The sequence below is a fragment of the Carassius carassius genome, chromosome 28, assembly GCF_963082965.1.
Source record: "Carassius carassius chromosome 28, fCarCar2.1, whole genome shotgun sequence".
NCBI classification, from domain to species: domain Eukaryota; kingdom Metazoa; phylum Chordata; class Actinopteri; order Cypriniformes; family Cyprinidae; genus Carassius; species Carassius carassius.
The window spans coordinates 29,611,625-29,717,510 of NC_081782.1; the positions used below are offsets into that span (position 1 = coordinate 29,611,625).

Here is a 105,886-nt window from a genome sequence, read left to right on the forward strand (position 1 = left end):
CTGTTATAATACTGTAATGTATTTCTGTGATGCTCCGCTGTATTTTCAGCATCATTCCTCCAGTCTTCAGTGTCACATGATCTTCAGAAATCAGAATAATATGATAAGTGCTCAAGAAACATTTCTGATTATTATCAATGTTGAAAACAGTCGTGCTGCTCAATATTTTTGTGGAAACTGATACATTTTATTTTTCAGGATTCACAGATGAATAGAAAGTTCAAAAACAGCATTTATTTGAAATGGAAATCTTCTCTAACATTATAAATGTCTTTACTGGCACTTTTAATGCACCCTTAATTAATATAAGTTTAAATTGATTTTCTTTGTTGTTTTTTTAAGCTTTCCCCAATCTTTTGAATGTAGTTCATCACAATTGTATATTAAGCTGCAAAAAGCACTGATAATAAATCATCATATTATTCTGTTTTCTGAAGATCATGTGACACTGAAGACTGGAGGAATGATGCTGAAAATACAGCGGAGCATCACAGAAATACATTACACTTTAACAGAGACTGTTTTTACAGTGTTTTTAGATCAAAAGATTCTTTCAGAAAACATTATTGTTCAAAAGTTCGGAATGATTCTTATTTGTAGTGTATATTTGATCTTTCTTTATATACCAATTATTCCATTCAGTTTCCACCATCTTCATCAGGATTCATGGCTCTGTGCAGTGTAAGAGACAGCATCTTCTCCTGTAGATGTGGCAGTGTTTGTCTCTCTGTTTCTATTGTGTTCACCTGTTCAGCCACGCATTATTCTAATACAAGTCATTTAGGACATTGATAGATTTTGAGATGTATTTTTTTCCCCTGTTGATTTGTACAATAGAGTGTAAAATGTCAAATCATCACTCATCTATTGCCATTTTTCCATAATGGCCAGATGAGACATTTTTGTGATGTTTTCCAGCAGAGTGTCTTATTTAAAGGGACAGTTCACCTTAAAGGGAGAAATCATTTATTCTAATTAACATTGCAGACCTGTAAGGGTTTCTGCCTTCTGTTGAACACAAAATAATAAAATATACAAACAGTTGCTGGCAGCCAGTGAACTTGATTACATTTTACCCTAAAACGGTGTTTGCTCAATACGCCTGTTCTTTGACTGCTGTTACGAGTGACAAAACCAAAACAGCATCTTCTTTACCTGGAACTGGATCATTTGAGGTTAATGTGAACTAGTTGTGTCCCAACGGTTCAGTGTCACCCAAACCTCCAGCGATACGAGTCAAAACAACGTATGAAGACACTAAACCTGTTCAGTGCAGCTGTAGACGTCGACTGATGCTGTGGGATAATAAACAGGCCAGCATTGAATTAACTGGCTTTTAAAATCAACACTGAATTCAAGCCTTGCACTGTTTATTACTGATAATTACACAGGTCACATATTTGAGGAGAAAGTATACTGTGCTTGACGTCTCATCGTCATCATCATCATCGTTTAATAACTGAAAATGACAGATGTGTAGATCCATGCATCTCTCCCGTGGTGTTTTATTGAACACACTAGTTGTTTGTACATGAATCCTTGACACTAACAGAGAGGAAAGAGTTTGGATCATTCTGGGATTTTGTATCAACCTTCACATTCAACTTTATATTTCTGTGAATAAAGGAAATGAAGAAGCACAAAGAAATCTTTTTATTATAAATGCAGTGAAAGCAGACATTAGTCTGTCTGGTGCGTGTGTGAAGAAAGGTTTGTTTTCAGAAATCATTTTATACTAACACAAGGCATCCTGCACAAACCAGAAACCCGTGATATAGTATATTATATATAAATATAACATTCATTTATATAGAGCTCTTTTGTTCTAATTATTGGCATTGTAAATGAACATCAACAAATATGCTGAATAAATATCTTTTATTTACACGACCAGTCATGTTTTTGAACCGTAAGATTTTTAAAGAAGTCTCTTCTGCTCACCAAGCCTGCATTTATTTGATTCAAAGTACAGCAAAAGCAGTAATATTGTGAAATATTATTACTATTTAAAACTGCTGTTTTCTGTGTTAAAGTGTAATGTATTTCTGTGATGCTCCGCTGTATTTTCAGCATCATTCCTCCAGTCTTCAGTGTCACATGATCTTCAGAAATCAGAATAATATGATGATTTACTGCCACAGAATAAAAAAAAAATATCTAATTGTTCAAAAACTTTTTGTCTGGTAGTGTATATTATAAATTAATCTCATAGTAGGTCATATTTGATAGCTATGGTCATTAATCAGCTACAGGTTTTGACACAGGATCAGATAAATTTTCTAGGATTCACAAAAGTGTCTCAGTGGGCAAATTGGTACAGTACTACAAACTTGTATTAGTCTTTAATCATAATAATCAATCAGTTTGCTGCACTTCTCCTTCTTCTTGTCTACACATTGACAGGAAATGTGAATAATAATGTAAATACAACACTCGACTGCTATTCAAGAAGCATCGTTGTTTAGTATTTATTCCTCAAAAACACCACGGAGCGGAGTTCGAGTGTGTTCAGTGTCTGAGGCTGAGCAGCAGGCCTCCTCCGAGCAGCAGCAGGAAGCCCACGGTCAGCTCGTTCATCTTCATCCGGGTCCAGGCTCGGAGTGCGTGCTGCTGCTGCTGACGCGTCTGCTCCCGCGCGCGTCTCATGCGCTGCTCTCGCTGCAGCTGCTCGCCGTAGTGCGCCTGATAGAACGCGTCGAAGTCGAAGCGCGCGCTCGCGTCAGGGGCGCGTGAAGGTGACGGTCTCCCGGCGCGCTGCACGTCGGTCCTGTGGAGGATCCCACGGTCGTACTTCCTCCGGAGGCCGCTGTCCCCGAGCACGCTGTAGGCCTCGGCGACGAGCGCGAAGAGCCGCGCCGCGTCCTCGCTGCAGTTCCGGTTCCGGTCCGGGTGGTGGATGAAGGACTGTCTGTAATACGCGCTCTTGATCTGCTGCGGAGTGGCGCTCGGTGACACCCGGAGGATGTCGTAGTAGGCGGTGGGGCTCCGGTGCTCGCGCGGCGCGCTGCTGTAGCCCCGGGTCCCGACAGAAGCGGCAGCGATCGTGAACTCGTCCGCCGCTGACAGATGATGATAAGATCTCCGCAGTGTGATAACGACAGAGAGTTTGTGAGCTCCGCTCCTCAAGCGGCCGCTGACCTCCGCCATGACCTCCGCGGAACCGGAGACACCACTTCCGGCAAAACAGAGATCTGAACCAATCAGAGACGGGGCTCACAGAAACGGCATACCATTGGCCAGCAGTGTTGGGCTAGTTCCGCCATTTTTGATGATTAAGCCACTTGTAATATTATTTATTTTTCTGTATTAATTTATTCTTGCTTGCTTTTCCTGTTGTGTTTAATTTGTTTAGGTTTCTTTTTGTTGGTGTTATGCTGCTATTTGGACTTCTCTGAATAAAGAATTGTTTCTTCTGTTGATTATTTGGTGTTTTCTATGTTTTTAAAGCAATAAAAAAAAGTAATTTATCACTCATTACTAGCTAACTCCTTTCAAAATAATATACTACGTTATTATATATATATATATATATATATATATATATATATATATATATATATATTTCTGGCAACAGCAATGAGTTACACATTACTTTTCTTTCATGCCCAACAGAAATTGTAATTGTGTATCTTACCCACAAAATTCAGTTACACTTTATTTTAAGGTGTCTTTGTTACAGTGTTATTATACATTAAAATACTGAGTGATATTAATTAACTACATGTGCTTACTACATGGGTTACTTACATGTGATATGCATATTGTTATTATAATAGTAAGTGCATGTAATGTGTTACAAGGTTCCCTAAAAATAAAGTGTTACCCAAAATTTTTACTTAAATGTATTATTAAATTGTATCGAGGACAAAATAAATAATGATAATGATTTATTACTATAACTTTCAAAAGTAATATTATGACGTTACTTATAACTTTCTGGCAACAGTAATTAGTTACACTACTAGTTACATTACTTTTCTTTCGCATCCCACAGAAACTCTACACAAAATGTGGTAAACTTTATTTTACAGCGTCTGTTACTCGTTACATATACGTAAAATTGTAAAAACTATATATTATGTATAATTACATGCAACTAACCCCAAACCAACCCCTCATCCTAACCATCCTTACCATACAGTAAGTGAATGTAGTTAATTACTATTACTCAGTACTTTAATGAAAGTGAAACAAAAAGTGATGTGACATACAGCCAAGTATGGTGACCCATGTGCTCTGCATTTAACCCATCCAAAGTGTGTAAACACACACACACACACACACACACACAGTCAAATGTTATGCCTGGGGAGCAGTTGGAGGTTCAGTTCCTTGTTCATGGGCTCTTCAGTCGTGGTATTGCCAGCCCAAGACTCTCACAACCCTAGGATTAAGAGTCAAACTCTTTAACCACTAGGCCACAACTTCCCCAAAGTGAATACGTACACTGTAACAAGGACACCTTAACCTAAAGTGTTACCAAAATTCTTCTGAAATGTTGCCACCAATATATTTCTGCCTCATCATCATTTCACCAGAAGCCACACTGGATCGCAGTCAGAAGTTATCACCAGAGTTGGTCATCTTACTTTAAAAAAGTAATTAGTTACGTTACAAATTACTTCTCCCAAAATGTAATTGAGTTAGTAACTCAGTTACCACATTGTAAACGTAATTAGTTACTCAGCAAAGTAACTGTGACGTTATTTTTTATGTTCTATAATGCTATTACGTCCTATAACATCTTTAATATATAAGATGTTTATATTAATTGATTGAAGAATAAAAACACTAAGTATTTTAGAAAATGTTGTATTTATTTGAACTCAATAGATTGCTGCCATATGATATGCATAGAAATAAAAGCATATAAACAATAAATATTGAGAATAAAATTCAAGTACAAAATTAAGACGAACAAATTTAAATTTGGGTAAAAAGAAACAAAGGGAAACCTGGCCATTAGTGGAAATCTCTGTAACTGTATATTATGCCTAAAGTTACTGCACAATAAACAGAACACTATCCAACTCTTAAGGTGGGTTCACACCAGACGCAAATAGAGCATCTGGCGTGAGTGATTTCCATGTTAAGTCAATGCAAAGACGACAACCTCAAAAAATCTGATATTTGAGTTTAAAACAACTACATTCTCGCATGAAGTACTTTTACAACTACATTTTTATGACACGATAACAGTAATATTTAGAATATTATCTGAATAAAAATGGTGGTTGAAAATGCTGCGTGAACTCAACTGGCAGAAGCCCCCCATGACGCGAATTCGCATCTGTTGTGAAGTTCCCCGGGCGCCGCAGCATAAATGGCTGCCCACTGCTCCTGGTGTGTGTTCACAGTGTGTGTGTGTTCACTGCTCTGTGTGTGTGCATTTCGGATGGGTTAAATGCAGAGCACGAATTCTGAGTATGGGTCACCATACTTGGCTGAATGTCACGTCACTTTCACTTTCACTTTAATTTCACGTGCGAATGAAGCATATGTACGGTGCCCATAAGGTGACTTGTTCGTTTTACTTAGTTTTGTCGTGGCCACAAAATAATAACTCGTGGGAACATGATAATATGTCGAGGTCACGAGATATTAACTCGTGGAACCGTCATATTAACTCATGGCCACCAGATCATTTTGTCGAGGGAACAACATCCATTTCTCGTGGCCACGACTTCTTATGTTGAGGGAACGACATGTTTTTCTTGTGGTCACGAGTTTAATGCATAAACAAACCTGCGTGACCATAGCAACTCGGGATTATCAGAGATGGATTCATTAATATTTAATTTTGAATTACGAAATTATTATATATATATATACATATAAAATGTATACATTTACATTATGACAATTTATGTTAATGTCGAGGATTTACAGTACACTTTTATTTACAAAAATGTAGCAGATCTGACCCGAATCAGACATAGTCATGAGAGTACTACACAAGATCCTTTGACTTCCCCCACCCAGCAGAACCAGACTGAAATTCCTAAGGGGCAAGGGGCTTTTAACCTCTGGTCTCCACAGAAATCTTTGTCAAGAGAATGGCAAAGAAACTGTCTTTTCTACATATAAATGGACCAAGATGACTTCTAAATGAATATCAGTCCATCGCTTAACTCCATATTCATTTCAAAATTAGACCCCGCAAGAGCAAGAAAATTCAGACCACGTGCTTGATAAGATAACATATGATTTATGATACCCCCGAGCCAAGACAATATCTGATTGGTCAAGACAACATTTGAGGTGTGGCCAACAGGCCAGTTTAAATACTCAGGACACCATAAAAATCACGCTTTTAGCTTCAAGCTTTGCTTCTGCTATTAGTCATGTATGCTTTTAGTTTGTAGCTTTGCTTCCTAGCTTTTAGCTTGCGTTTAGCTTTTGCTATCAGTCATGTCTGCTTTTAGCTTCTAGCTTTGCTTCTGCTATTAGTCATGTATGCTTTTAGTTTGCTTTTAGCTTTTAGCTTGTAGCTTTGCTTCTTAGCTTTTGCAACTAGCCATGCTTTTAGTCATCACTTTAAGCGTACTTTGAGCGCGGTTCCAGTGTGCTTTGGCCTGCACGCCTGCTGCTACTTAGCCACGATGTTAGTTTGATAGTTTCGTGTTCTGAGTTAAGTTTTGTAACGCCGTGTCTGACCTCGAGTGCAAGTTCAACTTCAGCCAGCCACACAACTCTGCGTCTTCAGCCAACGCCCAACTACGGGCTTCCCAAGACATCACTTCAGCAACTACTGAACTTCCAGTCAATCAGCGACATCGGGAAACCCCATTTCAACGACATCAAAGGGAACACAGGCAATGTACCTCCTCCATTACTCTCCAACATCCAGTACATCACTCACTACAGCAACCCCAGCCGCCTCATGAGCGGAGAGGACGGCTATTACTTCACACACCTGGTAAAGGATTCACTGTCACCTCGTTCTCATGGTGTAATATTAATTACAGGAGCCTGGGTTAAATCCACAGCACTCCGTGTCAGTCACCTTAGTCTTACCTCTGTCAGTCATTACTACAAGGCTCCAAATTGTGACCATTTTGGTCGCATATGCTCCCGAAATTTAATCAGTGTGACCTCAAAATATTTTTTTGATGTTATAGTCAATATCACAAAAATAGTGCTTTTTTTTTTCCTCAAAAAATTAGCATGATTAGAAATGTGATATTGATTTTATACAAAGTTAACAGATAAACAAGAAGTTAATATTAAGAGACTTACATTTAAGACACTATATTGTCTGTTTTTGCTCTATTTTGCCAACAAAATAGTTCCTGAATGATTCATTCATTAAATGATTCGGTTCAATCAAAATGACTCGCTTATTAACAGTGACTTGCTGCCACCTGCTGGCAGTTTTAATTTCACATTTAAAGTTTCAAATATTTCAAATATCAGTATTCATCATTTTATGTTGACAATATTAAAATATTAAATGCATGTGTAACTGCAGGTTTAATGCCGTGCATTAATCAGTGTGTAAATGCCATTTTAGATGCAGCTTCTGTGTTTCCTCTGCATTGTAAAGATGAATTTTGTTGATATTTTTAATTTGCTTGATAACAGCCCAATGTCTTATTATAATTGACTGATAAAATATAAGAATTTGACTCGAATGATAATGCACACTTTTAGAAAAAAAGGCTTTAAGGTAAAATTTACCATAAAAGGTAAAAATCAATGTAAATTAATTGGAAAAGATACATTTTTGCTAAATAAGCTAAATAATGTTATTTCAAACACAAAACAAGATTATTTTGCTTACCCCATTGGCAGATTATTGTGCTTGTTTCAAGCAAAAACTCGATTAAGTTTGACTTGTTTTTTCTGAAAACGAGATGATAATTTTCACTCGTCTAGAAAATCCTCCTTTTTTTTATTAAAGTATTTTTAGATATTTTGGCTGGAAACAAGCATTTTTTGCAGTGTTCACGCTGTAGAAATGCAGTCCAGAAGACAGAAGACTGAACGCAGGGCTACATAAAATTTACAGGATTTAGCTTCCTTTCTCATGTTTACTTATGTCTAAGAATTGATTTATGTTTAATGAAAGTAAAAAAATGGAAAATTATTAACTTTCCATAGAAACATTGGCGTTCTTTATTTTAAAAGTAATCTCTATGGTGTTGGGCATGACCTTCTTTCTTTTTTTGTTCTTGGATGATCACACACCTGAGGCACCTCGAAGTCTCATGAGTATGAATGGTTGAAGAGCAATGAGAAGTCCTCTTAGAGGTGTCTGGCGGTCGCTTTGGAAGAAAGTGCCTGCTAACTGAATAAATGTGAAGTAGCTTCTTGACTGGCTCCTGAATCAAGAGGCTCACCTCTGAACTCGTTCCTGTTGCAGTGCTGCGGCGTGGTGTTCATCGAGAAGCTCGATGCGCAGTCACTGAACCTGAGTCATGAAGACTTTGAGCTCTACATGTCCGGTGCATCGTCTCCGCTGGGTCCCAAGGCCACTTCATCTGGCCACAGCTCACAGAACGGCTTTAGAGAGCCGAGGAGAGCGGAGGAAACAGACCTGAACGAGTGGAGCGACGGTCAGGAGCTCTCAGTGCTGGGCTTGTTGGAAGAGCCTCCTGTTCAGACTCACACCTCCAACACATTCACTATTGACTCAGGCAATGTGGACGGGGACAGCCTGCCTCCTCCATTACCGCCTCAGAAGTTCCCATCTTTACTGGGCACGGACTGACAGCAAGCTGTGATCGCTCTTCTGTCTGCAGGTCAGTGATGGGCTCTGTTCCTGTAATGGCACTGAATGCATTCACACTTCGGTTCTCTATGGGGTGATGAGCGGTCATAGGTTTATATTTTACTCCAAAATGGAAGCAAATAATATGAAAATAATTTGAATTCTAGTTTTAGGACCATCAAGATTTTTCGTGGTAGTGTGAAAAAAAAAAAAAAAAACATTAATTGATATTATAATGTATTTATATGTCATCATGATGGTATTAACTGCACTGCAATTAATTTGTGTAAATATAAATGTAAAAAAAGTGTATTGCATTACTGAGAATCACTACTGAGAATGAGAACTACAAAGAAAAAGTTTTATGCCGTTTTGAAAATAACGTTACAATGCCATCATTAGTTTAAAAAAATAAGCATAATATATATTGGTTTTGGGGTGAAATATGGCCTGGGAATGTTTTCATTAAAGATATAATGATATAGATTCTCTTCTTGACCTCCTTTCAAAATGTTCCTGGTATTTTTAATTGGAGTGTGAATTTAGACAGATGGTGGGGATTAATTCTAAATAGTTTCAACTTATTGTTTCTTGCACTGACTTCATTGCTTTATGCAACTCACTGAAATATGTGAATACATAATTTATTAGTACACATAATTTATTTCAGATTTGCCTCAACTTAAGAGTTTCAACTCAACTTCCTTAAGTTTTCTGGCCATTATTATTGGCATTAGTGGTCTTTTGTATTGAGAATTAAAAATAAGGACAGAACCGGTGTTGATAAAGCTGAAAAATAAGATTGATAAAGCTGCCCTGTTAATAGTATAGTTGAGCCACTCCGAATCAGGTGTGATCTTTAGTCATCTTTACTGGGATCATTGTTTTGCTAGGATTTGAACAGTAGTTATGCTACAGATGAGCTTGTGGTTTAATGGACACCAGCACATTAGTAAACAAGATTTAACTTAGTATAACAAATTAATCTTTAACATGGTACTAAAAATTATTTATTTTTATCATATTTAACTTTGAAGAACTGCTGTTACAGTATGAAAGACAAACTGATTTTGTGATTTAGTGAGTTAATTATTTTAACACTTTTTGACCTTTTGTACTATGTAAATACTTATGCATGCAAGGCTACAGTTTTGTTGTGGTATGTGGTATCCCATTATGAACAGTTTGTAACCTCATTTAGTTATCTAAAAGATCTGGGTATGAAGCCAGAAATATGCTACTTAAACAGTGATAAATAAAATGATCTACTGAAATCACTGGTGTTTAATTTGTTTCCACAAAATATTAAAATGAGTTTTGGTAAAATAAATTAATAAAAGGCTTGGTAAGCAGTGGCTTTTCAATCCTTCTGTCAAACTATTAAGATACTATTAATACATTCAGCACCAAAATACCAAAAATATATTAAAAATATCAAGTAAATTTTCTGTACTTATTTAAAGAGGCTTAAATGTAAACAGCCACTGCTATGATTGGGTAACATTTTTGCATATGGAATCAATGTTGCAAGTTTTTTACTACTGTTTTTACTACTACTACTGCCAAGATAAACTATCCATGACAATATGCATATTAAGATCTACTCCTATTATGTAAAACTTCGCAGCTCTGGGCATTGTAGCCGATCACAAACATCTTTTTTAGAAAATTAGGAATTTGTCCCACAGCCTAGCATTGCCATATAGTAAGCGTTGGAGAATAGGTTTATTGCTCCAAATCGTGATTTGTAGTTTCTATTATAGCACATTGATTATATTAGATTAGGACTGAAACGATTAGTCGACATTATCGACAAATATTTTTGTTGTCGATTAGTCGTTTGATTTAATTTTACCTAATTTAGAGCCTGCAATAATGTGGTTTGACCAGTGTGGCGCTGTTGCGCAAGACTGTAATTCAGCCCTCCTCGATGCAATTCAAGAGAAGAAGAGAAACAGCACTCAGCGCTGCTTCAGAGAAATGCACCTGAGCCGAACCAAATGCCATGGTCATATGAAAGTATATGACGCTCGCTTTCCTCTCAATAACGAAATAAAAAACAACAATAACAAAAAACGAAGCATTCACGTCACATCAATAGTATTTTATGCAATACCTTAAATCAAGCAGCTTTACATATTAAACATTATTATTATTATTATTATTAAATATTTGATTAAAGTGATAGTTTGGTTTGCAGAGATCAAAGCCTAATCTAGCTCAGGACTGTTTTGATTATCGTAACCCAGTTAGGTATTTTAAGAGAGATTACCAGTCAAAAGCCTTTGAATGGTAACGTTAATTGTTTTTAAATGTTTTTTTTTTTTTTAAAGAAGACTCTTCTGCTTATCAAGCCTGCATTTATTTGATCCAAAATACATCAAAAGCAGTCATATTTTGCTATATTTTTTACGATTTAAAATAACTGCTTTCTATTTTAATTTATTTTAAAATGTAATTTATTCCTGTGATAAAACCTGAATTTTCTCCAGTCTTCAGTGTCACATAATGCTTCAGAAATCATTCTAATAAGCTGATTTGCTGCTCAAGAAACATTTATTATTATTATTATTCAATTCAATTCAATTCAAGTTTATTTGTATAGCGCTTTTTGCAATACAAATCGTTACAAAGCAACTTTACAGAAAATTATGTTTCTACAATTTAGATTTAGATCTAGATTTAAACAGAGAGAGTGTGTCTGAACCCCGAACATTATCAGGAAGGCTATTCCAGAGTTTGGGAGCCAAATGTGAAAAAGCTCTACCTCCTTTAGTGGACTTTGCTATCCTAGGAACTACCAAAAGTCCAGCGTTTTGTGACCTTAGGGTGCGTGATGGGTTGTAGCGTGGTAGAAGGCTAGTTAGGTACGCAGGAGCTAAACCATTTAGGGCCTTATAGGTAAGTAATGATAATTTGTAACTGATACGGAACTTAACAGGTAGCCAGTGCAGAGACTGTAAAATTGGGGTAATATGATCATATTTTCTTGACCTGGTAAGGACTCTAGCTGCTGCATTTTGGACTACCTGTAGCTTGTTTATTGACGAAGCAGGACAACCACCTAGAAGTCCATTACAATAGTCCAGTCTAGAGGTCATGAAAGCATGAACTAGCTTTTCTGCATCAGAAACAGATAACATGTTTCGTAGCTTGGCAATGTTTCTAAGATGGAAGAATGCAGTTTTTGTAACATTGGAAATATGATTTTCAAAAGACAAATTGCTGTCCAATATAGCACCCAGATTTCTGACTGTAGAGGAAGTAACAGTACATCCGTCTAGTTGCAGATTGTAATCTACAAGATTCTGTGTGGTGTTTTTTGGTCCAATAATTAATATCTCTGTCTTATCCGAATTTAATTGGAGAAAATTATTTGTCATCCAATCTTTTACATTTTTAACACACTCTGTTAGCTTAGATAATTGGGAAGTTTCATCTGGTCTCGTTGAGATATATAGCTGAGTATCATCAGCATAACAGTGGAAGCTAATTCCGTATTTTCTAATAATATTACCAAGGGGCAACATGTATATTGAAAATAGAAGGGGACCTAGGACGGATCCTTGTGGCACTCCATATTTTACTGATGATAAATGAGATGACACCCCATTTAAGTAAACAAAATGGTAGCGATCGGACAGGTAGGATCTAAACCATCTTAGAGCCTGCCCTTGAATACCTGTATAGTTTTGTAATCGATCTATGAGTATGTCATGATCTATGGTGTCGAACGCGGCACTAAGATCAAGTAAGACTAGAAATGAGATGCAGCCTTGATCTGACGCAAGAAGCAGGTCATTTGTAATTTTAACAAGTGCAGTTTCTGTGCTATGGTGGGGCCTAAAACCTGACTGAAATTCTTCATACAGATCATTTTTATGCAGGAAGGTGCTCAATTGAACTGACATAACTTTTTCTAAAATTTTAGACATAAATGGAAGATTTGAAATAGGCCTATAATTTGCCAGTACACTAGGATCTAGTTTTGGTTTCTTAATAAGAGGCTTGATAACCGCCAGCTTGAATGGTTTTGGGACGTGACCTAAAGATAACGACGAGTTAATGATATTGAGAAGCGGTTCTTCGGCTACAGGTAACAGCTCTTTTAGTAATTTAGTGGGTACAGGATCTAATAAACATGTTGTTGGTTTAGATACAGTGATAAGTTTATTTAGCTCTTCCTGTCCTATATTTGTAAAGCACTGCAGTTTATCTTTGGGTGCGATGGATGAAACTGAAGGGTTAGACGCTGTAGAATCTACATTCGCTATTGTATTTCTAATGTTATCTATTTTATCAGTGAAGAAATTCATAAAGTCATTACTATTTAACGTTGGTGGAATATTTGAATCAGGTGGCGTCTGGTAATTTGTTAATTTAGCCACTGTGCTAAATAAAAACCTTGGATTGTTTTGGTTATTTTCAATGAGTTTGTGGATATGCTCTGCCCTAGCAGTTTTTAGAGCCTGTCTATACCTGGACATACTGTTTTTCCATGCAATTCTAAAAACTTCCAAGTTAGTTTTTCTCCATTTGCGTTCAAGACTACGAGTTACTTTCTTGAGAGAGTGAGTATTACTGTTATACCATGGCACAGTACGTTTTTCTCTATCAATATTTAAAACAGTTTAGTACATTTTTTTCAGGATTCTTTGAATATAAAGATCCAGAGATCAGAATTTATCTGAAATAAAAAGCTTTTGTAACATTATACGCAATATAATTTTTTATTTTTATTTTTTTATTGGGGTAGTGGGGATTATTGTAGAAATTAATACTTATATTTAGCAAGGATGCTTTAAATTGACAAAGACATTTATAATGTTACACAAGATTTCTATTTCAGATAAATGCTGATCTTCTGAACTTTCTATTCATCAAAGAAACCTGAACAAATTACATTCAGCTGTTTTCAACATGAAAATAATAATAATAATAATAATAATAATAATAAATGTTTTTTGGAGCAGCAAATCAGTATATTAGAATGATTTCTGAAGGATTATGTGACTGGAGTAATGATGCTAATAATTCAGCCTTAAAATCACAGGAATAAATTACATTTTAAAGTATAATTAAATAAAAAACAGTTATTTTAAATAGTAATGTTTTTTTACTGTTTTTGCTGTACTTTGGATCACATACATGCAGGCTTGATGAGCAGAAGATACTTCTTTAAAAACAATGTTACTGTTCAAAAATGTTTGACTGGTAGTGTATATTATGAATAAAATTGTTTATACAAAAATATAACAGTATTTTAACTAATTGCAAGAGTTGAATAATCAAATTCTATTGATTAATCAGTGAAATAATCGACGATTAGTCGATTAATCATTCTAATAATCATTAGAATAATCGATTATCAAAATAATCGTTTGTTGCAGCCCTATATTAGATGTTTGGTTTGTTAGGAGGACAATATTTGTTCAAGATAAAACTATTTGAAAATCTGGAATCTGAGGGTGCAAAAAAAAAATTTAATCTAAATATTGAGAAAATCATCTTTAAAGTTGTCCAAATAAAGTTCTTAGCAATGCATATTACTAATCTAAAATTAAGTTTTGATATATATATATATATGTTAGGAAATGTATAAAATATCTTCATTGAACATGAACATGTTGACATAATGAAATAGTGTGAGGAGATTAACCATGTTTACCTTTGGATAAATATCCCAGCATTCATGAGGGCAAGTCATTCTTACTTTTATTGAATATATGCATTAAAGCTGAATTTCTTTGTTGTACTGGTTTTTCTCCCTGGAGGATGGGTGCTCTTGTAGACACCTGCTACACCTTCAGTTACAGAACATACAAACATAATGACCTGTAACTTTCAAAACAGTTCTGGAGCAATAGAGGTTCGCATTCAGTTTTGTAGTAGTAAACAGCAGGTTTTAATTATTTTGACTCTTGATATGACGGCGTTTACCTCAGGGATGCAAGGTCATGAATTGTACTCTGCCCAGTCTATTCCAACTCATGTGACTGTTTCTGAGGCAAGACCTCAAGTGTGGGTAAAATGAAAATATTTCTTATTTCTGCTTTTACATAATTGGTAACACAAACAATCTCGATTTACACTGAGTGCAACAATTAAAGGGATAGTTCACCCAATAATCAAAATTATGTCATTAATAACTCACCCTCATGTCGTTCCAACGTTTGAGACCTCCGTTTATCTTCTGAACACAGTTTAAGATATTTTAGATTTAGTCCGAGAGCTCTCAGTTCCTCCATTGAAGCTGTGTGTACGGTCTACTGTCCATGTCCAGAAAGGTAAGAAAAACATCATCAAAGTAGTCCATGTGACATCAGAGGGTCAGTTAGAATATTTTGAAGCATCGAAAATACATTTTGGTCCAAAAATAACAAAAACTACAACTTTATTCAGTATTGTCTTCTCTTCCGTATCTGTTGTGAGTGCGTTCACTGCAGTGTAGTGATATTCGGTTCGCGAATTAATCATTAGATTTAACCGGTTCTTCTTGAACCAGTTCACCGATTCGAACTGAATCGTTTGAAATGGTTTGTGTCTCCAATAACCATTAATTCGCAAATTACTTAAACTGTGAACTTTTTTAATGTGGCTGACACTCCCTCTGAGTTAAAACAAACCAATATCTCGGAGTAATTCATTTACTCAAACAGTACACTGACTGAACTGCTGTGAAGAGAGACCTGAAGATGAACACCGAGCGAGACAGATAATGAACGAAACATTGACTCGTTCACGAGTCAAGAACCGTTTCTGTCAGACGCGTCCGATTCGAGAACCGAGGAGCTGATGATACTGCGCATGTGTGATTCAGCGTGAAGCAGACCGACACACAGAGCATCTGAACCAAACTGATTCTTTTGGTGATTGATTCTGAACTGATTCTGTGCAAATGTTATGAGCGCGGGTAAACCGAAGGCTTGAATGAAGGGCAATCATCGCCAATGACGTCGAGCGCAAAAGACCCGGTGAACCGTTTTCTTCAACCTGTTTATTGACTCGAACTGTCCGAAAGAACTACTGGTGATCCGAAAACCGATGCAACCGGTTCTTGACTCGAGAACGAGTCAATCGTTCATTCGTTATCTGTCTCGGCTCGGTGTTCATCTTCAGTTCTCTCTTCACAGCAGTTCAGTCAGTGTACTGTTTGAGTAAATGAATTACTCCGGGATATTGTTTTTTTGAACTCAGAGGGAGTGTCAGCCACATTAAAAAAGTTCAAAGCTTAAGTTGTTTGTGGCTTAATGCTTATTGGAGACGCGAAATGTTTCAAATGATTCAGTTCGGATCGGTGAACTGGTTCAAAAAGAACCGGTTAAATCGAATGATTCGTTCGTGAACCAGACCTCACTACACTTGAACGCGCTCACAACAGACCCAGAAGAGAAGACAATGCTGAATAAAGTCGTAGTTTTTGTTATTTTTGGACCAAAATGTATTTTCGATGCTTCAAAATATTCTAACTGACCCTCTGATGTCACATGGACTACTTTGATGATGTTTTTCTTACCTTTCTGGACATGGACAGTAGACCGTACACACAGCTTCAATGGAGGGACTGAGAGCTCTCGGACTAAATCTAAAATATCTTTAACTGTGTTCCGAAGATAAACGGAGGTCTCACGGGTTTGGAACGACATGAGGGTGCTATTAATTATATAATTTTCATTTTTGGGTGAGCTATCCCTTTAAATGTTTAATATCTGATGAACTGAACACTTGGTGAACACTCCCCAGTTGGTGACTGTGCCTGGGCAGGTCATTGTTTTGTTAGGTGTAACACCCAGCTGCATGTAAATGGGAAAGGCCTTATCATAGGATACTACATCATAAAAACAACACTTGGCAGGCTCCTGCCTCATCCCCCAACACACAAATAACATCAGGTTGGAAAACAAGATGCTGGGACATATACTAAACTGTACCTGCAAAGGCAAAGTGAGAATTATGGATCTGGACCTGTTATGTTGTATGTTGACCTCATAATGTAAGTAGCTACAATATAAAATTTTTATCTCTCTGTTTCAAAAATCAAATGAGATTCCTCATTTTGCCTTAAATGGCTCATTAGCCTTTGGAAAATGACTTTAAATTGGGACAAATCACATTTCATTTCTGTCTTTGTGTTCCAAAATGCTTCATTTTTAGGTCATTTTTGAGTATAATAAATCCATAAGCCAGGTTCCTAATGATGATGCATTAGAGCAAGATTCAGATTAAAAATTTTGGTTTTGGTCACACTTTATTTAACTAATAGTTTTTAAGCCCCCAATAAGAACAGCAAGCAAGCCAAAATCGTTTACCATTAACCACTAGGACTGGATGGGCAGATGAACTTGTGAAAGGTATGAATAAACAGGCAAAATGCTATTCTTGTTAAAAGTGAGAATTGGTCCTTAAAGTGCTACCATAATTTTGTTTGCCGACATTGTACATTTTCACTTTGTTGTGAGGAAAGTGGAGCATTAATCAAAGTGACATTTTCTGCTTGATTTTATTACTTTAGTGCTCAGAAACCCATCATCCCAAAGCCTACATTGTGATTTGTATTTCATACAATATATAACTTATGATCTGATGATTTATGTTTATTTTGTTTACCTTATAATTAATGTACTGTTTATGGAATGATGCCTGTTTGAAAAATAATGTGTTGAGTGGAAAATTCAATATACCTGTCTAAATGTCGTAGACATTGTAACAAATCAACAAGAAGCTTAAATAGCACATGACGAAAACTGTCAGAATGATTCAAATCACACTTTTTTTTGTCAAACCGTTTGATATCTGGGTGGTAAATAAAGATGGTTATAAACAAAAGCTAAATAATAAAAAAAACAATATTTGTCCTCTAATTAAAACAACTATATCCTCATTAGAAAGTTTTAACACGTACTGAATGTTCAAAACAGTCGATAAAAAGAGATGCACAGTGCTCTCACGACACATACCATACACTGTATGACAACTTTATGAATATTTAGTTTCGATGTTTTTTTTCTTTTTTTGTCCAAATTTAAATTTGAAATCAAATTAGCCTATCTGATGTGGTTAACAGAATGGGATACTCGTTTTAATACTTGTTTAAACAGTAGACCTCTATCTCTCTATGATAAAAACACTACATCTACTGTAATTGGTCATACATTTATCTCATGTCCATATCATGTAAAGTTCAGTTCAAGATCTAGCCACGAAGAAGGTGTTAGTCAGGATAGAGCAAGAACCCAGAGAAGGTGCTGTCATCCTCGCTGCTGGAGTAGACACCGTTCCAGTCTCTCAGCGTCTCTACCCACACCTGGTCTCCTACATCCAGCTTCAGGATCACTAGATTGGATGCCTGGTCAATGTCTTGACCCTGTAGGGTGTCTCTTGAGCGTACCTTACGCACTCCATTCACCACCAGAGAAGCACGCAGGGGCTTGTTTCTTACCGTGATCTGGTAGGAGAACACATAAACTCCTGAGTAGGTGCAGTTGAACTTGCTTGTGACTATGTCGTAATGGTTTTCTTCATTGTAGAAGACCTTGTCAAAGTGAACCGGAAATCCCGACTGGGGAAAAGACTTGCTTGGATATAAGCCGACGCTGAAAGCAGACCGTACTCTCGATCCACTTTGACCCATTGAGCCCTTCATTCCCTGTAGGCCTCGGTCTCCATGTTTCCCTTGGGGGCCGCGGTCACCCTTCATTCCTCTCAGACCTCGCATACCTTTGACTCCTGCTGGTCCCCGTGCTCCTGGATCACCCTTTGCTCCGGGAACTCCTGGTTCCCCGCGTTCTCCGGCGATTCCTGGAGTCCCGTGCATGCCGTGTTGCCCAGATGGACCAGGGTCTCCACGCACACCTGGAGGTCCAGGATCACCTGGCTCACCTTTCTGGCCCCCCTCTCCAAGTAAACCACACTCTCCTCTATCACCCTTTTCACCCTTATCACCAGTCATGCCTTGGGTTCCCGGTGGTCCATCTTTGCCTGGCTCTCCCTGGTCACCCTTTGACACATTCAAATTTGGATCTCCTTTTTCTCCTTTCGAACCTTTGAATCCTTGCAGTCCAGTTGCACCCTTCTCACCTTTAATACCCATCTCACCTGTTTAGTACAAATATACTGCATTTATTCATCTTTGTTGGGTATAAAATTGGCAGGGACCTAATGGTTAACTGTGTTCACCTTTCATTCCAGCCTTTCCCTGGATGCCTGGAGATCCAGTCAGTCCTATGTTTCCTTGATCACCTTTCTCTCCTGTTGAAAACAATAGGAAATCTCAAACATGCATGTTAACAAAAAGGTTACATTTAAAAATAACCAGGATAATGTCCATATATAATCTCCTGCTCAAGTATGTACCTTTATCCCCTTTGGATCCTGAAAAGCCCTTTGACCCTATTGGGCCAGGTATACCTTTGGGTCCAGGTGCTCCTTTTTCTCCAGGTGGGCCTACAATATGGCATTAAACAACATGACAGAAAACAGGTTTTCCCCAACATACCTACAGTAAATGACACTCTAAGGGCCAGATTTATCAACAATCTGTACCAAAGCAAACCCTGTTTTATAATTAAAAGTTTACTGTCTGGATTTACTAAAGACATGGAGTGAAACATTAGCGATGGAAAGGCATGAGCACAGTTACTTTTGTGGCTGACCTTATAGAATACCCAGATAACAACATAATTGATAAACGAACCATCAATAACAACCAGCAAAGCCCAATAAATGGAAACACTAATAACCATGACGGTGACTTCAAATGAAACAAACATTGGATTTAAACTCCTGTTATTTCTTAATAAAAAACTTGTTTAAATTTCTTACAGAAAGTCATCTGGTTAGTAATAAGTGAATATGGTAATTCTGTTTGTGTAGTTGTTTAATCCTCCTCTGCTGAGATCTTTTAATGTCTTTTATCTTGATTACAAGCATCCGATTATCATCATCTCTGCTTGTTTTGCGACCCCACACTAATTTGCAATGTTCTTTGTAGTTTGCTTTGGTCAATATGGATATGAGCTCACTGAAACATCACTGATTCAATGATGAGCAGACATTAACTGACTTAAACTAGTGTTTACTGTTGTCCTTTCAAATTATTACACACAATTTTCCTGTTCAATACTGTAAATTTGCTTTGACACAATCTGTATTGTTAAAAGCACTATATAAATAAAGGTGACTTGACAAGAGCTGGTGGCATGTATCAGTAGATCACCCACAGAAACTTCAACTCCAATCAGTCTCACACTAATTTAGTAATTCCCCGTTTAGTAAATCTGGCCCTGATTTATTATAATAACATACAGAACGTATTACTTCACTCGGCTGACCTTGCAGTCCTATATCTCCTTTGAAGCCTTGTGGGCCTTTCTCTGGAGGGCAGCACTCACAGACGTTGAAGTAGCATTCATTGTAGTCTAGTGTGTAATTGTCTTTGGCCGTGGTGGGAGATGCGGTGGTGTCTGTAGGGTAGTCTATATAGCTGTCAGCAGGAACTGTAGTGCTCTCTGTGACATGTGCAGGGAAGCGATCTCTTGTTCTGGTGAAGTCAACAATCCGTGCGGTGACCGTAGGCTTGCCTACATAAACAGTGGTTTGGAACAGCTCTCGAGGGGGTTTCTTGGTGTACTGGTACTTTGGCCTCTGAGTGGGCTTGAAGGTGTCACACAGGGTTATAAAGGTCAGTCCTATCACAGTTATGAAGAGAGCGTGTTCAAAGATCATCCCCATTTTCTGTCTGTAGGGAAAGAGTGAATAAGATTTTAGAGGCTTGGCTGGACCAAACATCACCTTGTAATTTGTTCAACCTTAATGTATAAGAGGTGGTGAAAGAAGGATTGTTGTTTAACTGCAATTAATCAATGTCAGTCACATTTAATTTTTTCCCCGCCAAACATGGAATTTTATATTCTCAGTTATACACTCTGGGATGCTATTATGCATCCATTATATCTCCTGAATGAGTCTAGAATGTTCCGAGGAAGAAACAGAAATGAGTGATCATGAAAAATAATGGGATCATCAACACTAACCCCATAAAAATGAGAACTGCCTGATTCTACTGAGTCAAATGTGGATCCAGGAAGAGGTAAAGGACTCTGCAAGCCATCTACTGCATCTTTGCTTTGATCATTGTACTGAATATGAACTAGGGATGGGTATCGTTAAGGTTTTAACGGTATTACTACTCTTACCGATACCGATATTAACGGTATTCTTATCGGTACTTTGTGTTGTGTTAGGCAGTCGAAAACTTTGCATTTCTCTGTCTGCACATAATGCACTTTTGAAAGATGCTTTGACAGATTGCTTGTGTTTCCGCCCTTACATGCAAAAAATTTGTTGCACTGATGACAACCAGCGTTGTCTGCATCAACTCTAGTGAAGTATAAACACACTTTGGAACGTTTTGCTGTCTCCGCCATCGTCACTCTTTGTATTAAGCAGGAGTTTTCATACTGTAAGGGGCCGTACATATCGCATCTTAAAACGCGTGGAAAACGCTTTCTGATATTTTTCCCCCAAAGCCTTCGGGCACTTGCTAAGCAACCATGACCTGCTCTCTCCATGAAGACGCGGAAATTTCAGCAATGGATAAATGGATTTGCAGCACTAAAAACTGCTTGCAGTAGCACTGCTACTAAATTAATTTAAAAATCCACATACAGCTGTTCCTTCATCTTGGCTGAGCTTTCAACATTGTTACGGAAAAGGTGAGGAAGCTACATGACCTGCGGTGCGCTTGCGGCATTCTGAAAAGTTGAGATGTTTTTAACTCGATGCGGTATGGACGCGCCTGGAAAAAACGAGCTCGTCGCACCGTGTGCGTGTTGCGACCACGTCGCTTCCATTATGAGCCTGCATACCGCGCATCTACATTTGAAATAACGAACTTGAGCGCGCAAAAGACGCGATATGTGAACGACCCCTTAAGCATGTGTGTGCGCTGCGCTCGTTCTTGTTGTGTGTTTGTGTGACTGTCAGACAGCCTCCGCGGTCCACATGAGAGATCTCGCAGATTTCACAGACAAACGTCTTAATAATATCGCAAATTAGAAATGTTTGGTAAGATAAAATGTGCATGATAACATTATTAAGCAAATCTCTTCGCCATTGTCACTCTTTATTATTAAGCGGGAGTTTTCATACTGTTATGTCTGTGCGTGCGCCGCGCTCGTTGTGGTGTGTGTGTGTGACTGACAGACAGCCTCTGCGGTGCGCATGAGAGATCTCGCAGATCTCACAGACAAACGTCTTAATATGATCGCACATTAGAAATGTTTGGTGAGATAAAATGTGCACGATAACATTATTAAGCAAAAATACATAGTACATTAATTTTTTCCCCTCCAGTACCGAAAGCAGAACTGATACCGTCAGATCTTACTGATACTACGGTCTTTCATAATTTAGCCCCGGGGGCCATTTTAATACCGGGTTTCGGTACCCATCCCTAATATGATCCAGATGTAGTATTTGATAAAAAGTGATTTTCTCAGCTTAAAATGTAGTATTTTTTATGAAACCCACCTAAGTGTTGATTAAAAAAGAATGATTGAAGCTAGAATAAAATGTCTAAGGTTACGTACGTAGCCCTGGTTCCTCGAAGGAATGAGACGCTGCGTCGAGAATGAATGGGGAACGCGTCCGGCGTGACGTCTCTGAATAATGTGTATAATCAGTCCAATGGAAGGGCGAGACATCATAGGCGGGTGACGTCAGAGACCAGGAAGCATAAAAGCATGAGTGGCGAAGCTGGTAATCAGCCTCATAGGATGAAGCAAGCGCCGGCCAGAGATGCCGGAAGTGTGGCACCGCGACGCAGCGTCTTGTTCCTTCGAGGAACCAGGTTTACATACGTAACCTTAGACGTTCCTCTTCAGGAACTCGAGCTGCGTCGAACGTCGTAACGAATGGGGAACGAGAATGCCCACGTCACCAGACTTTCAAATCTCTGCCTAGTGTGGAAGAGCACAGCTAAAGCAAGAGAAGGAGAAGGAGCCGGACAGAAATCGGGGACAACCCGTCCAATGGCCAAACTTCAGAAGGAGTGAGTCTTGACCCCCAGGAAAGGGGAGATTAGAGGACTCGAGGCTTAGGATAGCATCCTGATCACCGCTTAGCATAAGCTTCTTCTGGCCGGAGGCCTCAGCCTCAGCGCACCATGGAGGAAACATGTAACCAGAGGGTTTCTGCCCACTGACTGACCACCGAGAGGGGTGCGGTAGGCCACATTGGCTGCCACGTAGACCTTCAGGGTGGAGTGGGTCAACCCTGCGGAGAGCCTGCAGGAACTCCAGCACTCTACCATCCGGGCAGTTAACTGGGTCGAGCTGGCGGTCTCCGCACCAAGAAGTGAAAAGCTTCCACTTCAAGGCACACAGTTTCCTCATTGAGGGAGCTCTGGATTGGAGAACGGTCTTACAACCTCGGTTGAGAGACCAGAAGCTAAGAGTTGTGCCTCCTCAGAGGACCACTGCCCAGGATGGCTACCAGCCAAGCGCCACAACCCAAGATGGCCGTCAGTCCAGCACCACTGCCCAGGATGGCTACCAGCCAAGCGCCACAGCACAAGATGGCCGCTAACCCAGCGTCAATGCCCAAATTGGCCACCGTTCCAGCGCCACAGCCCAAGATGGCCGTCAGTCCAGCGCCACAGCACAAGATGGCCGTCAGTCCAGCGCCACAGCACAAGATGGCCGCTAACCCAGCGCCAATGCCCAAATTGGCCACCGGTCCAGCGCCACAGTACAAGATGGCCGCCAGCCCAGCGCCAATGCCCACATTGGCCACCGGTTCAGCGCCACAACCCCAGATGGCCGCCAGCCCAGCACCACAGTACAAGATGGCCGCCTGTCCAGAGTCATGGCCCAAGATGGCTGCTTGCCCAGCGCCGCTGCACAGGATGAGAGTCTCAGCTGACCCTCCGGAGGCGAGTCAGGTTCCAGTTGACCCTCCAGAGTCGAGTCAGGTTCCAGTTGACCCTCCAGAGTCGAGTCAGGTGCCAGTTGACCCTCCAGAGTCGAGTCAGGTGCCAGTTGACCCTCCAGAGTCGAGTCAGGTGCCAGTGAACCCTCCAGAGTCGAGTCAGGTGCCAGTTGACCCTCCAGAGTCGAGTCAGGTGCCAGTTGACCCTCCAGAGTCGATTCAGGTGCCAGTGAACCCTCCAGAGTCGAGTCAGGTGCCAGTGAACCCTCCAGAGTCGAGTCAGGTGCCAGTGAACTCTCCAGAGTCGAGTCAGGTGCCAGTGTACTCTCCAGAGTCGAGTCAGGTGCCAGTGTACTCTCCAGAGTCGAGTCAGGTGCCAGTGAACTCTCCAGAGTCGAGTCAGGTGCCAGTGAACTCTCCAGAGTCGAGTCAGGTGCCAGTGAACTCTCCAGAGTCATGGCTAGTCACTGCTGATCCTCCTGAGTCAGGGCTAATCACTGCTGATCCTCCAGAGTCAGGGCTAGTCACCGCTGATCCTCCAGAGTCAGGGCTAGTCACCGCTGATCCTCCAGAGTCAGGGCTAGTCACCGATGATCCTCCAGAGTCAAGTCAAGTTACCGGTGATCTTCAAGGACTGAGTCAAGTCACCGGGGACCTTCATGAACAGATGCAAGTCACCAATAATCTTCATGAGCAGAGCCAGGTCAGCACAGATCTTCTGGAGTCCAGTAGAGACACCATGGAATTACCAGAGTCTCGTCCTCCCGTTGATCCGGCCGCACGGAAGTGGTGGGCTTCTGCTCCGCCCTGGGGAACTCTGGCCTCGACCACAAGGTTGTGGTGGTCTTCTGCTCCGCCCTGGGGGGCTTCCGCCTTGACCACAGGGGTGTGGTGGTCTTCTGCTCCGCCCTGGGGGGCTTCCGCCTTGACCACAGGGTTGTGGTGGTCGTCTGCCCCGCCCTGGAGGCCTTCCGCCTTGACCACAGGGGTGTGGTGGTCTTCTGCTCCGCCCTGGGGGGCTTCCGCCCTGACCACACGGTTGTGGTGGTCTTCTGTTCCGCCCTGGTGGGCGCCACGTGAAGTCCTTCATGGACTTAGGTTTTTCATTTTCTGTTGTGTTTTCTGTCGGTTCCCCTCTGTTAGCCTGGCCCTCTGTCCCTCCCCCTGGACCTCCTCCGGTCCTCCTCCCTCCTGGTCTCCCTGTTTTGTGTTTACACTTCTGGTGTCTGTTTCCTATGTTTCCTGTCTGGCCCTCCGTCCCTCCCCCTGAGCCTCCACCTGTCCGCCTCCCTCCTTGTCTCTGTGTTGTGTCTTGTCGTGGAGCGTCTGGGAGCCGCTCCGTAGAGGGGGGGGGGGGGGGGTACTGTCACAGCGTCTGGGTTGTGTTCCCTGGGTGTCCACTAGATGTCCTCTTTTCCCACGGTGTATTTCACTTCATTAATCACATTCCTCACGTCCCTGCTTAATTATTGCACCCAGCTGTCACTAATTACCTATCATCACACCCTGTCAGTTTCCCATTAGCATTTGTCTCTCCTTGTGTATATAACCCGTCTTAGTATGTGTCACGGAGTCGTTGTGAATTCATGTCCGTCAATCTGTCTTGCCCGTGCCTTGTCTTCTTGTTCTTGTTTTTGTTCTTGTTCTTGTTCTTGTTCTGTTTATGTTTGGATGGATGTTTTGGTTTCGACCCCTGCCTGGACTGTTTACCCCTTTTGGATTATCCCTAAATAAACACCTTACCTGCAATTGGTTCCCTCTCCTGTGTGTTCTGTAGCACCGATCGTGACACAAGGCTGATTACCGGCTTCGCCACTCATGCTTTTATGCTTCCTGGTCTCTGACGTCAACTGCCTATGACGTCTAGCCCTTCCATTGGACTGATTATACACATTATTCAGAGACGTCACGCTGGACGCGTTCCCCATTCGTTCTCGACGCAGCTCGAGTTCCTGAAGAAGAACTGATTTTTGTTGTTGTTTAAAATTAGAGGATTTACTCTTTATTTTGGTGTATTGCATGTTCAGATATTCATACAACAAAATATTCCGGGGGCCATGAAATTTTAGTGAAAATCAACAAAAATGCTGGTGTTGGCTGGCAACTTTTTTCCAAAATGGGGGAGAGCATTAAATTGCATTCTAAATAAACATTCAAGATAAAGATATGGCGATATGTTAACTAACATTAAATGCCATTGGTGCTTGTGTCATGATGTGAACTCAGGTGACGTGCAAGAACCAATGAAGTTTGATGTTACTGGTTTGTCACCATATTTGATTTTGTCTCTGATAAATCAACACATTAAAAATGTATCAATTTATGTATACAGTCTATGCATCACATAAAGTGATTGTATCACTTCAGAAAACATTTATTACACCGCTACAGCCCTGTGGGCACCTTGAAATCAATTTGATGTCAAATATTAGTCAAGACTTGATCAAGATGCTGTAACATCATTTTAAATTCAGTTTGGACAGTAATTTCTTTCAGTGGTAATTGGGTAAAAAAGGGGAAGTTAATCTGACTCTGAAATTGGTTTAATGTATGTGTAGGCCATGTTTGACTTTTAGTTTACATCAAATTAATGTCATAAGTTTTTGATGTCAGGTTTATTTGCATATTTGACCTGTTTTTAAGGTCAATTTTGATATCAGTTTAATGTCTTTTCAATATCAAAGTTGTTTGGATCCCTTTTGTTTTACCTTTTAAAATGACTTGAACACAAATTACACAAAAACTAACCTTGGAAATGAAAATAAAACAATTAATTTATCAACTCTCATAAATGTGCAATAAACAACATTCAAGTTTGTTTTCACCATCATATATGCCTTCAGGTCACTTATACAGTATGAGTTTCATGGGATAATTTAATGGTACATTTGTAGTACATGATTCATAGTACAGTACGGCTTTTTAGATGTCTGTTAAAGAGCACGTTATCATTTAATTATCAGTTGTGTACAACCATAGTGCGGGTAGGTAATTTTCCTCTCTGAATCTGACATAGTGATGCTGGATTCTAGAGCATTCACTGAAACCAGTTGACTGTAACAGCCTCAGTCAGGAAATCAGAGTCTCAATCCAATCTGTTTGGTGTCACTCCAAAAAAGCTTTTGTCCAAAAGAGCAGCGATAATCTCAGGAGCTCACTTCAGCCTTAACTGTTTTCTGGAGGGAAATGGTTTATCTAATGAAGCTGCTTTTGAGGTAAAATGAAGGCTACTGGCAGCCAGCGACTGGCTTAGTTCTGTGTGAGTGTGTGTTAGGGGTCGTTCACAGAGACGGCTTCTTAAAACTTAGTGTCTTAAAGAGTACAGATGTCAGTATAGTGCATGTTGTGTACTCTGGAAAAAGTGTTAGAAAGCAGCATAGTGGAACACAAAAATGCATTCTGTGTGAACTGACACTAACCTTAAATACAATGGCCCCAAATAAAGTAAACTTCCAGCCAAAAGATTTTAACAGCAAGATTTGTAATGTTCTTTTAAGAAGTCTCTTCTGCTCACCAAGCGTGCATTTATTTGATTCAAAATACAGGAAAAATTTTGAAATATTATTTAAAATATATTTACATATTTATTTACTGTTTTCTATTTGAATATATATTAAAATGTAATGTATTTCTGTGATCAAAGCTGTATTTTCAGCATCATCACTCCAGTCTTCAGTGTCACATGATCTTCAGAAATCAGAATAATATCCTGATTTCCTGCTCAAAAAACCTTTATTATTATTATGATAATGTTGGAAACAGCTGAGTAGAATTTTTTCAGGTTTCTTTGATGAATAGAAAGTTCAGAAAAACAGCATTTATCTGAGATAGAAGTCTTTAGTAACATTATAAATGACTTATCATCACTTTTAAACAATTTGTGTCAATGCTAGTGTCATTTATTGTAAAGAAAGAGAGCAAAAGCTGCTGTACACCTCTCTCTCTCATCCCACCCAAGAACCTCTGGAATCAATGAAGCTGGAAAAAGCATAAAGAAAATTCAGTCTGTCTAATGTTTCAGACTGGAGCATAGGCTATAGACTGAGGTTTGCGGAGCACAGCAAGGCCGTCTGAAACATGAGAGGAAGGGCTGCTTTAGGAGGGTCATACTCCACCTTGACCTGCTGGTGTCACTCCACTATTCAAGACAAACCCAGCTATAGTGCTCACTTTACTCCTGCCCCGTTCCCGAAGAGCCTTGTGGGAGCGAGACAGGGTAAACCATAGGACACGGAGCCGGTATCACAATACAGCCCCAGGGCCCCTGGTGCACTACTCCACACTCAGGAGCAACAGAGCGAGCAGAAATAGATGCTCTTGAGTTATAATGGTCCTCAGATCGAGAGGTTTAAAATTGCAAATGAAGAGACGAGCATTCATTTTATCAATGCATCATGTCATGAATGCATCGCATCTAAGCATGTTTGCTCCTGTTTGAGGGGATTTGAGGAGCATGGGGCTGGAGTGTCACCTGAGCTGGAGGAGTCTCTGGTAACGGCTGAGGCTGTGCTCTGCTGGTAAGCCTTTAATGGAGAGCACTGTGACCTTGTCAGGAATAGAGAGGCTTTTGGACTATTCACCTTTTGCTTTTTTTCCCCTTCAAATTCCCAAGATAGACTTGAAGGCTTTTTGATTCACAGGGTTATAGAAAATGATGGTTGTGTAAAAAGCAAGGGAAAATAGAAAAAACATTTGTGCTATAACTGCTCACCGTTTTTCCTTTAAAAAAAATATTGCATGTACTGTTTCACTGAATATAAAGTCATTAAATCATGTATAAATGAACAATTATAAAAGCATGTTTACAAATGTTTAATAACTTTAATGGAAAAGTACTTTATCGATCAAAATATATAAAAAAAGATTTTAGAATGATTTGGTTAAAATACATGATGAAATGTGTGTACATAAAACACCCCAAACCATGCAAATTACGTTTTGGCAAAAGCTCTTGGAAAATGGTATTTGCAATCTCCTTAATTCAGAAAACATTTACATTTTTGAAATTTTGCAAAAGGTTATTAAAATAATTTAGAAATGAACCTAGATTTACTAAAGCAGATGTAAACTGCATGTATTCCTGGAGTAAAACACTAATCATCAGGGTTATTTTATAAAAATTTAGATAATAAATGACTGAATAAATCATCTCTCCATTGATGTATAAGAGGACAATATTTGTCTGAGATATAACTATTTGAAAATCTGGAATCTGAGCAAAAAAATCTAAATATTGAGAAAATCACCTTTACAGTTGTTCAAATGAAGTCCTTAGCAATGCATATTACTGATCAAAAATTAAGTTATGATATATTTACGGTAGGAGATTTACTAAATATCTTCATGAACATCATCTTTACTTAATATCCTAATGATTTTTGTCATAAAAGAGAAATGTATAATTTTGACTCATACAACGTTTTGTTGTCTACTGCTACAAATACACCCCAGAGACTTAAGACTGCTTTTGTGCTGCAGGGACACAAATATTATGCATACAGATGAACTGCCAGTACATCCAGGAAAGATTACCTTATTTAGTTTTAGTCCAGTGCAGCTGAGAGATCAAGTCAATGAAAAGCATCAGTAAGTGTGTTTACCAGACAGCAGGCTCGTCTCGTGTCCGTGTCTTCAGCCGTGTCCCTCAGATCGAGCTCAAACACAGCAGATATGTGTCTGGATGTCTTCCGCTCGTGGAGTTTAGAGTAGAGCAGGGGGGTGTACTACGGTTCTGGCCCAGTGCTTCACAGTTACAGTCACCCAGACTGAACCATTACCAGAACTGACCCAGAAACCTGACCCAAGCCCGCAAAACACTGTGCACTCTATTCACCTGCTCGTGCTTCTCTTTCCCTCTTTCTCACTTTCCCCAGACTCTCTGCCATTTCTACTAGCACTGTGGGGAACAGGTGAACGGTTGCCAGTTCCACTTAGAATCATTTATAAGATACTCATACTTGTTTTAAAGACCTTCCACAATCTACCTCCTGTGTATTTGACTAAATTCACTGTTTCTGTTAATAGTCACAAGGACACACAACACTTCCAAACCTCCTAAGAAAGACGTTTTGGCCTCATGAAAATCATGAAAACCTACTATAAATATTAAAATCACACTTAAGCAAGTGTAGCAACGCTATTCAGAGTTTCTGTGCAATGCTTCATATTTCTCCACTAGATGGAAGTGTGTGTTCACTCCATGAATCCTTGTGAGGATGAGTAGACACTGAAGTGACCCCAACTAAACAAGCCAGAGGCGACAGCGGCAAGGAACCAAAACTCCATCTGGATACGTACTGGATCCGGGTGACTGCAGTGACCCTCTGATCTGGATACAGACTGGATCTGGTGGCCGCGTTGACCTCGGAATAAGAGAGAAACAGACAAATATTAGCATAGATGCCATTCTTCTAATGATGTAGCAAGAACATCGGGTGTTATGGGAAGTGTTTCCGGTTCCGGTTTACCTAATTAATGCAGCCTAAAAAAAGGATTTGGATATTAAAAGCATATTAGTATGTTATGTGTAAGCCAGGTTAAAGATGGGTCTTTAATCTAGATTTAAACTGCAAGAGTGTGTCTGCCTCCCGAACAATGTTAGGTAGGTTATTCCAGAGTTTAGGCGCCAAATAGGAAAAGGATCTGCCGCCTGCAGTTGATTTTGATATTCTAGGTATTATCAAATTGCCTGAGTTTTGAGAACGTAGCGGACGTAGAGGATTATAATGTAAAAGGAGCTCACTCAAATACTGAGGTGCTAAACCATTCAGGGCTTTATAAGTAATAAGCAATATTTTAAAATCTATACAATGTTTGATAGGGAGCCAGTGCAGTGTTGACAGGACCGGGCTAATATGGTCATACTTCCTGGTTCTAGTAAGAACTCTTGCTGCTGCATTTTGGACTAGCTGTAGTTTGTTTACTAAGCGTGCAGAACAACCACCCAATAAAGCATTACAATAATCTAACCTTGAGGTCATAAATGCATGGATTAACATTTCTGCATTTGACATTGAGAGCATAGGCCGTAATTTAGATATATTTTTGAGATGTAAAAATGCAGTTTTACAAATGCTAGAAACGTGGCTTTCTAAGGAAAGATTGCGATCAAATAGCACACCTAGGTTCCTAACTGATGATGAAGAATTGACAGAGCAACCATCAAGTCTTAGACAGTGTTCTAGGTTATTACAAGCAGAGTTTTTAGGTCCTATAATTAACACCTCTGTTTTTTCAGAATTTAGCAGTAAGAAATTACTCGTCATCCAGTTTTTTATATCGACTATGCAATCCATTAGTTTTTCAAATTGGTGTGTTTCACCGGGCTGCGAAGAAATATAGAGCTGAGTATCATCAGCATAACAGTGAAAGCTAACACCATGTTTCCTGATGATATCATCAAGGGTAACATGCAAAGCGTGAAAAGTAGCGGCCCTAGTACTGAGCCTTGAGGTACTCCATACTGCACTTGTGATCGATATGATACATCTTCATTCACTGCTACGAATTGATGGCGGTCATATAAGTATGATTTAAACCATGCTAATGCACTTCCACTGATGCCAACAAAGTGTTCAAGTCCATGCAAAAGAATGTTGTGGTCAATTGTGTCAAACGCAGCACTAAGATCCAATAAAACTAATAGAGAGATACACCCACGATCAGATGATAAGAGCAGATCATTTGTAACTCTAAGGAGAGCAGTCTCAGTACTATGATACGGTCTAAATCCTGACTGGAAATCCTCACATATACCAATTTTCTCTAAGAAGGAATATAATTGTGAGGATACCACCTGTTCTAGTATCTTGGACAGAAAAGGGAGATTCGAGATTGGTCTATAATTAACTAGTTCTTTGGGGTCAAGCTGTGTTTTTTTAATGAGAGGCTTAATAACAGCCAGTTTGAAGGTTTTTGGGACATATCTTAATGACAATGAGGAATTAATAATAGTCGGAAGAGGATCTATGACTTCTGGAAGCACCTCTTTTAAGAGCTTAGATGGTATAGGGTCTAACATACATGTTGTTGGTTTAGATGATTTAACAAGTTTATACAATTCTTCCTCTCCTATAGAGAGGAGAGATATTCTTTATCAAAGTTAAGACTTTGCCACAACTCCCTAAAACACCTTGTTTAAACACGACCCCACATGTCTATTTCACTATGTTGAAATATTTGCATAATGCCACCCAAATGTTCGCGTAAAGAAAGAAAGTGTGGTTTCAGTAACACAGTGTTGAAGCAGTCGTGTCAGAGTGATGCTGTGTGTATCTAGGAGAAGCAAAAGCACTTTATTTGGTCTTCCGAAGGTAGATGCATTTAAGGAATCTTTAAGATTATTTACAACAGAACATAAAGACATTTTATGGATGACTGTTTCGTGAACCTAGAAGAGGAGGTCAGTTCTGACTTAACTACGACAATCTGGCGCTTCTGAATCAGCTAATGTAAGTATGTTTTGTTATTAGTTTAAGTATTTGCCATTGACTGTTCAAATGGAGAGTTTTGCACGTCGTGTGTGTGTGTGTGTGTGTAAGAGAGAGAGAGAGTGAGAGAGAGAGAGAGAGAGTCACACAGTCTTAACTGAGAGTCAGCTGTCTTAACCGTCTGTGGCTTGTGTACTACAAACACATACGAGCTTCATCACTGTGTCTGTCACGACTCTGTTCCTCTTTCAGACTTGAACTGATGGTAAAACTAAGGACATTTATTTTGAAAGATGAAGCTCACGATTATGGAAAGGGACGTTACATTTCCGAAGAGTGCTTGCAGTGTTCAGCCAATCACAATGCACTGGGTCGGTTGACCAATCAGAGCAGATTACTCTTGTCTGAAGGAGGGACTTTGTAGAAAACTATGTGTTTGAGAGAGACGGGGCAGAGAGGATCTACAATAATGTACAGTGTTTGAAAAATAATGTGTTTTGAACATTAAAACATGTCAACAAATTCTGTTACACCAAATAGACAGTATAAAGATCTTTAAAAAAGACCCCTTTAAATGTGTTTTAAAACCAGACAAAACAAATATTGAATTAAGATAAAACAACTGAAAAAAATGTCACATAAATCAATAAGATTGTAAAACATGGGATTTGGATATATAGTCTAGAATATAGCATTTTCTAGGAATGCTTCACTGTAAATCTCATTTTAATGAATTACTCCACAAAATGTTTTTGTGTGTGTGTGTGTGTGTGTGTGCTCTTGTTTTTGTGTCATATCAGGACACAACTCTGTATAATGACATGGGTATGACACAGGTATTACAAGGAGAGGGTGACTTATGAGGACATAACCCATGTCCTCATTTTTCAAAACGCTTATAAATCATAGAGAATGAGGTTTTTTGATAAAGTAAAAATGCACAAAGTTTCCTGTGAGGGTTAGGGTTAGGTGTAGGGTTGGTGTAGGGCCAGAGAATATACAGTTTGTACAGTATAAAAACCATTACACCTATGGGATGAACACGTGTGTGTGTGTGTGTGTGTGTGTGTGTGTGTGTGTGTGCATGGTTCAGAAACTTTACATATTAGTATGCAGTTTGTTTGTGAATTTAGTAAAATGTTGGAATGAGCTGACTGCTGTAAAACATCCATGCGGCAGGGTGACATCACGGAGTACTGTACTGCGGCTACAGCATCATCTCCGCGGAGAGAGAGAGAGAGAGATGCGTACATGTAGAGAGAGAAAAAAACAGGAGCTTTAAAATATGTTTGATCTTTTGCCATTCTAGTCCTTTATACGCATGCACGCACACACATAAACACACACACACAGGTGAGAGTGCATCGGAGAAGTGGGAGTGGTGCGTGTATTTAACTGGCAGAGCAGCTTCTGCAGCGATCCACGTCCACCACACACACATACACACACACACACACACACACACACACTCACATCACATCCACTCTTCACTGCAGCGTGACCCGCAGAGGTGAGTGACTTTACATTACTCTCATCACATTACAGCATGGTTTCTCTGATACATGCTCCTTTTGATGAAGAATAACAACAATAACTGGAATGGCCATAACATTATGAATACTTCTTTCTCATGCACGGTTGAATTGTTATCATGCATGTGCACATTCACATCGGTATCCTCTACTTGAGGATGTTTTATTTAGACTGTCCTGTTAACAACCAGTGCAACAAAAGGATCCAGGTGAAATATGATTAATGTCTCTACTGTTGCCTGGATATGGAATTATGACTTGACAGTTGACATTGCTGCCTGATGTCCGTTGTTATGTATAATCAGTTTTGTTTATGCTTTCTTTGAGTCATCTTGACTTCATGCCGCACAAACTTATCACATCTATAGCTGCAGGGATACTGAATCCAGCCCTGTACAATGATGTACTGGACAACCTAATATCTCAGTTAATCAGTTTCATTTAAATCAGGAATAGGGTTGTTTAAAAAGAGTTTAAAAATAAATAAAATTATTATTTGTGAACTACCTATTTTCCACTTTATGCAGTGAGGCAGTATAGTATAGATATACTATATTGTTATGTGATTAATAATTTACCATAAGAATGCAATTTTATGTCCAAATATGCAACCCAGTTGTATTAGTCAGAATTTTCTGAGCAGGAGTGTAAATGTTTTCCTTGTTGACATGAGCTCTCAGAGAGCGAGCAGATGTGTTCCTGTAGGGCTTTATACATTGCCCTTGAGCTTCACATCAACGATTATCACATTTAAACATAGCTCGTTTCATCCCAGCACTCTCTTCATGCACACTTTGCCTTACAAAGGTCAGATGGTCCCTGATGTGCTTACCGCTGGGGAAAAATAAACCACCAGTAATGTAATATTACCACAGCGCTCTCTAAAAGACTTAGATTTTGTTCTCACTAGTTGGGTTTCCATCCAAAGTTGCGTATTTAACTTATGCACAAAATTGGAATATCGCATAAAACATTTGCAAATATGCACCGTTTCCATCCAACGAGTCAAAGAGAACAAAATTGTATACACTATCACTAAATATCACTCAGAAAAGTAGGAGAAGCCATTGAATATAATCATTTTTATATATGATATAAATGACTTGCGCTTCAGAGCGAGCAGGCGAAACTAAATAAATGCGGATGTAAGACAGAAATCAAGCATAAAACCACTTGCGAATTAAGGGACTTTTTAAATCACAATTTGGCGTTTCCATCACCTTTTTCTGATGTGATACTTCAAAATGCAGTGATGGAAACATATCTACCGACCGTCCAGTTGTCATAACTGCTTCTAGAAGGTCAGTGTGCATCATTAATGTTTATTTTGTTACACATGATATAACTGTTATCAGTAGTAAAGGATGACGGCCCTAAAAATAAATACTGGAATACACAAGCCATCTGAATGGCGCAGAGTCACTCATTCACGTCATAACTTCATGTGGCTTTGTTTGATAGGTTCTTTAAAGACATATACCACTCCTAAGCACCATTATCACACATCTGTTGTGGTCGTGTCCATTGTCAGGATGTAAGGAAGCGCCTCACCCTGTTGTCTTCCCCCAGCAGCTCGTAGCGCGGCTGTGTCATCCTCCATGGATATGAAGAACATGAGAGAGTATGTGTGCTGGCTGTACTATCAGTACCTGCTCATCACAGGCATCTATGTGCTGGAGCCGTGGGAACAGTCCATCTTCAACACTGTCCTCTGTACTATGGTGGCCATGGTCATTTACACCTCCTATGTGTTCGTACCTATCCACATGCGGCTGGCGCTGGAGTTCTTCTCTGAGCTGGTCCGAGAGCAGTCCGAGAGCACATTGGCCCTCATGAACTCACGGTGAACTGTTGATTACTGGCTTGAAAACCCTTGTTTATTTTCTACTCAGGAACAGACACAAGCCAGAAGTAATGAGGTGTTGTCAAAGCCATGTTCAAGCCCTTCAAGTCTTCCACGTTTGCCTGGTTTCCCTCACCGTCGTGCGATTTTGTATGCAAGGATTGGGATGGATTCCCAAGGGAGTTTTTTGCACAATAACACATCACATGTGGACACTACTTTGCAAACAATGTCCTCATCTTCACTGGATAATGATTCTAACTCCAAATTAGATATTGTTTGCTCCAGTGCAAATTAAAAGTTGTTTTTTATTATTGCATACTGATTTCTTTTATTCTGGGTGTTTTGTAATCCCCTATGCAGTGTGACTGCTCTGCATGTTTATTTCTGAATTCAGATTGCTGCACTTCATTTTAAACTGTTGATTCTGGAACAAGCGTCATTCACAAATTTATCATGTGTTTGTTAAATAGCTGTGGTTAATGTTGCAGCCACTAAAGAATGCAGTTCTCCCAGCTCAGTGATCACACATTTAAATCAATTCCACAGATTCTGGATTTCCTTTGGCCTTATGGAATTATGACTGGAGTTACCAAAATTATTTTTCCCCCTTAATTTATGTTTGGTTATCTTGATAGTGATACCACATGCTTTAAATTATGTATCTGTCTTTTGAACTGTCCGTACGATGTGGTAAAAACTCATCTCCTGGAATAACAACAAAATGGCAAGTAGTGTAAAGTGACACTTTATATATTGAAATCGCAAAGTAGGAAAGCAGCCAGACTAGTTTTCCATGTCCAGAGTTATTGGTGTCCAGAAAGCTTATCTAATGCCGCTCCAACAATCCGGTTTTTCCAGCAGGCTTTCTAAAGACTTCAGCACACCTCAAAGCCGGATAGGAATTCTTTCCAAAGCATTCTTTCTCATATAAATGCTTTTCTTTTTGCAGCGAGATCTTGCCTCAGTGAATCAGCACACATAATATATCCACCGAAGTATGAATAGTTTACCTTCCTATTTTTTCTTCTTCACTTCACCTTCACCATGCTTTTCACCAAGTTTGTTGAAATAGAGTTGTTTTAACAGAGCTGGTGTCACATATCACACATCAGCCTTCACAACAAAAACATGATTAATACCAGAACAATGTTATGATTACAGTCACAACTCATTTGTTCCATCATGTTGTGGTTGATGGTCAGTTTGTGTGTAAATGCATGTTTTTGACCAACTTTTTCCACTTTTTACTTCTATCAAGAAATTATTGTAGTATTTAAACATTCACTTAATTATCACCAAAGTGCTCTACATTTTGTTGTGGATCATTAAACTGTTATGCTGTCTAAGAAATCTGTCTAGAAACAACTCCGCCCAACTCGGAAACTCTGGTATCAAAATGATCTCTTAGTTTCCTGGTAGTAAATATGACTTGAGAGACCGTTTATGTCCAATTGTCTAATTAGGAAACTCGTATTTATGATCATTTCAATTTACGTGAACGCAGCATAACTTTATAGCCAGTAAATAACTGGCCCCTGGTGTAGCCTGAGAATGGCACACCACTTTACGATAACAATAAGTAGCGTTGCTCCTTATATGCGGATCGGATGATGCATAAGGAGCACCACAGCAGGGAAACATTAACAGATGTTATCCAATTATATTGTTATCCATTATAATAGTATTTGTTCTGAGCTACACTTAACCTTGCTAAATGGCCAATGAAATAACAACAAGCTTTGATTTGGAGCCCAGCTGTGTCAGTTCATATGATCAGAGGAAAAACCAAGCCACACGATGCTCAGATACAGGAACTACTAAAGAAATTTGCTGCAAACTGAATGCTTCCAAGAGCACAGTGGCCTCCGTAATCCTTAAATGTAAGCCATTTGGAACAACCAAGACTCTTACTAGAGTTGGTCAGATGAACTGAGAAATCTGGGAAGAAGCCTTTCTTCCTTGGTAAGAGATGTGAACAAGAACCTGATGGTCACTCTGGTTGGGTTGTGTGGAGATGGGAAAAACAGAAAGACAACCATCCACTGATCTGGGCTTTAGGGCAGTGACCAAACAGAGACCCTCTTCAGTGCATGATGCATGTGAGCTGGCTTAACTAGAAAAAACTAGATTCTGAGGTCCAATGAACCTCAATTCCAAGTGGGGAAACCAGGCACAGCTAATCACCTGCGAAATGCTATCCCAGTTGTGAAGCATGGTGGTGGCAGAGGTGTTTCAGTGACAGGGAGACTGGTCAGGGTAGGAGAAAATACAAATGCAGCAAAATACAGAGAGATATTGCTAATGAATACCTGATCCACAGAACTCATGACATCAGGTTCACCTTCTAGCAGAACATTCTAAGCTCACAGCCAAGTTGAAGTAAGAGTGATGAAGGGACAACTCCTTGAGAGTGCCGAACTTGAACCCAATCAAACATTTCATTAGAGACACGGCTGTCCACCAATATTTCCCATCAGACCTGACAGAGCGTGGGAGGATCTGCAAAGAAGAATAAAAGAAATCCCCAAATGCCAGTGTGCAAAGCTTGGGGTTTGGATACCCATAGGTTGGCGCTGACATATAGCACTGTTGCACTTGCATTTACTCTCTGTTGCACATACTCTCAAACTTGCATTTAAGAGTATGTGCCCACAAAATGATGAATATCCACCAAATGTTTGTGGTGGAATCTGTGAGTTAACCATTTTTTTTTTAACTGAAATGTGAATCTTTATACACTATTTTAATTAATTATTTCCAAAAGTCATTTTAGAATGGTAATGTATGGTAATGTTCAGTTGGCCTGGAACAAAATCCACTAACAAAGTGCAGGCTTTGGCCCTTTCACCTGAAAAATTATTAGCAGCTGCAGTGAATGACTGAACAAATGTAAACCCTACTGGGTTAAACACACCCAAACATATATGCTGTAATATCCAGTTCTTTCCTGTTGTAAATAAAATTACAATGAGCCGAATTCATGCTCTGGACTCTTGTCTATTCATCTGGCCGACTACAGGGAATAAACACATAGCATTACCGCCCACTCTGTGCTGCTCTTTCAATGTTTACTCAAGGCAAGCTTTTGAAGGAATGTGTTTAATGAGGGAAACACTGAAGGGTTTGGAGCGCACCACAATAACAAAAAGGTGCTTTAAGGCCATCAGGTAGATTTATCTGTATATAACTGAACTTCATTATCCATAAAATTGACATTTCTTTTGAAGTGCTTCATCATACTTCAGACTAAAAAATGAACAATGACTGAACAATTTAAATAAACCATAATGAAGCAGACCGGTGAAAAGGTGTAACTGTCATCAATTACATGTTCTCAATGTAATAAATAACCCTGTAAAAGCCATCAAAGTAAGGTGTTTTTGCCAAAGATAAATCTCTCCAATTCATTAGGTCCTGGAGCGAAGGAATTTGAATACATAGGGAGTGGTGTTACCCGCAGGGAACGAAAACCTGGTTAATAAAAATCCATATATGACATGAGAACTATCTACATGTCAACATTATCAGAGCTGAACAGGGCAAATAAATCACTGCCACATAGTTACCATTACAGACCTGCGTCTTGTTCCCTGAATTACCAAAAATTGCATTTGTTAAAAAAGTATTTTGTATTTTGAAGTAAAAGATAAAATGAGACCCTTGGGAAAAGGTAGCCCCCAGAATTGGCACAGATGGGGTAAATGGGATAAGAAGGTTTATTCTTCCATTTATTTGTTTCTGTGTAATATCAGATCTGGTGACACTACTGTAACCTCTCCTGCACACCAGCCAAATAAATGAGAAGTGACACAGAGAATGTCCTGTATATACTCCTTAATGAATGAGGTCTCTGCTTATACATTTCTATGCTTGCTCACGTTTCAGTGCAGACCTTACCGAACTTATAATACAGGTCATCAGCTGGCTTCTTACATTTGGGTTTCAATATTTCCGAGTGTAGTGTTGCCAGCTTTGACAGTCTGCCACATTAGTTTTTACTTCTAGACCCATTCTTGACCAATATTGCTAAACATTTCTAAACATATTAGATAAGAGGATCGTCTTGGGGAACAGTCATTAGCCTGGGATGCAGGGATCCTGGAATCCAGACCTGATTAGGAGTATGAAAAAGTAGTTGAACTATGGAGTAAATTATATTTTGGGTATAGTTCAGTCGTGGCCAAAAGTTTTGAGAATTACATAAATATTAGTTTTCAAAAAGTTTGCTGCTAAACTGCTTTTAGATCTTTGTTTCAGTTGTTTCTGTGATGTACTGAAATATAATTACAAGCACTTCATATGTTTCAAAGGCTTTTATCGACAATTACATGACATTTATGCAAAGAGTCAGTATTTGCAGTGTTGGCCCTTCTTTTTCAGGACCTCTGCAATTCGACTGGGCATGCTCTCGATCAACTTCTGGACCAAATCCTGACTGATAGCAACCCATTCTTTCATGATCACTTCTTGGAGTTTGTCAGAATTAGTGGGTTTTTGTTTGTCCACCCGCCTCTTGAGGATTGACCACAAGTTCTCAATGGGATTAAGATCTGGGGAGTTTCCAGGCCATGGACCCATAATTTCAACATTCTGGTCCTCGAGCCACTTAGTTATCACTTTTGCCTTATGGCACGTTGCTCCATCGTGCTGGAAAATGCATTGTTCTTCACCAAACTGTTGCTGGATTGTTGGAAGAAGTTGCTGTTGGAGGGTGTTTTGGTACCATTCTTTATTCATGGCTGTGTTTTTGGGCAGAATTGTGAGCGAGCCCACTCCCTTGGATGAGAAGCAACCCCACACATGAATGGTGTCAGGATGCTTTACTGTTGGCATGACACAGGACTGATGGTAGCGCTCACCTTTTCTTCTCCGGACAAGCCTTTTTCCAGATGCCCCAAACAATCAGAAAGGGGCTTCATCGGAGAATATGACTTTGCCCCAGTCCTCAGCAGTCCATTCACTATACTTTCTGCAGAAGATCAATCTGTCCCTGATGTTTTTTTTTGGAGAGAAGTGGCTTCTTTGCTGCCCTTCTTGACACCAGGCCATCTTCCAGAAGTCTTGTCCTCACTGTGTGTGCAGATGCGCTCACACCTGCCTGCTGCCATTCCTGAGCAAGCTCTGCACTGGTGGCACTCTGATCCCGCAGCTCAATCCTCTTTAGGAGACCATCCTGGCGCTTGCTGGACTTTCTTGGACGCCCTGAAGCCTTCTTTACAAGAATTGAACCTCTTTCCTTGAGGTTCTTGATGATCCTATAAATTGTTGATTTAGGTGCAATCTTAGTAGCCACAATATCCTTGCCTGTGAAGCCATTTTTATGCAACGCAATGATGGCTGCACGCGTTTCTTTGCAGGTCACCATGGTTAACAATGGAAGAACAATGATTTCAAGCATCACCCTCTTTTTAACATGTCAAGTCTGCCATTCTAACCCAATCAGCCTGACATAATGATCTCCAGCCTTGTGCTCGTCAACATTCTCACCTGAGTTAACAAGACGATTACTGAAATGATCTCAGCAGGTCCTTTAAATGACAGCAATGAAATGCAGTGGAAAGGTTTTTTTGGGATTAAGTTAATTTTCATGGCAAAGAAGGACTATGCAATTCATCTGATCACTCTTCATAACATTCTGGAGTATATGCAAATTGCTATTATAAAAACTAAAGCAGCAACTTTTCCAATTTCCAATATTTATGTAATTCTCAAAACTTTTGGCCACGACTGTATATTCTCAAAAGTGTTTATTTTTCACACATCGTCACTCATCTGCATCGCTTCTATGAACAGAGAGAACCAGAATGAAATTATATATATATATATATATATATATAAAGGCTTACACAAAAAATGTTTCACTTAATACTAACAAGAAAACCAAGATAGCTGAAAGCGCTTTATTTTTCAAAAGTGCAGTATTTTGTATTTATTGAGTGTACACAAATACAAGTTAGCCCTTTATAGTTTCTATTTTTTCTCTCAAAGCAATTTTGGCTGATATGATAAAGTAATTCAATCATACACAAAACATTTTAAAAATAACTTGAAACTAGTCAAAAAATTACTTAACCATTAAATCTCAGTGATGCTCCTCCCTAATTATGTGTGTGTGTGTGTCTGTGTGCATATATATACACTGTATATAAAATAAGCACAATAAAAGCTGTAATCTGTCTATTTTAAGTGTTAAAGGCATGACATAGCCTTCATACATGAGTTATATTAAAACAAACAAGTTCTGATGCACTAACTCACTATTGAATATTGTTTAAATTTTATTTTGGTTGAATATTAACATCGCTACTGGACTTTAAATTTGACCAGTGGGGAAAAATACATTTCTGACATTCCCTAAATGGGTAATGAAACTCACATAGAGACTACGTTCAATAACGCTGTTGAAGGAATTAAATAAATTTGAAACTAGTCTTGATCCAAATTTAGTTCAAAAAGCAGGCAGAGAAAAACTTTAAGACTATTAAAGGTGCAGCAGCCATTGGTGATGAAATACTAGTCAATGGTGAATCAAAAGGACGTCAAAACATAAGTTGATCTTTAAAACTTTTATAGGAGAAGTATTGTACAATGTTGCACACAGAAAAGGCAGAATATTCAAGAAACCTTCAAAAGCACACCACTGGGACTGTTATTGGACCAGTGGGGGGGGGGGTCCTTTAAAGCCCACCAAGAAGCAGAAGAACTGCAGACCACATCTGTCCAGATTTGACCCAATCCTGTCTGAAATCAATGTGTCAGGTTGTGAAGCTGACCAGTGAGTCTGTATATGATGAGATCCAGAGGTGACCAATAGACTACGCTTCCAAATGAAGGCATGGTCCAGAAGTCTGCACTAAAATATATCCTAAATGTACATAATTCAGTTTTTATGAGATATGAGGATGAGTAAATGACAGTATTTTCATTTCTGAGTCAACCATCTCTCTTATTTTTAACAGAGTGGCAGGGTTTAAATATCTTATTTATTAAAGTACTGCATCACTGCACCAGCATACTAGGAAGCATGAGAATGAATGGTGCGTGTGTTTTATGCTACAGTGCTGTTCCCTAATCAGTCATCATATCGGCTCCGGCTCCACCGGTGGCATCACTCAGACTCAGATCCTCCATCATCTCCGCCAGAGAGATCCTGGGAGCGCCCTCGTCATCCGTCTCGCTCTCCACAGGGACCTTTGAAGCATCTGTACAGGGAACAATGATTCTGGGATGAGTTCGCGGAGAATATTAATTCAAGAGATGCGTGGTCAATTTTGGTGTGCTCTTCACCTCTGAAGATGTTGACGTTCTTCCTCAGCAGCTCATCTTCCTCCAGGTCCTCCAGGAATTCATTGTATTGTCTATAAAAGAAAATATAATCATCATCAAACAGGCAACAAAACCTAAATCTGATAGGATAACGATGACTGACGTTTCAATTTAAATTAAAGTACATAAATACTACAGTTGTTCGTTTCATTACCAGTGAATTTTTATGATTCTTGATTATTATTTTAATACCACAGGAAAAACTCAAATTCTGTTTTCTCTAGTTTTTTGGATTCTGTGTTTCGGGATTCAATGCTCTCGGAGCAGCTCTGAAGATGCTTGTGTATCAGATGAAGCCACACCATTCATTCACAGACACACGGAGAACATGCAAACGTATTAATGCTATGAACTGACATACGACTGAACATCCTCATGACTCCAATGCTTCCAAGTTCTCATGGTTTTGGAATTGTCATTTTTCTCAATTCCGATTAAATTCACCTCACTGCACTTTTTATCTGTTGTAGTGAAAAGAGCTTTTTGTATTTTTTCCCCCCTTTCAGATTAGCATTCAACACAAACAGCTATGACTTATTAATTTGTTTTGTATTCTAGTAAAAGGAATTTGATGGCCCTGTGTTCAGCTCTCCTCACCTCTCATCATCGGTGTCTGTAGCTTCTCTCTCTCGGTCCAGCTCCCTCAGCTTCCACACTCGGTTCTTCACCCGCTTCATGCGGTCATAACTCTTCTTTATCAGCACCTGGTATTATTATTATTAATATCATCATTCAAGTTCAACATATTCCTGTAGCTAGCAATGTCACAGTCATGGGACCGATTTCCAGAAAAAAACAAGAAATGATTTGTATGTTGAATGCAATACAAGTCGCTGTCTATAAAAGCGTAGTTCTGCCAAATTCTGACAATGTAAATGTTATCTTCATGTATCAAGTATGTTGTTTTTTTTTGTATATTTTTCAGTTTATACAGATTGAGTGACTGACTCACTATCATTCAAATGTTTTGGGGTTGATAAGATTTTTTAAATGTTTTTGAAAGAAGTCCATTCTCTTCTAAAATAATTATAATTTAAAAATAAGGTGTTTTCTAATGTAAGATTGTTTTTTTCCCTGTGATGGCAAAGCTGAATTTGCAAAAAAATTTTGGTAACATTTTAAATGTCTTTACTGTCACTTTTGATCAATGAAATGCATCTTTTTGATCAATCAAATGCATGCAGAATTGTTTGAGTGCCTAAACAGTTTTTGGGGCCACTGTATTTTTTACATGTCCTGCACATCATTTACATGCAGATGAGTTGTAATGATGAGTCTTACCACATCAGGAACATGGTGAGGGTTCATCTTATTGAGGAACTCATCATTGATATTGGCATTGGCAAAATCAAAACTAAGGTGTAAAAAAACAACAAAAAAACAAGCATGTTACAATCAACTTATTTCCCCGTTTTCTGCATTAAATCAATGAAGTGAGGCATGTGAACTGACCCCAGCACCAGATCTCCGATGTTCAGCAGGTGACCCAGGAACGTTCTGCAGTGATACTGATGACTGGAGTCCATCTCTGATGTCTTCTGAACCCAAACCTCAGCCAACGTGTGCTGCAAACACACACACACACGCGCAAACTTGCAAAAGTACAATCAAATGATGTAGTGATCATTCTCACTTTGTCTATTTAAACGGGGAGTCATCTCATTTATCACCAGTAAAATTTGGAGTGCCACAAGGATCTGTCCTAGGTCCTCTTATATTTTCAATATACATGTTACCCCTTGGTAATATTATTAGAAAATACAGGATTAGTTTCCACTGTTATGCTGATGATACTCAGCTATATATCTCCACGAGACCAGATGAAACTACTAAATTATCGAAGCTAAAAGAGTGTTAAAAATGTAAAAGATGTATGAAAGATGTACTGTTACTTCCTCTACAGTCAGAAATATGGGTGTTATATTAGACAGCAACTTGTCTTTTGAAAATCATATTTCCAATGTTACAAAAACTGCATTCTTCCATCTTAGAAACATTGCAAAAAACTACGAAACATGTTATCTGTTTCTGATGCAGAAAAGCTAGTTCATGCATTCATGACCTCTAGACTGGACTATTGTAATGCACTTCTAGGTGGTTGTCCTGCTTCGTCAATAAACAAGCTACAGGTAGTCCTTACCAGGTCAAGAAAATATGATCATAATGCATCTCGTAACTCTGTACTTCAGTTATACCTTCAGTTATAATGTAACAAATCCATTTGTCCTGTTAGGGTAAGTGTGTGTAGTACATTAGAAACAGAACAGGGCTGATGCACTACGGTGTAAGACAATCCAGAGATAACCCAGGCGCTCAGGTTACACTGAAATGCATCATTCTGTGTTCAGATGAGCCCAAGTCCTTCTAGGCCTCTATGTACTGGAGTCTCTCTTAGCTAAGGAGATGCATCCATATGAAATGCATCTGATAGGGTTATGAACAATGATACCTAATGATACAGAGTATCCTAATCATTTAAAAAATAACTCTTTGGGTTGGAACAAAATTAACATTAAGCAGTTACCAGGATTTAAAAACACTTCCACTTCAGTACTGATCGCTGCTTGTTTATTGGAGTTTGTGGGAGTTTTACCTTATTGGATCTGAGCCCTGCGCCGGCTCCTAGCCTCTGATCCCTGATGATGTCGATGTCCATCACGATGAACTCCTCCAGCTGCCGAGGGCTGCACAGACTGCTGAACGGGTGACGCCAGAATGTGCTCCCATCCACCTCAGCGACTGAAATCAAACACACACTACAGTAAATAAAGTCACATCCTCTAAAGACCTGGCCGTTATGATGGACAACAGGTTTTTTAAAAAAGTGAATGGAGGAGCACCATAACGGATATGACTATATTAATGTATTTGATCTCGCCAGACTCATATATTTCCCTGCAGCACAAAGCAGTCATCAGTATCACAGATGTATACACTGTATGGGTCACAATTATACATTTCTCTTTTATCCCAAAAATCATTAGGATATTAAGTAAAGATTGTGTTCCATGAAGATATTTAGTAAATTTTCATTCCATAAATATATTATTAACAAACCATACATCAATGGAAAGATGATTTATTCATCTTTATTCAGAAAATGAACCCTTAAGACTGGTTTTGTGGTCCAGAGTCACAAATCTGCTAACATGCTGCAGTTGATACACACACTTATCCTTCAACCGTTTAGAGTCGATAAGATTTAATTTGTTAAGACATACAGAAGAAGAGTTGCACACTGAAAGACTTGTCTATTTCAGGTTAAAACAGCTGTTTTTTTGGTTAAATTAGCGACTCTGAGCTAGTTAAAAAAACGATGGGCCAAAAAATGACCCTCTGGGTGTATGGGTTAAAAAAAATGTCGGGTCAAAAATGACCCTTTGGTTCTTTGAGTGACTTTGATGGAGAATGGTGACAGTCCTGTATTTGGCTTAAGCCTTGAAATAATTTCATTTGTATAATATATTTTAATAAGTAACCTCAGTAGTACAGGGCCAGAGACTAATAAAGTAGTATATCTTTTCAGGGAGTATGGCCACTCCCTTTTCAGGACAGGGAAAGCAACCCAGAAAGATCCCTCTAAGACGGGTATTGGAGCAACTTGAAGCTGATGATAGTGACTTTGGCCTTTCTCTAGCAGAACACATTTTTTGGATAAGCAAAGACCCATGTTGTTAGTTTTTTTCAGTTGTGATTTTGGCCCTGTGTTCTTGTTTCCATTGGCCATGTGTGTTTGTACATTTGAAATCCAGTTCTAACATGCAACAAATAAAGAAAAAAAAACATTGTTAAATGTAGCTGTGTGGTTGACTGATTATTTTCCTAAATTTAAAATAGTTTGCATTGACCGTGTTTGTTATTGTGATTCTTTGAAATGAAATCCCAATGGGTCAAATTTGGCCCAAATCCTAAATTAGGGAATAAAGGGTTAAAACTGAAAAAGTGTATATTTTGGTGTTCAGTGAACTTGTAGCGGTAATTTAATGCACAGTTCATAATTTTCCAAAGAAGCAAAAGGTTCTTGGGTTCTCCAGGGTTCATGAAACTTTACTGAATAGAATAAAACATATGTCTTACTGACCCAAATACTTGTACCACAGTTTGAAGAAGTTATCTTCCAAAGTTTCAGGAGCTCAGTTTTAGTCAACCTCTGTGAGACAGACTCTTCAGGATATGGGGTGGAGTAAAAATGAGCTCCTAAAACTTACTGCCAGACTCTGGATCATGGATTCTGCTTTATATATTCAAAAACACAAGTATCTTAATGATATTTGTCTAAATAGCTTTATTTTTTTGTGATTTTATTTACAGTAGGCCAACAGTGCGACCTAAGTGAATAAATGAGTTCAGGTTAGGTTCAGTAACTCACTCTGCAGGGTGTTGGGGTCAATCAGGTGTATAGAGCTGGTGACCCGGATGCAGACACACACCTGACCCATGTTTCCCAGACTCTGGGCGAGCCGTGGAGACAGACACACCACGTTATCCTGCCAGAGAAGAACAAGGTACATATGGGATTGTTATTTTCTGATGCTATGCATTACATGTGAACTCAATCCATGGGTCTCGCTTTTTAATCATATGCACCAATGATTATCCTGTTCCTCTGATGGCAGAGCTACACGATACATCGTTTCAGCATCGATATTATTTCACATAGATGGTCACATCGCAGGATGTGTGATGTTCAGTGCACTGATCCTTATATTTACACCCAATCCTGTTCACAACTATGTCTAAATGCACGTCTCTGCAAGTATCCATATAAACACAGATGCTAATGGCTCAGGTGAAGTGAGAGAAGAAACGTATAATTTTGACCCATACATTGTATTGTTGTCTATTTCTACAAATACACCCCAGACACACATTGGTTCCTGAGGATTTCTGTATCTTGAATGTTAATCAAACAACAAAACACAGAGGGGAAAATCTCTTTTGTAGCTTTAACAAGTTCTACAGTGACGGCTTTGCAGTTATTTTACATTTGATTACTCGATTTCTGTACCTGAATACTATTAGACCGAAATATATAAAGCCCTGTTTATGTCATTTGTATCGTTGTTCTATTATTATTTATCTACGCTTGTAATTTCTATGCTGATTTACTCGCATACGAAATCACCCCAATCATTGATTATTTTCCCCCCAAATAGAGCTATTCAATTCATCTGGTGATTTTATGTTGCAGGTAAACAAAAATATCACAATGTGAGTTTTTCCCAAATATAGTGCAGCCGGCACAACATGCATCAACAGATAATGAAAATAAAAACTAATAAAACAGTCAACGATAAGCATGCAGTCAGCATGAATGAATAAAGGAGGTTTACCTTACACACAGGAACGATCTCCAGCGAGAAGGTGCTTTTGTAGTTGTAGGTATTGGTGTGAACATCATGAGAGATCAAGCGCTGAGACGCCTTCGACCTGAACAAACAACATTCACGGTTAGTGTAATAAACACTCATCACAACAGGGCTTTGATTAGATACAAGCCATGCTTCCCTTCAACCATACCCTGAACTAAACAAAGTGCATGGTATATGTTTGCAGTTTTTCAGTTCTTTCAACTCAACATACGAGCAAATGCATGTGAAACCATGCTTACATTTCAGTGCTTATGAACTGAAAACTTTTCTTTCGAGTCCAGTCCACAAACGACACGTTTAATGTTTACTGAATGTGATTTTCAGACCTGCAGGGAACGGTGCACTGCAGGAAATCCACCATCTTCTGAGCGTGCTGCTTAGTGGCGTAGTAAAAATCAATGCCCTCTGTCAGAAATATTAGAAAGGAAGAACACAGAGGGGTCAGACTATGGCTAGAACCAGAACTCATAACACAGCATCAGACAAACCCCGAGGGAAGTGTACCATGAATCTCCTTGATGCGCACTGTGCTCTGATGCAGCTTGTGCTTCAAAATCAGCTGCTCCAGGTAGTAAAAGGTCTTTTTGTGGACAGTCTGAAGAAAGGAAACGTAAACAATACAACGCTGAAGGCACGGAGAAACAGAAATACTTTAAATAATGAACACAGAAGGTAAATGTGAATGATCCAAAATGAGTTTTTGGAGAATGAAATGTCTAAATTTGGCTGAAATTGTCATTTTCATTGTCATGAGGTGTAACAATATTTATGTAAAAAATACAAACATGCTTATTCCTACGTGCACATATTAAAATACATAAAAGAATAAGGGAGCATATTACATTTTATTGTGTTTTTACATGTGTAAAAAATTCTTACTGACCACTGGGCAAAAATAAAATGAGCAAATTGTACAAATGTAAAATTACAACTGAAAGTGGGGTGAAAGTAATTAGTCTGTTAATATATCATAAATACAAAAAACACGCCTGATAAGATTGTTAAGCTGAATGGATGAGATTTATTTTTTGCTCAGGAAAAAAAAAACTAAATCGCAATTAAATTAAAAATTATTTACAACAATTTAAAGCAGTATTACACTTATTGTTTTTATGCTTAAACACTTTTTCGTCTTTGACCCATTTAAAAAATAATAATATTTAAAACATTGATCTTATAAAATTATTTATGCATTTGAAATTTTGCAGTGTAACTGCATTTATAGAGAATATCTGTAACTTAGTCCAGATCGGGGGAATTGTGATGTTTAATACATTTTTTATTATGTAAATGAAAAAAAACTACAGATTTTTGTTTGTGTATGCTGTTAATTACAGTTCTTAGAAAGAAATCAGAATCAGCAAAAGCTGGTATATATAGCCAGGTCACACTTAAAAAACAAAATCACCGTTTATTAAAAAAAATATTAAAATAAAACTGATTGTGACTACTTGAGTTTCACACACACACACACACACACACACACACACACACACACACACAAACACACAAACATTAATTTCAATACCACAGCAAAAACGAAAATAAACTTACTAATATAAGTACAGTTAACTGATAGGAGTATAGTTCTCAAGTAATTATTGAGGACAATTAAACAGTCAGTTGTAAAACAAGACTAAAGCAGCAAATTAAAAAATAACAAGGAAACAAATACAAAATACTTACAAAATCAAACAATAATATTAATGTAAGACATACTATAGAAATTAATACCTCTCAAATTAAATATAAAACAAAAAGCTGTGTAAATTAAATATACATTGATCCAGCAGGTATATTAGGCTGCTGTCACTTTAAGACCCAATTAGCATAATGCCAAATGGCACAATAAATTACAAGTGATTGTAACTCCTACTATGCTTTTAATTCAACGCAACTTAACATTAAGATAAAATATTTTAGGATTGAATATGTAAGGAATAACTGGTAATGGGCTGTTGAATCCTTACTGATAAAATCGTAGGGCTAACAACATCAGTGCGTTTGTTAGCATGTGTGCAAACTGTGTGAGAGAGAGAGAGAGAGAGCAGGAGAGATTCAGTCTGTGCTTTCTCTACATAAAACGTAATTTTGTGGCAAAAACATGGACACGATTAGACTTTTTATCCTATGGTTTACTATATTGAATTGTTTGGCCAGTGTTGTCGATGTAGCCTGTAAGGAGCTTTGAAATAACTCAAATCATTTGGCGAAGTGATATAAACTAATGCGGTCAAGACCTGCCTGGAACTACTTTTTCTTACACCTCAGAACATTCAGCCAATCAGATTCAAGCATTCAATGACCCAGTAGTATAACATTAAATATTGTAGCAGGGTTCTGCTCCAGGCTTGTGTCTCCTGCGTGTACCTTCTGTCTGACTTGCACGACTGCCTTCCAGAAGTCTTTGGCCTCCACTCGATGACAGTCGTCACACATCTGAGGCTGAATGACGAACTCCACCACGAACACCTGCTGCAGGATGGCTCCGTTCATGACCTACACACACACACACACACACACACGAGTCTCACTGAAACACTGTCGATCTGGAGTCACCTCGCTCTACAGATCTCCTACACTACCTCCTTCTGGATGCTCAGCTTCATCTTGATCCTCTTCGAGTGTGGCTCCGTCCATAAGAAGCCAGCATCGATCAGTCTGACCTTGACGATGATAAACGAAACGCACTGTGAGCTCAGCATCAGCCGTCCTCGACAATATGTGATGATGATGATGATGTGAGATACCAACCTTCGTCATGGAAGCCTTGAGTTTCTTAAGACACAGAGCCAGAAGCTCCCTGGACTCCAGAGCGCACTGGAGCCACGTCCCTGGAGGCTGCAGGTACCTACACACACACACACACACACCAGAAAACACTCATCTACACCTCATCGACACACACACACGCTTTAGAGCTAGATAACGGCATGGATTATTAGCATCCATACACACAGGAGAACTTAACCCCTATGTGGTGTTGGGGGCGTTTTCATCCACTAGGGGGTAAAGTTGACCACAACTTATTATAAAATAAAAATGTCAAAAACTTAATACACTGTGGGCAAATTCACTGCCCTTTCATTATATTCGTGGATAAAAACATCAACTAAATTAAACTGCTGTAAAAATGTATCAGATATATATATATTTTTCAAACTTTTTTGCATAAATCTATTAATCAACCTCAGTCCTGATCAAAACTACCAAATGTTTAAAAAAAAAAAAAAACAATCAAAGATTTTAACTTTTTAATTACCAAGTTCATAAATGATGTCACTGATTTGGGAAAAAAAAACACACAAAATGACCTATTTTCAATATAAAAAGTGATTGTGGCTGGATATTTTTTAACCTTTTATCACAGTCTTGGGCATTTCAAAGATTAGTAACAAGATTGGCTTTGATGCATTTTTAGTTTTTGTGCAGCATTAGATTTTATTGTTTTCTCCCTCATTTACTGTTCGTGGCTGTTTTTGCCCCATTGACTTCCATTATAACGACATTTTTTTGACTGCAAAGCCGTGACACCATATAATCATGCAACCTCATTTTTTTTTGCACATGCCTATCTAAAGGGTTAATGATCCCACATAGTGATCAACCATAAAAATTACAAATTTTACTTCTTCCCAACTGGGAAACCACCAACAATCAAGAATGCATGATTATATGGTGTCATGGCTTTGGATTCAAATGTCATTATCAGTTCTGAGTTAAGCTCTTGTTTCTCAGCAGTGCTCCAGCCCTTACTCCACCCTCACCATCTCAGACATGGTCATAGTTTATACTCTGTTAAGGGCTGTTAAGTTGATTTGGGTGACTCCAGCAGACCGTACCGTTCACACTGTCTGCAGAAGTGCACGGTGACTTGTTTGGGAATCCCTTCGGAGATGTCCACTTTGTTCCTCAAGCAGGAGACGCACATGTTGGCTGGGTTTGGAGGAATGGCAATGCCACACATGCAGCAGAGTCTGCAAGCCCAGAGAAAAGCAGAACGAGTGAGTGAGAGCGAGCGAGTGATTCACAATGACCAAACATCTCAATCAAAGCAGCTCATTTAGAATGAAGTGGAGAAGAACCTCTGAAAAATACTCACATGTGGCCTTGGCTGCTTGATGGGGGGGCTTGCATGTACTCCATGACTACAACAACACACCACAGATCATAACTCAGTCAATAATGCGATTAATCGCACCCAAAATAAAAGTTTGTTTGCGTAATACATTTGTGAGTACTGTGTATGTTTATGGTGCATATTTAAACACACACACACACACACACACACACACACAGTATATTTAAGAAAAATATGCTGCGTTTATATATTAAATACACACACACACAATCATGTGAACAAAAAAAGCTATTTTGGATGCAATTAATCGTTCGACAGCGATACATTTTAAAAACCAAAAACTCCCGGGAAAGTCTAACAGAAGCGAGTAGTGCTTCTTGGATTTTCCCTGTATCTTCTGATGTGTGTTTTATATGACTGGCGTTATTATATGGATGAAAGTAATGTGTGTATTATCATCTGACACGTGACTGTAGCACGGTGCTAACGATCAGGTCACCTCAGCGCTGTTTAGTGAGATGTGTGTCAGTATATAGAAACACTAGACCTAGTACTCACTGTGCTGGAGAATCGGCGATAACCAGTTCAATATGATCAATAACTTCTGATGAACGTTACACGAACACAGCACATGTGTCTGCGCTGAGACCGACGCCCGCCGGTGACGTCACGACACGACGTCGGACTGATAGGACCCCTATAGCTGCCCGACATGCGCCTGAAAGTAAATGCGAGTAATAAAACTGACTGTTGTTCCAGCTAGTGAATCCTCATAAGCTGTTTCATATCACCCCTTTCTCACATAGTAAATAACTGCAAATCAATACAATATTTCATGTCATTTTTTTTATTTGTAAGTTTGCTTATTTATTTCGTTATAATTGAAATAAACACATGTGAGCCCATGGTCTTGTGTGTGTAAGTGTGAGACTCCAGCTATTCTGTCTCACTGTCTGTCTTCCCTCTGATTCAGCACACAGGGTTGCCAGGTTTTCATAACAAAAACCCCAATTGTTACTCAAAACTAGCCCAATGATGTTTCCGGTGTAAAAAATGGTATTGCAGGGGTTAAATATCATATACAAAAAGTAACCAATATGTCTGGAGTTTAGTACACAGAATAAGACACATGCTTATCAGATGACCCTATTTGTATTTACATTTATGAATTTAGCAGATGCTTTTATCCAAAGCTTCTTACAGTGCATTCAGGCTATACATTATTATTATTATTATTTTTTAACAGTATTTGTGTTCCCTGGGAATTGAACATGACCTTTTGTGCTGCTAACGCAATGCTCTACCACTGATTTTCCTGTTGTTATGTGAAGATTTGTTTACAAAAACAGCATTAGTATGATTTTATATCTGCATTGAGCTTCAGATCGATCTCAAAGTAAAAGGCAGTAGCTACTAAAGTCAGATTTTGTGGTGGATGTGTTCATATTTTATCATCTTACTTCAGGTGATGAAGGATTGTGAGAGTCTGACAGTGATCAGTGTTGAGTCCTATACTGTAAGGTTAACCCTGCATGCTGTAAATGGTTGAAAAGGACCAAAACAGTTGAAAACATTCATTAGAAATTTGGAATAGTTATCAGAAAGTAATCAAAAGTAAGTGACATTAATAAAGTCATTGAAAAAGTTCAATTTTAAATGGAGTAACTTGTAATCTGTAACCTATTATATTTCCAAAGTAACCTTCCCAACACTGTTTATAAGCCAGATAGAGTTTTACACACTTCCTATATCTGTGTTTAGATACATCTACATCTCACATCAGCTGCTGAAATGTTCCTATTAACACATTTCCCGTCCATATGTGCTTTCTGAATAATAAACACATTTATTTCTCAACTAACCTGATGCAGTCAAGATCATCTTCTCATTAATTGTTTTTCTATTACTGATCATATTTCATACCATTTATATTTTTTAAATATCTGATAACACCCTTACAACAATTAACTATGGTTTTACTATAGTAAATATGTAATAACCATGTTTTATCTATTCTGCATACTTATTTCCATTTGTATTGCCATAGTTTTACTACACACACCCTGTCGAATTTGTGTAAGAGCAGTATTAAAATAGATGAATGAATGCGTGTTGCCTTAAAGAAATTTAACAATGTTGTTTTGAACAAACATTTTAACTAATTATTTTGGCATAATACATGAATTAGAAAAAGTGAAATGACTGAAAATGGCAGAATAATGTTTCAAATTGAATACCAATGAATAAATATGTTATTTCTGATCTTATTCATCAGGTCTGGCACACACTGCAGCACTGTGTGCTGAAATCATCAGAATATCTGTCAAATCATCCTGCAGATGCTGATTTTAACAGGCTTTGATTTAACTAGGTGATTGCAGCATATCGAAAAAAATATACATAACCGGAAGAATCGATGAACTGCTTCGACGCACACTTCCGGGAATCAATTCCTCTGCGATAGAGAGCTCTATTCGCAGAAAACCGCAGACTTGGCAACCTTGACACAAGCGCGCGCGCTGCACAGAGCCGCGAGCATGCGGAATGCGCGCACCCGCTACACAGAACACCTGCCCGTGCTGCCGTGTCGGAGGAGTAAACACGGTATTTATTTACCATTTTTGAAGGGAAACGAGCGCTGTATCTGGATATTATTTTAAAAAGAAAGCAAACTTGCATGCACTAATCATTTTGGAGGGACAAGTCTTGACATGAACAGGGTTCTGATGCGTGCACGCGTCATTAGCGCAGTGGAGAAGAGCAGGAGCGTCTGTGTGTGATGCGCTGTCTTCATTAGTTGAGTGCGAGAGATAGAGAGTGTGTGTGTGAGTGTGTGAGAGAGAGAGGGAGCATGAGTCCGCTGGCTCTTCTGGCTCGGAGCGCGCGCGGTGTGCTGCTGCGGCCGCAGACTCTGCTGCTCCTCGGAGGCAGTCTGGTGTTCTGGAGCGTCCTCGAGGTGAAGACCATCCTGCGCTCCAGCCGGGACGCCGTCAGCATGATGAAGGGCAGGGTGGCGGAGATGATGCACAGCGAGGGGGTGCTGCATGAGGAGTTCTCCAAGACGTGGCAGCACAAGAGCAGCGGCGCAGCAGTGTACTCCATCCAGGGCAGGAGGGATCACATGGAGGACAGGTTCAACATCCTCACAGACGCACTCAACCAGAGCCACACCAACATCTACGGCGTCTTCGATGGGCATGGAGGAGAGGTGAACATGTCTGTCTGTCTGTGCATGCATCTGTCTGTCTGTCTGTCTGTGCATGCATCTGTCTGTCTGTCTGTGCATGCATCTGTCTGTCTGTCTGTCTGTGCATGCATCTGTCTGTCTGTCTGTCTGTAAATGCATCTGTCTGTCTATAAATGCATCTGTCTGTCTGTACATGCATCTGTCTGTCTGTCTGTCTGTACATGCATCTGTCTGTCTGTCTGTCTGTAAATGCATCTGTCTGTCTGTGCATGCATCTGTCTGTCTGTCTGTAAATGCATCTGTCTGTCTATAAATGCATCTGTCTGTCTGTCTGTCTGTAAATGCATCTGTCTGTCTGTGCATGCATCTGTCTGTCTGTCTGTCTGTGCATGCATCTGTCTGTCTGTCTGTCTGTAAATGCATCTGTCTGTCTATAAATGCATCTGTCTGTCTGTACATGCATCTGTCTGTCTGTCTGTCTGTACATGCATCTGTCTGTCTGTCTGTCTGTAAATGCATCTGTCTGTCTGTGCATGCATCTGTCTGTCTGTCTGTAAATGCATCTGTCTGTCTATAAATGCATCTGTCTGTCTGTCTGTCTGTAAATGCATCTGTCTGTCTGTGCATGCATCTGTCTGTCTGTCTGTCTGTGCATGCATCTGTCTGTCTGTCTGTCTGTAAATGCATCTGTCTGTCTATAAATGCATCTGTCTGTCTGTGCATGCATCTGTCTGTCTGTCTGTCTGTCTGTCTGTCTGTCTGTGCATGCATCTGTCTGTCTGTCTGTCTGTCTGTGCATCTGCGCTCAAATTTTGTACTTAATAGCCTATAGTAAAATGATTCCGTGAATATGAACTAAAATGTGCTTTTAACATACTTACTCTCTATTTAACAAAAAACATCATTTTGTTTAAATGCAGAGAAAGTATGTTAAAAGTGCATTTTAGTTCATATTCATGGTGAGGGTTAGGATAAGAATAATTTTTTTGTGTGTATCAAGTACAGTACAAAATTAGTGCGCAAAAATAGAGCACCGTTGGTAAGTAGAAAGTGTACTTTTTTTTTAACCTGGGACATTTGTGAGTCTGAACCACAATATCAGTCATAAGGGTTATTTTTTGTCATCTGAAAGCTGAATAAATAATCTCTCCATTTTTGTATGGTTTGTTAGGAGGACAATATTTGGTCGAGATACAACTATATCTAAAAAAAAAAAAAAATCTAAATATTGAGAAAATAATATTTAAATAGCTTTAATGTTGTTCAAATCAAGTTCTTAGCAATGCATATTACTAATCAACAATGAAGTTTTGATATATAAACAGTAGGAAATGTACAAAATATCTTCATGGAACATGATCTTTACTTAATATCCTAATGATTTTTGACAAAAAAGGCATTTGTTTATAAAAGATTCACTGACAGTTTAGTTCTGAATACTGTTGATTATTGAAATATTATGTTTCCATCAAATGTACTGCTTGCATTGACATCAGCACAAGGTCTCCTATTAGTATGAACATAAGATAACAGTTTTTAAGAGTACATTTTTCCCCAATAATATATTACAACAGTACTAAACATTGTTCCATTATTTGGAAATGTTTGGAAGTTATATTACATTAAGCATTATGTTTGTGCTGTACATATTTAAGAGAAAATGACAGCTGTTTGGATTTCACACACACACACACACACACACACAAACACACTTTTGTTATCATTATTTGGTCATTTTTTGTAGACATTTCAGCAGAATTTTTCACATACAGAACTGATTTGGTGTCTGTCTCATTTGGTGCACATTCAAGTTCTTAAGGCTGTAAAATAGTTTTCAACAAATGTTGTTTCAGAAGTGTCTGCTAATGCTTAAATATAAATACAATTGCCATTATGTCATACTACTTCCCTTTTCCATCAAGCACAGCTCTTAATGAGAATAGCAAGTGTTATGCTGTATGTATTGTTAGCACAGCATATTTTATCTATAATTAAAAAAAATGGGGAATTTTAGTTCATGGTAAATATAGTACTGTGATGAACAACTATGGTATCAGATCTCTATATGACATTAACAACACACAGACACTCGTCAACTGATGATCAGTGTGGATCTAAAACAGTCTGTGAGCGCCAACCAATAACCAACCAAACCAATAATAATAAGGTGCATGGTCTAAACCAGGGATCAGCAACCTTTTCGGCATGACGTGCCATTTTTTATTTTTATGGTTAACCACTGTGCCAACACAGCCCCCCCCCCCACACACCCCGATATAATTCTGTATTTAAACGGTACATACTCAATTTTTTATTATACGATAAAAAACGTTTTTTAACGTTTAATCAACGTTAATGCACTGCTTTAATTGATGAATGTGCACACACAGACACACACACACACACAACACACACCACTCGCACACAGAGATCTGAGATCGTGCTGTGCAAAAAGTAGCATTCAGAGTGTTGTCACGCTACTTTTATTAATCGATACTGAATCGCTACATTATATTTCTCAACAACAAAGGGGCAAAATCGCTTCATTGTCTGCAGAGAGAGACAATTTACCCCCCCCCCCCCCCACTTTCTTTCTCTCAAAATGGCCATATTTCCCTCTTTATCATGCGGCTCTCAGGTTCATTACAAATGCTGGCTATCAGACACATCATTGCATCTTATACAATATGGTAAATTGGCCGTCACTTAAATCGCGCAGGATGCGACATTGGTACATTTTTATTTATAAAGCGATTTTAGGTATTTTGCCGTCTTATATTTGTTTAAAATTTGTTCGTATCCAAAGTACATATCGATTAAGATCTAGTGATGTACTACTTTTTAATGTACCAAGAATGAGGACTGAAGCAGGAAAGAGGGGTCTGTCATTCTATGGTCCTTCGTCCTGGAATGAACTACAGTCTAGATTAAAGATTGGTGCGCTGATTTCATTAGCTTCTTTTAAAAAAAGAATATTGGATATGCGGACGGACATGTGTAATTGCTTTAATTAATGGTGGGTGGATATTGACTTCTAGCCACTATTTTTGTTTGTTTATATATTTTAAAGTCACTGCATCTTCACATGCAAATATATTGTAAATTTTGTGATGATTGCACGTGCTATACAGGACTCCCTTGTAAAAGAGACTGTGTCTCAATGGGACTTTTCCTGTTTAAATAAAGGTTATAATAATAATTTCAGAAAATTTTTCATCACTGGATATAGCTTTAGGTCATTTAACATTTCTATGGTAAAACGTATTATTAAAAGTTGACTAATGTTAATTGATTTGCAGCTTAATCTTACCTCACTCTCTTTAACGTTAAACTGACGCTTCGCGCTCTGCTTCTGTGAACAGTAAACCCCGCCTACTTTGATCTGATTGGCCATCTCAGTCATTTTGACATTGACGAGTGCTGTTAGACCGAGGCTTTGATCTGAAGCACCTAGTATGTGCAGTGTTTGCACGTGCATCCATGCAAGTTAATTCTCACACTTTAATAGTATTTGTAGCTCCTAACAGGCTGTGTGACTATGAGAAGTTATTACATCAAACTGTTCGTCATTATACAGTTTTCCTTATTGCTTGCGTGCCAGCGATTATCCCTCTGCGTGCCACTGTTGGCACGCGTGCCGTAGGTTGCCAACCCCTGGTCTAAACACATATTGCATATATATATATATATATATATATATATATATACAGTCATGGCCAAAAGTTTTGAGAATTACATAAATATTGGAAATTGGAAAAGTTGCTGCTTAAGTTTTTATAATAGCAATTTGCATATACTCCAAAATGTTATGAAGAGTGAGTGATCAGATGAATTGCATAGTTCTTCTTTGCCATGAAAATTAACTTAATCCCAAAAAAACCTTTCCACTGCATTTCATTGCTGTCATTAAAGGACCTGCTGAGATCATTTCAGTAATCGTCTTGTTAACTCAGGTGAGAATGTTGACGAGCACAAGGCTGGAGATCATTATGTCAGGCTGATTGGGTTAGAATGGCAGACTTGACATGTTAAAAGCAGGGTGATGCTTGAAATAATTGTTCTTCCATTGTTAACCATGGTGACCTGCAAAGAAACGCGTGCAGCCATCATTGCGTTGCATAAAAATGGCTTCACAGGCAAGGATATTGTGGCTACTAAGATTGCACCTAAATCAACAATTTATAGGATCATCAAGAACTTCAAGGAAAGAGGTTCGATTCTTGTTCAATTCCTGGTGTCAAGAAGGGCAGCAAAGAAGCCACTTCTCTCCAAAAAAAACATCAGGGACAGATTGATCTTCTGCAGAAAGTATAGTGAATGGACTGCTGAGGACTGGGGCAAAGTCATATTCTCCGATGAAGCCCCTTTCTGATTGTTCGGGGCATCTGGAAAAAGGCTTGTCCGGAGAAGAAAAGGTGAGCGCTACCATCAGTCCTGTGTCATGCCAACAGTAAAGCATCCTGACACCATTCATGTGTGGGGTTGCTTCTCATCCAAGGGAGTGGGCTCACTCACAATTCTGCCCAAAAACACAGCCATAAATAAAGAATGGTACCAAAACACCCTCCAACAGCAACTTCTTCCAACAATCCAGCAACAGTTTGGTGAAGAACAATGCATTTTCCAGCACGATGGAGCAACGTGCCATAAGGCAAAAGTGATAACTAAGTGGCTCGGGGACCAGAATGTTGAAATTATGGGTCCATGGCCTGGAAACTCCCCAGATCTTAATCCCATTGAGAACTTGTGGTCAATCCTCAAGAGGCGGGTGGACAAACAAAAACCCACTAATTCTGACAAACTCCAAGAAGTGATCATGAAAGAATGGGTTGCTATCAGTCAGGATTTGGCCCAGAAGTTGATCGAGAGCATGCCCAGTCGAATTGCAGAGGTCCTGAAAAAGAAGGGCCAACACTGCAAATACTGACTCTTTGCATAAATGTCATGTAATTGTCGATAAAAGCCTTTGAAACGTATGAAGTGCTTGTAATTATATTTCAGTACATCACAGAAACAACTGAAACAAAGATCTAAAAGCAGTTTAGCAGCAAACTTTTTGAAAACTAATATTTATGTAATTCTCAAAACTTTTGGCCACGACTGTATATATATATATATATATATATATATATATAAATGTATCCAGTGCAGCAGATTAGAAGAAGTGCAATAACTATGTCACAATCGTTGTTGTAAAGTTCTCAGAATGAGGCCAAAGTGAGTGTATTAGTAATTATGTATTATGTTTAGGCATAGGCAATTTAGTCAATTTTTCCGTTTTAGTACTTGAATGATAAAACTGGTGCTAGTCTCTCAGGAGCCGAGAATGAGGATCAAGACTTGTGCAGTCATCTGTGGATCCTCATGTGTCTTCGAAGCCCGAAGGCAGAAGCACAGAGGCTGTTGGAGAGGGGGCAAGGTTCACCATCTTGCAGCTGCAAGATGATGGTGATGATCTTCTTCAAATGTGGTAGATGCTTTATTTATTTGGGCGTGCCAACTGGCTCTGTCAGAGGCGGCAAGCTCCGGCTGCTTTGGGTTCAGGTCGACCCATTGTAGATGTGACTTAAGGTTATCTTTGAATCTTTTCTTTGGGCACCCTTGGTGTCTGGACCCTGTGGCCAACTCTCCAAAGAACCCCTGCTTTGGCGTCCTCTGTGGGTCCATGAGGATGATGTGGCCAGATCATCGGAGCTGCACTTTCAGAATCATAGATTCAATGCTTGTTGAGCCAGCTCTGTCCAGGACTTCTTGGTTGGTGACTTTGTCCTGGAGCGAGCGATGGTGGAACTGCTCCAGCTGTTTGATATGTCTCCGGTAGAGCGTCCATTTTTCACAGCGTTACAGAAGAGAGGTGTGGACCACTGCTCTGCATACTTTGAGCTTTGTTGAGAGGCGAATGCCACTGTGTTGTATAACTTTGGAGCACACTTTTGGACTCTGGCATTGATCTCCTGGTCCAGGGATCCGTCGCTGGAGATTGTGCTGCCCAGGTCTTCAAGGTGCTAAGATTTGAGATCTGGGAGCCATCGATGGTGGTCCGCTTCTGGTGGTCTTCTTTTCCTGGTGCAGGCTGGAATAAAACTTTTGTCTTGATGAGGCTGATAGTTAAGCCAAAGAAGAATCTGTCTAGGATGGTCTGTAGATGATTCTCTTGATGCGGTATTTAGTGTGGAGCCCATCTCCATCTCACACAAACTCTTCCTCTGCGTATACTGTGACCTTGTGTTGCTTAACATTCATTTAGGAAAACACTGCATGTTATCTCACTAGATTTGTAACGTAAATCATTTATAAACCTATGCCAACACAGGAGATCTCATCAACATTTTTCTAAGTATGCAATTTGTTGTACATCGCGATTTTAAAGGGGTCATATGATGCTTTTTTAAAGATCATTATTTGGTGTAACAGAATTTGTTGACATGTTTTAATGTTCAAAAAACACATTATTTTTCAAACACTGTACATTATTGTAGATCCTCTCTGCCCCGTCTCTCTCAAACACATAGTTTTCTACAAAGCCCCTCCTTCAGACAAGAGTAATCTGCTCTGATTGGCCAACTGACCCAGTGCATTGTGATTGGCTGAACACTGCAAGCATTTTTCCGAAATGTAACGCCCCTTTCCATAATCGTGAGCTACATCTTTCAAAATAAATGTAAAGACTGTTAATAATGTCCTTAGTTTTACCATCAGTTCAAGCTGAAAGAGGAACAGAGTCGAGACAGACACAGTGATAAAGCTCATATGTGTTTGTAGTACACAAGACATGGACGATTAAGACAGCTGACTACACTGTGTAACCCTCTCTCTCTCTCTCTCTCTCTCTCACACACACACAAACACACACACACGCGTGCGCGATGTGCAAAACTCTCCATTTGAACATTCAATAAGCAAATACTTAAACTAATAACAAAACACACTTCTAGTAGCTGATTCAGAATCAGCAGATTGTCGAAGTAAAGTCAGAATGACTTCCTCTTCTAGGTTCATGAAACGGTCGTCCATAAAATGCACTGCTGTTCTGTTGTAAGTGATCTTAAAGATTCCTAAATGCATCTACTTTCTGAAGACCAAATAAAGTGCTTTTTCTTTCTCCTAGATACACACACATCTCTCTGACACGACTGCTTCAACACTAACTGTGTTACTGAAACCACGTTACTTCTTTCTTTGCGTGAACATTTGGGCAGCATTACACAAATATTTCCACACAGTCATGTAGAGATGTGGGGGGTGTGTTTAAACGAGGTGTTTTAGGGGACGTGGACGAGTCTTAACTTGATAAAGAATATCTCTTTGTGTTTGAGACTTTAGTCTTTGCAACATTATAGATCTTCTTCGTGCACCAAGAGCTTGTAACACTCCAGAGAGAAAGGAACAATCTAAATCACATCACATGACCCCTTTAAAATAAATGTGCAAACCCTCGCTCTGAGTTTGAATGTGGTCAAATATTAAAATTACATGGATTTAAACGTCCTTGAATCACTGTGAAGTGAAGCATGGCCAGGCCGTTAGGCACCCTCTGCAGGTATTTGTTAAATATCAGATTACTCGATTGTCTAAATAATCATTAGATTACTTGATTACCAAAACAATTATTAGTTACAGTCCTAGATTAGTTAAAATATTTTAAAATACAACTGCACTGTTTTGATGTGTGAATAAAATAAATAGTTTGTCATTTAAAATTAGTATTAAAATATTGTCTCCTTCTAGCGAACCAAGTATGTGTATTGCTAAGTGTATTGTCACACTCCCAAGTGTTGATAAGTGGTGATACAACTCATAATTTCCCAAGTGTAGGATACAGCTTTCATTCTTCAGGTCAATCATTTTCATGAAAACAAAAATCAGTTTGAATAAGTAAAGCGATAACTTTGCCATAATATCCTTTCAAATGTTAAAGTTGCCACAGTCATTGCATGCTTTTGTGCTGCACTTTATTTGTGCCATTTAGTTTTATTAGTTTATTAGGATTTGAAAGATAATAACAAAATCGTTTGATAGGTAAAATCTCTGATTTAAGTCCTTGAAAACCAAAAAGTAGTGCTTGAAAGTCCTGGAATTTCATTTAGCAGTTTTTGTAAGAACCCTGGATAGAGTGCATTATAAACAAAAGAGAGTAAAACTGCACAATCGTGCATGTAATTTCAGACCTCATGACTCAAGATTATGGATGAATGTGTGGGTGAGCGTAAGTGTGAACCATTGGATGAGTGCATGTGTTAAGAAGAGCACATGTGAGCTCTTGATGAGGTGTGGGCGAGCGTCTGGATGAGCGTTAGATAAGTGGTAATGTATGCATGTGTGAGAGTATGTGCTTGAGCGTTTGTGTGAGCATTTAGTGAACGTCTGCATGTCAAACAGGGTATTTTTCAAATGGAAGTTGTGTATTGATAATAATACAATCATTTGTTTAGTTTTTTTGTCGATACCTATACTTCAACTTTTAGTACATGTTAATACATCTATTTTCATTAAATTTTTTTATTAAAGAAACATTGGCTAGAGAAACCAAATGAATCATAAGTTGGCTTAATTTATTTAGTAAATGGCTGTTTAGACATACATTAGCCTATATTGCCAAAAGTATTGGCACCCCTTCTAATGACCTACTTTAGTAATTTCCATGAATACAGATCTTAGTGTTTGAGCATATAATGATATTCTGGGGAATTGTGTGCTTCTAAATTTATAGCAAACGTTATTATGTTAGCCTCTTCTATTCTAACATGACAGTGCCTCTGTCTATAAGGTGCAAAAAGTGTCAGCGTGGAAGAACTTGACTGGTCTGAAGTGATTTTAAATGCAGATCTTGAGCCAAAGACTCATCACCAAACACCAGTGACATTTAGACACTTCGAAAACTGTTGCAACAGAGATGGAAATGCAACTTTTAAATACATGTATTATGTTTCCATTTTTGTTGCCCGAGTTTTGGAAGTGCCTTTTTTGCATGAAACAGTTGTGAATAAAGCACCATTTCCATCCAATGATTCAAAGAGAACAAAATCGTCACTTTCATGACATTTCCATCCAGCGTTTTTTTGTTTTGTTGGATTTTTCATCCAAAATGCGCATAAAAGTAGGTGGATGGAAACATAGCTTCATTCTCACTCCCAACTCCGGACCCTTTAGCATAAATTTTCATTGCGCAGAGTCCTCCATTGCTTTAAATAAGAAACCTTTGGGATCAATATACTGACTTAAAAGGCACTGGGAATTTTATCTTCATTATTAAATTATACCCTCAAAAGATTATTTAAAGCTATTTTGTGTTTAAATTAGAAAGTATTAATAGACATTACAAATAGTAGCCTTAGAAAGAAATATTTGATTTGATTCTACTAGTGTTGTCACGATACCAAAATTATTGTTTCGATACCGATACCTAGTCAAGAATTGCGATTTCGATACTTTTCCTGAAAGGGAAAATACACTCTAAAAAATCATTGCTGTGCTTTATTTTAAAACCAGGACAACATTCTAATCATATAACACACTAATAAATGAACATATGAACTGCAGATATATTAAACGTGAACAAAATATGAAATATCAAAATATAAAAAATAAATTAAAGCAATGACATTCAAGGTAAAGAAAGAATAAATTTAGCAGCATTTATCTCAGTTATCATAAGAAACATAAGAGTAATAAATGTATCTTGATTCTGAACTTTGAATAAAAATATGAACAGCGATTATATTAAACAATGTTTCTGAACTCAGACGATTAAATGTCAAAAGATAAATAATATCAATTTAAGCAATGGCATTCAAGTAAAAAAAAAAAAAGCTAACAAAATTTAGCAGCAATATCTCAGATATTGTAACTTATTCTGTCAGTTGTGCAACCTTTTCTTTCAGAGGAGAAAACTCAGCCAGTGAGCTTTAATGAGCATCATCTTTTTCTACAGTCATGGACCGGCGGCCATAGTATCACTTGTGCTCGCACATGCAGCCTGGAGATGCCCCGCTTTTATGAAATTATTTGGCCCGCCCCAGCCCGCAAATAAAGTAACATTTCTTTACCCGCCCCGACCCGTGCATCAGACATCACGGAAGATACGTTGCTGCTTAGACCTTCGTATTGTAACCTTATCAAAGAACCTAATAAAATATGAATATATGTATTCCAAATATTTAATATAGGCTATATGAAATTGCACTAGTGATGGTTCGTCCGTGAATGAATCTTTTAGGTGAGCGAATCGTTCTCGTTCAGGGAACCCACTGACTCATATTTCTCGTTCACTGAAGTTCCTCCCTCCACAGCAGCGCGCGAGCACAGTGCTATTAGCAGCGCATGCGCAGCTCGTGAACAGCTCTGTGAACTGTTTCATCAGGTCAAAGAGTTATTCAAGATGTGACGGAGCATGTGATTTGTTGAATGTAGTGAACCCATACGCCCTTCACTGAACGAGATCGAGAGATCTTCTCATTCGTGAATGAGTCGAATGAACTGATACATCTCGTTTATGAACGAAATGAATGAGTATACAGGGTCAGTGAACCAAGCATGTGAATCTCGATCAGCAATCAGCAGATACAAAGCGCAGTTATAGGTGCTGTGCAGATACGCTCGTTTTCATATTTAGCATACAGAACATAACTCCACGTTTAATCCCAGATTAATGTGAATATTTGTAATGCATTAAATCTCCATAATCATTGGGAAGAAGGAGGCGGGAACCGGCGGACAATCAACATGAAACTTTAATAATTCAAAATAAACACAAAACAGCGTACCAGCCCCTCACGGACGACTGGTGCGCTCAAATAAAACCAAAACACAACTAAAAGCCCAGGCCTGGTCCTCTCTCGTCCTTCACTGTCGTCGCTCCAGTTTTATATCCTTCCATCTCCTACGTGGGACTCGAGACCGGCGGTGGGCCGCAGGTGCCACTGATTTGCCCAATCATTGCCGGCCTCCCTCCTTGTTCCCACGTCCCTCGGCCCCGCCCAACTCGCCACATACCCCCATCGCTCCTCGCAGGCCGGGGGGTACCCTCGAGACTGCGCTCTACTCCCCCCCCCCCTCCCTCTGGGGGGACCGCTCACGGGGACCTGCGGGAACCTGAGGGTAGGACAGACGAGGCGAGAGAAAAGGAGATGGAAGGAGGAGCGACAGGGACGAGAGAGGGGAGAGAGAAAAAAATAAAATAAATTCCGGTTCCCAGACGCACTGCTGCTCGGCCCTCCACCGGCTGGTCGATCTCCGCGGTGCCTGGCGGTGGCACTGGATGGCCCTCGGCGGACGGCACGACACCCCTCCGCCGCCCGGTGGACGGCGACGGCTCCTCCGGTTTTGGGCAGCCGGCAGGAGTCCCCCGTTCCCTGCTCCTCCGGATACCTTCACGGAGGCAGCAGGCTCCGGCCCCCTGGCGAACGGCGCCGACTCCTCCGCTCCCTCACGGACGGCAGCCGCCCCTCCAGATAGCGGATAGTCGGGAGCGAGCTCGCCCGTCCCCGGCAACTTGCTCCAGTCCACCGCCTCGAGCGTCCATGGCGGCATCCTCCTCACCTGCTCTGTGGCACCGTGGATTCACCACAGCGGCGAGGGATCTTCAGCAGCGCGTCCCTCCTTCTCCCGGGCTTCGGCACCACTGTAATGATATAAACCTTCGTATTCATCCGGAAGAAGGAGGTGGGAACCGGCGGACAATCAACATGAAATTTTAATAATTCAAAATAAACACTAAACAGCGCACCAGCCCCTCACGGACGACTGGTGCGCTCAAATAAAACCAAAACACAACTAAAAGCCTCGTGGGACTCGAGACCGGCAGTGGGTCGCAGGTGTCACTGATTTACCAATCATTGCCGGCCTCCCTCCTTGTTCCCACGTCCCTCGGCCACCCGCCCCACTCGCCACATTATTATATATGAACTGTCTGACCAAACAATTAAAATGTTAATTATGCAAGAAAACCTTGTGCTTTGTTCATCTGAACAAATTATTTAAACTATTTAAAGCGATTATTCACACATTTTAGTAAAGCCAAATCAGTTTAGTAAAGCCACTAATGCAGCCATCTCACTGTAGTGTTTTTTTGCTGCTTGTGTGAGGAGAAAAATACAATCGTGGCCAAAAGTTTTGAGAATTACATAAATATTGGAAATTGGAAAAGTTGCTGCTTTAGTTTTTATAATAGCAATTTGCATATACTCCAGAATGTTACGAAGAGTGATCAGATGAATTGCATAGTCCTTCTTTGCCATGAAAATTAACTTAATCCCAAAAAAACCTTTCCACTGCATTTCATTGCTGTCATTAAAGGACCTGCTGAGATCATTTCAGTAATCGTCTTGTTAACTCAGGTGAGTATGTTGACGAGCACAAGGCTGGAGATCATTATGTCAGGCTGATTGGGTTAGAATGGCAGACTTGACATGTTAAAAAGAGGGTGATGCTTGAAATCATTGTTCTTCCATTGTTAACCATGGTGACCTGCAAAGAAACGCGTGCAGCCATCATTGCGTTGCATAAAAATGGCTTCACAGGCAAGGATATTGTGGCTACTAAGATTGCACCTAAATCAACAATTTATAGGATCATCAAGAACTTCAAGGAAAGAGGTTCAATTCTTGTAAAGAAGGCTTCAGGGCATCCAAGAAAGTCCAGCAAGCGCCAAGGGAGTGGGCTCACTCACAATTCTGCCCAAAAACACAGCCATGAATAAAGAATGGTACCAAAACACCCTCCAACAGCAACTTCTTCCAACAATCCAACAACAGTTTGGTGAAGAACAATGCATTTTCCAGCACGATGGAGCAACGTGCCATAAGGCAAAAGTGATAACTAAGTGGCTCGGGGACCAGAATGTTGAAATTTTGGGTCCATGGCCTGGAAACTCCCCAGATCTTAATCCCATTGAGAACTTGTGGTCAATCCTCAAGAGGCGGGTGGACAAACAAAAACCCACTAATTCTGACAAACTCCAAGAAGTGATCATGAAAGAATGGGTTGCTATCAGTCAGGATTTGGCCCAGAAGTTGATTGAGAGCATGCCCAGTCGAATTGCAGAGGTCCTGAAAAAGAAGGGCCAACACTGCAAATACTGACTCTTTGCATAAATGTCATGTAATTGTCGATAAAAGCCTTTGAAACGTATGAAGTGCTTGTAATTATATTTCAGTACATCACAGAAACAACTGAAACAAAGATCTAAAAGCAGTTTAGCAGCAAACTTTTTGAAAATGAATATTTATGTAATTCTCAAAACTTTTGGCCACGACCTTTTTAATTTCTGAGAATCGCGATACTTTTGAAGTATCGGTGCACCGTGCAATACTATATTCTACATAAAACTAGGTTACAACAGCATAAAAAGACGTAAAAGAAGATAAATTGAGAATGTATTGTTTCGTTTATGCAATGAAAGTCATTGGTAACCAAAACAGTCTTCAAAATACCTTCTTTCATGTTCCACAAAAGAAAGTAAGTCATTCAGGTTTGAAGAATTATGACATAGTTAAACATTTTTAGGTGAACTATCCCTTTTAATCCCTTCTAAATAAGAAAGCATATGAGACATTCATTGAATCGTTCAAACGGCTGATTCATTCAAGAACTGATTAAACGGCTCACTTTATGAATGGACCTTTGAATAATTGATTCATCCAATTTGTTCAAAACGTGAAACTATGCTGCCCTGAGATGCGCAACAATTCTGCTGTGGCTTTAGGTAATGTTTTCTGTTGGCAAAACTGAGCAAAGACAGACAATATTGTGTTTAAAATATAAAACAATATTAACTTAATTAGGACTGTTCTCCTTCGTCTCGGCGATCCTCGTCTCCACACAGAAGCACTGTGACAGAACTCTTATAAAGTCACTGTTGCACTTGTATTCAGACATAAACAACACTCGTAATATTGCTCTCGCTGCTTGTGTGATAAGTAACCCTTATCATATGATATAATTATGAGACAAAAACTCATACAGGAGCATTTTTGTCCCAATATCTTGAATTTTAGGGCTTTACATTAATGGGGTTGTTACCCTGTTAGCCTCTGTCAACAGTCAACTGCATGAACTGTATGATGACGTACAGGTCTGGGGGGGGGTCCCAGTGCATTAACTGCGTTAAAATAGTATAATGCGTTATTTTTTCATATCTATTTAATTAAGTGTTAAACGCGTTAAACTGACAGCCCTATAAATCATATATTGGGTAATATTGCGTTCGTATATTGCGGTGGGATTTTTCAATGTAAACAGTCACAGCAGTTTTATTTACATTTCACTATTAACACATTTATGAGCACATGACCCAACCCCTGCATCTAAACCTACCATTTGTTAATAATATAACAGGCAGGTACAACTACAGTCATAATTTATTTAAAAAATATTAATACTCCAAGTCATTAAAACCTTATCATTTACTCATATGACTTCAGAAGATTTGGAATGCATCATGACTTGTTTGTAATACATTTATGCTGCTTTTTAAAGGTTAGTTTTTGCAATAAAAAAGTGAGTAGGTTTAGGGTAGGGGTAAAGTTTGGTGCTCCAATGAAAGTAGAACTTTATAGAAAATGACTTCTGTTGTTGTTGTTTTTTTTACAAATGCATGCAAACCATTATATTAAAGGCAAACAAATGAAAGCAATAGAGGACCCTGCAGGTCAAAAAGTGAGAACTGTGTATCTGATTGCACTCGATTGTTAACAGCACACTCAAACTTGCCATGGACATGTGACCTCTCACTGTTCTTTCAGTTTCCTCTTTAATTCACTGATTTCCGCTCATGGTTCTCCACACAGTTTCCGTCTCTCTCCCGAACGGCTCTTACATTAGTTGATTCTGAGACCATCACCAGCTGCTGGTTGCTTGCTGGTAACAGGTTGGTGGCACCCAGTGGCATCAGACGTCTGCTCTCAAACTGAATGATGTTATTTTTCATGCACACATCTGTGCTCCTCTAAAGATGAAGAACTGCTTCTGCTGAGCACATGTTTGGCCACTGATGGTATTCTCCAGACTGCTGCAGATGGTTTATGTCCATTTAATATAACGCTCTCACACACACTGTGAAATTAACCTGAAAAACATTAATGAACTTCTTTCAATCTGTGTGCAAGCTAAGTGTTGGTCTAGTTGGGAATAACTAAAATCAGAGTAGATTCTAGTTCAGCTTGCACTTTTCCACTACAGTAAGATCTAGTGATTTTCTCATAAAGCTGATGTTACACACTCCATACAGCACTGATGCATGCATGTCCTAAAACACTGCAGGTGTGTGTGTGTGTGATTGCTGACAGTTGTGCAGTCAGTTTTAAATCAGATTGTCATTGGATGAAAGGAAAGCCCCCTTCAGCACATCAGGACTAAGATCCACAATCATATGGACAGAATATTTTGGTTAAGTCAGAGGGGACTGACATTCTTTGATCAAAATCCATAACACATGCAGAGAGGGCTGAAGTGCTTTGTGATCTGAAACATCTGACGGGTTAGTTCACCCAAAAATAGAAATTCTCTCATTGTTACTCATATGTGGCAAGGAATGATTCGTTAGTAATGAATGCTTTTGTCAGGTTAAAAACAAGATGAATCAGTTGTGTTGAAACGCAAGTGTGAGAAACTATCCTGCTGAAAAAACAAACAATAGAAAGCATCACAGAAATTCTGATGGTTTCCACTTACAAATACCTTACAAACAGATGTTTCCTGCAGTGTGTTTGGGACCAATTCCTTTAAGATTCTGTGGTTTAAACAAGCCACCGATTGCAGAATAATTACCAGCAGAGACCAACAGGAGCCATTACAGTCTCTGTTAAAACCAGAACAGGTCCCATTATAACCAGTAAAACCATTCTCTGCAATTCGTAAAAACAATTGGGGTGTTACGTAAAAGGGTTTTGGGTTCACGAGAATGAGGCGAGATGATATGTTAAAACTAGGGATGTGCATTTTTCTAAAATATATTGCTTTCGAATATTTGGGCTCATATAAAAAAAAAACATTTTTATATTTGCTATATATTTTTATATTGAATATTTGCTTATTTAAATGAGGTTTAATGAGAAAGGCGTTCTTTTTAATAATCAAGTTTTTGTCACAATTTCTGAACAAGCTGATAATTAGGCATTATACACAACAATTACGTTATAAGGTTTTATTTTGGTTAAAAGCGTGTGTAAACAAAACATATATATATATATAAAGAAGAAAAGCATTCAAGCTCCAGCAGAGCAAAGGGAACAAATAAAGCAGACCGTGCCAATTACAGTTTCTCTGGAGGAAACTTAAAGGAAGTTTAGGATTCATCGTGATTGCATGCATTTACGGCCAGCAAAGCAACATGTAGTAAAATATGGATAGTGTAGAGGCAAAGCATTCGAAACATGACGCTGCTAACGAGTTAATTTTCTTCGTTCACTGGGTTTCCGTTTGTCCTTGGACTGCTGTGTCATTCGTTTGGTAGTAGATGGTGTAAAGCAAGTGTAGTGTGAAAAATGCTTCTCATTGGTCGGTGTCTAGTATGTTAAAGGACATGAGCATCAGATGTGAAGGGGGTCAGTAAATTACCAGGACGTTTTGACTCATCGCTGTGTTTGTGTGCGTCTGTTTAACCATACTTTGAAGACCAATCTGTACCCAGAAGTGAGCTAAACATGGTAAAACCTCCAAAAAAGAGAAACCTATTTTGGGGACGTCCTCATTTATAAAAAAGAAACGGTATACTAATAGAGAGCTTCCCTGTTAGTGAACACAATTCTGTGCAAATCAGTGCATTTATCACCCATCCATGCTGTGAAGTGCATCATGTAGTTCATTTCGATGTGGTTTTGAGTCTTTTCCAAATATCTCTCACACAGCAGGCTTACGCCTTTACAGGAAAACACCTCTGTTAACCTAGATTTAAAGAGTGTGTGTGTGTGTGTGTGTGTGTGTGTATGCAAACAAAGCTGTCATCTATAACTGTAGATTTAGGTAGCACAGATGAGCAGAGAGCTGATAAACATGCACCGGTTGCATCTAATGTGCGTTTAGCAGTGCATCTCTTCATCTGATCATCTCTAGCGCTCTCTTGAATGCTGGACTGGAGGCCACTAATGATGCGCGTGTAATTAATATTCCTCTGAGGTTCGTCAGAGCGCAGGAAGCACCCGGCTACTCGCTATTTTTTTACCAGAGTTTATATCCAGATTAAAATACTTCTCTTCGAACCATCTGTGTTCTTTAGGCCTGTTTACACCAAGACACAGGAAATAGCTCCTCTCAGTAAAGCACATACACACATGAAGTGAAGTGTCAGGTTCTGTCGAGCGGTTGAATAAACGTCTCTGTTGTCTGTTTGTGTGTCAGGCGGCAGCAGAGTATGCCAAGGCACATCTCCCCGTCATGTTGCAGCAGCAGCTTCAGCGTTACGAGACGCAGAAGGAGAACAGCGCTCTGACCCGCCAGTCCATCCTCAAACAGCAGATACTGGACATGGACAAAGAGATCCTGGAGAAACTGTCGGCCTCCTTCGATGAAGCCGGTGAGAGCTCACAGCAGTGAACCTGTGGTCTGATGAAGATTTATTTAGTCTACAAGCATTAGACCTCGGAGCTGAGCACTACACTGAGGGAAAATTAAAATGTGCTTACCCTCGGGCCTTTCGAGATTTTTTTCTTCATCAGATCTGGAGAAATGTAGCATTGAATCAGTGTCTCATCAATGGATGCTCTGCAGTGAATGGGTGCCGTCAGAATGAGAGTCAGATAAAAACATCACAATAATCCACAGCACTCCGGTCCATCAGTGAACATCTGGAGAAGACAAAAGATGAAACACATCCAGCATTAAGATGATTTTAACTCAAACACATAGAGTCTATAATCCATAATAACACTTCCTCCAGTGAAAAAGTGTTCTGGTCTGAATCAGGAGAGAAATCTGCACAGATCAAGCTGCGTTTAAACAGCTCTAAACAAATATGTGAGAGACAACAGCAGATGCACTTTTTCACGGGAGGAAAACATCAAATTCTCCAAAACTGTTCACCAAGGTTTTCTGTAAATTTCATGTTTGGATTCACCAGTGAAATCTGACATCGACTGTATCATGAATGTTGTGCTCAAATAGTGTTAAAGAAGGCTTGTTTCTCAGGCTAGACCCGCCAGTGCGTGAGACCAGGACCACAGTGACACGCTGACTTTACTGATTAGTGATTGGCTGTCTTTCAGAAGGCGGGGCTTGGTTCGATTGAGCGGCCATATTGAGTGATGCATTTTCCCCATTCAAAACTGTACGATTGACATCTTTGGTATCCTGTAGTCTTTGCTGGTACATATACTTATCGCACTAGTTTCGGAGCAGAAGTTGTATGATAAGAGCACCCACAAACGTCGCTGTGAACCGACACTCTTAACTTTAAAAGCCAACACAAGAGCCAACTTCCTCCTTCTGGACATTTCTGCAGCGCTAAGCTACTGTTGCAGCTGTTGTCATAGCAACTTGGCTTTGTAACTAAACACTGACAGCTTGTTTATTTACTTTAAAAGCACCCTTGTCAACTGTTGCTTAACGGCAAGTGTAAACACACCCTTAATGATGGATTTGTTTCTTACGAACATCCAGCTTTTGGCTTCACAAGATGTTTTTATCTGCTGATTGGACTCTCAATCTGACGGCACCCATTCACTACATACTGTGAACAGCACTGCTTCACACAGAACTGTGTACTTTAACCAGAAACTTACTAATTGTAATCCGTTACTGATTCCAAATCACATGAGAAAAACTGTAACTAGTAATGTAATAAAATTACACATTTTAGGTAATGTAATCGGACTACTTTTAGATTACTTTTGACATATCTTGTTTATTGCATTGATTTAAATAGAATAATATTGTACCATATTGATATAAAAATACATAGACAGAGAAAATATATTCTTTCATTGTTATTAACAACATTAAGTGCATTTAAACATAATATAATGTCAAGGTTTCTCAAACTGGGGTTTGTGAAGGAACAGGGGGTTTTTGAGTTTAATGAAAAGCTAATTAAATCACAAAAATGTTAAATTAAAATAAGCCACTTAATAAAATATGTAAGGTGGAAGAGGATCAGATGCTAAAAAAGTTTAATTGAATGAATTTGTGCATTTTAATGTGTTTTGAAAGCCTTCTAAAGACGTGGTTAAATAACCTACTGGTTGATAATTCAAATAAAGACAATGTGTTCATTTCTAATTGATGCAATGTTGAACAGTTATTAAGCCTGAAATGATTTGTGTATGTCCAGTGATCAAATGCACTGTAGTCACATGATTACTGACTGATCTCTGTGTGAACGTCCACAAACCTGGAAGAGTTTCTGAGTGTGTATAAACCGTGGACTATTTTACAAGAGGAATTAGGGAGAATCAATAGATGTACAGCTGTTGTGTAAATCATATGCAATCAAGTAATCCATAGAAGTGTAACTATCGTCTGGTTAAGAGTGTTTTAAACTGATTTAAGCTGGCTTGTGTCTCGGTCAGGCACCACGTGTCTGGTGGCTCTGCTGTCTGAGAAGGAGCTGACTGTGGCTAATGTTGGGGATTCGAGGGCGGTTCTCTGTGATAAAGACGGTAATGTTGTCCCGCTGTCACATGACCACAAACCCTACAACCTTAAAGAGCGGAGGAGAATCAAGAAAGCAGGTGAGCAGCTCGTCTGATTCATCTCTGCCTGTGCTTGGCAGGGATTCCAAGGATATTAAAAAGTCTTAATCTTAAGTTTAGTTTGATCAAATTTAAGGCCACAACTACACACCACAAAAAGCAACACCTCCCATCAACATTCATAAATGTTAGTATTGTAATTTTACTGTTGTTATATATAAAAGGTAAGACAATAATAATAATTGCAACAACTCTTTTAATATACATGTATTATAACATTCACAGATAGTGTGAAAATTGGGATCTGTAATGTTTCTTCTGCTCAGCAAGGCTCTATTTACAACCCGAATTCCGGAAAAGTTGGGACGTTTTTTAAATTTTAATAAAATGAAAACTAAAGGAATTTCAAATCACATGAGCCAATATTTTATTCACAATAGAACATAGATAATGTAGCAAATGTTTAAACTGAGAAATTTTACACTTTTATCCACTTAATTAGCTCATTTAAAATTTAATGCCTGCTACAGGTCTCAAAAAAGTTGGCACGGGGGCAACAAATGGCTAAAAAAGCAAGCAGTTTTGAAAAGATTCAGCTGGGAGAACATCTAGTGATTAATTAAGTTAATTGATATCAGGTCTGTAACATGATTAGCTATAAAAGCTTTGTCTTAGAGAAGCAGAGTCTCTCAGAAGTAAAGATGGGCAGAGGCTCTCCAATCTGTGAAAGACTGCGTAAAAAAAATTGTGGAAAACTTTAAAAACAATGTTCCTCAACGTCAAATTGCAAAGGCTTTGCAAATCTCATCATCTACAGTGCATAACATCATCAAAAGATTCAGAGAAACTAGAGAAATCTCTGTGCGTAAGGGACAAGGCCGGAGACCTTTATTGGATGCCCGTGGTCTTCGGGCTCTCAGACGACACTGCATCACTCATCGGTATGATTGTGTCAATGACATTACTAAATGGGCCCAGGAATACTTTCAGAAACCACTGTCGGTAAACACAATCCGCCGTGCCATCAGCAGATGCCAACTAAAGCTCTATCATGCAAAAAGGAAGCCATATGTGAACATGGTCCAGAAGCGCCGTCGTGTCCTGTGGGCCAAGGCTCATTTAAAATGGACTATTTCAAAGTGGAATAGTGTTTTATGGTCAGACGAGTCCAAATTTGACATTCTTGTTGGAAATCACAGACGCCGTGTCCTCCGGGCTAAAGAGGAGGGAGACCTTCCAGCATGTTATCAGCGTTCAGTTCAAAAGCCAGCATCTCTGATGGTATGGGGGTGCATAAGTGCATACGGTATGGGCAGCTTGCATGTTTTGGAAGGCTCTGTGAATGCTGAAAGGTATATAAAGGTTTTAGAGCAACATATGCTTCCCTCCAAACAACGTCTATTTCAGGGAAGGCCTTGTTTATTTCAGCAGGACAATGCAAAACCACATACTGCAGCTATAACAACAGCATGGCTTCGTCGTAGAAGAGTCCGGGTGCTAACCTGGCCTGCCTGCAGTCCAGATCTTTCACCTATAGAGAACATTTGGCGCATCATTAAACGAAAAATACGTCAAAGACGACCACGAACTCTTCAGCAGCTGGAAATCTATATAAGGCAAGAATGGGACCAAATTCCAACAGCAAAACTCCAGCAACTCATAGCCTCAATGCCCAGACGTCTTCAAACTGTTTTGAAAAGAAAAGGAGATGCTACACCATGGTAAACATGCCCCGTCCCAACTATTTTGAGACCTGTAGCAGAAATCAAAATTGAAATGAGCTCATTTTGTGCATAAAATTGTAAACTTTCTCAGTTTAAACATTTGCTATGTTATCTATGTTCTATTGTGAATAAAATATTGGCTCATGTGATTTGAAAGTCTTTTAGTTTTCATTTTATTAAAATTTAAAAAACGTCCCAACTTTTCCGGAATTCGGGTTGTATTTGTACGGTAAAAAAAAAATACATGCCGGATTCAAGAAGGTGGTCTCAAAATGGCCAAAAATATTATTTTACTAATGTATTCATTTTAAGTTAAATTGTGATTTGTTGGTATAATGTGTGCTAGAATGTCAAAAAAAAGGTTCAGTGTTAAGTACATATTTTTAACAGTAAAAAGCACATTTTGGCTATTTAAATTATGCAATGGTGAAAACAATTGGCAAAATACGTGGGCAAATAATGCCAATAACCCTAATGGGTGTTTGTCTTTCGGCCCAGTGTTTCATTTTGTTCGGCTTCGAGCGAGTATTTTAGTTTCGGTGCATCCCTAGTGCCACCTGCTGGCATTTTCAATAAACCTCTCTGCTCTTCTTGTTCAGACCAAAGCGAAAATCAACACATTATACAAATATAAACAAGCAAAACAAAACCATATATTTATATGTTAACTAATATAATAATTGATTGATAATAATTGATGCTTTTGACCCATTCCTTTTCTTAAAAAAGTCTGAAGTGTGAAGTTTATCATTTTAGAAACATGTCCTTGTGAAACCTGTATCTGTAATTCATGCTTTCTACAGTAATTTTACAGCTCAGTATGTTACTATAGACATTGCTTTACCCCACTCATACAGTATTCATCTTTATTTGTGTAGGGTCTTAAAAAGTCTTATATTTGATTTAAAAAATCCTGCAGATACCCTGACTGAGAATTGTCACTGGTTTATTAGAATAACGATACATAGGTCAAAACAACAAAAACAACTTATTTTATGAGCAAATAATCGTTTTTTTTTTGTTTTGTTTTTTATGTGAATGATGAAGCTGAAGCTGATATTTTGACACCCATTGCTAAGAAAATAAGATTATTATGATAACAAAGATTATTTGCAGGTTTGTGTAAGAGTGTGTGAGTGTTTGTATTTGTTTTTGTGTATGTTTGTGTGTGGGTGTTTGTGTGTGGGTGTCTCTGTGTGGGTGTTTGTGTGTGGGTGGCTCTGTGTGGGTGTTTGTGTGTGGGTGTCTGTGTGTGGGTGTTTGTGTGTGGGTGTTTGTGTGTGGGTGTTTGTGTGTGGGTGTCTCTGTGTGGGTGTCTCTGTGTGGGTGTTTCTGTGTGGGTGTCTGTGTGTGGGTGTTTGTGTGTGGGTGTTTCTGTGTGGGTGTTTCTGTGTGGGTGTCTGTGTGGGTGTCTGTGTGTGGGTGTCTCTGTGTGGGTTTGTTTGTGTGGGTTTGTTTGTGTGTGGGTGTCTCTGTGTGGGTGTTTGTGTGTGGGTGTTTCTGTGTGGGTGTTTGTGTGTGGGTGTCTGTGTGTGAGTGTTTGTGTGTGTGTTTCTGTGTGGGTGTTTGTGTGTGGGTGTTTGTGTTTTTGTGTGGGTGTTTGTATGTTTGAATTTCTGTGTGAGTGTTTGTGTGTGGGTGTTTCTGTGTGGGTGTCTGTGTGTGGGTGTCTCTGTGTGGGTGTTTGTGTGTGGGTGTCTCTGTGTGGGTGTTTGTGTGTGTGTTTCTGTATGGGTGTCTCTGTGTTGGTGTCTCTGTGTGGGTGTCTCTGTGTGGGTGTTTGTGTGTGGGTGTTTGTGTGTGGGTGTCTCTGTGTGGGTGTTTGTGTGTGGGTGTTTGTGGGTGTTCCTGTGTGGGTGTTTGTGTGTGGGTGTCTCTGTGTTGGTGTCTCTGTGTGGGTGTCTGTGTGTGGGTGTCTCTGTGTGGGTGTCTCTGTGTGGGTGTTTGTGTGTGGGTGTCTCTGTGTGGGTGTTTCTGTGTGGGTGTCTGTGTGTGGGTGTCTCTGTGTGGGTTTGTTTGTGTGTGGGTGTCTCTGTGTGGGTGTTTGTGTGTGGGTGTTTCTGTGTGGGTGTTTGTGTGTGGGTGTCTGTGTGTGAGTGTTTGTGTGTGTGTTTCTGTGTGGGTGTTTGTGTGTGGGTGTTTGTGTTTTTGTGTGGGTGTTTGTATGTTTGAATTTCTGTGTGAGTGTTTGTGTGTGGGTGTTTCTGTGTGGGTGTCTGTGTGTGGGTGTCTCTGTGTGGGTGTTTGTGTGTGGGTGTCTCTGTGTGGGTGTTTGTGTGTGTGTTTCTGTATGGGTGTCTCTGTGTTGGTGTCTCTGTGTGGGTGTCTCTGTGTGGGTGTTTGTGTGTGGGTGTCTCTGTGTGGGTGTCTCTGTGTGGGTGTTTGTGTGTGGGTGTTTGTGGGTGTTCCTGTGTGGGTGTTTGTGTGTGGGTGTCTCTGTGTTGGTGTCTCTGTGTGGGTGTCTGTGTGTGGGTGTCTCTGTGTGGGTGTCTCTGTGTGGGTGTCTCTGTGTGGGTGTTTGTGTGTGGGTGTCTCTGTGTGGGTGTTTGTGTGTGGGTGTCTCTGTGTGGGTGTTTGTGTGTGGGTGTTTCTGTGTGGGTGTTTGTGTGTGGGTGTTTCTGTGTGGGTGTCTCTGTGTGGGTGTCTGTGTGTGGGTGTCTCTGTGTGGGTGTTTGTGTGTGGGTGTCTCTCTGTGGGTGTTTGTGTGTGGGTGTTTCTGTGTGAGTGTTTGTGTGTGGGTGTTTGTGGATGTTTCTGTGGGGGTGTTTGTGTTTTTGTGTTTATGTGTGGGTGTTTGTGTGTGGGTGTCTCTGTGTGGGTGTTTGTGTGTGGTGTTTCTGTGTGGGTGTCTGTGTGTGAGTGTTTGTGTGTGTGTGTTTCTGTGTGGGTGTTTGTGTGTGGGTGTTTCTGTGTGGGTGTTTGTGTGTGGGTGTTTCTGTGTGGGTGTTTGTGTTTTTGTGTGGGTGTTTGTGTGTGGGTGTTTCTGTGTGGGTGTCTGTGTGTGAGTGTTTGTGTGTGTGTTTCTGTGTGGGTGTTTCTGTGTGGGTGTTTGTGTGTGGGTGTTTCTGTTTTTGTGTGGGTGTTTGTGTGTGGGTGTTTGTATGTTTGAATTTCTGTGTGAGTGTTTGTGTGTGGGTGTTTCTGTGTGGGTGTCTGTGTGTGAGTGTTTGTGTGGGTGTTTCTGTGTGGGTGTCTGTGTGTGGGTGTCTCTGTGTGGGTGTTTGTGTGGGTGTTTCTGTGTGGGTGTCTCTGTGTGGGTGTCTGTGTGTGGGTGTCTCTGTGTGGGTGTCTCTGTGTGGGTGTTTGTGTGTGGGTGTCTCTGTGTGGGTGTTTGTGTGTGGGTGTCTCTGTGTGGGTGTTTGTGTGTGGGTGTTTCTGTGTGGGTGTTTGTGTGTGGGTGTTTCTGTGTGGGTGTCTCTGTGTGGGTGTCTGTGTGTGGGTGTCTCTGTGTGGGTGTTTGTGTGTGGGTGTCTCTCTGTGGGTGTTTGTGTGTGGGTGTTTCTGTGTGAGTGTTTGTGTGTGGGTGTTTGTGGATGTTTCTGTGGGGGTGTTTGTGTTTTTGTGTTTATGTGTGGGTGTTTGTATGTTGGAATTTCTTTTTGAGTGTTTGTGTGTGTGTTTCTGTGTGGGTGTTTGTGGGTGTTTCTGTGTAGGTGTTTGTGTGTGTTTCTGTGTGGGTGTTTGTGTGTGTTTCTGTGTGGGTGTTTGTGTGTGGGTGTTTGTGGGTGTTTGTGTGTGGGTGTTTCTGTGTGGGTGTTTGTGTGTGGGTGTTTCTGTGTGGGTGTTTGTGTTTTTGTGTTTATGTGTGGGTGTTTGTATGTTTGAATTTCTGTGTGGGTGTTTGTGTGTGTGTTTCTGTGTGTGTGTGTGTGTGTGTGTGTGTTTGTGTGTGTGTGTGTTTCTGTGTGGGTGTTTGTGTGGGTGTTTGTATGTTTGAATTTCTGTGTGGGTGTTTGTGTGTGTGTTTCTGTGTGGGTGTTTGTGTGTGTGTTTCTGTGTGTGTGTGTGTGTGTGTTTGTGTATGTATGGGTGTTTGTGTGTGTTTGTATTTATGTGTTTGTGTGTACGTTTGTGTGTGTTTGAATGTGGGTGTCTGTGTGTTTTTGTATGTATGGGTGTTTGTGTTTGTGTGGAAAAGAGAGAAAAGAGTGTATTTATGAAATATCTTCTTAAATGACTTGAAGTGATTGTCCTGCTGAAATCCCAAAGTAATGAGTTTCTCTGCTGTAGGTGGCTTCATCAGTTTTAATGGCTCGTGGCGTGTGCAGGGCGTTCTGGCTATGTCACGGTCACTCGGTGACTACCCACTGAAGAACCTGAACGTGCTGATCCCTGACCCCGACGTGCTGACCTTTGACCTGGACAAACTACAGCCTCAGTTCATGATCCTAGCGTCAGATGGACTCTGGGACGCCTTCAGCAACGAGGAAGCCGTGCATTTCATTAAAGCGCATCTGGATGAACCGCACTTCGGTGCGAAGAGCATCGTCCTTCAGGCGTTTTCCCGCGGCTGTCCAGACAACATCACCGTGATGGTGGTCAAGTTCAGGAAGAGAGGCTCCAAGGCCCCCGGCCAGTGAAGAAGAATCAGCTCTCACGTGTGATTAGGCAATGAAAACATGTTTTAATGAATGAGTGAATATCATTATGCATAAGTTTAACATAAGATAAAAATTTATTTTTTGGCGAAGCAACTATTTGAATTTAAATTGAATATTACAAATCTAAGCAATTACTTCCTCATTAAAGGAACAGCTCCCCTATGGAACATAAAAATTAATCTTCGTGCAGCTCTTTCATAAAAAACTGTTCAAAAACGGTTATTTTCTGTTAATACAGAGACATTTATAATGAGCTAAAGTTAAATCTCTTCTGTATGTGGTGATGATTGTCTGCAGAAAAACACCTTGATAATATTTCAGGTATATCTGACTTACAGTCTCATAATTCAATATGAAGATTGGACATTGGAAGACATTGGAAGATTTGAATCCAAGTATGTTGCCTTATTTGAATTAAAATGCTCTTATGATGAATTTATTTGCCAGAAGTGTTGTGTTGTCCTGCATTTGTGTTTACAGTGTCTGCACGTGTCATATGCACATCGAAACTCAATCGATTGATGTCTTTCTGAGACAAAACTAACAATACGAATGTTTATATTAAATATTAACACCAGGTGAACATGTAAATGATGCATCTTACTCTTTAGTACATGACTGAAAAATACATTTCTTTAAAATGCTGTTATATGTTGAAGAATGGTTAAGTACAGTTTGTATTTGTTTTGTTGCGTTAATGAAACTGTTAAAAGGGGAACATGTAATTAGTGAAAGACAAAAACATAAAACTGTAATAAATATATATATTGATGAAAGTCCTTGTCTCCAGTGTTACATTATATAGATTTGCTTGCTGGAAACAGCAGATAGATATACGATATACAGATAGATAGATAGATAGATAGACAAACAGATAGATCGTTTTTTCTCTCAAGCACAGAGCGCCACCTGCCGGACACATTCCACCACCTCTAATAATAATAATAATAATAAAATGAAAAATAATAAATAAGTTTAAAGATCATTAACGAATTGTCTTTCTCAAGCCAAATATGATCTAATGTGTTACAGTCCCCGCGAGGCGGCGCCGCTCCACCGGCAATCCCAGCATACACCGCGCCTCATTAGCATAACACTTTCCGGTGTCTACAAGAACCGAGCGAACACGTTCAGCTCCGGAGAAATACCAGCACATCTCGATTACACACGACATCAGCACAGAGACATGAGTGCAAACATGAGCGACAGCGAGAAGCTGGACAAGCAGCGGCTGAAGAACTTCAAGAATAAAGGGCGCGATCTGGAGGTAAAGCGCGCGTGACGTCGAGCAGATACACCGCCGCTTCTCAAATAACCGAGAGATTAAACTCTCTCGAGCGCTCACATCACGCCACCCGAGACATCCTCTCCGATATAAGCGTTTAAACGACAATAGATCAGATATATCAGTCGAATGTGTGATGGGGAAGTTGTTAGTCGCGCGGCTAGCCGAGCCGTTAGCATCGAGCTAGCGCGCGTCGCAACTCTTCATTAAAGTGTTTGTTCATTAACAGTCATTAGCGCGAGCTCCGGGAAACACTCGGGTCGCTCGTAATGTGTGATTCTGTTTGTGTGGTTATCGCGTCTGAGTCCTCGCAGTGGCCCTCGAGTTAGCATGAGCTCAGTGCTGGCCTGCTGGACATCGTGTTTGTGCTAATGTGGCTCACAGCATACTCTGTGTGTCTCCTGAAGTGATGATTGTCTCCAGATCACTTCAGATGCATCACTTTTACACCAAACAGCGCCTTACACACACCAACACACCGCTACTCTCGTCTTTGTGCGAGTCAATCAAGAGTATTGATCGACAGAATGATGCTAATGAACGTCATGTGTGTTTTAATAGTCTTGTACTATCTAGGCGTTCATCAGCTCAATTTAATTGTTATATAATACATGCATAACATTTTTAATCATTATTGTAATTGGGTCAAGTGATCAGCAGTAAGTCTTTAATGTCTCGATGTGTGTTGGTTGGGTCACTATAGACCCTCACACAGATGTGTTAGAGGTGATGGTGTAACCCCAGAGCTGTATTAATGATGGTGTAACCCCAGAGCTGTATTAATGATGGTGTAACCCCAGAGCTGTATTAATGATGGTGTAACCCCAGAGCTGTATTAATGATGGTGTAACCCCAGAGCTGTATTAATGATGATGTAACCCCAGAGCTGTATTAATGATGGTTTCTTCTGTGCAGACGATGAGGAGGCAGCGGACTGAGGTGGTGGTTGAGCTCAGGAAGGTGAGATCTGTTCAGCTGGTTCAGGATGAGCTCTGTAACACTGATGTACTCTAACACTGGTGTGTTGTGCAGAATAAGAGAGACGAGCACCTGCTGAAGCGCAGGAACGTGCCTCATGAGGATATCTGTGAGGACTCTGACACAGACGGAGATCTCAGGAGTGTAAGAGCTGTTCTCTTGAATCTGATCGTTTCATCTAATGTTTATGAACTGCTTCAGCGACTGAGTTGAGTTTTCACTTATTACTCTAATAATTATTTTCTCTTTCTTTTTTACAATAGCAAAACTCTTCTCTTGAAGCAATAGTTCAGGTAAGTTGTTTAAATAAAAGTAGGAAGCAATTAATGATTTTTAAAAGTATAAATTTACATTTTTTTTTTTTAAGTGAATCCCATGAAAACATGTTCGGCTCTTTTAATCAAGTAACCAAGAATTACATAATGAAAGTGATGAGTTTAAGTATCATATATATATATATATATATATACACACACACACACACACACAAGCATTTCAAGTGCTAGTGAAAAATCATTTTCTAGGTTGATTCCCTTTGAACAGTGTAATATTTCTGTGGTGCTAGCATTTCATAAATACAGAAATATTGTGAAAAAATGATTTAAAATCGTATGATTTTAAATTGTAATTTAAAATAGCTGTCCTTTACGTGAACGTTTAAAAAGAAGTGTAATGTATTTCTGTGATGCTGCGCTGTATTTTCAGCATCATTCCTCCAGTCTTCAGTGTCACATGATCTTCAGAAAACAGAATATGTTATATCAATATTTTTGTGGAAACTTTGAAGTGTTAAAGTTAAAATATATATATTTTTATTTGTGTATTATACCACTCAAAATCCCCAGTTTATTCTAAATGACCCTTTAGCCTAATTTGGTGTGGGTTATGCTGGAAACTAAATCCAGCAGAAGAGCGTGTGACTTGAATCCACTCAATCAAGCAGCTCATCTGAAGAGAAACCGACTGATCTCGTGAAGCTTCAGTGCGCTTCGGGATATTCCTGACCGATGGGACTGTTGGCACAAGGCCACCGTGTTTTCTTTTGGCGCTTTTCCATTACCAGTACCAGCTTGGCTCGGCTCGCTTTTCGCTCCGTTTTCCATTGCAGATAGTACCTCCACAATAGTACCTGGTTGTCATAGCGACGCTGCAGGAAACTGCCGTGACGTAATCTTCTACGCGACACACACCCGCTACCCACACACACAGGACAATGGAGGAAATCGAGTGCATGTTGTTTTTGATCCTCGGGATGTGGCTGTTTCTCACAGCAAGAAGACAAACGTTGTTTCAGGAAAGGCTGAGGGCAGCAAAACGAACAATGCTGAAAAAAACAGGAGAGTTTGGGAATTAATGATGACGCAGTGAATAGTAACGATTCTCTCTGACCAATCAGCAGTCTGCTGTGTTTTCACGTCACATTATAGTATCGCCTCAGCTCGCTTGGAACCTCGCCGGAGGTGGTACGAAAAAAAGTACCTGGAAGCCGGTACAGGTTCAACTTTTACACAGTGGAAAACCAAACAGAGCCGAGGCGAGCTGGTACTGTGTAGTGGAAAAGCTCCATTTGATTGGAAAGATGTCCAATGTGAAAAGACTAGGTGAAGATGCTTCTGCGTTCGAGACTGATTGCCGTCTGATCTCACAGACCACTTCAGGAGGACGATTTTAAAGTGACCACCGCTCTGCTTTTGTGTGTGTGTGTGTGTGTGTGTGTGTGTGAGAGAGACTGTCTTTATTGACCTGTGCTCTTATTAAACGTGGTGGGAGATAAAACGTACTGCTTCAGTGAGTGTTGTCTTGAAACAGTTAATGTGAAACGAATCCTGTTTTTAGTAGCTGAATAACTTCTGAGATAAAGTAAAGAACCCCCATGTGTGGAGACCTGTAGTTTACCGCAAGTGCTTGAATCTGACCGGGTTTCTTACACCTTGTCTGAAGACTTGCTGACAGTGATGTTTGATGAGATTCACTCCAGTAGTCTTGATGAAACGTCTTGTAGAGAACACGATGTTAGTCTGTATATTAACGAGGTGTTTGGTCTTTGTGAATGTTGCAGAATGCCACCAGTGATAACCAGGGCATCCAGCTCAGCGCCGTTCAGGCCGCCAGGTGAGTACCACCTCATTCATCATGATGTTCCCTGCCCGTGTGTGACCTGAGACACATCCTGTTGACCTCGTCTCACAGGAAGCTGCTGTCGAGTGACCGCAACCCTCCCATAGACGACCTGATCAAGTCTGGGATCCTGCCCATCCTGGTGCACTGTCTGGACCGAGACGACAAGTAAGACCTGTGATGTGACGTGCTGCTAGTCAGTAATGTGATCGATCACAATAATGCTCAATATTGTTATCATGGGCACTTCAGAATACAGAGAATAATTATTCATCAGATTTGTGTATTCGAAGGTGTTCATCAGAGTGCCAAATACTTAATATTTAGATTTAATAGGCTATTTTTGTCCAAACTTTTACGTTTTAATCTGGACTAAACATGCCTTAAGTGTTTTGGTTGTTCATTGTTTAGACACACTTTACATTAGGGCCTCATTCGTTAACATTAGTTAATTCATTAGTTAACAAACTGCTAATGAAAAATCCATCTAGACATTCAGTCATCTCAGGTTATTTCAATGTTTAATAACCTGTTCAAATCAAAAGTTGCAATCATGTTATTTAATGAACTAGCATGAGCTAAGACTTGTCTTTAAACTGAATGTATCTATTGCTCATTGTGAATGTTAATGCATTAAAGGGATAGTTCACCCAAAAATGAAAATGAAGTCCTTAATAACTCACCCTCATGTCGTTCCAAACCCGTGAGATCTCCGTTTATCTTCTGAACACAGTTTAAGATATTTTAGATTTAGTCCGAGAGCTCTCAGTCCCTCCATTGAAGCTGTGTGTACGGTCTACTGTCCATGTCCAGAAAGGTAAGAACAACATCATCAAAGTAGTCCATGTGACATCAGAGGGTCAGTTAGAATATTTTGAAGCATCGAAAATACATTTCAGTCCAAAAATAGCAAAAACTATGACTTTATTCAGCATTGTCTTCTCTTCCGAGTCTGTTGTGAGAGGGTTCAAAACAAAGCAGTTTGTGATATCCGGTTCATGAACGAATCATTTGATGTAACCGGATCTTCTTGAACCAGTTCACCAAATCGAACTGAATCGTTTTAAACGGTTCGCATCTCCAATACGCATTAATCCACAAATGACTTAAGCTGTTAACTTGTTTAATGCAGCTGACACTCCCTCTGAGTTCAAACAAACCAATATCCCAGAGTAATTCATTTACTCAAACAGTACACTGACTGAACTGCTGTGAAGAGAGACCTGAAGATGAACACCGAGCCGAGACAGATAACGAATGAACGATTGACTCGTTCACGAGTCAAGAACCGGTTGCATCGGTTTTCGGATCACCAGTCGTTCTTTCGGACAGTTCGACTCAATAAACAGGTTGAAGAAAACGGTTCACCGGGTCTTTTGCGCTCGACGTAATGACGTCATTGGCGATGATTGCCCTTGATTCAAGCCTTCGGTTTACCCGCGCTCATAACATTAGCACAGAATCAGTTCAGAATCAATCACCAAAAGATTCAGTTCGGTTCAGATGCTCTGTGTGTCGGTCTGCTTCACGCTGAATCACACATGCGCAGTATCATCAGCTCCTCGGTTCTTCTTATCTGTCTCGGCTCGTGTTCATCTTCAGTTCTCTCTTCACAGCAGTTCAGTCAGTGTACTGTTTGAGTAAATGAATTACTCCGGGATATTGGTTTGTTTGTCAGCTGCATTAAAAAAGTTAACAGCTTGTCATTTGTGGATTAATGTGTATTGGAGATGCGAACAGTTTAAAACGATTCAGTTCGATTTGGTGAACTGTAGGGGTGTAACAGTACGTGTATTCGTACCGGACCGTTTCGGTACAGGGCTTTCAGTACAGTGCACGTGTGTACCGAATGCAATATTTTGAGGAACATATACATTTTCGTGTTTTCAAACGAACACATTAAGTGTCGGAAGTCTCCGCGTTCAGCGCAAATCCCGCCCTGCAGCTGATTCTAAGGCCGGTGACACACTGCTGCGTGGCGTTTCTGCTGCGTGTCAGTTGTGTGACGGCTGCTTCGCGTTTTCTGTGTCTTTACACACCACACCAGGGAGGCCGACAGACCAGGATCTTGTCTTCATGACAACAAAATCTATACTTCATGTTGAGCATAAATATAAAGCCTACTGATAAAGGACACCGTCAACAGTATTGACGGTGTTTGACAGGTGCAATATGCCAGTGTGTCACCGGCCTAAGGTTTTCAGAAGGCATCACGCGAGTTTGAACATCACTACAACTAGGAAAAAAAACGATTGTGATTCAAACGCAGCTCCCGTCGCATTTAAACAGACCTTTGCTCTTAATTCTGATCGGTCCAACGCAATAACGAAATCTGAACAGGTCTAAAAACTGAAACTGTTCATGCTGCACTTTACACTTTGGAAAAGTTATTTTTTTTTTTAAATATGAGCAGTTCTGGTAATGCTGCACTGTAATCATAGTTATTTATATTTTTCATTATATTTTATTATATGATTGGTTTGAGACTAAGAGTATTTTATTTAGTGGAGAACTTTGCAGCAGTATTTTATTTCTTATTCATTTTTTATTTTATATATACTTTATTAAAAAGTGTAAACAAATTGTTAAAAAAAAGTAATAAACAACCTGCAGTTTAATGTTTGCATTTCTTTCCCTTACTGTACTGAAAATGAACCGAACCGTGACTTTAAAACCGAGGTACGTACCGAACCGTGATTTTTGCGTACTGTTACACCCCTAGTGAACTGGTTCAAGAAGATCCGGTTACATCGAGTGATTCGTTCATGAACCGGATATCACAAACTGCTTTGTTTTGAACTCTCTCTCACAACAGACCCGGAAGAGAAGACAATGCTGAATAAAGTCATAGTTTTTGCTATTTTTGGCCAAAAATGTATTTTCGATGCTTCAAAATATTCTAACTGACCCTCTGATGTCACATGGACTACTTTGATGATGTTTTTCTCACCTTTCTGGACATGGACAGTAGACCGTACACACAGCTTCAATGGAGGAACTGAGAGCTCTCGGACTAAATCTAAAATATCTTAAACTGTGTTCAGAAGATAAACGGAGATCTCACGGGTTTGGAACGACATGAGGATGAGTTATTAATGACATAATTTTGATTATTGGGTGAACTATCCCTTTAAGTACGGTTAACTCGAGGTCTTATTGGTAAGCGATGCCTATTGGTCTTTATAATTATTTTGCTCTTTAATCTGTGTAAATTGTGCTTTGCTTTATTGTATTTAAACGTTCAGTTATTAAACTGGTTATACTGTTATAACTTTTTTTTTTTTTTTTTGAGACTAAATTTCAATCTATTGTTGATGCTTTGATTTAAAAGCTTTAGCCATTAATCACATCATGGAATTTAGAGAATGTGATTTTGTTAGTTGCTCCTATATTTTCCTGATGGCAGTCTTTTGTTCTCTCTGTGCTGTAGCCCTTCTCTGCAGTTCGAGGCGGCCTGGGCCTTGACCAACATCGCTTCAGGCACATCAGAGCAGACTCAGGCCGTGGTGCAGTCCAGTACGTACACCTCTCTGCTGTCAGAGTCCTAGTTCATGCGCTGTAGGACACCAGTGTTTTAGCATCTGTGGTTCTCTTTAGTACTGGTGTGAGTGTCTCTGTTGTAAATGCAGAGTTTAGGACACACATGCACTAGCTTCACCACTTCTGTGGACCCAAGATTTCTGTATTTCACCCGATTAGTAAACTTAACTCAACTTAACTTGGTTTGTAACTACATTCAAATCTTTTTTGAATGAATCGATATGAGTTGGATGTTTTCATAGGGGATTTAATGTTTATATATCAGTGCATCAGTGTTTTTGGCCAAACTGAAGCCAGCAGTGCACAGTCTAGATTTGTGCTTTCAAATGTAAATCCTACACCGTATTGAAAACGGTGATTGTGCATTGTTGTATGCAGACGAGCAGTCTGAACTTCCCAAGTGTGTTGCGTTGTTGTTTTGGTTGTGCACCCCTGATTATGTGTTTAGTTTGTCTGTAAGTAGCAGTCTGACCTGTCAGTGAGTGTGCTGTGTGTGTTTGTGTAGATGCGGTTCCTCTGTTCCTGCGGCTGCTGCACTCTCCGCACCAGAACGTGTGTGAGCAGGCCGTTTGGGCTTTAGGGAACATCATCGGTGAGTGGTGAACTCTGCAAGCTCGCTCCTGTTTCTCTGGTGGTGTTCGGTGTCCGATGAGTGATCTCTGTGCTGTTACAGGTGATGGTCCTCAGTGCAGAGACTACGTCATCAGTCTGGGTGTGGTTAAGCCACTCCTGGCCTTCATCAGCCCCTCCATACCCATCACCTTCCTCCGCAACGTCACTTGGGTCATGGTGAACCTGTGCCGCCACAAGGACCCCCCCCCGCCTATGGAGACCATCCAGGAGGTATGAGAGTGACCCGTCTGAGTCATGTGACCCGGTGTGACCTCTTGCCCTGTCTGCAGCAGACACTAACAGCTGCTGTCTCTTCAAAACCTTGCACTGATTGATATCGAGCTCATATAATTGATGCTATCAGCTGATGTAAGACTGTGTGTGTGTGTGTGTGTGTGTGTGTTCACACAGATTCTCCCTGCGCTGTGCGTGCTCATCCACCACACTGATGTGAACGTAAGTGCTGCTCTCGCTCCGTGTGTAAATGCACCGCTCCGTGTCAGACGTGCGGATGGGTTGAACTGTGTTCTGTGCAGATCCTGGTGGACACCGTCTGGGCGCTGTCTTATCTCACAGACGCTGGCAATGAGCAGATCCAGATGGTCATCGACTCGGGGATTGTACCGTACCTCGTGCCCTTACTGAGCCACCAGGAGGTCAAAGTTCAGGTACAGAGGAGCATGTTGTATCGATGTCACTCCAGAGACATGCATTTGCCTGCAGTGTTTGACTGTTTTGTGATGAATAGACGGCAGCTCTGCGAGCGGTGGGGAACATTGTGACAGGCACAGATGAACAGACGCAGGTGGTGCTCAACTGTGACGCTCTGGGGCACTTCCAAGCACTCCTCACACACCCCAAAGAGAAGATCAACAAGGTAACCAGTGCTCATGTGAACCTCACAGCATCCTCCGCTCACATTTCACCCCTCAGTCTCTAACTAATGGGTTTGCCTTGAGTAAACTTATAAAGATGCAGTGTATAAATGCAATATAATATACAGACCCTACAGAATGAACGGTTATGTTTTATTACCTTTAGAATGAGCAGTTTCTGTCTACATACACCACAGGTGCCTTTACATGGAAGTCTTACTCTGCCATGTTTCTACTGCTCTACAGAGCGCATTTCATCATCTTGTTGTTCTTGCGCATAAAACAGTTACAATATATACCATAAATATGGCCAGTCTGTGCAGTTCTCCACCTCACCACTAGATGCCAGTGAAGCTTACCCAGAGAGAGATTTTAATGAGTTTGGATATGATGACAGCTGAGGTGTGGTGCTGGCGTGAGTGAATGCTGAACATGTTTAGATGTGTGTGTGTGTGTGTGTGAGATCAGTGCTGATACAGGAGTGCATCTGAACAGAGACTGGTGCTGCAGTAATGAGTCTGAGTGTTATGTTCCCGCAGGAGGCCGTGTGGTTCCTGTCCAACATCACGGCAGGAAACCAGCAGCAGGTTCAGGCTGTCATTGATGCCAACCTAGTGCCCATGATTATTCTTCTGCTGGATAAGGTGCGTGTCTAGAGCTCACGTCTTTGACTTCAGAGTATTTGAAAGCCGTGGCATCTTGAGCGCACGGGGTGCAGATGATATGATATATCACGTGTACACGACCAGTCAAAAGATTTTTAATGGTTTTAAAGAAGTCTCTTCTGCTTACCAAGTCTGCACTTATTTGCCAATGCATTAATATTGTAAACTCTTTTTACTATTAAAAATAACAGTTTTCTATTTGCATATGTTATAAAAAGTTATTTGTTCCTGTCTTTTCAGCTTCATTCCTCCAGTCTTCAGTGTCACATGATCTCAAGAAATGATTTACTGCTCAAGAAACATTTCTGATTGTTGAAAACAGCGGAGTAGAATTATTTTCAGAACAGCATTTATTTGGATTAGAAATGTTGTAGCATAAATTCTTTACCATTCCTATAATTTCTTTCCACAAAAAAAAGAAAAGAAAAATACAAAACCCATCTTTTGAATGTTTATAACAAGCTTTTTCAGATAGATGCTGATATTTAGGATCTTTTTATTCAACAAAGACTCCTGGGGGGAAAAAAGTGGTATTGATGATAAAAAAATACATGTTATTCTGAGTTCTGAAGATCATGTGACACTGAAGACTGGAGGAATGATGCTGAAAAATATCAACTTAGAAATCACAGAAATGAGTTTAACAGAGATTCACACAGAAAACCGTTATTTGAAATGGTAAAATATTTCACTATTACTGCTCCCTCTGTATTTTGGATCAAATAACTGCAGGCATGGTGAGCAGAAGAGACTTGTGTAAAAGCGTTTGACTGGTGGTGTATACCAGTAGCAGTTTAGTTGTGCTGCACTGGCAGACAATGGGGAATAATCACTGTGTGCGGTGTCTCTCAGGGAGATTTTGGCACTCAGAAGGAGGCGGCTTGGGCCATCAGTAACCTGACCATCAGCGGCAGAAAGGAGCAGGTGTGTTATTCACACACACACACACACACACACACGCTCATCATGTAGAAGAGAGGCAGTGTTCAGGTGTTGCTCTGGTCCTGTAGGTGGCGTACCTGATCCAGCAGCAGGTGGTTCCTCCCTTCTGTAACCTGCTGACTGTCAAAGACGCTCAGGTGGTGCAGGTGGTTCTGGACGGCCTCAGTAATATCCTCAAGATGGCTGATGATGAAGCCGAGACCATCGCCAACCTGATCGAGGAGTGTGGAGGTGAGCAGAGCCGGTGCTCGTGCTGGAGGACGCCAGCCAATCACCTGTGTTTGAGTGATGAACCGTAATCTAACTACACATCACACTTTAAACTAACTGATGTCTGCTCCCGTCCTCTCCACGTCAGGGTTTCACAATGATATGTGTTGTGACCCCAAAGTGAGACACATTTTTTGACGTTTCAGTTGAGGAATGAGTGGAGGTGGTACTGAATTTAACGAGAACAGTTAAATATGAACTCCTAAAGTCTTCGTGCTTGTTTGTGTATCTTCCTGTGACAAGTGTATTTGAGGATGATTTTTTATCTTTTGTTTGCTCAGGTTTGGAGAAAATCGAGCAACTGCAGAACCATGAGAATGAGGACATCTACAAACTGGCTTATGAAATAATCGATCAGTTCTTCTCATCTGATGATGTAAGTTTGTGTTTCCTGCTGAGCAATGAGGAGGAGAACGTGTGTGTGTGTGTATGTCTATATCAATTTAGTTTTTATTACCTCTTCAGTTGGATTTATTCTTGAGGTTAAATGCAGCTCTGGTTGATTCTCATTCTTGCATCCGCTGGCCCTTTCCTTTCTTTCAGATTGACGAGGACTCCAACCTGGTCCCCGAAGCGATCCAAGGAGGAACGTACAGCTTCAACTCTTCTACCAACGTGCCAGCAGAAGGCTTCCAGTTCTAGACGCGACGGGGAAGTCTGGAGTTTTGTTTGTGATGCAGCACTCTGTTCAACATTAAAAATAATTAGAGAGAGAGCGAGCGAGAGAGTGTGAGAGATATTAGATCCGTTGTGCTTGGCTGATGGGATCCAGCTGCATCTAATCCGAGAGAAATTGAGTGGAGCTGCTTCTGGAGGAAGCGTCCAGACGGCGTTTGAGACGGCTTTGAGTGGATGTGAGTGAGAGTGAGTGGCTGATTACTGCGTTTCAAAACACGACCATCCAAACCCAACGCGTGTCTTTTCAACAAAACCAAACCCAACCAATGGGAATAACCAAGACATCTTGCGTGAATAATCAAGAGGTAAGAACGCTAAAGGAGAACCTCACCACCAACAACCAAGAGACGGGAACACACTTCTGAGGTGTGTGTGTGCGTTCATCTGATGTGCTGGAGAACAAACCCAGCAGGCCAGAGCCCTCTCCTTCACGCCGCAGTCTTTGGTCTGCGTGTGCGCAGCTGAATGGACGTGTGTGTGTGTGTGTGTGTGCGCTTGACTGACTGAAGAAACGCAGGACTGAATGTAACGGACGCAGCGAGTCAAGAGCGTGTGGAAGGTGACCAATTCAATGGGAAATAGTGGAATAGCCTGGAAGCGGAGGCTAAATTAATAATAATTCAAATAAATCACCTTCAGTGGAGCGAGTGGACATCAGTGATCTAAAGAAGACAATGTCATGACTTTAATTCTCCCTTTTCTTTTAACTGTTATTTAGTGTTGATGACACTGGACTGAGCTTTGGCTGTTGCGTCGTCAAGGACGTGCGTTTTGTCCCAGTGTTTCTTCTTTTTCTTTTGGTCTTCCCCGTTTCAGCTTTTATTTTTCAGTGCTGGTGTAAATACATGTAATACACACAGTGCACTGTTGTACCTTTGCACAGACCCGGGCTATTGTACATTAACTGCACTGCTTCATGATGATTTTCCCGCTTTTCTGTTCTGGGGAATAAATGCGATGACTATGAGCCGTGCGTGATCATGTGGGGAGGTCTTTTATGTGTGAGCGGTTTCAGACGGATCCACAGCATGTGCTAAACTGCAGCATACTTCCTTTTAGTAGGTTTTAGTTTTGTAAGTATTAGGCTGTTTTTTTTCCTTTTATTTTTAAAAGTATTTACTGTAATGTTTTTTGTTTTTTTTGCCCACTTCTGCCCCTCACCGTTCCTGACCGACAAGCAATTCTCCACGGTTTTGCACATTGCAGCGTTGGAGGTGTGTGAACATTAGTGAGATGGACAAAACTCAAACTCCTACTTGTGGTGCAAATACAGAGTCCATCTTTATTTGTAGATATTGGTGTTCAGTGTTGAGCGTGTCTCTGGCGGACTGTGCGGTCCTTCATCCTAAAGCACGTACAGGTCACGGTCTGAAAGCGCTGTTTAGGTTTACCATCGATCCTTTTCTAATTTTAGTTGACTGTAGAGCTGTCTCTGTTTTGCATAACCTCATTGTTTTATTTACAGCCCACCCTCCCTAGCAGCATTCCTTGTTTGCAAAGATGTAGTTTCAAAAGAAGAAACAAATGGATGGTATGCCTATCCTGTTGGACATAGACTACAGGCTCTGTACCTATTCAAATAAATATTCAGATGTGTCACACTGCTGCTTCTCTGTCGGTGATCTCCGCTCAAAGATGAACAAGCTTCTGATGGTGGTTTTCAAAGTAATTGCCCAATCAAGGAGTTTTTTTTAAATGCATCTATGGAGGGCCAAACCTCTGAATAGATTAACTACTTTATTTTTTAAAGTCCAGATGAATTACATTAAGAATATTATCTTGAATTTGATTAATCTCTTAATTTTAAAACTCATCAATAACCAGACGGCGTCATCACTGGGTTCTAGCAAAAAAAAAAAAAACTTTTAATGCACTTTACACCGGTGAATTTGAAAGTTATGGTAACAATTAGGAGTTGTAGGAGCAGTAGTATTAGAAAACATTTGGTGAAAGTACCCAGATGGTCCACTACTTCCAGTGATTATCGAGTGTGTATCAGTTGGACCCTTAACTATCCCATGAGCCCACTGGAGAGAAGTCCTTGCTATTACAATAATCTTTAAGAAAACTACTGCTCCTTAAATTGTTTAATTGGTGGTTACATTGTTTTACTATCCTCTGGGTTAAAGGGATAGTTCACCCAATAATCAAAATTATGTCATTAATAACTCACCCTCATGTCGTTCCAAACCCGTAAGACCTCCGTTTATCTTCTGAACACAGTTTAAGATATTTTAGATTTAGTCCGAGAGCTCTCAGTTCCTCCATTGAAGCTGTGTGTACGGTCTACTGTCCATGTCCAGAAAGGTGAGAAAAACATCATCAAAGTAGTCCATGTGAAATCAGAGGGTCAGTTAGAATATTTTGAAGCATCGAAAAATACATTTTGGTCCAAAAATAACCAAAGCTATGACTTTATTCAGCATTGTCTTCTCTTCCGTGTCTGTTGTGAGAGAGAGTTCAAAACAAAGCAGTTTGTGATTTTTTTTTTATTTTTTATTAAACAATACAAGCATTAAAACATTAATACAGTACACTTAAAATAATAAAGACAAAAAACAACAATACACACAGATTTGTTTGTTATGCCAGGGTAACAACAAGAAAAACGAGGTAATAAAACTACATCTTAAGAAGACACAAAGGACGAATATAAAGAGACTGTTTTCATAGCTTTCAAATTAACAGAACTTCGGATAGTTTCCACATACTTGTCCAAGTCCAATTTGAATAAAGAAAAAAGAGGTTTAGAGCCAGTAAACTTTTGTTTATGAATGTGAAATTTAGCTAACAGGAAACATAAATTATGTAATATTTTCCAGTATTCTCTTTTGAATAGTCAAACAATCCAAAGAAAGCATCGTGAAAACAAAAAGAGAAGTCACTTACAAAATAACACTGAATAAATGCCAAAAAGTCTGACCAAAATTTTTCAGTGTAGGAGCATTGCCAAAATAAATGAATAAAGTCTTCTTCAGGAGAATGAAAAAAACAGCAACTCACGTCAATGTCTGACTTATATTTCCTAAGAAAGGCTTTAGTTGGGTAACATTTGTGAATTAACTTAAATGTTATTTCTTTTACTTTATTGGTAAGCAGATATCTATGAGGCAAGGTCCATACTTCCTCCCAAGGTATATTCTCCACAATGCCATTCCAATAAGGGATTATGTAAGGAATTGTTATTATCTCTCTCTGAAAGAGAGCTCTAATTTTATAGTTATTTTTTTGTTGATCTGCAGAAAAGCAAACATTTCCGATCATTGTGTCAGTTAAATTCAGAGTGTAAGTACATGGCCATGGAAATGTAGTACCTTGGAACAGAAAAGACACACCAGATGGAATGGCATTGAAAACAACAGCATATTCATCAGCAGATACAGGAATATTATATTTCTGTGAGAAATCTGAGTAGTTGTAAAGTCTGCCTTGTGAATTAAAAAGCTGTCCAACTAAAAGAAGATTGTTTTCAAACCAGTTGTCAAAGAAAAGTGATTTATTCTTGTAAAGAATATCCTTATTGTTCCATAAATAATATCTGTGCGGAGAAAAGTTATGTTTGTATATTAAGGACCAGGCCAAGAGCATCTGCTTATGGAAATTAGAAAGTTTGATAGGGATTTATAAAACATTATAATCACAAAGTAAAAGGAAATTCAGGCCACCAACTTTAGAGAAAATATAATAAGGGATAATATTCCAAAGTGAGGAGGGATTTTTAAGAAAATTCTTCAGCCAATTAATTTTAAAAGTATTATTTAGGGTAGTAAAATCTACAAAATCCAGTCCCCCCCATGTAGCAGTTTGTGATATTCGGTTCATGAACGAATCACTCGATGTAACCGGATCTTCTTGAACCAGTTCACCAAATCGAACTGAATCGTTTTAAACGGTTCGCGTCTCCAATACGCATTAATCCACAAATGACTTAAGCTGTTAACTTGTTTAATGCAGCTGACACTCCCTCTGAGTTCAAACAAACCAATATCCCGGAGTAATTCATTTACTCAAACAGTACACTGACTGAACTGCTGTGAAGAGAGAACTGAAGATGAACACCGAGCCGAGCCAGATAAGAAGAACCGAGGAGCTGATGATACTGCGCATGTGTGATTCAGCGTGAAACAGACCGACACACAGAGCATCTGAACCGAACTGATTCTTTTGGTGATTGATTCTGAACTGATTCTGTGCTAATGTTATGAGCGCGGGTAAACCGAAGGCTTGCAGTCATCGCCAATGACGCCAGTATGTGTCAAGCGGAAAAGAACCGGTGAACCGTTTTCTTCAACCGGTTTATTGAATCGAACGGTCAGAAAGAACTACTGATGCAACCGGTTCTTGACTCGTGAACGAGTTAGTCTTTTGTTCGTTATCTGGCTCGGCTCGGTGTTCATCTTCAGTTCTCTCTTCACATCAGTTCAGTCAGTGTACTGTTTGAGTGAATGAATTACTCTGGGATATTGGTTTGTTTTAACTCAGAGGGAGTGTCAGCCACATTAAAAAAGTTAACAGCTTAAGTCATTTGTGGATTAATGCGTATTGGAGACGCGAACCGTTTAAAACGATTCAGTTTGATTTGGTGAACTGGTTCAAGAAGATCCGGTTACATCGAGTGATTCGTTCATGAACCGGACCCAGATAGCACAGGTACGTCGCGGAGACGTCTGAGAAAGATCGTAGCATCTGGTGAACATCGCATTCGATCGAATGTTTTTAGCTGTTAATGAGCCGTCTTCTTTACCTCTATACGACGTCTATACGATGAATCTTCAACATTTGAAATTACGTGCTGCCACGCAGCGCCGATCGGAGCAAGCAGATAAATGAGGAAAACTAAAAGTTTTTAAAGCACTACCATGTCACACAGACGCAACCGTTGTTGCAAAGAGCTATGCCAGAAATATAACGAGGAATCATTTTTCTGACGGGGATTTGTCAATTCGCCCGCTTCCAGTGTGTGTAGGCGATATCAGTGATTATCTTATTGCGTTGCATCACGCCGCTCGCGTCCAACTAGACACATGTGTTTATAATCAAATACAAATACAACCATAACTATAAACACACATACACACGGACTATCTTTGGAAGCCGATCATGCACAACCTTTGTTTGCTTGATCCCTCACTGTAAAAAAGATCTACCTGGTTCTACTTAAAATCATGAGTTAAGCAGCTGCCTCAAAATTTCAATTAAAAACAAAATGGATTAATGAATTGTTTTATCTCATTATTTTGAGTCTTGTTAAGCTGTGAATTGCCTTCTGTGAGTCAACATGACTATACAATTATTGTTGTTTCAACGCTATGCAAGTTCAAAATAAAGTGAACTCAGTAAAGAGCATTCTGTTAACTTATCCCCATTAGTGGGTTCAATTTAGTAATTTCAATTAAGTAATGTCTTTGAATTAGGGTATCGAGTTAAGATGATCTAAAAGAATGTCTTGTTTTAACTTAATTATAAAAACAGACAAATTTGAGTACAAAACTTTTTTTTTTATTATTAAAACCAATGTTAACCCCATAACAAGCTATACATAAACACTTCAATCATCTCAAACTTGCAATCAATACTTTTTTGGTACCAAACTTCAGTTGGGTGCAGGTCACATAATGAGGCTAAGATAAAAAGAAAGGTTGTGCACAATCATGGGGTTGACTGCTGATCTGACAGTTGTCCAGAAGACAATCATTGACACCCTTCACAAGGAGGGTAAGCCCCAAACATTCATTGCCAAAGAAACTTATTCACGCCAAGCCGACTCATCTAGTCTGATGGAAAAATGAGGCACCCAGCACAGCAAAAACGCCAGTGTACATTGAACTCAATTTTAGTCAAATTTAACACTCTTGAAATGTATATATGACTCCCTCCGTTTTAGAGTTAAAATACCACTGTAAAAAGTGTGAAATATGTACATTACTTACAGAGTACATTAAAACACTGAAAGAGTTTATTTGTAAATCCAGCATGGTGTTAAAATGTGTCAAAATGTGTTCAGGTGTTCAATGTTCAAGTAAAAACAAAACAAAAAAAACATACATACATACATATATATAAAATAATCCACAAATCAATGCGTTTATAATTATAAAATTACAATTACAGTGTTTTCAATACATTTAAACATATTCTTAAATTATTTTAATATATAGTCAAAACAAATCAGTATAAAAGCAAGTCAAAGCAAATCAGTGCAAATTCTTATTTTGTCAATATGTATTTTGAATTTTATTAGGTTTATAGTGCTTACATTTAGCTGCTTAAACCACAGCATGCTTAAACCACAAATCTCCTGATAGCTAGCTGCATTGACCCTGCCCTTGATAAAACACAGTGGACCAACACCAGCAGCTGACATGGCACCCCAGACCATCACTGACTATGGGTACTTGACACTGGCGCACGCACACGAGCAAATGTCCCGGATGTGACTATTAACACTCAACAGTGTTGTTCGTCTCAAGGCGCGCACATGCGCAAAGAGCGGTCTTCCACTCAATTTAAAATGGCAAGTTCATTCAAGCACCTGGAATTTGTGATTCATTGAAGTAACTTATGAACCTAAATTGGAAGATTGAAAACTCAAACAATTGAGTTGAAATTTCAAAACACATTTTTTTATGTCTGATTTAATGACATATATAAGTTATCATAACTTTTTGATCAGATCATTTTTTACAGTGCTCCGTAGACAAAAATACATGCAAAAAATGTCAGCCCAGTTTCTTATTTAAATTGACTCGTTTCAAGCTAACTGTAATTTTACTTGCCATATCATTGGTTAATATTACTTATCTGTCATCTTGTAGAAAGCACAAATTAAACCTTGTAACCTATCACACTTGACTGCTGTTTAGAATTTCTAGTATTAACATTACAAGCTTGATAATTTGAGTAACACTTTAATTTATACCATGTCTGTATGAAGGTCAAAGGTTTGTATGGTTCTTTGATTCCATGCAATACATTGAAATCCAAAGCCATTTTCATATTCATATTTTCTTCCAAATAATGATGCTCACAATTTCCAATGAGAAAGTTAAAGGTGACACAGGCAAAGAAAACCCTTGATGTTTAACTGAATGAGGAAGAAGCCTTCGGATGAAAACCCTATACAAATGTTAATTTGATTCATATTGCCTCATAGAATTAATGATACTGATAAAAGTCTCATACTTGATTATGACAGTTAATACAACACTTTATTTTCTAGTGAAAAAAAATAAACTGATCCTGTAATAAACTTTAAAACAATCTTTAAATAATAAAACATTAAGGACACACTTTAATGTATTAACTGCTGAAAGCATCGAGGTGGGGGGGGGGGGGGGGGTTGACTTTATTCACAACATAACGGAGTACATAATAACAGTCTCAAAAAAATAATAGAAAGATCTCTATTAGAATAATCCATAACATTTGCAATGGACAAGGTGTAGACCGTGAACTGGTTATGGACTGCACTTCATGAAACTGTTGCAAGATGGATGTGGGAATGATGGAGGGCTATAGGTAGATCTGTGCTAAGGATGTTGTCCTAGGGTGTCTGGTGGAGAAAAGAAAATGTTAGAGCATTTTATAAGGAAATAATGTTACTGAAAACTTACTGTGTAAACAATAATACAATACTGGGCAGTGAAGATCATGTACAATGCGCACAATACTGTCAACAACCTCTGTACTAGATACTACACAGCTGTGCCACTGAAATCAGATTCATGAACATGATTGCCACAATATTTATTTGAATAATGTTTTTGGGTGAACCATCCCTTTAAGGTCCATGTTTGATAGAGATAATTGCTCATTTAGCTAAAAAAGTTCGTCAAGACAAACTTTAAGTTGGCTTGAGAAAGCCTGGCCAGTATAAAAAGTTTAAAATTAAATTTTAAGTTAAGTTAAAAAGTTTTTATTGCTGTGAAAGCTGACAGTAATGAATAAAACTGAACAAAGTTCTGACTACCATACATTAAACAGCACAGAGCAACAAACCCAAAGCTGAACTGTGTATGTGTGCCCAAACTGTGGGCCCCTACATCCTGAAGCAAATGTGATAGCAAGACTTTTAGTTGTATGGATGTCGCCATCTTTGATAATACTTTACTATACTACTTTGCTTTAATTAGAGCAGCGGTTCTCAATTCCAGTCCTCGTGCCCACCAACTCTACATATTTTACATAATTCTACATAAGTCTCTCTTTTTGATTCAGATAATCAGCTCGTTAGAAGAGAGCTCCATGCATAACCTGTGTTCCCATTGACATGGTCCCTACAAAGTGTTCATTGCTCCCTACTCCCTGAGCAGGGGATATCTGTTGAAGTTTAACTCACTTCAGAACATTCATTCATGGATTTGCGCTGCACAACATCTTCACACACAGACAAGTGTGACTTCATATACCTCTGTAAATAAATACAATTTAAATACTGCTTGACTTTAGTTACTTGTTCATATAGTTACTTGTTCACACAGACAGCAATCGAAACACTATTGTAAGCAGTTGAGACTCACATCTGTAAGTAGATGCGGTTGTTACTCCCAAACAGTGAAGGTGTGAACATAGCCTACCTATGAGTAGTAAAAGTTTGTCCTTTTGTTTATTTTACTTTTTTTTAAAAAAATTATTAATTGGGTTAAACTGGCTTCTACTTTTCAACTCCGGACAAACTTTATTTTATAACTTATGTTTTATTTTCTTCATGGTGTATCACATATCCTACATTCCAAACATATTTGTTCTTCAATTTGCATTCTCTGAAGACTGGAAATGTTGTGGAATAACTTGCCTTTTTAATATATAAAGAAAATAAAATGTGGCATTTTATCAAATTAATCTAAAAAATTATTTGATTAAGATTATTGGTTGCAGCCTAAAAATTAACCATTCAAATATAGACAACAGTGTGCTAAACAACTGTTTACATATAGGAAGAGGTTTGGTGGTGAACAGTGGGAGAAAGATCCTCACCCAAAGTTTGGCCTGTAATATCCACAGCTGGTGCATCCTGAGGTTCTGGTGAGCTGGCGGCAGAATGAAGGAGATCCGCAAAATCTGCTTTACAACATTAAATCTTGGTTATGTGAGGTAATTCTTCTTGAGTGGTCTAATGGTACTCAATGGAAGTTTGTCGACACCCCCTAGTTGTTTTGGTATACAAAAATACAGTCAACGTTGTTGAAACAACAACAACAACAAAAATATACCTGAAAGAGGAGTTTGTGGGAGAAGAGACAACTAGATCTGTATAGATTAGATCATGGTGGTCTCCATAAATAGACAGCCAAACATCAGGACAGAAGTCTGCATGAGTCGGGTAAGCAGAATAGATTGCACTGTAAATAAACATCATTAAAACAAATGGTAAAGTCACTAAATTAAATCTATAAATCAAAGCAATTTTTAACTAACTATATGACATTATCACACACACAGGTTTTTTAAAGAGCTATATCTTGAGTCTTTTTGTTTATATTTATGCGTGTTATGATGAATCTGGCAATCAAAGATGCAGGATGCTAGTTTTTATTTTTAAATTACAATGTCTTCATTAAGAAATGTTCAAGAAAATGTCCCTTTCATAGCAAAAGGCAATAAATATCATTATTATTATGATTATTCTCTATATTGCACAAGGCTGAGCGAAAAACTTTCTGCATAATGTGCACATGCATGTCTTTAGGTCACAAGGGTTTGGAATTTTATGGATTTATAGTATTGCATACATTTACATTTCTAACAATTATAGAACATAAAATAATATTTGATTTTTTTAAATTTTGCTATGCGTTTAACGTGACGTGTATCGGAGTTGATTTGGGATCAAATGTTATGTTTGTTGCTAACTGAACATGCACCGCGGTTGGTTGCAAAACGCGTTGCTTCAACATATGATCGGGTAAAACTGTTTAAAATTAGTAAACTATTAAAAATCTTTCAACAATCCCACCAATGGCAAACATACTATCATAAAACTAAGGATGGCTGAAGCGAAACAGTCGTTCCGAAGCTTTGCGAGATCCCGAAGCGCAGATGTGTCGAAACACTGATCCGAAGCGTGATTCGAAACACCCATGTCACGTGACTATGACCAAACGAAGCCTCGAAGTGTTTCACTAATTGTTTCATCAGGTGTGGTCTGCCGAATCAGCGTTTGATTGGAACGGTCGGGAACAGACCACACAATCGCACATCTGTATAAAAGTGAAATAAACGCATTTTGACCTCGTGGGTTTTTGTGAGAGGAGTTTGACTTTGAGATAGCGGATTTTTGGTGATATAGTGACATAGTGCGATTTGATTAGTTATAGGCAATTTAGACTTACATTTAAATTTACACAACACATTGACTGAGAGGCTAGAGACAGACAGAGTATACATATAGTGACACATTAATAGATACATAGATATAAATATATATAGACAGCTAGATTAATAGATAGATACATATATAGATAGATTACAGATACATATATAAATACATATATTATAGATAGATACATATATAGATACATAGATTATAGATACATATCTAGATACATTAGATACATATATAGATAGATTACAGATACATATATAAATACATATATTATAGATCGATTCATATATAGATAGATAGATTTGGATAGATAGATAAAATGGAAGCTCCCCAGAAGAGATGCCGTACATCTGTGGTGTGGGAGCATTTCCATTTAGAAACCCCAAATAAAGTGAGATGTGTGTATTGTGATCGGCAGCTAGCCTACTGCAACAATACATCATCCGTGATGCGCCATTTGAGGAGCACTCATCCTGCCATTTTGCAGGGTGCAGAGGATGGCATTCCCCCTGTACCTAGGCCTGCTACTGACACTGCTGGGCCATCTAAGCAAGGTATGCATTGTTTGGGATATAATTATAATTGAAATATAATTACAACCTTTTGGGACACTGTTTATAAAGTTTATAAGTTATATAAAACACTGATTATAAATACTGGAAGGTTTCCAAATAATGAACCAGTAGGCTATACTTTTAATAGATGTGCACTAATTGAAGCTGTATTTTTCCAATGTATTTGTCTGAAAGTATGTTTTGTCTTCTCTTTTAAAAGTCAGACAGAGGGAATTGGATGAGGCTCTTATAAACATGGTGGTGAAGGATCTGCAGCCCTTCACCATCGTGGACGATGAGGGATTCAGGGCATTTGTGAACAAGCTTGATCCAAGCTATGTCCTCCCATCCCGGAAGGTGCTTAAAATAATGGTCAGCGAAAAGTACAACAAAGCCAAGGAGAAGACAATGGAGGACCTACAAAAGGCCAAATTTGTTAGCCTTAAAGCTGACATGTGGTCCTCCATTAATATGGATGGATATCTTGGTGTGACTTGCCATTACATAACACCAGAGGCAAAAATGGCAACTGTTGTACTGGGTGTAAGGAGGTTTTACCAAACCCACACAGCCCAGCATCTCATGGAGGCTAAAGCCTTGCTAATGGCTGAGTGGGGAATAACCTCCAAAGTTCAGTGCATGGTGACTGACAATGCATCTAACATGATCCTAAGTGCCCAGCTACTCCACCTTCGCCATGTCCCATGTTTTGCTCATACTTTAAATTTGATTGTGAAAAAGGCACTAGATCAAACCCCAGTCATCAATGAAATACGCCAGAAGGCCAGAAAGATAGTGGGGTTGTTCAGATCCAGCTGCAAAGCAAAGGACAAGCTTGTGGAGATGCAGAGCTTGATGGGAAGACCAACTCTGAAACTGATACAGGAGGTTGACACGAGATGGAACAGCACATTTGACATGCTACAGCGCTTGTATGACCAACGTGAACCAGTGGCTGCTGCACTTTCCAACTTAAACAATGATACTGCTCCCCTGACAAGTATTGATTATGACATTATTGAACAATCATTGTCAATACTGCAACCATTCAAACTCGCAACAACAGAGATGTCAGAGGAAAAGAGAGTGTCTGCTTCAAAGCTTATACCACTGTACAGGATGTTGCAGCACAAGCTTGCACAGAAAAAAGGAAATGCAACGCAGGAATCAACTGTTCAATTAGGTAGGCCACAATGACCATACTACCCATGTGATTGGCCATAACTGTCATATTATTGTCATTATTATAAATATGTGTTTCTCCTGTTTTGGCTCATAGGCTCACATCTGCAAGAAGGTCTGCACTCCAGATGTGGAGGTTATGAGAGTTTTAGAGCCTTGGCACTGGCTACACTGCTGGACCCAAGGTTAAAAAATGTGGCATTTGGAAATGCTGCCAAAGCCCAGGAAGCTGAAAAGCATATCACACTGGAGTGTGCTTCACTGATGCGTTCAAACACAAATCCTGGTGAGCAGTTTCAGTCTGTGTTATGTTATGTAATCTGAATCATGTAATATAATATATCCTTCATATATGCCGTCAGTTTAGGATTTGTTACTAATTGCTGTTTTCATTTTTATTCAGACCCAGAAATGTCAACATCACACCCATCATCATCATCATCACCATCACCATCAACACCAGTAGAAACACAGGACAGTTTATGGGAACTTTTTGATACTC

General features: G+C 39.5%; 7 protein-coding genes and 1 long non-coding RNA gene across 9 annotated transcripts; 5 read left to right on the forward strand and 3 right to left on the reverse strand.

Moving 5' to 3' along the window:
- Positions 1-1,433: 1,433 nt before the first annotated feature.
- Positions 1,434-3,171, reverse strand: dnajc30b (DnaJ (Hsp40) homolog, subfamily C, member 30b). The gene has a single exon (XM_059514963.1). It carries the CDS (start codon positions 3,145-3,147, stop codon positions 2,509-2,511), a length of 639 nt encoding a protein of 212 aa, XP_059370946.1. The 5' UTR covers positions 3,148-3,171; the 3' UTR covers positions 1,434-2,508.
- A 2,701-nt stretch (positions 3,172-5,872) lies between these two features.
- LOC132107562 (rab5 GDP/GTP exchange factor-like) lies at positions 5,873-9,030 on the forward strand. Its single transcript, XM_059513676.1, has 3 exons — positions 5,873-5,888; positions 6,807-6,919; positions 8,366-9,030. Exons 1-3 carry the CDS (start codon positions 5,873-5,875, stop codon positions 8,711-8,713), a joined length of 477 nt encoding a protein of 158 aa, XP_059369659.1. The 3' UTR covers positions 8,714-9,030.
- Positions 9,031-17,782: 8,752 nt separating this feature from the next.
- LOC132107563 (inner ear-specific collagen-like) lies at positions 17,783-21,577 on the reverse strand. The gene is made up of 5 exons (XM_059513678.1): positions 21,534-21,577; positions 20,044-20,450; positions 19,067-19,156; positions 18,890-18,961; positions 17,783-18,808 (listed from the first exon to the last, which is right to left on the reverse strand). Exons 1-5 carry the CDS (start codon positions 21,575-21,577, stop codon positions 17,925-17,927), a joined length of 1,497 nt encoding a protein of 498 aa, XP_059369661.1. The 3' UTR covers positions 17,783-17,924.
- An 11,754-nt stretch (positions 21,578-33,331) lies between these two features.
- On the forward strand, positions 33,332-35,870 carry LOC132108537 (serine palmitoyltransferase small subunit B-like). 2 transcript variants are annotated; one of them, XM_059515235.1, is made up of 2 exons: positions 33,332-33,580; positions 35,172-35,870. In XM_059515235.1, the coding sequence occupies exon 2, from the start codon at positions 35,201-35,203 to the stop codon at positions 35,447-35,449; it is 249 nt and encodes an 82-aa protein (XP_059371218.1). In that variant the 5' UTR covers positions 33,332-33,580; positions 35,172-35,200; the 3' UTR covers positions 35,450-35,870. The 2 variants fall into 2 exon arrangements, with proteins under 2 accessions (XP_059371218.1, XP_059371219.1); XM_059515236.1 differs by having other exon boundaries at positions 35,175-35,870.
- Positions 35,871-42,302: 6,432 nt separating this feature from the next.
- nmd3 (NMD3 ribosome export adaptor) lies at positions 42,303-52,943 on the reverse strand. Its single transcript, XM_059514978.1, has 16 exons — positions 52,786-52,943; positions 52,249-52,294; positions 51,989-52,123; positions 50,901-50,997; positions 50,732-50,812; positions 50,517-50,645; positions 48,651-48,741; positions 48,473-48,551; positions 48,108-48,204; positions 47,144-47,261; positions 45,368-45,513; positions 44,227-44,339; positions 44,056-44,128; positions 43,372-43,478; positions 42,736-42,806; positions 42,303-42,650 (listed from the first exon to the last, which is right to left on the reverse strand). The coding sequence occupies exons 2-16, from the start codon at positions 52,290-52,292 to the stop codon at positions 42,517-42,519; spliced, it is 1,515 nt and encodes a 504-aa protein (XP_059370961.1). The 5' UTR covers positions 52,293-52,294; positions 52,786-52,943; the 3' UTR covers positions 42,303-42,516.
- Positions 52,944-54,759: 1,816 nt separating this feature from the next.
- ppm1lb (protein phosphatase, Mg2+/Mn2+ dependent, 1Lb) lies at positions 54,760-82,137 on the forward strand. Its single transcript, XM_059514964.1, has 4 exons — positions 54,760-55,435; positions 72,749-72,923; positions 74,914-75,075; positions 80,991-82,137. Exons 1-4 carry the CDS (start codon positions 55,079-55,081, stop codon positions 81,338-81,340), a joined length of 1,044 nt encoding a protein of 347 aa, XP_059370947.1. The 5' UTR covers positions 54,760-55,078; the 3' UTR covers positions 81,341-82,137.
- LOC132108538 (uncharacterized) lies at positions 63,918-68,867 on the forward strand. The gene is made up of 3 exons (XR_009424472.1): positions 63,918-64,137; positions 64,404-64,801; positions 68,744-68,867. It is a non-coding gene; the product is annotated as an uncharacterized LOC132108538 (long non-coding RNA).
- Positions 82,138-82,437: 300 nt separating the features above from the next.
- On the forward strand, positions 82,438-94,307 carry LOC132108281 (importin subunit alpha-3-like). Its single transcript, XM_059514965.1, has 17 exons — positions 82,438-82,628; positions 83,562-83,606; positions 83,679-83,768; positions 83,888-83,917; positions 85,684-85,736; positions 85,815-85,910; positions 89,173-89,258; positions 89,788-89,874; positions 89,956-90,125; positions 90,306-90,350; positions 90,431-90,562; positions 90,643-90,771; positions 91,309-91,413; positions 92,287-92,358; positions 92,445-92,607; positions 92,928-93,022; positions 93,190-94,307. Exons 1-17 carry the CDS (start codon positions 82,548-82,550, stop codon positions 93,286-93,288), a joined length of 1,578 nt encoding a protein of 525 aa, XP_059370948.1. The 5' UTR covers positions 82,438-82,547; the 3' UTR covers positions 93,289-94,307.
- Positions 94,308-105,886: the final 11,579 nt, after the last annotated feature.

Coding starts and splice junctions, on each gene's coding strand:
- dnajc30b (XM_059514963.1), bottom strand. CDS start 3,147: ATGGCGGAGGTCAGCGGCCGCTTGAGGAGCGGAGCTCACAAACTCTCT.
- ppm1lb (XM_059514964.1), top strand. CDS start 55,079: ATGAGTCCGCTGGCTCTTCTGGCTCGGAGCGCGCGCGGTGTGCTGCTG. Junction 55,436..72,748: donor TCGATGGGCATGGAGGAGAG/GTGAACATGTCT, acceptor TTTGTGTGTCAG/GCGGCAGCAGAGTATGCCAA. Junction 75,076..80,990: donor GAGGAGAATCAAGAAAGCAG/GTGAGCAGCTCG, acceptor TCTCTGCTGTAG/GTGGCTTCATCAGTTTTAAT.
- LOC132107563 (XM_059513678.1), bottom strand. CDS start 21,577: ATGCAGGCTCATAATGGAAGCGACGTGGTCGCAACACGCACACG. Junction 19,157..20,043: donor AGGAGATATAGGACTGCAAG/GTCAGCCGAGTG, acceptor GCCATATTGTAG/GCCCACCTGGAGAAAAAGGA. Junction 18,809..18,889: donor GGGAAAGGCTGGAATGAAAG/GTGAACACAGTT, acceptor TGTACTAAACAG/GTGAGATGGGTATTAAAGGT.
- LOC132108281 (XM_059514965.1), top strand. CDS start 82,548: ATGAGTGCAAACATGAGCGACAGCGAGAAGCTGGACAAGCAGCGGCTG. Junction 85,911..89,172: donor TGTCTGGACCGAGACGACAA/GTAAGACCTGTG, acceptor TCTGTGCTGTAG/CCCTTCTCTGCAGTTCGAGG. Junction 90,126..90,305: donor CTATGGAGACCATCCAGGAG/GTATGAGAGTGA, acceptor GTGTTCACACAG/ATTCTCCCTGCGCTGTGCGT.
- LOC132107562 (XM_059513676.1), top strand. Junction 6,920..8,365: donor GCTATTACTTCACACACCTG/GTAAAGGATTCA, acceptor TTCCTGTTGCAG/TGCTGCGGCGTGGTGTTCAT.
- nmd3 (XM_059514978.1), bottom strand. CDS start 52,292: ATGGAGTACATGCAAGCCCCCCCATCAAGCAGCCAAGGCCACAT. Junction 50,646..50,731: donor AGCTGAGCATCCAGAAGGAG/GTAGTGTAGGAG, acceptor GTGTGTGTGTAG/GTCATGAACGGAGCCATCCT. Junction 42,807..43,371: donor ACAGACACCGATGATGAGAG/GTGAGGAGAGCT, acceptor TTTCTTTTATAG/ACAATACAATGAATTCCTGG.
- LOC132108537 (XM_059515235.1), top strand. CDS start 35,201: ATGGATATGAAGAACATGAGAGAGTATGTGTGCTGGCTGTACTATCAG.